General features: G+C 47.8%; 2 protein-coding genes across 5 annotated transcripts; both read right to left on the minus strand.

Moving 5' to 3' along the window:
* Nucleotides 1-47,857: 47,857 nt before the first annotated feature.
* On the minus strand, nt 47,858-86,692 carry MYORG (myogenesis regulating glycosidase). Of its 3 annotated transcripts, none has more exons than XM_089661898.1 (2): nt 86,619-86,692; nt 47,858-60,134 (listed from the first exon to the last, which is right to left on the minus strand). In XM_089661898.1, the coding sequence occupies exon 2, from the start codon at nt 60,055-60,057 to the stop codon at nt 58,033-58,035; it is 2,025 nt and encodes a 674-aa protein (XP_089518024.1). In that variant the 5' UTR covers nt 60,058-60,134; nt 86,619-86,692; the 3' UTR covers nt 47,858-58,032. The 3 variants fall into 3 exon arrangements, with proteins under 3 accessions (XP_089518024.1, XP_089518025.1, XP_089518026.1); XM_089661899.1 differs by lacking the exon at nt 86,619-86,692 and adding an exon at nt 83,673-83,843; XM_089661900.1 differs by lacking the exon at nt 86,619-86,692 and adding an exon at nt 72,876-73,021.
* A 12,378-nt stretch (nt 86,693-99,070) lies between these two features.
* Nucleotides 99,071-107,569, minus strand: LOC149436194 (UDP-GalNAc:beta-1,3-N-acetylgalactosaminyltransferase 2-like). Of its 2 annotated transcripts, none has more exons than XM_089661902.1 (2): nt 107,515-107,569; nt 99,071-103,755 (listed from the first exon to the last, which is right to left on the minus strand). In XM_089661902.1, exon 2 carries the CDS (start codon nt 103,039-103,041, stop codon nt 101,578-101,580), a length of 1,464 nt encoding a protein of 487 aa, XP_089518028.1. In that variant the 5' UTR covers nt 103,042-103,755; nt 107,515-107,569; the 3' UTR covers nt 99,071-101,577. The 2 variants fall into 2 exon arrangements, with proteins under 2 accessions (XP_089518028.1, XP_089518027.1); XM_089661901.1 differs by having other exon boundaries at nt 107,456-107,542.
* Between the last annotated feature and the right edge of the window lie 11,749 nt (nt 107,570-119,318).

Below are 119,318 nucleotides of genomic sequence, written 5' to 3' on the forward strand. Positions count from 1 at the left end.
GGGGTCCTTGTGCCTCTCCATTCTTCCTCCATACTCGGGGACCTTGGGCCTCTGCATTCTTCCTCCATACTCGGGGTCCTTGGGCCTCTGCATTCTTCCTCCATACTCGGGGACCTTGGGCCTCTGCATTCTTCCTCCATACTCGGGGTCCTTGGGCCTCTCCATTCTTCCTCCATACTCGGGGTCCTTGTGCCTCTCCATTCTTCCTCCATACTCGGGGTCCTTGGTTTCCAAATGAAATGCAAAAGTTGCTCTCATCAGAAAAGAGCACTTTGGACCACTGAGGACAGACCAGGTGTGTTTTTCTTTAGCCCAGGTAAGACGCTTCTGACGTTGTTTGTTGTTCAGGAGCGGCTTGACAAGAGGAATACGATATTTGAAGCCCATGTCCAGGATCCGTCTGTGTGCGGTGGCTCTTGATGCACTGACTCCAGCCTCAGTCCACTCCTTGTGAAAGTCCCCAACACTTTTGAATGGCCTTTTCCTGACAATCCTCTCCAGGCTGCGGTCATCCCTGCTGCTTGTGCACCTTTTTCTTCCACACTTTTCCCTCCCACATAACTTTCTATTGATGTGCTTTGATACAGCACTTTGGGAACATCCAACTTCTTCTGCAATTACCTTTTGAGGCTTTCCCTCCTTATGGAGGGTGTCAGTGATGGTGTCAGGTCAGCAGTCTTTCCCATGATTGGGATTCCTACTGAACCAGACTGAGAGACCATTTAAAGGAGGAACCCTTTGCAGGTGTTATGGCTGAATGAGCTGATTAGAGTGGGACACTTTGAGCCGAGATTATTCCACCTTTTCACAATATTCTCATTTTCTGAGATTGTGGATTTGGGGTTTTCATGAGCTGTAAGCCATAATCATCACAATGATGACAAATCACGGCTTGAACTATCTTGCTTTGCATGGAATGAGTCTCATATATTAGTTTCACCTTTTAAGTTGCTGCACTGAAATAAATCAACTTTTGCACCATATTCTCATTTTTCGAGTTTCACCTGTATATATATCTAGGGCTTTCCTCTCAGAGAATAGGTGCAGGAACTCCCTGTGATGGAACGCGGCGCCCCAATCCTGCCCTTCTCACCAACTCATGACCAAGGACCAGCCGATCTCACACCACGCTGTCACTTGCATAACAATGTCACTCTCAGCTGCACCCTGCAAAGATTTTCCATCTCGCGGGACCACAATCTATGTGCCAGAAGCCTGAGAGTGATTGTTACTGGGTCAGGTTAATTACGCAATTAACCCTTCACACTGCCACCACCTCCTTTTTCAGAGAAGGAGGAAACTCACAAATCCCAGCAGTAACACGATGATATCAGCATAAGTGTCTGCAACACACACTGTCACCACAGACAGGGATATTCAGAGGATTATATACAGGAACACTCTTCCAGGGACATCAGAAGATCATATACAGGAACACTCTTCCAGGGACAGGGATATTCATAGGATTATATATACAGGAACACTCTTCCAGGGACAGGGATATCAGAGGATTATATATACAGGAACACTCTTCCAGGGACAGGGATATCAGAGGATTGTATACAGGAACACTCTTCCAGGGACGGGGATATCAGAGGATTATATATACAGGAACACTCTTCCAGGGACGGGGATATCAGAGGATTATATATACACAGGAACACTCTTCCAGGGACGGGGATATCAGAGGATTATTTATACAGGAACACTCTTCCAGGGACGGGGATATCAGAGGATTATATACAGGAACACTCTTCCAGGGACGGGGATATCGGAGGATTATATACGGGAACACTCTTCCAGGGACGGGGATATCAGAGGATTATATACGGGAACACTCTTCCAGGGACGGGGATATCAGAGGATTATATACGGGAGCATTCTTCCAGGGACGGGGATATCAGAGGATTATATATACAGGAACACTCTTCCAGGGACGGGGATATCAGAGGATTATATATACAGGAACACTCTTCCAGGGACGGGGATATCAGAGAATTATATACAGGAACACTCTTCCAGGGACGGGGATATCAGAGGATTGTATACAGGAACACTCTTCCAGGGACGGGGATATCAGAGGATTGTATACAGGAACACTCTTCCAGGCACGGGGATATCAGAGGATTGTATACAGGAACACTCTTCCAGGGACGGGGATATCAGAGGATTATATACAGGAACACTCTTCCAGGGACGGGGATATCAGAGGATTATATACAGGAACACTCTTCCAGGGACAGGGATATCAGAGGATTATATATACAGGAACACTCTTCCAGGGACAGGGATATCAGAGGTTTATATATACAGGAACACTCTTCCAGGGACGGGGATATCAGAGGATTATATATACAGGAACACTCTTCCAGGGACAGGGATATCAGAGGATTATATATACAGGAACACTCTTCCAGGGACAAGGATATCAGAGGATTATATACAGGAACACTCTTCCAGGGACAGGGATATCAGAGGATTATATACAGGAACACTCTTCCAGGGACAGGGATATCAGAGGATTATATATACAGGAACACTCTTCCAGGGACAGGGATATCAGAGGATTATATATACAGGAACACTCTTCCAGGGACAGGGATATCAGAGGATTATATATACAGGAACACTCTTCCAGGGACAGGGATATCAGGGGATTATATATACAGGAACACTCTTCCAGGGACAGGGATATCAGAGGATTATATACAGGGACACTCTTCCAGGGACAGGGATATCAGAGGATTATATACAGGAACACTCTTCCAGGGACAGGGATATCAGAGGATTATATATACAGGAACACTCTTCCAGGGACAGGGATATCAGAGGATTATATACAGGAACACTCTTCCAGGGACAGGGATATCAGAGGATTATATATACAGGAACAGTCTTCCAGGGACGGGGATATCAGAGGATTATATACAGGAACACTCTTCCAGGGACGGGGATATCAGAGGATTATATATACAGGAACACTCTTCCAGGGACGGGGATATCAGAGGATTATATACAGGGACACTCTTCCAGGGACGGGGATATCAGAGGATTATATACAGGAACACTCTTCCAGGGACGGGGATAACAGAGGATTATATACAGGAGCATTCTTCCAGGGACAGGGATATCAAAGGATTATATACAGGAACACTCTTCCAGGGACAGGGATATCAAAGGATTATATACAGGAACACTCTTCCAGGGACGGGGATATCAAAGGATAATATACAGGAACACTCTTCCAGGGACGGGGATATCAGAGGATTATATATACAGGAACACTCTTCCAGGGACGGGGATATCAGAGGATTGTATACAGGAACACTCTTCCAGGGACAGGGATATCAGAGGATTATATACAGGAACACTCTTCCAGGGACGGGGATATCAGAGGATTGTATACAGGAACACTCTTCCAGGGACGGGGATATCAGAGGATTATATACAGGAACACTCTTCCAGGGACGGGGATATCAGAGGATTATATACAGGAGCACTCTTCCAGGGACAGGGATATCAGAGGATTATATATACAGGAACACTCTTCCAGGGACAGGGATATCAGAGGATTATATACAGGAACACTCTTCCAGGGACGGGGATATCAGAGGATTATATACAGGAACACTCTTCCAGGGACGGGGATATCAGAGGATTATATACGGGAACACTCTTCCAGGGACGGGGATATCAGAGGATTATATACAGGAACACTCTTCCAGGGACAGGGATATCAGAGGATTATATACAGGAACACTCTTCCAGGGACAGGGATATCAGAGGATTATATACAGGAACACTCTTCCAGGGACAGGGATATCAGAGGATTATATACAGGAGCACTCTTCCAGGGACAGGGATATCAGAGGATTATATACAGGAACACTCTTCCAGGGACGGGGATATCAGAGGATTATATATACAGGAACACTCTTCCAGGGACGGGGATATCAGAGGATTATATATACAGGAACACTCTTCCAGGGACGGGGATATCAGAGGATTATATATACAGGAACACTCTTCCAGGGACAGGGATATCAGAGGATTATATACAGGAATACTCTTCCAGGGACGGGGATATCAGAGGATTATATACAGGAATACTCTTCCAGGGACGGGGATATCAGAGGATTATATATACAGGAACACTCTTCCAGGGACATCAGAGGATTATATATACAGGAACACTCTTCCAGGGACAGGGATATCAGAGGATTATATACAGGAACACTCTTCCAGGGACGGGGATATCAGAGGATTATATACGGGAACACTCTTCCAGGGACAGGGATATCAGAGGATTATATATACAGGAACACTCTTCCAGGGACGGGGATATCAGAGGATTATATATACAGGAACACTCTTCCAGGGACAGGGATATCAGAGGGTTATATACAGGAACACTCTTCCAGGGACGGGGATATCAGAGGATTATATATACAGGAGCACTCTTCCAGGGACGGGGATATCAGAGGTTTATATACAGGAACACTCTTCCAGGGACAGGGATATCAGAGGGTTATATACAGGAACACTCTTCCAGGGACGGGGATATCAGAGGATTATATACAGGAACACTCTTCCAGGGACAGGGATATCAGAGGATTATATATACAGGGGCACACTTCCAGGGACAGGGATATCAGAGGATTATATACAGGAACACTCTTCCAGGGACGGGGATATCAGAGGGTTATATACAGGAACACTCTTCCAGGGACGGGGATATCAGAGGGTTATATACAGGAACACTCTTCCAGGGACGGGGATATCAGAGGATTATATACAGGAACACTCTTCCAGAGACGGGGATATCAGAGGGTTATATACAGGAACACTCTTCCAGGGACAGGGATATCAGAGGATTATATATACAGGAACACTCTTCCAGGGACGGGGATATCAGAGGATTATATACAGAAACACTCTTCCAGGGACGGGTATATCAGAGGATTATATACAGGAACACTCTTCCAGGGACGGGGATTCTTTAGTTTGCATTAAAAGCTTTAGAGACAGTTTCAACACTTGTCAGAATTGGGTTTATTACTAAAAAGGTCAAATGGTGCAATTCAAATATTTACAGAAAAAGATGTTACAAAGATATAAAGAGAACAATAAAACAACAGAGAAATAAAAGAAAGGAGTTCAGAAGGCAGAATACTTGCCATGTCCTTGGTTTTAGCCGAGTCCAATTGTCCGAACAAAAAGATTGCTCATTATATGTTTCCTGATTGATGTTAAACGAGCGCTCCCCTTCTCCAGGCTGTCAGTCCTTTTCTATGATATCAGAGGGGTGTCGCCTGAGAACAAATGACCAATCATCCAGCTAGGGGATGGGTCCTAGGAGGCCACCAAGTTAATGACCAAGTCCCAACTACAATTTCATACTAATATTAATAACTTCCAGTACGTTCAGGTGGCATTCTAGCAACTGGCAGATTAACATTCAGAATTATATTTCAAACCCAGGGATACCAAACACAGCGCACCCTTGTCACCCAGGAGGGAAGAGACTGCTTTCTTCTCTCTCCTATGTGCTAACATAGTCATGTAAGGCCTTGTTTGGCTCGGCATGAAATGATCTCTCCGCATATATACCTAATATTAATGTGACCAGTTCCTGATGAATTTTATGAATTGTTACATGTGGAATAGACGTCTTATGGCACGCTCTGCATTGCTAGAGCCCTAATGGCCTAACAGGTTATGTGTGACGGCTGAGTTATTGTTTTATGATCGGGCAGAGGGAAGTGTCTTTGCAATGTAGACATCCTGCCAACCCTAACTAGCGGTCTGGAGCTGCCTCTATTTGTGTTTTATTTAAGATAAGAGGATCTTTTGAAGTCCGTTACAACTTACAGCTACAAATTCCATTTAAAGAGGAAGGAAGAAAGATGAGGGTTCATGAAAAACAAAATGGCTGAGACCTTAACAAGATCGTGTTCAGCTTCCATGTCTCTATTGCTCATAATCGTTACACTTCCCCCTTCTGAATCACTTCTTGTCTCCGCCTCCCTACCCACCTCCCGGAACCGCCCCTTTTAGAGAATATAGAGCCAAGTATCATTTTGTGGTGAGAAGTAATTTGTATAGAATTTGTTCATGTTAATAAAAAGAAAAGCAGTAAATTAGAACCCCACAGCCAGCGGCAAAAGGCCCTCTCTAGCAACAATAGATCCATGGCAGCAACAACAGCCAGCATCAATAGACTCTCCAGCAGCCATCAACAATAGATCCCTCCTTCAACAGTAGATCCCTTCCAACAACAATTGACCCCCCAACAATATAAACCCTCAGCAACAATAGATCCCCCACCAGAAACATAAACCTCCCAAACAAAAATAGACTGTCTCACAGACATAGATGCCCTCCAACAACAATAGATCCCAGAGCAGCCATCAATAATAATAGACCCCTCTCTCAACAGTAGATCCCTTTCAGCAACATTAGACCAGCCCCACCAGCAACAATAAACTTCCCCAGAAACAATCGACTGCCATGCAGACATAGATGCCCTCCACCAATAGATCTCCCAGCAGCCAGCAACACTAGATCCCTCCTTCAACAGTAGATCACATTCAGCGACAATTAAGCCCCCAAGCAACCATAGACCACCATGCAAAAATAGATCCTCCAGCACCCAGAATCAATAGACCCTCCAGCAATCAGCAATAATAGACCCTTTTCTCAACAGTAGATCCCATCAACAATTGAGCACCAGCAACAACAGATCCCCCACCACCATCAACTGACCTCCCCAGAGCAATAGACCCCCCCCCTCGCAGCAATAGATCCCCAGCATCCAGCACTCCTTGCCATTACATACCCTCAGTGCTGGTGGTCCCGGAACTGTGTTATTGCTGAGAAAAGCCCTGGATATTTGTTTTTTGGTTTTTTTAAATCGCTATGTGAATGTGTGAGCGTTCGTTCAGCCATCCCAAATACTTCCCATCATTTATCTGCTATGATTATTTCCTACCATCATCAGCTCCATCTAGTGGCCGAGTTATGTTCCTGATTATGATCTTTCAGGATTTTTAGGAAAATACAAAATAATTGCCACTAGATGGAGCTGATGTTCGCACTGCACATCCCCCCCCCCCCAGTATGTTTTTTTTTTTTCAAATTTGGATGAAAATATCCTTTAGGGTCCGGCAGTTTCATAAAATGCGGATGAAGGATTCCCCTGGGAGGAAATGAGTTGTGTGCGCGGGGTCAGCGAACTGCCGGATCCGATCTGTTCTGTGTATTGGTTGCAGCATGGAGTACATTATCATCTCTGGAATTCTTCTTCCCAGATCCGGGACAATTCGGAGGAGTACTTACCGCAGATCTGCAGGGAGATCCAGCGACAGGAATGGAGGGAGACGATGGAACATTACACAATCCCGGGACGTATAGAGAAAGGAGAAAAAAAGATGAACTCCAGGCGATCCGCTAAAAACACGACTGAGCCACAAACACGGGAGCCAATGGAGCCGGCAGAGGATCACCATTCCTGTCCATCCAGTCCTGAGAACGACACAGCATAGACACGTGCAGAGCGCACAAATGTCCCTCCTTTCCTGACTGAACCCATTTTGTTTCCTAAAATTTGTTACATTTGTTTTGGGAATTTTGTTTTCAAATTAATTTCAAATTATATTATTTTTATTCTATTCTCATTTTTTCTAGTTTATTCCATTCCTTTCTATAGTTATATTCTACGACATTCTATTGTTTTTTTCTATTCTATTCAAATGCAAATACTATGGTCCCCTTAGGACTGAAATTTGAGTTAAATTGTTTTATTAGTGATTTTTAGGTTATTTGGCATGTCTCTCTCTCTTCCCTCTCCCCCTCCCCCTCTCCCCCCCTCTCTCTCTCTTCCCCCCTCTCTCTCTCCTCGCCCCCCTCTCCTCTCTCCCCCTCTCTCTCTCCCTCTCTCTTCCCTCCCTCTCTCTCTCTCATTCCCCTTATTCTCTCTTTTTTTATTCATTCGATTCTATGGTTTTATTGTATGTTTCGTTTTTTTCATTTAATGATATTTTATTGCCAGCTCCTTTTAGTTTTTAGTATATTCATATGTCTTTGGTGGTGTTTTTTAGGAATTACATTTTTTCCCCCTCTTATGGTTTTTCTGTGAGTTCTTAGTCCATGTTGTACCAGGTTTACCACCACCGCAATATTATTTAGAGTTTTATGCCTATTATCATTTATATTGCTTAATTAGCTGTTTTTAACTACATTTTTCTTATCATTTTTAACTTCAATTGTCCCCTTAATATATTAGCTATCAGGTCTGCTATGCCGCTACCAATTTCTTTGTCCCGTGGTGGTCCGTTTTCCGTCCGCTGCGACTGTTTGTTTGTGTGTCTTCCAAGCGTTTCTATTGCTTGCTAGAGGTAATGAGGTTATGTTTCTCTGGAGTCTTTCCCTCTGTACTCCAATAAAATGGCCGCTGCACTCCGCCACTGAGCGATTTCAGGTGTGGGCTCTCTATAAATGGAGTCTTCTTGTCACCACCCTCTGATGAAGTCACGTGACCTGAGATGTAATGCGTGGTGACGTCACATGGGGCCATTTCTGGAGCATGCTTGTGTTTGTCAGCACCATTGGAGACGACCTCTTGCTCTTTGATTGCTATCGAGGACCAATTTCTTGGAATCATCATTTGAGGTTCTCTGTGCCTTGTGACTCCTTGTGGGTCACATTGTGAAGGTGAGCGCGCACGCTCGCCGGTGGAGGATATTTTCATGTATATTTTTGCAGCACTGGATGTTTCACGATGTGCACTGAAGATTTACTGTGTTTTTTCCTGAGTTTTGGGACTATTATATAGATATATATATATATATATTTTTGGACCAAGTCACCTTTAGTACACCACACCCATCATCATTGATATATTCACTTTTGTCACAAAATGTCACATTATAGCTATTTGTGCCGCTGTTATTGTCATTTTTTTGCAGCCATTCACGTTTTTTGGATATGTTATGTTTACACTTGGATGAGGGACATATCTGTATTCAGCATATTTTCTATTTATGTTTGTATTGTTCATTCTCTAAGTAGCGCAGCACCTTTCACTCCTTGATTTGACCTGCTGACACTGCACTTGCTGGGGAAGAGGGGGGGGGGGGTAAGCGTAGGGGCTAAACGCAGGTGCTGGCAGGTGCCGGGGATGATCCCGCTAACGCTGCATATTGGGGACGCTATACTAATGTGAACGCTGGTATAGTGCTGATCTGATCAAAGATATTGATCCGTTCAGACACTATTCTAGCAATGGAGGTTTATGGTGTATGAGCGTGCTCTTGGCAATCAAGGGGTTAAATGTGATGACTGGTGCACTGATGGGCAATCTGATGCTCTCTGGGAGGGGCGAGAAAACCACGGGAGCGCAAATCATATATATATATGTGTGTGTGTGTGTGTGATTTTGCGCACCCGTGCCGCCCTGTAGCAGTATTTCTGATATAGGGTGGTCAAGAAGCAGTTGAAGCAGTTTGCATTATGGCACTGCATCGATTTAACTGACAATTGCGCGGTCATGCAACGTCACACCCAAATTACATTTACGTCCTTTTTTCCCCACAAATTGAGGTTTCTTTTGGTGGTATTTGATCGCTGGTGCGCTTTTTATTTTTTGCACTATTGAAAAACAAAACAGCAATTTTGAGACAAACACAATATTTTGGACTTTTTGCTATTAAACATGTCCAGTAAAAAAACGTAAAAATCTAATTTCATCATAAATTTTGCCCATAATCTATTCTGCTCCGTGTCTTCGCTAAAAAAAATCCCAATACATGTAATTTAATTGGTTTCCGTGAAAGTTATAACGTTTACAAATGGCGGTATAGATACTGGATTTTTTTTTTACTAGTTATGGCGGTGATCAGCGACTTACAGTGGAACTGCGGCGGGCATTCTGACTCTGGGAGGGAACTGACTTGGTGTCACTGACATCCCCAGTGACACCAATACAGTGATCAGTGGTAAAGCACTGACACTGTACTAATGGCACTGGGGAGGAAGGGGCTAACATCTGGGGCAATCAAAGGGTTAACTGTGTGCTGGGAGCGTTTTTCTAGGAGGCGGGGTCTGTGTGCTTCACTATAATCACACTGCTGTGGATGGCTGTGCTGTGCAGTGTGCCTGAGCTGAAAGAGAAGAGGACTGTTGGTAATAAAGCAGCTCTCCTCCCTGTCGGCAATCAGCTTTAATCACCAGGTGCCGGCAGGTAATCACTGGCTGGGACCCGGTGATTGACACCCACGGCCGCGAATGGCGGCGCAGGTAGGGTGTACTTTTGGCTTGTGCGCGCCCCCTACCCGGAAATTCAAAATGATGTTTATATACGTGATTTTGTGCACCCGTGCCGCCGAGTAGCAGTAAATCTGCTATACGGAGGAGGGTAAGTTTGTTTGAGCCGCCTCATCAGTAATTTAGCATCGTCCGTCTCGCAGCTTTTCTCATACTTCACACATATTTCTAAATGATAGAAAGAGGAACTTGCTGGAAATGTGAAGACATTATAACAATGTTACTGAAATGACAACTAATAAATATTTTTTGGGGGGCGTGGTCTGCTGAGATCCAAGATGGCCGCGTGACACAGGAGCTCCTGCCATCCAGAGACCTTGCATCGATATTAGCAGAGGAGCGGGTGAGACAGAGCCATTACATGATGGGGAAAGTGGACCGGAAGGTCTCCGGCTCTCGTTCCTGCTCTCCGCGGGCACATAACCCCCAGCAGTCCAGACATATTCAGGGGCTGTTCAGCTCTCAGCAGAGGGACAGGCCACATGCAGCCCCCCCTCCTCCCTCCACTACAGCAACATGTGCTCAGGGTGTACAGAGCACAGACACTGGGGCTGGCATGGAGTCTGTCCCACAGCGTGATCTCTCTTCAGGCTCACATACACTTTCTTTAAGAGATCTGCAGGCAGTTGCAGCTGACATTAAAGCCACATTTACCACAGCCCTCAGTGACCTAAGGGAAGACCTCCATTTGTTAAGTACAAGAATAGAGGAGGTGGAATTCACAAGCAGATCTAATGCTGATGCCATAGTGGAGATCCAGCAGTTGTCAGTATCGCACACATCTCATATCCGTGATATTTATAGACAGATTGAAGATCTGGATAATAGAGGTCGCAGACATAATATCGCATTGCGTGGCTTGCCTGAATCTGTGGAGCCGAGCGACATCCCCAAAACAGTAATTGCGATCTTCAATGATCTGCTGGGCCGTCCACCTGCTGCACCCATTGATCTGGAACGTGCACAGAGAGCGCTTCGCTCCAGAGGCAGAGATTCTGACCCCCCAAGAGATGTGGTGTGTTGCTTGGTCAGCTTTCCAATCAAAGAAGACATTCTCAGAAGGGCCAGAGAAAGAAGACGCCTTTTATTTCAGGGTAATGAGATACACCTGTTCTAGGACCTCTCCTCCATAACCTTGCAACAAAGGTGAGAACTTCGCCCCGTGCTGGACGCACTTCGCTCTCATAACATACCATACAGGTGGTGATTTCCATTCTGTCTCTCCGCTCAAGCTCAGGGGCGCACAGCCTACCTGCGAGTTCCAGAGGATCTCCCCAGCTTCTGTTCCACACTGGACATTCCTCTAATTGAGCTTCCAGATTGGTACAGATCTCTGCGTCTTCCAAATGCTACTGAATCTGGTCGAGTACCAAGTGACACGGATTGGCAAGGCCCCCATCTCCGCCGCCGATCGGTCCCTTCCACTCCTCCGAGACTTCCTGCCATAGGCTCCACCACCAACAACAGCCCAACGGCCTCTCCTGCACATCGCAGACCCCACCATGATGCCTAAAGGCCTTTCTTCGATCTCTTCCCTGACTTTCTCTCATCAGCAATACTTATCCAGACTATGATCTTACCGGATCCCTCCCATCCGACTCCAGGACCATGCTGGTAGCACCTCGGGTCCTATTTGGCCGCTTAACTGGACACCTTCACCCTTTCATTTTCTGCTCTCTACCCCATCTGCCCTGGTCCAGGTCTTTTAATGCCCCTGCAGATGTTGCCAAATTCGCCTCATCGATCATGAAGACCTTTTATCTTCCATCTCAGCTTCTCCAATGGACCACCAGTCCTGATGTACCTCCGCAGGCACCCTCCATGTCACCGGCCTTTTTATTGCTGCATTTTCACTACCTCTGATGGAAGCCTGGGGGATGGTCCTACAGTCTCTCTAGCCCTGTTTGTAATGTATATGCTGATTTGTCCGCTGCATAGAGTCTCTGGAGAGTATGGATCTCCAGACCCTCTATGCCTGGTCCCTTTTTGGTTGTATGGCCTCCCAGGGGTCTTTTGATGATCTTGCAGTCATCAGGGGTGAATTCCATGCCCTCCATTACATATTGTCTGTATTTCCCTGACCATGATCCCCACTGTTCTTCATCAGAGTTTACTGTGAGAGGCTTCATACTCCAGCTCGCCTTTATACCTTTTCCAGGGGTAGTGTGGGATGGCGGGGGGAGACTGGGTTGGGGGGAGGAGGGGATCCGGGACCCGGGCTGTCATTTCCATACTATTATTATGTTATATACCGTATTTTCCAGCGTATAAGACGACCCCCTACTTTTCCTGTTAAAATATAGGGTTTGAGCTATACTCGCCGTATAAGACTACCCCTCTTCCAATGCACAACAAATAAAAATGAAAAAACATCAGATTTGATTTCAATATGGTATGCTATTTCAGTATGGTATTCCAATGATGGGGTGCTATTCCTCCCACTGACACCAATGATGGGGCACTATTCCTCCCACTGACACCAATGATGGGGGACTATTCCTCCCACTGACACCAATGATGAGGCACTACTCCTCCCACTGACACCAGTGATGGGGCACTATTTCATCCACTGACACCAATGATGCGGCACTATTCCTCCCACTGATACCAATGATGGGGCCCCATTATTAGTGTCAGTGTGTGAGGAATAGTGTCCCATCATTAGTCAGTGGGAGGAATAGTGCCCCATCATTGGTGTCAGTGGGAGGAGTAGTGCCTCATCATTGGTGTCAGTGAGAGGAATAGTGCCCCATCATTGGTGTCAGTGGGAGGAGTAGTGCCCCATCATTGGTGTCAGTGGGAGGAATAGTGCCCCATCATTGGTATCAGTGGCAGGAATTGCGCCCCATCATTGGTGTCAGTGGGGAGAATAGTGCCCCATCATTGGTGTCAGTGGGGAGGAGGAATAGTGCCCCATCATTGGTATCAGTGGGGAGAACAGTGCTTCATCGTTGGTGTCAGTGGGGGAGGAACAGTGCCTCATCGTTGGTGTCAGTGTGGAGGAGGAATAGTGCCCCATCGTTGGTATCAGTGGGGAGAACAGTGCCTCATCGTTGGTGTCAGTGGGGGAGGAACAGTGGCTCATCGTTGGTGTCAGTGTGGAGGAGGAATAGTGCCCCATCGTTAGTGTCAGTGGGGGAGAGGCGCGGCTGCTCCTTCTTCCAGTGCGGCCGCTCGATTTTCGCGGGGCCACTCGGCTCCGCCTCCTCGCCAGTGATTGGTCATCTGTGTGCCTTTCCAGTGCTGGCGCCCAATCACCAGTGAGGAGGCGGAGCCGAGCGGCCACGTGGCCATCGAGCGGCCGAACTGAAAGAAGGAGCAGCCGCGCTTCCTGGACCGGATCGTCGTGGGACCGGAGCCAGGTAAGGTACAGCAGCCCCTCTGCCCACCCCTGTACTTGGTGTCCGTTGGAGGCGGAGGGGGGGCGGCGCCGCGCCGCCCCTCGAAAAAGTGCCGCCCTGACACCTGCTCGCACCGGCGTATAAGACGACCCCCGACTTTTCAGAAGATTTTCAGGGGTTGAAAAGTCGTCTTATACGCCGGAAAATACGGTATCTGTCTGAAATCAAGTATCACCTCGTTACACTCTCCAGGTGTTGTTGCCTGCGGGGTCCGGCTCCCTCCCCCACCTCATGTCATAACACCCATCTTAACCACATTTACTGCTTACAGGTTTTGAAACCATCATTCGGAGTTTCTGCTGAGCTCCCCCCAGCCCCGTCCTCTTTCCTCTCCCCTTGCCTAGCTACCGCTATTTTTTCTTTGCAGACAAGAGGTGCTACTTAATTTTTAGAATGTCGTGGAGTCCTGCGGGAGTGGGGTGGGAGATGGATGGTTTGAGTTTTTGGGAGGAAGTCGGGAAGAGAACAGTTAGGAGAGATGAGAGATACCTTAGGGTTCCAAAAAGAAATGGTGCACTATGTCTCGTTTTTCCCAATTGTTTCCTTTGATGGTTGCTTTTTTTTTTTTTGAATGGTTGCCCTGCTGTTTCTGTGATGTTGCAATGTTTTTGCCCTAAACAGATTATGATACAATTTGCTTTTCATCTTAATGATATGCAGGTTTACCATCTGGCTTTCACTGATGTTTTATTTTCAGCATGGACTCGCACTGGCCCTACCACACTAGCCCTACCTACGATGCCACAACTCTGCCCATAACTTTAGGATCATGCCACGACTGCATTCCACTTAGATGAGCATTTTCTCATTTCCCTACATACGATGCTTCCACCACGATACGCCCTAATGATATATATTCGGTCTCCTTGCCCTCATGACATTTATTACATTTTCCTTCTGATATCCCTAAGCTTGTTGCTGCGTCTTACCTCAACCATCATGTCGGATGATGGCGGTTGTGCCCCCATCTATATCTTCATTCAAACGAATTGTGCTCACACTCCCTCCCCGATTCTTCCACTTCCATCACGATGCCATACCCAAGCTTACTAACTCCCATTTTCCGACAGTTTATCATGCTCCTAACCCTCATGCTAAATCTAAAGGCGTTTCCATTTTGATTGCAAAGCACCTCCCTCTGGTTATCTCGGAGTCACTTCCAGATACGGATAGTAGATTCCTGTTTCTAAAAGGTAATTTTGCCAATAGGCCCATCAATTTAGCAAATCTTTACGCACCCAACACTAGACAGGTGTCCTTTTTCCGCTCCATTACCCCTTCACTCTTCTCCTTCCAGATGGGTATCCTAATCTTGGGAGGTGATCTTAACGTTCCCCTATGCCCTTTATTGGACCCTCAGGAAGCTCTTTCTTGCCATATAAATTCATTAGACAGATTCACACTCAACTTCAAGATCTGCAACTTCACGACTCTTGGCGAGTCCTCCACCCAAATGTTAAAAACTATACATTTTTCTCCCCTCCACACAACAAATATTCCAGTATCTATTACCTCTTTATCACGTAAGCTGACCTCTCTTTCCTCCACGATTCTTCCATCGAACCGATGATCCTCTCTGATCATCACCCTATCACTATGACATTACGATTTCCGGAGAAACATTCCCGTTCTAAGATATGGCGTTTGGATGCCTCTCTTCTTTCTGACTCGGCCAATGAAGCAGATGTTTGCTCCCAATTAATGGACTACTTTTCCAACAATCAAACTCCAGATACCTCTTCGTTAACTCAATGGGAGGCACATAAATGCGTCATTCGAGGAGTCCTAATAGCTATGGCCACAAAACATAAAAAAGAAAGACAGACTTGCTTACAACAACTCTTAGATCGCATCAAATTCCTGGAAAAGGCGCACAAACATAATCAGGCTGCCTCGACTTTATCTGATCTTACGGACACCCGCACACAGTTCTTAAACAAACTAGGAAAGGCAGCTAAGCGCAGATTCATTCTGTCACAAAAATTATTTTATGAGTTTGCTAACAAAAGTGGGAGATTCTTAGCCAGATCCCTCTAGACCAGTGGTTCTCAACCTTTCTAATGCCGCGACCCCTTAATACAGTTCCTCATGTTGTGGTGACCCCCAACCATAAAATTATTTTCGTTGCTACTTCATAACTGTAATTTTGCAGTGGGAGGAGTAGTGCCACATCATTGGTGTCAGTGGAAGGAATAGTGCCCCATCACTGATGTCAGTGGGATGAATAGTGCCCCATCGTTGGTATCAGTGGGAGGAATAGTGCCCCATCACTGGTGTCAGTGGGATGAATAGTGCCCCACCATTGGTGTCAGTGGAAGGAATAGTGCCCCATCACTGATGTCAGTGGGATGAATAGTGCCCCATCATTGGTATCAGTGGGAGGAATAGTGCCCCATCATTGGTGTCAGTGGGAGGAATAGTGCCCCATCATTGGTATCAGTGGGAGGAATAGTGCCCCATCACTGGTGTCAGTGGGAGGAATAGTGCCCCATCGTTGGTATCAGTGGGAGGAATAGTGCCCCATCGTTGGTGTCAGTGGGAGGAATAGTGCCCCATCATTGGTGTCAGTGGGAGGAATAGTGCCCCATCGTTGGTATCAGTGGGAGGAATAGTGCCCCATCGTTGGTGTCAGTGGGAGGAATAGTGCCCCATCATTGGTGTCAGTGGGAGGAATAGTGCCCCATCATTGGTGTCAGTGGGAGGAATAGTGCCCCATCATTGGTGTCAGTGGGAGGAATAGTGCCCCATCATTGGTGTCAGTGGGAGGAATAGTGCCCCATCATTGCTGTCAGTGGGAGGAATAGTGCCCCATCATTGGTGTCAGTGGGGGGAGTAGTGCCCCATCATTGGTGTCAGTGGGGGAGTAGTGCCCCATCACTGGTGTCAGTGGGGGGAGTAGTGCCCCATCACTGGTGTCAGTGGGAGGAGTAGTGCCCCATCATTGGTGTCGGTGGGAGGAGTAGTGCCCCATCATTGGTGTCGGTGGGAGGAGTAGTGCCCCATCATTGGTGTCAGTGGGGGGAGTAGTGCCCCATCATTGGTGTCAGTGGGGGGAGTAGTGCCCCATCATTGGTGTCAGTGGGAGGAATAGTGCTCCATCACTGGTGTCAGTGGGGGGAGTAGTGCCCCATCACTGGTGTCAGTGGGGGGAGTAGTGCCCCATCACTGTTGTCAGTGGGAGTAGTGCCCCATCACTGGTGTCAGTGGGAGGAATAGTGCCACATCATTGGTGTCAGTGGGAGGAATAGTGCCCCATCATTGGTGTGAGTGGGAGGAATAGTGCCCCATCATTGGTGTCAGTGGGAGGAATAGTGCCCCATCATTGATGTCAGTGTGGTGGAGGGGAGAATAGTGCCCCATCATTGGGGTCGGGGGGGGGGGAAATAGTGTCCCATCGTTGGTGTCAGTGGGGGGAGGAATAGTGCCCTATCATTGGTGTCAGTGGGAGGAATAGTGCCCCATCATTGATGTCAGTGTGGTGGAGGGGAGAATAGTGCCCCATCATTGGGGTCAGGGGGGGGGGGGGAAATAGTGTCCCATCGTTGGTGTCAGTGGGGGGAGGAATAGTGCCCCATCATTGGTGTCAGTGGGAGGAATAGTGCCCCATCATTGATGTCAGTGTGGTGGAGGGGAGAATAGTGCCCCATCATTGGGGTCAGGGGGGGGGGAAATAGTGACCCATCGTTGGTGTCAGTGGGGGGGGAAATAGTGTCCCATCGTTGGTGTCAGTGGGGGGAGGAATACTGCCCCATCGTTGGTGTCAGTGGGGGGAGGAATAGTGCCCCATCGTTGGTATTAGTGACAGCCTGGGCTCGCTCTCTCACTTACCTGTCAGCTGTCTTCCTTCTCTGGCCGCTCTCCTCTTCACTCGCTCCGGCAGCTCCCTCGATCTTCTTTGATGTACGCCCGCTGCCGCTCGGCTCCTCCTCTCCAAGCTCCACCTCCTCGCCGGTGATTGGCCGCCTGTGTGCCTCTCCTGAGCTACAGTTCCGGTGGCCAATCAGCGGCGAGGAGGCGGAGCTGCTGAGCGATCCCGGAGGTGTGGCCAGGTGACAGGAGCAGCGTATCATCCCGCCCACACATCGCCTGAGACAGAGGAGCGGTGTCTCGGTTCCTAAGACCATCGGAAATATGTGTTTTCCGATGGTCTTAGGCGACCCCTGGGAAATGGTCGTTCGACCCCCAAAGGGGTCGCGACCCCCAGGTTGAGAACCGCTGCTCTAGACAAAAAAGTTGAGTTTAACAGTTCACAAGATTAGGGGCTCGGATGGCTCTTTGGCCACCTCAAATGCAGATATAGCATCTCACTTCGAGCAATACTACAAAACATTATACAATCTCCCTCCAGAACGTCGCTCTTCTGAGAGCAATAAGCCTAGAGACACCCTAATCTCTGACTTTCTTCGCCTCTATAGTCCTTCCACTGTACCTGATGATACCGTTCAGGATTTGGAACATCATATCATGGTGGAGGAACTCTCCCGAGTCGTCCAGCAAATGAAACCTGGTAAAAGCCCAGGCCCTGATGGTCTTTCTGTGGCATATTACAAGGAGTTTCTAGATATTTGGAGTGGACCCTTCCTCTCTCTTCACCCTCCACGCAACATCATCGCCTCCTGGAAGCTCATATCACTGTCATCCCCAAAGAAGGTAAAGATGTCACTTTGGTTACCAATTATAGACCCATCTCTCTTTTGAATGTAGACATCAAAATCTACGCAGAGATCCTAGCCAACCGTCTCCTTCCCTTGTTACCCTCCCTGATTGACCTTGACCAAGTGGGCTTCATCCCGGGAAGGGAAGCAAGGGATAACACCATCAAGGCTCTTAACCTTCTCCACCGACTTCACGATTCTCGCAGTCCAGGATATATTCTTTCCCTAGATGCCAGGAAGGCTTTTAATAGGGTGTCCTGGGATTACTTAAAGGCATCCCTACAGGCGATTGGTTTAGGGGACACCATGCTCAATTTTATTATGGCACTGTATTCTGGTCCAACGGCTCCGTGTGAATGGGCATCTATCTCATCCATTCCCTCTTGGGAATGGTACGCGCCAAGGTCGCCCCCTATCCCCGCTTTTTTTTGTGATATCACTAGAACCATTGCTATGCAAACTCTGCTTAAACCCAGATATCAGGGGTATTTCCATGGCGAACAAGGAATACAAACTTGCTGCCTACGCAGATGACATTCTTTTGTTTTTGACGGAGTCCCGGATCACCTTGCCCAACCTACTTAAGGATTTTTCCTTTTTTCAATATATCTCAAACCTCAAAATTAATCTTTCCAAATCCTATGCCTTAAACATTACTCTTCCTCCAGACCTGGTTTCCTTTTGTCAGTCACAGTTCCTGTTTCAATGGGAAAGGGACTCCCTTACCTATCTGGGAATACAGCTTATGAGTAACCTCTCTGATCTTTATGTCAAAAACTTTCTTCCAACCCTTGGTGCCATCCGAGCAGACCTAGGTGGCATCGCCCATGCTTCTCCTGGTTTGGTAGGGCTGCTATACTAAAAATGAATATCCTCCCGCGCCTCCTCTATCTTTTTCAAACCTTACCTATCCATTTACAACCCGCCCTTTTCGTTTCATGCAGAAGAATGTGCTCTCTTTTTCTCTGGAATCCTAAACGGCCATGTATTTCCTTCTCCCAACTTGTGCTCCCCAAATCCAAAGGGGGGATTGGACTACCTTACCTTCAACTTTACCATCCGGCCTGCCATCTTACTAGGATAATAGATTGGAATATTCACTTTACCACCAAAGCGTGGGTCCAGCTGGAACATTCTTGTTCCACTTCCCCCTTGGCATCGATCCCATGGCTTCCGACCAAACACATTCCTCAAGACTTCCTCCTACATCCAATAATCGGTCCTTCCCTTAAAACCTTTCACTTAGCCTGTAAATCGGCCTCCATTTTGGATGCCCCCAACCCACTAACTTCTCTTCGCCTCAATCCGGACTTCCCTCCCGGTATGCATAAGTCCTTTCCATCAGCACATTGGCCACACAGTCAAGTTTTAGAGAACCATTTTTTTCACAAAGGTCAGCTGAAGTCTTGTTCTTCCCTGGCGAGTACTGTGGGTGATCTCACCTTTCCCTTTTGGGCCTATCTTCAAATCAGACATTTTCTTCTCTCTCCTGCATATCGCCATAAATGGGTCTGCCCTCTCACCTCCTTTGAGTCACTCTGTTCAAAGGCTGAACCACGGAGGCATTTAGTATCATTTACCTATCTGCTTCTTCTTGGTGACAGAACCTCTGATTCACTTCCTGCCTGCAAAGCTTGGAAAAAGACTTAAACATTGACTTTTCTTCCTCTGATTGGGACCAAATCTTTACCTTTTCTCAAAAGTGCTCATGAATGTTTTGGCACAAGAAAATGGATACAAGTTGGCGACACGTAGGTACAATACACCTTCTAGAATCCATCATTTTAATCCATCCAGACCCAGTATTTGTTGGAGATGTGGGGCTCCTGTTGGATCTCTTCTGCATATCTGGTGGGTCTGCCCTATGGTTCAGCTCTTTTGGCAGGAGGTACATCGGATTACTTCTTCGGTGTCTACTCTTGATATTGAGTTCTCTCTGGCCCAATTTGTAAACACTATAACTTTCACATAATTACAATTAATTTACACGTATTGGGATTTTTTTTAGCAAAGACACGGAGCAGAATTCATTTTGGCCTAAATTTATGATGATATTTGATTTTTTTTATTTTTTTACTGGTCATCTTTAATAGCAAAAAGTCAAAAACACTGTTTTTTACTTTAAATTGTTGGTCCTTTTTTATAGCTCAAAAAATAAAAAAACTCAGAGGTGATCAAGTACCACCAAAAGAAAGCTCTTTTTGTGGGGAAAAAAGGATGTAAATTTCTTTTGGGTGCAGCGTTGCATGACCGCGCAATTGTCAGTTAAAGTAACGCAGCGCCGTATCTTGAAAAATGGCCTGGTCAGAAAGAGGGGTAAATCCTCTGGAGGGGGAGGGGTTAACTAAGAAGCCGAGTTCATGGCGGACTTCACCAACCAGCAATTGTAGGAAATGTTTGATGTAGACTTTAAACTTGTGTTGTGTTCAGGCCGTCCATTCATTCCCAACGAGATCCCAACACAGCTCAGCACATGATGGACCCGCACTATCTCTGACCATGCAGTGTACTACAATGTACACATGCATGTAGCACCCTCCAGTGAACACTGAAGTGTATTGTCGGTAAAATCATTGTGGGTGACTCATGGTAGTTGTGTGAGTCATGTGATTGAGGTCGGGTTACTGCAGGTCAGGTGGATGACTTAACAGGTTGTGGTGCTATTGCCTCCTCCTGACTCTGGAGGACCATAGAACCTTCCAGAAGTCGGTAAGCAGGAAGGAGTGGAGACCTAATCTGCATGTTTATGGGAGTCCTGCCAATCCCAAGTTTGGATGTTCTGGTAGAGTGGTGGACCGGCCCATAAAGATGGGAGAGTCAGGCTGACAGGGGAGTCGGGTGGAAGATGGAGTGCTGAGGAGACTGTCGGTGGCCTAGGAGGAGTTCCCTAGGTCTGGGGGGAGCCAGCCTCCAGGCTGGAATCAGGCAGTGCAGCATGAATAGGATCAAGGCCTGGAGCAGCAGGGGGCAAAGAGGACAGTGTGAGAACAGAAGCATCTCTGGAATCTACAAGGGGAGAGACTGCCACACATAGCAAGTTTTCTAAGGACAACGCTGGGCTCAATCCTTTATCCTTGTCCCAGGGGATCTTCTGAGAATCCAGGAGGGCTGGGTGGTGTCTGCAGGACATGGAGCTGGGAGTAGCTCTACAGGGGTAGAGAAGACAGTATGAGTACAGCAGCGCTCTCTGGGATCTACAAGGGGACTGCCACAGGTAGCAAGCTTCCTAAGGACACCACTGGGCTCAATACTTTATCCTTGTCCTGGGGGGATCTTCTGAGAAGCCAGGAGGTCTGGTGGGGTCTGCAGGATGTGGAGCTGGGAGTAGCTCTACAGGGGTAGAGAGAACAGAGTGAGTACAGCAGCGCTCTCTGGGATCTACAAGGGGACCTTTACCCGTAGCAAGCTTTCTAAGGACAGTGCTGGGCTCAATCCCTTATCCTTGTCCCTGGAAATCTTCAGAGCAGCCAGGAGGTCTGGTGGTGTCTGCAGGATGTGGAGCGGAGAGCAGCTCTACAGGGGGAGAAGAGACATCTCTGTATGTAGTCAAGAGAATTTGAGCTGATTTTTGAGGGGCTGCTAGTTCCTCGCCCATAAGGGGCTGTTGCTACTAATCTGCCACAATTGACTACTTTTAGGAAAAAGTCCAGGATCTGTCTTTGTACATAGGATGAAGTGTCAAGCCAACTGGGCATCCCATAATTCCTATTTCTCCTAATAAAACATCAAAACCAAGCCACGGGCTGGTCACTGTCTCTTGGATGAAAGTCTGTGTGAGAAATTCCTGTCACCTGGCTGTGTAGAGAGAAGCTGAGGGGTACCCACTACACAGCAGCCCTCACGAGGGTAGCACTACACTTGTGTTGTGTTCAGGCCGTCCATTCATCCCCAATGAGATCCCAACGCAGCTCAGTGCACAATGGATCTGTTCTGTCTCTGACCATGCAGTGTGCTACAATGTACAGAGTACTCGTGTCAGGGGGCACTATAGCACAGGTACTGTATATGTGCTCTGGAGTGCCATTTAGAATTAGTATATATAGTGCTGTGAAAAAGCAATTGCCTCTTTCCTGTTTTTTTTTTTTTTTTAATGTTTGCCACACTTAAATGATTCGGATCATTAAACAAATTTTAATATGACACAGAGATAACCCGTGTACATACAAAATGCAGTTTATAAAATGAGGATTTCATTTATTAAGGGAAAAAAGCTGTCCAAACCTGCCTGGCCCTGTGTGAAAAAGTAATCCCCCCCGCTAAATCATGAATGAACTGCAATTAACCGCATTTTTGGGAATTTCACATGCCACACCCAGGCCTGATTACTGCCAGACCTGTTGAATCAAGAATTCGATTAAATAGAAGCTGTCTGACAGAGTGAAGCATGCTGAATGTTCTCAAAAATCAAAAGAAATTGAAGAATAGATGAGAAACAAAGTAATTGACAGGTATCAGTCTGGAAAGGGTTACAAACCCGTTTCTAGGGTTTTGGGACTCCAGCGAACCACAGTGAGAGCCATTATCCATAAATGGAGAAAACTTGGAACAGTAGTGAACCTTCCCAGGAGTGGCTGGCCTACCAAAATGACTCCAACAGCATGACGACGACTCATCCAGGAGGTCATAAAAGATCCCAAAACAACATCTGAAGAGCTGCAGGCCTCACTTGCTTCAGGTATGGTCGGTGTTCATGATTCAACAATAAGAAAGAGACTGGGCAAAAATGGCCTCCATGGGAGAGTTCCAAGGCCAAAGCCTCTGCTGACCAAAAAGAACACAAAGGCTCATCTCACATTGGTCAAAAAACATCTTGATTATCCTCTAGACTTTTGGGCAAATATTCTGTTGACTGATGAGGCAAAAGTTGAACTGTTTGGAAGGTCTGCGCCCCGTTACAGCTGGAGTGAAACTAACACAGCATTTCATAAAAAGAACATCATCCCAACAGTGAGACATGGTGGTGGTAGCGTGATGGTCTGGGTTCAAGACCTGGACGCCTTGCCATAATTGATGGAACCATGAATTCTGCACTCTACCAGAAAATCCTGAAGGAAAATGCCCAGCCATCAGTTCCTGGCCTCAAGCTCAAGCACACTTGCATTATGCAGTAGGACAACGATCCAAATCACATCAGCAAGTCCACCTCTGAATAGCTAACCACAAAATAACACAAAAAAAAACCACAAAATAAAGGTTTTGAAATGACCTAGTCACAGTCTGGACTAAAATCCGGTTTAGATGCTGCGGCATGACCTTAAACAGGCCATTCATGCTGGAAAACCCTCCAATGTGGCTGAATTGAGGGCAATTCTGCTAAGAAGAGTCGGCCAGAATTCCTCCACAACGATGTGGAAGACTCATTGCCAGTTATCGCAAACGCTTGATTGCAGGTGTGGCTGCCAAGGGTGGCACAACCAGTTATTGGCTTTAGGGGGCAATTACTTCCTCACACAGGGCCAGGCAGGTTTGGACAGCTTTGTTTCCCTTAATAAATGAAATCATCATTTAAAACTGAATTTTGTATTTCATCTGGTTATTTTTGTGTCATATTAACATTTATTTGATGATCTGAATCATTTAAGTGTGACAAATATGCAAAATAATAAAAAATCAGGAAGGGGGCATGTCACAGAGTTGGTCTCCCCCCCATCCTCCAGTCTGCTGCCTGCCACTAACCACCCCCCAGCAACCCCTCACTTCTCTGTTGTTGGCAATCTGGCCCCCTGCCGAGGGAACATCCTACTCCCCTGGCCAACCGCCAGAAATGTGGCCCCTCTGCTGTGGGAATCCACATGCAGGCTCACTCCTGTCACCCTTCTCCCTGTCCCCATGTGCACGGCACGATCCTGTCCTCCCATGCTCCATGCCCGACAGGGACAAAGGCCGCATTCCCTGGGTGGGTCTGGAGATGTGGGGGGCGGGGCCCATTGCCATGGTAACCTGACGCTAAGTCTCAGGTTACCACAGCAACAGGAACATGCCCAGCTCTGTACTTAAGGCAGAGTGGGGCCTCGGTCCTGAGTAGATCTCCTGACTGCTGTACCTGCCGTGTGAGTGAGGTCTGAGCTGCGGGCCAGCCTCCTCATTGATCCAATCCTATCCTCTCCTCTTACTGGCTCCACTGCCTGCCAGTCTGCTTTTGGATCGCTCCCCTGTGTGGGGTTAACTCTCTGCTGCCTGGAGCTTCTCTATGCTGATTAACCTTCTGCTGCCTGGATCTCTCGCCTGACGGACTTAACCCTTTGCTGCCCGTGAGCCTGGTGGGCTTAACCCTTTGCTACCTATGAGCCTGGTGGACTTAACCCTTTGCTGCCTGGATCTCTCCCCTGTGCAGACATAACCCTTTGCTGCCTGGAGCTGCCTGTGTGGATTGACCTTTGTGTTGCCTATGTGGACTGTAACCCTCTGTGTCCAGCTCCCTGCATCCCGTAAGTGGACTAACCCTTGCTGCTCAAAAGACTGAGCCCAATTCTCCCCATGAACCCCAATTCCCACGGAACCTCCATCCCTTTGTCCTGGACTATCAGCTCCCTGTTGTCCTGTATTGCCTTCCAGAGACCTTTACTGTGTTGTTGTGTCCGGTGTTGATCTGTGGACTAATGGATCTATTGTCTGTACCCCAAAAACCCCCCAATAAATGCCCGATTATCTAATCTCTGTATGGGGAAGGGGAGGCAGGACAAAGCCAAAAAGTGTATTATAAAAAAGGTTTAAAACTCAAGGATTTGTTCAGACCGGGGTATTGAGTAGCACTAAGCCTATAGATCCAACGTGTCTCGACTTTCTTTAAACAAGAATGGCTATATCCTCTTTTCCGTAACTGGGTATAGAGGAGATTAGCTTCTTAAATAAAATCCTCATCTTTTCCGGTTACGGAAAAGAGGATATAGCCATTCTTGTTTAAAGAAAGCCTTTAATAAAGTCCATAAACAGGAGAGACGCTCCCTACTTTTTGGAAAATCGAAAACGAAAGACGATTCTAGGGTAAGGCTTATTACTACTAATACCAAACAACATTCACAGATAAATAAAACTCTCCAGAAATATTGGCCTCTTTTGTTGGCCGACCCAACGGCAAGTAAATATATATCTCTGAACCCCATGGTTACATATAAACGATCGCGTTCTGTAAAAGATAAGTTAGTTCGGAGTCATTATAGTCCAAGTCTACCTAATCCTACCAGTAATACCGGTTCCTTTTTCTGCCATAAATGTAACTTCTGTAGCCTTATGCCAAACTGTGGGGAAATTCATCTCCCAGATGGTTCAGTCCACCGAATTAAATACAGAATTACCTGTCAAACACCAGCTATAGTTTATCTGATGAAATGCCTCTGCAGTTGATTCTATGTGGGCAAAACTAAACGTCACTTTTTTGAATGAATAAGAGATCACGTTTCACTCATTAAAAATCGTAAGATGGAAACTCCTATAAGTAGACATGTAGGTCTATACCATAATTTTGATCTAGGAATTATTAAATTCATGGCCCTTGAACATATTCCCCCACATGTACGAGGTGAGAATTATGATCAATCACTCCTCCAACTCGAGACACGTTGGATCTATAGGCTTAATGCTACTCAATACCCCGGTCTGAACGATTCATTGAGTTTCAAACCTTTTTTATAATACACTTGTTGGCCTTGTCCTGCCTCCCCTTCCCCATACAGAGATCAGATAGTCATTCAAATGTGTTTTTTTTCAATTACCCTCCATAACAGTTTATTTATGTATGTAATTTGTATGTATAACTTGGTACTACAATCAGTGTTGGTATTTGTTTATATTCTTATTAGGATGATTTCTTGTTTAAAATTTGAATATGGTCATTTTTCTTGATCCTTAAGATGTGGACCCCTGTGACTCTACTGGATGTGAATTGTAAATTACTAATGTATCCTATTAGAGCTCAACGTCCTTTTGGAAGTTGTACGGATGCCCCGGGCGTAGTCACCCTTCCACAACTTGGTTGACTCGCCTTTATATACTGCCGCAATTTCTGTAAGGCTCCAAATAGTTTGAGATATACTGTAATATATTTTACTTGGAAGAACCTTTATCCAATCTGCCATTTATTATTACGTCTTTAAATGCAGGAGGTATAGAATGCACCTTCTTGTTCATTTTTTTGTTATAGAATTGGTGCCATTTGATTTTTATTTTTGAGCATTTTTGATTCCAGTATTTAGGGGGCAATAGAGCAAAAGACTGATTTGTCTGGACCAATCTCCAATTTGCTTAAGTTTGTTTTTCATTTTTTATTTAGTTATTCATGTTTTTTTTGTTGACTAATTCTTTATAAAACTTCTTCTGGCCATAATTTTTCTTTTCAGCCACAAGATGGCAGTAGAATTGAGGTCTGGTCTAATCAAGCCAGCTTTGGGGAAGTTCCACCTGTATTGTTCCCTTCCTTAATGAGTGATGTCCTGTCAGTCTTTCATTGTAGTAATAGATTACTGGTTCACACATGTGCAGTAGAGCCTTCGCACATGCACAGTTGTATCCCGGACGTCCGCACCTGGCCGATGACGTCATACAAAAGAAGATATAAAAGAGGGCGGGAAATTTAAAAATGGTCTTTCTGCTAATCACCAGTGTACACTGAATATCCTGGAGGCTGTTTTGGATCTGAACAAAGGTACTTAGATTGATCTATTCAATAGGTGGGCTTCAAGAAATGGTGACTTCTCTGCCCCCTGAGGGCGAGATCTATATCACATCCTTACAGTAGTGATTGTGTTTTCAGCTAATATCATCTGGACTGTTGTCCTTTGCTGACACCTAGTGGTGGAATTGAAAATTGACCTTCAATTAAAATCCTTTTTCCCCACATTTTCCTTCCTACTTGAATTGCAATATTTAAGAAGTAAAATTGGTTTATTTAACTTCAACCCTTCATTAACGTATAACCCTTTCCTTATATTCCATTGTGGAATTAAATTCATCTTTTGATTCCCCTATGTTTATTCCGTTATACCTAGATGGATATATGATGCCCATTATATTTTCCAACCTTTTTTGAACATTATAGGCCAATTAGACCTTTAGACAGAATATACTTTTATATTTCTCTGCAATTTTCAACAGGGAAAATCACTTAAGTTAATTTTCATTAATTAACATCTCTTGCTTTCTTTTTTTAAATTAAATTAGTTTCTGATCTCTTTGTCTAGATGGATGTTTGATGTCCATTGTTTCCTCTCCTATGGTTGTGGATGTATAGGTCAAATAGATCTTGGTTAGGTTACTAAACTGCACTCCCTTGGCATCAGGGATGCTGCTCTCTCCTGGTTCTCCTCCTACCTATCCCAACGCTCCTTCAGCATCACCTATAACACTGCCACCTCCCCCATCCTCCCCCTCTCTGTCTGAGTCCCCCAAGGCTCTGTCCTCGGACCCCTCCTCTTCTCCATCTACATCTCCTCCCTTGGCAAACTGATACACTCCCACGGCTTCAATTACCACCTCTATGCCGACGACACACAAATTCACCTCTCCACCCCCCACCTCACCCCCTCACTCTGCGCCCCCATCGCCCACCTCCTGAACGACATATCAGACTGGATGTCGCTCCATTTCCTCAAACTTAACCTCTCCAAAACCGAGCTTCTGGTCTTCCCCCCACCCCGCGCCCCCCCATCCTATCCATCACTACTAACAATGCCACCATCACTCCCACCCCACATGCCAAAGTCCTGGGTGTCACCCTGGACTCACACCTCTCCTTCCTATCCCACGTCCAATTGCTATCAAGATCATGCAGGCTCCACCTCCGCAACATCTCCAGGATATGTACATTCCTCACCCCAGACACTACTAAACAACTCGTTTAACAAACGAATGCTATCCCCACTCCAGTCTATCCTGAACTCAGAGGCTAGACTCATCCACCTCACCGACCATTCCATATACGCCTCCCCCCTCTGCCAATCCCCCCACTGGCTCCCGATTGCCCAGCGCATCAAATTCAAACTGCTAACCCTGGCCTACAGAGCCATTCACAATGCTGCCTCAAACTACATAACCGACCTGATACCCAAATACCACCCTACCCATGCCCTCTGCTCCTCACAGGACCTCCTACTCTCTAGCTCCCTGGTCTCCTCCTCCCATGCTCGATTGCAGGATTTCTCCAGGACTTCCCCCATCCTCTGGAATTCCCTACCCCAAACCATCAGACTGTCACCTACCCTTATCACCTTCAGGTGCACCCTGAAGACCCACCTCTTCAGGGAAGCCTACCCCACCCTCACCTAACAGCTGACCTCCTCCAGTCCTCCCACCACTCCACCCCCCACACCCATTTCTTCCTGTACCACTTTCCCCTCCCTCCTAGATTGTAAGCTCGAAAGAGCAGGGCCCTCGATCCCCTCGTGTATTGTATTGTTTCTGTCTTGTCTCATGTTCTGTCCCCCTTGCTATTGTACAGCGCTGAGCAAACCCTTTGGCGCTATATAAATACTATATAATAATAATAATAATATGTTATACCTATATATCCTTCTAAAGCATTTAACAGGTAAAATTGCCCAAAGTTTACCTCAACCTATTGAATTATGATCTTCTGTTAAATTTAATGAATCTTCTTTTTGTCTATCCCATTATGCCTAGATGATATTTGATGCCCATTATATCCTCTACAACTGTTTTGGACGTGTAGGCCAATTAAGATCTTTATTAGGTCATTTTCTCCTAGCTCCGTGAGCTTTCACATCCAGGGACAGCCATTGAGTACCATATATATATATATATAATTAAATACCTTGTATTGGATATATTAAAGTTGTTTAGTAATTGAACAATTTTCCTTTGATATACCTTTAGACTGCCTTGGTGGTAGAAATTTCCTCAAAAAATTTCCCCTGAAGAAGTCCATGAGGGCGAAACATGTAGGGAGTAACTACATTTACAGAACCAAGTTTGAATCTCAGTTGGTATTCTTAGAACTGAAATTGTTTTTATGTTTCTGTATATTTCCCTTTCTTGTGTTTTTTACAAAAATACAAAATAAAAATGATATAACATTTAATGTTTGGTATTCATGTTCATGCACCCTGAGAGTCCCATCTTCTCTACTGAATATTTGCAGTTTTAAGAGATGTGGTGCAATAATCATATCTGTTCGCTCGCTCGCCACTTCACTGTTTCTATTGCTGAATGTATGTTTGCAGCTGTATTGTGTATATGACATTGGTGAATATATGTTTGCGGCTCTACTGTGTATATGACATTGGTGAATGTATGTTTGCAGCTGTATTGTGTATATGACATTGGTGAATATATGTTTGCGGCTCTACTGTGTATATGACATTGGTGAATGTATGTTTGTATCTCTACTGTGTATATGACATTGGTGAATATATGTTTACATCTCTATTGTGTATATGACATTGGTGAATGTATGTTTGCAGCTCTACTGTGTATATGACATTGGTGAATGTATGTTTGCATCTCTATTGTGTATATGCCATTGGTGAATATACTGTATGTTTACATCTCTATTGTGTATATGACACTGGTGAATGTATGTTTGTATCTCTATTGTGTATATGACATTGGTGAATGTATGTTTGCATCTCTATTGTGTATATGACATTGGTGAATGTATGTTTGCATCTCTATTGTGTATATGACATTGGTGAATGTATTTTTGCATCTCTATTGTGTATGACATTGGTGAATGTATGTTTGCATCTCTACTGTGTATATGACATTGGTGAATGTATGTTTGCATCTCTATTGTGTATATGACATTGGTGAATGTATGTTTGCATCTCTATTGTGTATATGACATTGGTGAATGTATGTTTGCATCTCTATTGTGTATATGACATTGGTGAATGTATGTTTGCATCTCTATTGTGTATATGACATTGGTGAATGTATGTTTGCATCTCTACTGTGTATATGGCATTGGTGAATGTATGTTTGCAGCTCTACTGTGTATATGACATTGGTGAATGTATGTTTGCAGCTCTACTGTGTATATGACATTGGTGAATGTATGTTTGCATCTCTACTGTGTATATGACATTGGTGAATGTATGTTTGCATCTCTATTGTGTATATGACATTGGTGAATGTATGTTTGCATCTCTATTGTGTATATGACATTGGTGAATGTATGTTTGTATCTCTACTGTGCATATGACATTGGTGAATATATGTTTGCAGCTGTCTTGTGTATATGACAGTGGTAAATGTATGTTTGCTGGTAAAGGCCCAAAGTCAACATAAATTGGGGGCCTAATTTATTACTGTTAAGAGGATTGTAGAAAAAGAATAGCTAGATGCACATTGAACACGACCTATTCATTGGTACATAACATGGTCTTTTGGTGCAATAGGGGGCTTTTGGTTGGTTAGTTTGGACATACTTGCATACGTGCGCTCTAACAAGGAAGATTTGGGCATATTATATAGCTAGCAAAATATAAGTGTTAGGGGTGCGAGTATATTGAACATGAAATAATCCCCCCCAAAAAATACATAGTCCAAGCATTTATTCATCAAATATATATTCCACATTTATTTGGACAGCAGCAACAATTAGGTACAATCAACTTCTTGGTGGGAAAAAAAAGAAAAGCAAGAATGATGTTGCTAAAATAGAACAGTCCTGCTCATAAGAGCTTACAATCTAAAAGATTATACTTCTAAGGAACTGTGCTGTCACAGGTTACAGCAGGAAACAAACGGTTAATATGAATCAAACATTTTCAGGGCCATTGAATTAACACACACCATCACTTAGTAGGATGATCTATCCACAAAACAGGCTGAAGATCAAAATATCAATATAAAAATACATACATGCCAAAATAAAACACCTCCCACCTCCCCAAATCCCCCACACATACATTTCTCATCAGGTTTGTCCAAAACTGCATTTCAGTCTAAATAAAGCAAACTTGTAAGAGCAGAGCAATGGACATGTGTTAGGATTACAATGATAATAAACACACAATCATTGTACAATAACACTGTCAGGGATCGCGGCTCCGTGGTCCACGATCGCGGCTCTATCCCCCGCGCATGCGCATTGGCGGCAGATCGCGCCGGGACTCAGGCACTAGGTCCCGGCGAGCCGCGGCTGACAGGACGCCGCGCATGCGCAGTAGGAGCCGCGGGCGCGCCTCAGGCGTCCAATGACAGCCGGGGGCGCGTCCTAGCCGGCCAATGACAGTGCAGGGCGCACTATTTAAAGATGCCCTGCACTGTCACAGATTGCCGCAAGGTCTTTCTGTGATTCTGAGTTCCTGCACACGTCTAGTGACCCTGATTGACCCTGACTACGCTGCCTGCCCCTGTGATTGACCCGGATTGCCCTGACTATTCTGCCTGCTCCTGTGATTGACCTGGATTGTCCTGACTATTCTGCCTGCTCCTGTGATTGACCCGGATTGCCCTGACCATTCTACGGACTGACTTACCCTGCTGATCCTGCGTGTGACCCGACTACTCTTTGCCAACCGATTCTGTACCCTGCTTACCCTCACGGGCCCACGATCCGTTACTACCCTGCTGGGGCCGCCATCCTCTTCACATCTGGCTCTCCCGGTACCTGTCCCCAGAGGTCTCCTCAGCCACCGGTGGGCCTGCTCGGAGGTCGTGACCTGGCCCGGGACTGTTTCAAGTCCATCCCCACCATCAGGGGCCCTGGTGAAAGCACAGCCCGGGCTTAGACCCCACGCTCTGAGTAGGTCTGTCAGTTGGCAGCCTGAGGCACCACCTGGCGGATCATAACAGTACCTTGCGGCCATGACAGAGCCAGGAAGTGGGCCGGCGTCCCTAGAGGATATTTGCCAGCACCTGCCAACTTTGACTCAGGCTTTCCAGAATTTCTACAGTCGCTGCGCCCGACTGGAGGACCGCATGGAGTCATTAGCTCCCCTGACTTCCCCTGCTCAGAGTCCTCCATCTGCAGAACCTCCCGCTAACCTGGTATCCGGAGCGGTTGCCACACCCCTAGCTCCTGAACCCCGCGTTCCCCTGCCGGAACGATTCCGTGGTGACCGGAGCCGCTTCCGGGCCTTCCGAAACGCTTGCACCCTGTACTTCGACTTACAGCCCCGTACGTTCACCACCGAGACCGTCAAGGTGGGGTTTATAGTCTCCCTCCTTCAGGATGAGCCCCAGGATTGGGCTCACCGTCTGATGGAGAAGCACGACCCCCATCTTGACTCCGTGACCGAGTTTTTTCAGGCCATGGCCGTTTTGTATGACGACCCTCAGCGGGCAGCTTCCGCAGAGGCTACCCTATACTCTCTGCGGCAGGGCCGCCGGGCAGCCGAAGAATACGCGTCCGATTTTAGGCATTGCATGGGAGACACCAGATGGAACGATGCGGCCTTATGTCACCAGTTCCGCATCGGGCTGTCTGAGTCTCTCAAAGACGAACTAGCACGAGTAGGCCTACCTGACTCCCTGGAAAAACTGATTGAGTTGGCCATTCAAATTGACCGTAGACTAAGGGAACGTCGGCTGGAAAGGAGCAGCCAGGGTCAAAGGGTGGCATGGATTCCATCGAGAGACACAGCTCCAGCCCCAGGGAACCATCCGCGAAGCACGGAAACAAGGGACAACTTGGAACCCATGCAACTGGGACTGGCCCATTCCCACTTATCGGTCGAGGAACGTCAGAGGAGACGATCACAGAACCTATGTCTGTACTGCGGGGAAGCTGGTCACCAGGTGCGCTCCTGTCCTGCAAAAACGAGTAAGTCCACTCCCGTTTCTTTTACTTTACCTGCAGGAAGGGATGATCAGTCAAGTTACCTGGCCATTCCTGTGTCTTTACAGCTCCCCGGAGGAAGATTGTCGGTGACCGCAATCGTTGACTCAGGAGCCTGTAGTTGTTTTATCGATCTGACTTTTGCCCACCGGCAAAAAATCCCTCTCCAGACCAAAGAAAGGGGGTTCAACATCTTCTTGGCAGATGGGTCCAGTATAAAATCAGGGGTGGTGGACCAGGAGACACCACCCATTTTCACCACAATAGCAGACCATCACCAGGAGTTCCTCCGTTTGGATGCCATCGCATCCCCCCTTTTTCCAGTCATTCTGGGGCTCCCTTGGCTGAGGGCCCATAACCCCCAGATTGACTGGGAAAAGGGAACAATTCAATTTCGGTCACCTTATTGTTTGAGTCACTGCCACGTCACAGGATCCGTGGTTCCTCGGTTCCTCCTGTGCTTGGATGGAGACACCAATCTATCCCAGGTTATTCCTCCGGCCTACCATGACTTCTTAGACGTTTTTAGTAAGCGGGGAGCTGACATTCTGCCTCCGCACCGTTCCTACGATTGCCCCATAGACCTCCTACCCGGATCTGAAATCTCATTCGGCCGTATCTTTCCCTTGTCCGAAAACGGAATCGGGAGTGCTGAGGGACTATATTGACGAAAACCTTCGGAAGGGATTTATTCGTCCTTCCACATCCCCAGCCGTAGAGAAGAAGGACAAATCGTTACGGCCCTGCATAGACTACCGTGATCTGAACAAAATAACGGTAAAGAATCGTTATCCCTTACCCCTAGTCCCCGAGCTCCTCCAGAGACTGAGATCGGCAACGATATTTACTAAATTAGACCTGCGGGGGGCCTATAACCTTGTTCGTATCAGGGAGGGGGATGAGTGGAAGACGGCGTTCCGTACGAGATTCGGTCACTATGAATATTTAGTGATGCCGTTCGGGCTCTGTAATGCTCCGGCGACCTTTCAGCACTTTATCAACGATGTTTTTCGTGACTTTCTCGATATTTTTGTGGTGGTTTATTTGGATGACATCCTAATTTTTTCCACCTCACTGGAGGTTCATCGAGGTCACGTGTTACGGGTATTAGAACGGTTGCGTCAACACGGGCTATACGCTAAGGCAGAAAAGTGCTGTTTCGAACAGCGCAAAATCACGTTCTTGGGACTGGTTCTCTCTTCCGCGGGGGTCGCGATGGATCCCCAGAAAGTCACGGCGATCTTAGATTGGCCAATACCCGCCGACAAAAAGGGGGTACAGCGTTTCATCGGCTTTTCTAACTTTTACAGAAAGTTTGTTAGGAACTTCTCCGGTCTGTTCTCCCCGATCACGCAACTGACGAAACAAGGGGTCCGCTTTAAGTGGACTCCCGAAGCTCAGACGGCATTCGAAAAGCTCAAGAAATTGTTCACCTCTGCTCCCATTCTCTGCCATCCGGATTCTTCTCTCCCATATGTTTTGGAAGTGGACGCCTCCGAAAACGCGGTAGGAGCGGTTCTGTCCCAAAGGAATGGTACCAAGGAACTACTGCACCCTGTGGCGTTCTTCTCCAGGAAGTTGACACCGGCGGAACGTAACTATGACATTGGAGATCGGGAGCTCCTGGCCATTAAAGCTGCTCTAGAAGAATGGAGGTATTTACTGGAAGGAGCCACGCACCCAATCCTAATATTCACAGATCACAAAAACCTTGAATATTTAAGAACGGCTAAACGACTGAGACCGCGCCAAGCGAGATGGGCTCTTTTCTTTTCTCGATTCACATTCCATATAACGTACCGACCCGGTACTAAGAATACAAAACCAGACGCTCTGTCCCGCATGTTTGAGGACCCCGACGACGCCGTGGTACCTGACACCATCTTACCTTCTGGAAGCTTCCTCGCTCTACAAACGGAACTTCGCTCCCGGCTTCTCGATGCTTCTGTAGGACTACCAGTTCCGTCTGGGTCACCCCTCCAGAGCCACGGTGGGCTGTTTTGGAAGGAAGGCCGGATTATGGTCCCAGAAGAAGTGCGAACCTTGGTCCTAGGGCACTGCCACGACCATCCAATGGCGGGTCACTTCGGGGTTACGAAAACTCTGGAACTACTATGGCGCTCGTTCTGGTGGCCGGACATGATCAAGGATTGTGAGCGTTACATCCGGACTTGTCCCACCTGTCAAAGGAACAAGCCCTCCAGGAGCAGGGCATGGGGATTGTTACGTCCATTACCCATACCCAAGCGGGCCTGGCAAATGATAGCCATGGATTTCGTGGTCGAACTCCCACCATCCCAAGGCTACACAGCAATAATGGTGATCGTCGACCGCTTCTCAAAGATGGCACATTTCGTGCCCCTGAAGAAGACCCCATCGGCACCGGAAACGGCACGGATCTTCATTAAGGAAGTGGTGAGGCTTCATGGGGTTCCCGAAGATATAGTGTCAGATCGGGGGGTCCAATTCACCTCCAGGTTCTGGAACACCTTATGTAAAGCGCTGGGAATCAAGCTGTCGCTTTCATCCGCCTACCATCCACAGACCAACGGCCAAACCGAGAGGACCAACCAAACGCTGGAACAGTACTTACGATGCTACACATCCTACCTTCAGGACGACTGGCTGACGTTGTTGCCTTCCGCAGAATTCTCATACAACAACTCGAGTCACTCAGCTACGGGTCAATCCCCGTTCTTTTCCAATTACGGGTATCATCCCACATTCCTCCCCGATCTAATGCCTGAAAATCCGGTACCGGCATCTCAAGACATCTTGAACTTCTTTTCTGTCAATAACAAAATGATTCAGGAAGCCATCGCTAAAGCCCAAGAGGACAGTAAAAGGGCGTTCGACAGAAAGAGAAGAGGAGAATTACTGCTTCAACCAGGGGATCAGGTTTGGCTGGCAACGACCAACTTGAAGATGCTGTGCCCTTCAAGGAAGCTGGGACCCAAGTACATTGGCCCATTTCCGGTAAAACGAGTAGTCAACGAGGTGGCCTACGAACTCGAGCTTCCGCGGACCTTCAAGATACATCCTGTGTTCCATGTGTCTCTCCTGAAGCCATCCAGACCGGATCCCTTCCCGGACCGTGAATCCAGACCTACCGAGGCAGTCACCATAGGTGACCAGGAGGAATATGAAGTGGAGACTATCCTCAGTTGCCGAAAGAGGGGGGGCCAGACACAGTTCCTGATAAAATGGAAGGGTTATGGCCCTGAGGAGAACTCATGGGAACCCGCCCAGAACATTCACGCACCCAGGCTCATCCGGGAATTTTGTCAAAGTCACCCGCGGTGGAGAGATCAGTGGGGCTCCCGGAGGGTGCCCATTGGGGGGGGCAATGTCAGGGATCGCGGCTCCATAGTCCAGGATCACGGCACCGTCCCCCGCGCATGCGCATTGGCCGCAGATTGCGCCGGGACACAGGCACTAGGTCCCGGCGAGCCGCGGCTGACAGGACGCCGCGCATGCGCAGTAGGAGCCGCGGGCGCGCCTCAGGCGTCCAATGACAGCCGGGGGCGCGTCCTAGCTGGCCAATGACAGTGCAGGGCGCACTATTTAAAGATGCCCTGCACTGTCACAGATTGCCGCAAGGTCTTTCTGTGATTCTGAGTTCCTGCACCCATCTAGTGACCCTGATTGACCCTGACTACGCTGCCTGCCCCTGTGATTGACCCGGATTGCCCTGACTACGCAGCCTGCTCCTGTGATTGACCCGGATTGTGCTGACTATTCTGCCTGCTCCTGTGTTTGACCCGGATTGCCCTGACCATTCTATGGACTGACTTACCCTGCTGACCCTGCGTGTGACCCGACTACTCTTTGCCCACCGATTCTGTACCCCGCTTACCCTCACGGGCCCACGATCCGTTACTACCCTGCTGGGGCCGCCATCCTCTTCACATCTGGCTCTCCCGGTACCTGTCCCCAGAGGTCTCCTCAGCCACTGGTGGGCCTGCTCGGAGGTCGTGACCTGGCCCGGGACTGTTTCAAGTCCATCCCCACCATCAGGGGCCCTGGTGAAAGCACAGCCCGGGCTTAGACCCCACGCTCTGAGTAGGTCTGTCAGTTGGCAGCCTGAGGCACCACCTGGCGGATCATAACAAAAACACAAAACGCCTAGAAGATTAGGAAGTGTAAATAGTCTGCCTAGATGTCCATGGAAGCTAGAAGATCCCCTTGTGGAAGGGAAGCAAAATCCAACCTGGCCGTTTCATTGTAAAAGTTCTGAACCAGAAGGAAGACGTTTTAAGATTTCAGATTCGGAATGAGGCAGATGCCACCTTTGACCTTCGGAATTGTAAACAGGCTGAAATGCTGAAACCTCCTTGCCAAGGGGATGGGCACAATAAATAGTTAAGCAGTTCCTGCTGCACAACCTGCAGATCTCTGCATCCTTCCAGGGAAAAGGAGAGATTGGAAGGAAGTGGGGGGGGGGACAGGAAAACAAAACTCCAGCCAGTACCCTCTGTAAACAGCATTCTGGACCCACATGTCTGGGATATCCTGAACCCAGAGGCCTATGGAGGCAGACAGATGTTCCCTCTTCACCTTGCAGTTAGGGCACCCTGTCACTGTGAGGGGAGCATGAGCCACACTTAGCCTGCTTGGGAGTCTCAGATTAGTTGCAAGAGCACTGGACATGGACTTGGAGGGACAATAGAAACTCTTCCAAGACCTGGAGCTGGAAAATTCCCCTGCAGTGAGCTATGCATTCTTTGGCCAAGTAAAGAAAACTCCTACCACCTGTGACCTGGGAGTACAAGTTCTCTCCAAAGAGATGTTCCCCAGTAACGGTCCATTCCAAGCTGTGGTCACATGCTTGCCCTCTACAGACCATTTCTTAAACTGCAGAATCCTGTGCATCTTGATGCAAAGGTGCAAAAGAGGCCTTGAAAAGGGAGGAAACACCCAGAAGGGATTCCCACAACATATTGCAGAAATGGGTAAGCTAATGGCCATGTGACTAAGGCTCCATAGGTGGCTGAATGGCATGTAGGCGAGATACTATCAAAAATGGTCTACTCATTGATCAACCAGAGGGCAGGAGGTGGCTGGGTTGTCCATGCCAAGGTCTCCATAGCACATTGTGTAACAGTATACCAGAGAGACCTTACCAATAAAGGGTCCTCGTGGATCCTTTTAAGAGTGGGTGGTATCCATGGCCATCCATACCAATGTTACTCACAAACCCAGTACAATGCTGGTGGGGTTAAAGGACATAAGCCACCTTTGGTCCCCGCATAGACCAAATATAACAGTATATACAGTACACAGACTCACTGAAGAGCAGGAGGAGCTAACAGCCGTCCATGACTACGTCACCATAGGCCACTGTACAAACAGTATACAAGTGAGACATTGCCAACAAGGGGTCCTCCTGGAACTTTTTCAGAGTGGGAAGTATCCATGGCCATTCGTAAAAAGGCCAACAGCGAGACATTACCAACGAAGGTTACTCACAAACCCACTACAATGCTGGTGGAGTTAACGGCCATCCTGTAAGTCACCTTAGGCCCCTCCATAGACTGAGTATAATAGCATATACACAGACCCACTGCAGAGAAAGAGGAGTTAACAGCCGTCCATGACTACGTCACCATAAACCACTGTACAAACAGTATACAAGTGAGACATTGCCAACAAAGGGTCTTCCTGGAACTTTTTCAGAATAGGAGGTATCTATGAACATCCGTGAAAGGCCAACAGCGAGACATTACCAACAAAGGTTACTCACAAACCCACTACAATGTTGGTGGAGTTAACGGCCATCCTGTAAGTCACCTTAGGCCCCTCTATAGACCGAGTATAACAGTATATAAACAGACCCACTGCAGAGCAGGAGGAGTTAACAGCCGTCCATGACTACGTCACCATAGACCACTGTACAAACAGTATACAAGTGAGACATTGCCAACAAAGGATACCCACTGCGAAACATGAGAAGGTTATGTCTGTGACCAGGTTACCATAGGCCCAGAGGCATACAACAGCATAAAGTGAGACATTACCCTTAAAAGCTACAGATCCACAGCAGAGTAAGATGGGTCAATGGTCCAGTGTTGTTTAGTCCCTACAAGGCCCCTGTACAGAGGTAGAGGTAGGGTCTAGCACTAGAAAGGAAAAGAGTTCCTGGAAGAGAGCCAACCGCACCTCCCTGCATGCTGAAAATAAGCTGGTAAGCCCTTCTGCCCCCATGCCCTTACATCTGGAATCTGCCACAAGCCATGCATAACAACCCCAGGTTGATACTTACGACAGTCACTTAGAAGGCAAAGGAAAAATGACGGTCATGCCTTGGAGCCATGACCGCAGGGCCCCTGTAGCCTCCAGAGTTCACCATGCTGAAGTAGATCAGGAGGGCAGAATAAAGCAGGCAATTTCACACCATATAACATCTAGACCAATATCATGCCACAGCGGCACATCTTCCATCCAGCAGGATCCTGGTATGGTGCTAATGGTGTGCCTAGGGTACCAAACCAGAAGCTGTGCCATTAGTCTGCTTGGTTGGAATCCAGTAATCTGCTGCAGGAGACGTTCATGAGTGGGAGGAGTTATATGGGAGTCTTTACAGCTTTGATATGCCAGTGTCCAATCACTCGGAGGTAGCTGCATCTAACCCAGTCTGTGACTTTGCCTGTGTCCTGTACTGAAATAAAGGCTTCAAAGCAGCACAGTGGTTAGCTCTTCTGCGTGGCAGTACTATGGTTGTTGGTTCAAATCACAGCCATGGCACCATCTGCCTGGAGTTTGCATGTTCTCCCTGTACCTGCATGAGTTTCCTCCCACACTCCAAATACATGCTGGTAGATTGGCTCCTGTCTAAATTGTCCCTAGTATGTGTGAATGTAAGTTAGGGACCTTAGATTGTAAGCTCCTCAGGGGCGGGGACTGATGTGAATGTAAATTCGGGAGCTTAGATTGTATGCTCCTCAGGGGCGGGACTGATGTGAAAGTACAATATATATGTAAAGCATTGTGTAAATTGATGGTGCTATACAAGTACCTGAAATAAATATTAATTAAGCAGCTGTGTGAATGTAAGTTAGGGAGCTTAGATTGTATGCTCCTTGGGGGCGGGGACTGATGTGAATGTAAGTTAGGGAGCTTAGATTGTATGCTCCTTGGGGGCGGGGACTGATGTGAATGTAAGTTAGGGAGCTTAGATTGTATGCTCCTTGGGGGCGGGGACTGATGTGAATGTAAATTAGGGAGCTTAGATTGTAGGCTCCTGGGGGGCGGGGACTGATGTGATTGTACAATATATATATGTAAAGTGCTGTGTAAATTGATGGTGCTATACAAGTACCTGAAATAAATAATAAAGCAGCTGTGTGAATATCCTGTAGCATAAACATCTGCAGCTTTTATCTGTTTACTCTACAGGGTCTCTGCTTTCAGAAAACATGTAATGTAGGTTTTTGGGGTTTAAGTCATTTTCATGCCTTATATGTGCATTTTAACATGGAAATTTCTGATTGCAGGCTGACAACATACAGCATTTGTATGAACTGAGAGGTGTCAGCCCTGCCCAATGTCCTTTGCTAAGCGACTCAATTTCTCCCCTTTCCTCTTCTCCACAACAGACTGATCATCCTGACGTCTCATGGTAAGAACTTCTTCACAGAACACAGGAAGTGGGCACAGAACAGCTTTGGTTTTCTGGCAGGATCAACAGGTTTTTTTTTTTTTTTCAATTATCGATTTAACAAAATGCTTTTAATGGGATATTTAACAGAACAAAAATGAGCAAAAAAGAGAAGATTATGCTTCGGGTTTACATACACTTTAATGGTTACCAACAAAGCTGTTCATGGAACTTTGAATAGACGTGCTCTGTGTGGTTGCGTATGGACTGTGCACTCAGATGAATATACTGTCTGTATATGTATTGTAACCCCGAGACATCTTGTAGTCCTAACATAAGAACTGGGAGAAGTAAAGACCTTAGTCATGGTCAGGGGTCCACTGGGGGAAAGAGTCCAGGTGATTGCAGGAGCATGCCAGAGGGTACAGCAAAGAGAATGCATACAAGAACATTGTGGCCTAGACAACTCTAGAGTGTAGCGGAAGCTTTGTGGGTACACAGGAGGCACAGAGGTGCAATGGGGCATGCTGAAGACACCGGGGAACACCAGGGCACAGTTGGAGACACAGAGTCGCACAGGTGTGTGTCACGTAGCAGGGTCACGTAGGAGGTGTGGAGAACACAGGTACACCTGAGGAACACATGCGCTGTAGACACAAGGATTCTGGTAAACTCTAGAACTCAGGACACTGGAGATGTGGGAATTCTGGTGAAGGCAAGAACTCAGGACACTTGAGACAAAGGGATTCTGGTGAACTCTAGAACCCAGGACACTGGTGATGCGGGGATTCTGGTGAAGACAAGAACTCAGGACACTGGAGACACAGGGATTCTGGTGAACTCTAGAACCAAGGACACCGGCGACACAGGGATTCTGGTGAACTCTAGAACCCAGGACACTGGAGATGCGGGGATTCTGGTGAAGACAAGAACTCGGGACACTGGAGACACAGTGATTCTGGTAAACTCTAGAACCCAGGACACTGGAGATGCGGGGATTCTGGTGAAGACAAGAACTCAGGCCACTTGAGACAAAAGGGATTCTGGTGAACTCTAGAACCCAGGACACTGGACACACAGGGATTCTGGTGAACTCTAGAACCAAGGACACTGGAGATGGGGGGATTCTGGTGAACTCTAGAACCCAGGACACTGGAGACACAGGGATTCTGATGAACTCTAGAACCCAGGACACTGGAGACACTGGGATTCTGATGAACTCTAGAACCCAGGACACTGGAGATGCGGGGATTCTGGTGAAGACAAGAACTCAGGACACTTGAGGCAAAAGGGATTCTGGTGAACTCTAGAACCCAGGACACTGGAGACACAGGGATTCTGGTGAACTCTAGAACCCAGGACACTGGAGATGCGGGGATTCTGGTGAACTCTAGAACCCAGGACACTGGAGACACAGGGATTCTGGTGAACTCTAGAACCAAGGACACCGGAGACACAGGGATTCTGGTGAACTCTAGAACCCTGGACACTGGAGACACTGGGATTCTGATGAACTCTAGAACCCAGGACACTGGAGATGCGGGGATTCTGGTGAAGACAAGAACTCAGGACACTTGAGGCAAAAGGGATTCTGGTGAACTCTAGAACCCAGGACACTGGAGACACAGGGATTCTGGTGAACTCTAGAACCCAGGACACTGGAGATGCGGGGATTCTGGTGAACTCTAGAACCCAGGACACTGGAGACACAGGGATTCTGGTGAACTCTAGAACCAAGGACACCGGAGACACAGGGATTCTGGTGAACTCTAGAACCCTGGACACTGGAGATGCGGGGATTCTGGTGAAGACAAGAACTCGGGACACTGGAGACACAGTGATTCTGGTAAACTCTAGAACCCAGGACACTGGAGATGCGGGGATTCTGGTGAAGACAAGAACTCAGGCCACTTGAGACAAAAGGGATTCTGGTGAACTCTAGAACCCAGGACACTGGACACACAGGGATTCTGGTGAACTCTAGAACCAAGGACACTGGAAATGGGGGGATTCTGGTGAACTCTAGAACCCAGGACACTGGAGACACAGGGATTCTGATGAACTCTAGAACCCAGGACACTGGAGACACTGGGATTCTGATGAACTCTAGAACCCAGGACACTGGAGATGCGGGGATTCTGGTGAAGACAAGAACTCAGGACACTTGAGGCAAAAGGGATTCTGGTGAACTCTAGAACCCAGGACACTGGAGACACAGGGATTCTGGTGAACTCTAGAACCCAGGACACTGGAGATGCGGGGATTCTGGTGAACTCTAGAACCCAGGACACTGGAGACACAGGGATTCTGATGAACTCTAGAACCCAGGACACTGGAGATGCGGGGATTCTGGTGAAGACAAGAACTCAGGACACTTGAGACAAAAGGGATTCTGGTGAACTCTAGAACCCAGGACACAGGAGATGCGAGGATTCTGGTGAAGACAAGAACTGCTTCATGACATGAGGCTAGAGCTGCAATGCCTTACTGGGAAAAGGGGGAGGGGCTATCTATACAGCAAGAGCTAAACCAGAGGAAAGGGAGGAGCAGAAACAAAATATAGAGAACACTCAAAGGCATATGACAGTCATGTGAAACATGACAATTACCTTGCCATAAATACCAGCTGCGACCAGGGCTCCGATTGGCCATGGTGACATAAAAATGCTGTTGTAATTGCATTCTGGTGCGACTGGGCCCTATAGGATGTGGAAATAAGCAGACATACAGTATATTTACACCAAAGATTGTGATCCAGGGAATATCCAAATATCCAATTGCCTTTGGGGTATGAAGAATTATTCTGTTTCCCCAGTACACCAAAGTGGGCCATGCTTCGTAGAGCTTTTTTGACCTTCTTCTGGATCAACTGTGGGTAGAAGATTGTGTATACTGAGGTTTTCTATGGTTTGAACAAGACAGGCTTGGTATGCAGTGAAATTGTAAAGGTTTTATTTCAAAATTAAAAACTTAACTTGTTGATGAGGTTGGAGGGGGATCAGGAATGGCATTAAACTTCAGCTAAATACAATTGGTTATAGTGAATTTCTTAGTTCAATCTGTGCAAAAACCACACACAAGAAAAGGTTCAATAGAACCTAAGAACAAGTGATAAAAAATTATTATATTCCCTTCATGGGGATTATACCATAGTAGCAATAGTGGTGTGACCCTCCTGCGCTCCAAATGTGTGTTTAAAACAAACTAAATTAATATATGAACCCCAAACAGCTGCTAGCATTAAATCATATACCAGTGATCAAGTAAATATACACCATATAAATGCTGCGCTACATTCAAACTTATTTAAGTGAATGTGGAATCCAATAACTCAAATCAAAATAGTGACAATAATAATGAAAATAAATAATATGTGCTTAATGATAACAAAATTAACAAATAAACCACCCAAACTGATGAAAAAGCACAAACTTAAATCTATACGTATGTGCATGAGAAATACACATACATATATTACATCACACGTGCACAATGTGAAGTGAAATGATGACTAAATAATAAACGCAAACTCAAAGTCCAATAATGAAATGTTGAAGGTGAACAAAACTGTAAACGGTGTTTCCAATAATACTGTAAGGTGACCACAAGTGAAACAAATCGTGCAGATATCTGGGTGTAGATAGAGCTTATGAATCCAACCACCTTCTGGATTAGCCTCTCACCTCATCACTTCGACCCTTGCGGGTCAAAGAGCAGTAATGGATCCCTCTCACAGATCCTCCAGGCACCACAGCCCTCCAAAACCACTTTTCAGGATTTAGTATTCCCACTCTGCCAAAGCGTAGCGCGGTGACGTATTTCTGGCGTGGCGGCCATCTTGGTACACCTGTGTATTCAGCTGTACACCCAACAAACATAGATATATCCTCATCTGAGAGCATGAGGGTCTAATGTGGACTGGCTGCTACGTAAGTGCAATTTTACCAAAGATTTTATGTTCCTATGGTATAATAAACATACTACACTATGGGAGGATTCCTCTTTTTGTTCTGAGAAATTGATATTTCACCTATACTTGGAGAAGAGCCAGAGTGGGAATACTAAATCCTGAAAAGTGGTTTTGGAGGGCTGTGGTGCCTGGAGGATCTGTGAGAGGGATCCATTACTGCTCTTTGACCCGCAAGGGTCGAAGTGATGAGGTGAGAGGCTAATCCAGAAGGTGGTTGGATTCACAAGCTCTATCTACACCCAGATATCTGCAAGATTTGTTTCACTTGTGGTCACCTTACAGTATTATTGGAAACACCGTTTACAGTTTTGTTCACCTTCAACATTTCATTATTGGACTTTGAGTTTGCGTTTATTATTTAGTCATCATTTCACTTCACATTGTGCACGTGTGATGTAATATATGTATGTGTATTTCTCATGCACATACGTATAGATTTAAGTTTGTGCTTTTTCATCAGTTTGGGTGGTTTATTTGTTAATTTTGTTATCATTAAGCACATATTATTTATTTTCATTATTATTGTCACTATTTTGATTTGAGTTATTGGATTCCACATTCACTTAAATAAGTTTGAATGTAGCGCAGCATTTATATGGTTTATATTATACCATAGTGCTTCCCTAAACAGGGACAATTATATAAGTGACATGTGTAATTAAAAATAACAGTTCTTTCTGGTGTCCATCAATAACTCAATGGCCGCGGCAGAAGCTTCATTAAGTCCAACCAATTATCTGCGGCAGTTCCTTATATATACGCAGGAAAAGCATCATGACGCCATCCTGATGAAGCCATGTGGGCGTGGCGTAACGCGTAGAGGTGGCGTAGTGACGTACTTCCGGTTGGCGCCATCTTTGAACTCCAGGGTGTATACAGTACACGTTTTGGTGGTGAGAAGCCTGTATGTTTCTACATTGATGTAAGTGAGCATTTGGCGTTTTTTTATATATATCTATTAACCGTTTCCATACCGGGCAATTTTACCCCTTCCTGCCCAGGCCATTTTTCACGTTTCAGCGCTCTCACACTTTGAATGACAATTGCGCGGTCATACAACATTGTACCCAAACTAAAATTTTATCATTTTCTTCACACAACTAGAGCTTTCTTTTGGTGGTTTTTAATCACCGCCGGGGTTTTTATTTTTTGCTAAATTAACAAAAAAAGACCAAAAAGTTTGAAAAAAAAAAAACACATTTTTCTTTGTTTCTGTTATAAAAGTTTACAAATAAATAATTGTTCTTCATAAATTTAGGCCGAGATGTATTCTGCTCCATGTCTTTGGTGGAAATAACCCAAATTAGGATGTATTATTTAGTTTGTAGGAAAGTTATAGAGTTCACAAACTATGGTATAGATCTGAATATTGATCAATCCTGAAGTACTGACAGCCAATCTAATTTCTTGAGGTCCAAGAATGTCAGAATAGTACAGATATCCCCCAAATGACCCCTTTTTGCAGAGTAGACAGTCCGACGTACTTCATAAGAGGAATGGCGAGTTTTTTGAAGTTGTATTTTTTTTGTCATAATTTTTCGGAAAATGAAAAAATTAAAAAAATTATTTTCCCTTTTTTTTTTTTTACATACTGTCACCATTGCAGTACAGCGTCATCATATAACTGGCATGGCGGTGAACAGGGACACTGACTGGTGACAGTATGAAAAAAAATATATATATATATTTTTTTTATTATTTTTAATTTTTTATTAATTTTTATTTTTTTTTAAGATTTTTTTTTCTTATTTTACTATGACCAAAGTAGTACAATGTTACCATAGTAACATTGTACTACTTTGGGGAAGTGATCAGTATTTTTTTTTTTTTTTACACAATTTGCTTATAGCAAAGAATTACTTTGCTATAAGCAAGCATTTACCTGAATGAAATCGATTCATTCAGCTTTTTTTTTTTTCTTTTTTTGTGCTTAGCTGTGATTTGGTCACAGCTAATCACATGACATGTGCATGTGATTAGCTGTGACCATTCACAGCTAGGCACTAGTATACAATGAATGGCATGAATGAAGCCATCCATTGTATACAACTGTCATGTGACCTGCTGTGATTGGTCACAGCAGGTCACATGGTACCAGCAACGGGGGCCGATACTCAGATCTGTCATCGGCCATGTCCAGGTACACGGCCGGTGACAGATCGCGCTGCTGCGCCGCTCTGCATTAGCGCAAACTGCGCATGTGCGGGAGGATGCCAAATGGCGTGCACTTGGAATGCTGGAGCGTTTTTGCGGCCGCCAAACGGCCATTGGCCGGGCGACTAATGGTTAAACTTGTGGTTTTACGCTATGGAGGCATTCCAATCTACTGTGGATGGAGGTCATAAGAGGGAGAGAAGGAGTTACTTACAAGGAGTGTGATACCTGACCTACCATTGATTACTAGCGGGATCCAGGGGATCCATAAGGCGTTGTGGCCCCCTTGGGGGTCGCAGAGTGGAGGTGAGCGTGCATGCTTGCCATTGATGGATATCACTTCACCTTCTCACCAAACGCAGGATCACGTTTGAAAATGCATGATTGATACTACTATACAACAATTGAGTTATTGATGGAAACCAGAAAGAACTGTTAGTTTTAATTACACATGCGACTTATATAATGGTCCCGATTTAGGGAAGCACTATGGCAGGGGTGGCCAACCTGCGGCTCTCCAGCTGCTGCAGGACTACAAGTTCCATCATGCTTTGCAATGTCTCATGAGACCTGTAGAGTCATGCTTGTAACTTCCCATCTTTGCAATGCCTCATGGGAAATGTAGTTCCACAACAGCTGGAGAGCCACAGGTTAGCCCCCCCTGCGACTATGGTATAATCCCCATGAAGGAAACATAATAATTTTTTATCACTTGTTCTTAGGTTCTATTGAACCTTTTCTTGTGTGTGGTTTTTGCACAGATTGCACTAAGAAATTTACTATAACCAATTGTATTTGTTATTTCTTGATTGCATTATGTAATATTAATTATATGTGCTAGCGTTGCATCATAAATATTTAATATAGCCGGAGTTCATCTTGAGGGGATGTTTTGGATGTTAGCTGCTTAGACGTTTAGATTCACATAAACAGCGCGGGTGGTCCTTTTCTTTTAATTAAACTTCAGCTGTAACTATAGACACACGGATCCGTACACAAGAATTTCATCCCAACACCACATTTAGAAATGCGCGTCTTTTATTTTGTATCCCAACATTCTCGATGACATGGATATATAGTTAAAGGCACATCACACAGTCACATTGTAATGATAAATTCCCTTTTAAAAACAAAAAAAATCGGACACATTAATACTTTGTTCGCTTTGATGGCGGGAGGTTTCCCGTGTGAGACAGCTTCTACATCTTCATTTTATTTTCCTCTATGGATAACCATTTGTAAACACGCCTTTTAGTACACGCATCACTCAGGACAGAATTAGATGTGGTCATTTTTATCCCTCTTTCCAAAAATAATCTAAGCTATACCCATAATATCTGTATTAAAAAATATATATCAGTAGAAAACATGTTTTTAGCTTATAACGTTCAACAAAATTAGATTTTTCCTTTGGTTATTCACATTCACATTAGTCACTGCGTCTTTTTTAACATGGAGTGGGAGCAGCAACATCTGGATACGGCTCAGCTACAAGGACCGTCGTCATCAGTTTGTGTCACCCATAAAAGAGCCCTTTACCATGGTTGTCTGCTGGTGTCACCCATACAATCATATTCTTATCAGGTAATCATGGGACCATAACCTGGGCTGGAGCTGCCAACATTCTATTATTGTCAGGGTCAGTATATCTAACATGGACCTTTCAGTCATAGGTGTCTAGTCTACAGCGCTGGTACACCTGTCCATTTCCATGGCTTGGGGGCTTCAGCAATGGGGGGGGGGGTCTCTTTATAGGTTCAGCTCATCCTAAAAGACTAACACCACTCTAAGGTGATCCTCCTTGTTCTACTGGATTTTCCATGAATACATCATGACCACCGCTGACCTGGCAACTCAACATAGAGACCTCACCAATGGAGTTCCTAAGAGCTAGAATTTATCAAGTAGATTATTCATCCAGCATCTGCCAATCAATCCATTTCAGTTGGACCCTTTAAAAGGAGATCTCCAGGAAATATCTATGGAAAGGACAACAGGAGGTAAGTATAAGGTGTTGATTAACACCATGTTGTCCTTTCCCAGATACAGCTTTCCATAAACTCTAGAGCAGTTATTCTCAACCAAGGCTCCGTAAAACCCTAAGGTTCCTCCAAAGTTTCTAGGGGTTCCTCGAGCTGTGGCTGAATGACCTATTATTTGATGGTGTCTTCAATGTTCTGGAGCCAATGCCAGATGCATGACACCAATGATCTTGTTAACTACCTGTAAGGGTGGTGTTCTAACCACCACTTTAAAGGGGAGTATTCTTCCCACTCTCCACCAATTGAAGGGGAATTTTCCTAATGACCCCCAATGGACAAAACTCAGCTGGGGTTCCCCGAGATCTGAAAATTTCAAGAGTTCCTCTGGGTAAAAAGGTTGAGAAAGTCAGCTGTAGAGAGTGCAGTGGGGTATAGGATACAGTGATATCATTAGCTCATTGCTCCTTGTCTACATTCTCTTTACTTCCCATTAATGCTAATTTGTGAATAGAAATGACCATTGCAGAGACCAAAGCTTGCAAATTGGCAGATAAAAAGGCAAGGATAAAAAAAAGCAAGTTTTTGCCCCCATAGACTTCAGTAGGGTTCGGAACTATGGTCCAGGTTAAACTTCTCATCGGGTTTGCTGAATACAGTTATTCTCAACCAAGGCTCCGTAAAACCCTAAGGTTCCTCCAAAGTTTCTAGGGGTTCCTCGAGCTGTGGCTGAATGACCTATTATTTGATGGTGTCTTCATGTTCTGGAGCCAATGCCAGATGCATGACACCAATGATCTTGTTAACTACCTGTAAGGGTGGTGTTCTAACCACCACTTTAAAGGGGAGTATTCTTCCCACTCTCCACCAATTGAAGGGGAATTTTCCTAATGACCCCCGATGGACAAAACTCAGCTGGGGTTCCCCGAGACTTGAAAATTTCAAGAGTTCCTCTGGGTAAAAAGGTTGATAAAGTCAGCTGTAGAGAGTGCAGTAGGGTATAGGATACAGTGCTATCATTAGCTCATTGCTCCTTGTCTACATTCTCTTTACTTCCCATTAATGCTAATTTGTGAATAGAAATGGCCATTGCAGAGACCAAAGCTTGCAAATTGGCAGATAAAAAGGCAAGGATAAAAAACAGCAGGTTTTTGCCCCCATAGACTTCAATAGGGTTCAGACCTATGGTCCGGGTTAAACTTCTCATCGGGTTTGCTGAATGCGAACTGAACTTTGCCCTGTTTGCTCATCCCTATTTTAACTTTAACCATGAAGTGGCTGACATGGCAAGCCAGGGCTGTAGAGGTGGTGAGGGCTAGGATCTTCTCTAGCTCCTTCCTCTGTTGGGTGTATATGGACATCAGAAACTACCGCTTGCTGCTGGAAGGGAGGCCTGGAGCAAAGGTAAGAAAGGTCGGACGGAGGCAGACTGGACAAGTGCCCATTTATTACCCACACATTGCATCAATTACCCATCTAATGCCAAGGTCAGTTTTGGGGGGGGGACTAAAGAGTACTCATTCAGGAAACATTGAGCCAACCATACCGCTAAGCCCGGTCACTCTTCAGAGAGACATATCTAGGAAAGGAAAGCACGGTCCTCTCTACTCATAGTTCCCAAGGCCTCATTCACAGGGGCATAGAGGGCCATACATTGCACATTATACCGAAGAGAAGCTTGAGCAGAAAGCAGATTGATAAACCATCGGTTATTCTTATGTTCTGTACAATCAAAGCTAATCCCACCCTAGTGCAAAAGCATAAACATAGAATTCTAGTAAACACAACTACTGGTTCAAAACATAACAAGGGATGGGTGGAGATTGTATATACCAGCCAGAGTCAACCTCCAATACATGTTCCAAGCCTCAGGCCTCCACCTGTTATAGAAACATATTGCAGAATGCTTAACAATAAAACAACAAATGAGAGTTCTGTTTGTATGACCTTGGTTCCTCTTTTGTCTGATCCTGTTCTGTTACAGGTGGTCGTTCACAGCCGGATGAATGTAGGTGATACAACAGATACGAGAAGGTAACGTTTAGGGTGTGATGAGTCTGAGAACATGATAGTCTGTTATTGGATGTAGCTGTAACATGTTGGAAGCGTTCAGTGATCACTAATTGCCTTCTATATAAAAGAGAACACTCCGTCATGCCTTCTCCAAAAGAAGATGGCAAATCTGTGTCCATCTATTGGCGAACATAGTAGAAGAGGCCACCCTTCGTCTCAATGGTGGAGGACAGACAGTGGGGACAATAAATGCTGCAACCACATGGGCCCTGGCATTAGTCAGCCTGCACTGGAAAATGACAACTGATATCTGATTACTATTTTCCCTTTAGAAATTATTATGACATTAACATTTTCTACAATGGGAAAAATAAAATGTTTCCAGGTTTTATGCCACCTCTGAGCATTTCCTTCAGCTTCCATTTGACAGACCACAGACCCTCCTCTGTTTTTAGGGCATAAAATTGCAAAAATAAATCAGACACAGAAACAAATATTGTGTCTAATGGTGATCGATGATTTTATAGGGCAGCACAGTGGCTAAATGGTTAGCACTTCTGCCTGGCAGTACTAGGGTTGTTGGTTTGAATCCCAAACATGGTAGCACCTGCCTGGAGTTTGCATGTTCCCCCTGTGCCTGTGTGGGTTTCCTCCCACGCTCCAAAGACATGCTGGTAGGTTAATTGGATCTGGTTTAAATTGGCCCTAGTATATGAATGTAAATTAAGGACCTTAGATTGTACAACCCTTGAGGGTTAGGGACTGACTTGAATGTACAATATATGTAAAGCGCTGCGTAAATTGATGGCTCTATACAAGTAACTGAAATAATAATAATTCATAGCCAGCATGCTCAGATATCAGAAGCCTTAAGAACGACATTAAATACAGCCAGTGGCATGTGGGGCACCACAGCCATCATGGAAAGAGGACTAAGGGGTTAATACTGGTTCAACAAGGCAAGATAAAATTCCTGTATTAGGAGGAGCTGATTACCTCCTACAGGGAGAATACATCAATATATAAACTATTTGGCACAAACATTAATCACCTAATACAATCCTCTGTGGTGTAACCCAGATGGTTCCCAGTGTGTTACTTTGGGAATTACTATGGGGTGAGTGCAATGTCTAGAGAGCCAAATCTCTTGTTTTACGCTCTGTTCACTGAGGAGCATCCTTAGGGAAAATGTAAAAATTGCTCTCTAAGGGATGGATAATGAAGATCTAGGGGATAGTCATCAGCAAGATTCTGACACTGAAAATCTTTTCAAAGTTTTACTGGTCACCATAATATCAGCACCAAGACAACCAGGCTGATAGGGTTTGGACTGAAATGGAGCCTTGGTTGTAGCTGGTTCTCCTTACATATGTACAAAGATAAAAAGTCACCATACACATCACACTACACATCAAGTAACAAAAGAAACCCATTGTGCATGTGTGGAGTCCAGGTGTATATGTTGTTCATTGTGGAGGACAAGCTATGGTGAAGAACCTGGAGTGGACCAAAGACTTCAAACTGGTCCTCTTTGTGCTGAGCCTGTGTGGGGGTTTTTGTTGTGGAGACCAGCTATGACTAAGGACTGGTTCTGGTACTAAGCAGAGCAAACTGGCTCTTTTTGAGGAGATCCTATGGAAAAGCTGTTGTGGGATAACAATTACGACTAAGGACCTGTTCTGGTTAAAAACACTTTTTGTGCTAATCCCATGTAGAGGTTGTTTGTTGCGAGGACCATCTATGACTAGGAGAACATTCTGGCAAAGAACCTTCTCAGTGATCATCATATATGAAGTTGTTTGCTACGGCTAAGGACGTGCTCTGATACAAATCACTAAAGACTGGTTCTTTTTGTGCTGATCCCAGAAGTTAGTTTTTTTGTGGAGAAGACCAGCTACAACTAGGGATCTGCTCTGGTACAAAACCCTTCAAACTGGTCCTTTTAGTGCTGTTCCTATGAATAGGTTATTTGTTGGGGGATCAGTTATGACTAAGGACTTTATCTAGTGAAAAACTATTCAGACTGGTCTTCCCTGTGATGATCCTATGTATAGGTTGTTTACTGGGGACCAGCTACATGTAAGGACTTTATCTGGTAGAAAATCCTTCAGACTTTTCTTCGTAATGATCCTATGTGAAGGTTGTATGTTGTGGAGACCAGCTACTAAGGGCTTTATCTGATACAAAACCCTTCAGACTGATCTGATAATCCTATGACAAGGTTGTAAAAAAGACTCAAGTTAGCTGATGATGGTTCCTTCAACTTTTGACAGGCTCACTGAAGGCGAGTGTGTACTTGAATGGTGAATCAAGTCATTTAATTTTTAAACCGCGCCTAGTTTTCCCCATTTTATAAAAGTTTGGCATCAGAAAATGCCACAATGAAGTAAAATAAAGAATGGTAATCAGTGGTGATAAGCACATCGCCAGATTTGCCAGGACAGTCCTGTGTCTTGGCCCAGTGTTCCACCAATGCTGTGTTCTAGGCTATGTCCTGGGATCCCAGCATCAACGTTAAATGAGATACTGCAGGGAACAGGGGTGCAGGTAAGCATTCCTCACATATTTAGAGGTAGGGTCTGGGTGTGCCCAACCCATAAAGTCAGTGTGAGTTGGGCCCACCCTCTCAGCAAGTGGGCGGATGTAATTTGGACCGTGGGCGAGGTTAATGTCCAAGGAACCGAAAGGGAGAGAGAGGGCTGCAATGAATCTAAAAGGTCACAATCATGTTAAGCATTCCTTCTACAGCTTATCAATTAAAAGAACGAATCCAGCCGGTACAATGTGAGGGGTCTTCTTTAGTGTGGGGAGACCTTTAGTATGACCCCTGACATTACCAACAATTTTTTTATTGCTTGTAATGCTGTAAAACAGCCAGAGACTGTAAAACATTCTACTATAGATAATCATAGACAGGGGCCACATTGCAGGAGATGGTCAGAGACTATGGACATAGTACAGGCATGTTTGGAGACTAGGGACATGTTGCAGGAGATTCTCAGAAATTGGGCATATGTAACAACAGACCAGTGGTCTCCTAAATTCAGCCCTTTGCTTGCTTTTATCTGGCCCTTGGGGGATTATTCCCCACCACGGTCACCAACAGATGGGCATAGTTCCTGCCACTCTATTCCTCCTACTGATAATTATGGGGCACTAGTCCTCTCATGGACACCAATGATGTGCCACTATTCCTTCCAATGACACCAATGATTACTCCCACTGACACCAGGACATTTTCTACTACTCCTGGATACAGTAAACTGGCATTTAATTTAGAAAATTTGGAGACCCCAGCAACAGACTGTTAAAGATGCCTCGACCTCACAGGCCCTTTACAAGACACACACCCTATATAGCTTTCTTAAAATAATATTCTTCTCTTCAAGAGTCATTATAAAAAGAATAAATCTCCCTCACTGGCCCTGCATAAGCACCCTAGGAATACACTGCTGGGGCCTAAGGGCCACACAGTCAGTACCATTTGGGCACCAGGGTCCTAGAATACAAGAGGCAGAGATATGACCTCCATTAAATCCTCACCATCCTAGCTCCACTACTGGAAGGATTCAAGATCTGCTGTGGTGGCAATGAAACAATTATCTTTCTTTGCCCCGTTTACTACATTTGCCATGAAAGGATCTGTCAGGTTTACTTTTGGGTCAAGAACAGAAGAGGCAGAGATTTGACACCCATCAAATCCTCACCATCCTCACTCCATTACTGGAAGGACTCAAGGTCTGCCTTGGTGGCAATTAAACAATTATCTTTCTTTGCCCCGTTTACTACATTTGCCATGAAAGGATCTGTCAGGTTTACTTTGGGGTCAAGAACAGAAGAGGCAGAGATTTGACACCCATCAAATCCTCACCATCCTCACTCCATTACTGGAAGGACCCAAGGTCTGCCTTGGTGGCAATGAAACAAATATCTTTCTTTGCCCCATTTATTACATTTGCATGAAAGGATGTGTCAGGTTTACTTTGGGGTCAACTTCTAAAACAATTTTGCAAACTGAACAAAGTTTCACTGTATGTTTTTTAAAAGACTAACGTCTGGATCACCAGCTCCATGCTCCACAAGTGGCAATTTGATATCAACATTTTCTGTTGAATCGTAGCGTAATCCAAAGACTTTAAATTGTGGTTTGGGCCACAAGGAGATGGACTAAGACATACAGTATGTTAGAAAGTTGAAAATGAGCCCTTGTTTACGCAGCACAATAACTTTCAGTCACCCCGTGAACCAATCAAGCCTCCAAATTAGATCTACAGTGTTAGGGCAGTCCCATGTTCTGTATTTCTGGTGCCTGTCATGAACAGTGCCCCCCTATGGAGTAAAACAGGACATATGTAACCCACAGTTTTTGAAAAGTGAGAATGGGTCCCATACCCTTCATCCCTTCTCAAGACAATTCCACAAGTGGGAATAACAGTAGTACACACCTACGTCGAGGATGTGCATCCCCATATCAAGAGATAGAAAGATGTGCATTCCCATGATCTATCAAAAGATAGAAAGATGTACATTCCCATGATCTATCAAAAGATAGAAAGATGTGCATTCCCATGATCTATCAAAAGAAAACCTCCATGTGAGGTCATAGCTCTTTTCACACCTGACTGACCCCTTGGCTACCATGCAAAAAAATATATATATGTGCGTATACCTGTAAAACCCAACTAAACTTTCAATTTAAAATCAACTGAAGTCATTCCAGGGGCATAAAAGGCATGCAAAGTCTTATTACTTGTTTTGAGAAAGCAGAGCAGAAAAGCCTGTCCCCTGCCAGCATTGTGCAGAGGACCCCTGTGTGAAAGTGGCCTCTTTGAATAGATCCAAAACCAACCCCATCGGTGTCAGAGGTAGAGCTAAGACTAAGACTCTTGCTCCCACTGATATATATATATCTGATACAATGGGGGGGGGGTTTGAACCTATGCAGGGACCCTCTTGGGTTCTTGGCCCCTTGCCCTCTGCTTCAACACAGAGAACAAGGGTCCTTCTATGTAGCATGCTGGCAGGGGAGGGACAGGCTTCTCTACTCGGAGTGTGGCTGCTTTCAAAAGAAAGTAAACTGAAAAACCTTGGAGCATTTCACTTAAGATTCACACAACTTACACCTATGATTCAACAGAAAATTGTGAGAAGCTTGTGTGAAAATTATGTATTCTAGATCAAAACAATTGTAAAATACAGCCTTTTGTGCCGATACACCTGAAGGGTAATTAGCGGATTTAAATTCAATGACAAGTATGAACAACCACGCAAATGGTGAAAATGTGAAAAATAATTCACAAAAAAAAAAAAATGTGCTGCTCTAAAACACGTTCATATCTTGGCACACCGTATTGACCGAATACGGACCAGAATGGAGCAGAACGTTTCCAATACCTTTGCTAATATTTAAGGTGTCCATGTGCTTAATACATTCCTCTTGTGTGACCAAAAATGCTCTGAAAATCTTAGCATGAACCAACAACAAAAAGAACATATGTACTATCAGGAAGAGCGATCACGTCCTGGATGTGATGAAACGCGTAGAGGCGGGACTTCCAGATGTGACATGGAGGTTTATATCCTAAGCAGCTATTGACCTTCTTGGATCAAACAAGGAGTCAACAAATATTGATGAGCGAGACCCCTGGTGGGGGGGGGGCAGAGTGGTGGAAACACAGGCGGCCATTTTGGAGGAGGCACTGAGCATAAGTCACTTTAACGATCACTTGCAATGGCTTTGTGTTGACGCCAGTCACTGTATGGACTATTTGCACTGTGTGTTGAACCAATCACTTTATGGGCTATTTATATATTTATGTTGGCACAAATTTGAGCCAATTTGCTACTTTTTGTTGCTGGTTTATACTACTTTTTGCTGTTGGTTCATACTACTTTTTGCTGTTGGTTCACACTACATTTTTCAGACTCTTTTTGCTCACAAGACTTGAATAGTAACCAAGGTACTGGAAAAGCACTGCTGCATTCTGGTTTGGCATTAGTGGATTTAAATTGAAAGTTCTGTTGGGTTTCAAACCACTTTAAAAAAAAAAAAAATATTTGTAAAAAATAATATAAGGCACCCACCTCCTGACACCTTTGTATAGCCATGTCTAAAATGATAAAAACAAGGGGGATGGGACATTTCCTAGTTCCCTCCCCAGGATCTACAAAGTTACTGATTATATCCGTGTTCTGCAAGATGTCCTGGTATTTGCTATGAAGTTGCTGGTCACTCAAGGCCACTTTTTAGAGATAAAATAAAGCCAAATAGCAAAACCTGCCATATGTACCATTATCAAAAATACACATCAGGACAATTTCTACTCTGTTTCAGAAAACCTGCAATTCTGTTCTTTATGAGCCATCACCTACACTAATGAAAAGTCTAAAGCTCCCAACAATCTTCCAAAAGTGGAGCTACAACCAGCCTTTAGTCTACCACTAATTAGGGACGGATACTCAAAAACGTGATCTCTCCCGTAGAGCTCTGATACGTCTCTGAACGTGTGGGGAGCAAAACCAAAAAATTACAACAGAAAACACAAATTTTTACAATTCTCAAGTTTGAGGAGATGAATCGTAGCAAAAAAGGTGACACACGCATCCTGTATAATTATAGGTTCTCTTGGCTGCCCAGGCCAACTGGCCAGCAGGGCAGCTGGATCACCATGAAGCAATATGGCACCTCCTCAGTAGGGGCACCAGGTGAGCACCAGCATTAAATGTTGAAAGGAAAAAAAAAAACACATATAAAAAAAATTAGATTCCCTTTTTCACATCAAGCATTTTCTGAACTTAGCAGGACAGATAAAGTGCGTCATAATTAGTGTCCTCGTATTCAATCTAAGGCAAGCACGATAACACTGGACTTTAACCCTTTACCGATGTGTCTAGCAGATCAGACTGGTAAAACAAAATGGAGCATAATGCTTGGATTCCATCTAGTTTCGTTTTTGATGTCTGAAGGAGATTATAACCTTTTTGTTCCTAGATCAGAGTCTTCCTTCCTTGACCATAAACGTAATTTGTGAAGACACAGAGATATGGTGACATCATGGCCCAATGACGTTAGTTGACGGAAATTCCTTCAATATTACATTAGTACCCATTTACTTGTACAATGATATGCTGGTGCTATGGCTAAGTGAGATGCTGAATTTTCCTTTTTTTTTTTTTTTTTTTTTTAATTACCTCTGATTATATTTAAGACACCCAAGTGAAATAGGCCACTTCGTCTAAGTCTACAGGATAATCCGTCAGAAGTATGGGTGTCCTTTGATAGAGTTCTCCCTTGTAACTACGCCACTTGCCGAAGGGAAGGTAGACGTCACGTTCCTGCTTTCCCGGCTCCAGAACAGGAGCCACCATTAAGGTGTCTCCGATCAGAAACTGGGAATCAATTTTGTGGGCAGCTTCATCATTTGGAGCAATCCACCAGATGGGTCGTATGATGGGGTCGCCAGTGTCAGTAACCTCCCCAGCAAGTTCCAGCAAAAGAGGGGCCACTAGAGATTCGTGGATTCTGGTGAACTTTTGGGCAATTTCAATCACTTCTTTATCAAAGAGCCATGGAGGCACGGAGAACTGCATTGAGGGCATAAATGCTGACAACTCCAACCACCGGATATAAAGCTCCTTCATATCCTTTGTAAAATTGCTGTAGGCATTCCCACCAATCATATCCGGAAGGATGAAAGGATATCCAAGCATGCTGATGGTAAGGACAGTAGGTATGAGAGACTTTAACCCAAGCTCGTACCCCCAATCTGAATCTCGGTCAATGATCCTGAAGAAACACGATATGTTTTGAGACTGATAACCAACTCTAAGCTCAGCAAGGTCATAAAACTGGTCAGCCATCTCCGTGTACCGCCTACTGTACATGTTGGGATCTGCCAAAGGTTGAAAGGTGCTGAACTGTTTCGGAAGATAGCTGGTTTCCCCAGCATCAAACTTGAACGATGATATTCCATACTTTGTTCTCAGCTGTCTGAGGTTATTCTGAAACCATTCCTTTGTGCTGGGGTTTGTGAAATCAAGAATAGCACCAATCCCATTCCACCACTGAACCATGGCGGGCAACTGACCTGTAGGCTCCTTCACAAACAGCCCCTTCTCTATAGCAACTCCAAAATTGGGAGAGTTATAGTTGATGAAAGGGTGAATCCAAAGGGTCACTTTGAACCCATCTTCCTTTAACTTTTTGAACATTGCCGTTGCATTCGGAAACTTCACCGGATCAAAGTCGAAATCACCATAATACTTGGTGTACATATCGTCTATCTCTATGTGGCTATAATTAAAGTTGTATTTCTTTATGCTCTCGGTGAAGTTAAGCAGCTTCTCCTGATTGATGTGGGTTTTATACAATGCCCATGTTGACCATATCGGAAACTTGAAGGCACTTTCTGAAGGTATCCGGCTGGGCTTATTGAAGTACCTTCTCACCATGTACTTGTGGATGGAAGTCACGTCTGACCCCACGCACACTCGGTAGCTGAGTTCAGGGAATGGTGGTTTACCTGGAAGAGGTTTGTAAGGGGAATCGGTATACCTTGCTTCAAAAAAGAAAACCTTCTCTGTGCTATTCCAACCAAGGTGGAAAGGGACAGAGGCATTAATTTTAATGGCCGTTGCATTGGACGACAGCCAGTAACTTTCCAGGATTCCACCAAAGCTATCTTTAAAAGAATAAACATCACCAGTAATAAACGGTCTGGGTTCTTGGTATCCAGATAATTTGATCGGCCAGTTTTGCGTGCGCATCTCAGCACCTCCATACCAGTAAGCATCATCCCAATACATGGTATGCTGGACCGCTGTATCTGCAACAAACTCCTCCCAGCGCACCCGGTAACACATAACAGTGTCTTTATCCTTGATGACCGTCTGAACAAAGAATTTTAGGGGTCCCTTTTCTGACCTGGAACAGGACAATATTGCCCCCTCTTTTGTGCAGGAATCTAAATCCAGGACTCCAGACTGGAAAGCCATTCTGAAAACCACCCTCCCCTGGTGGTTTTGTATGATGAACCCATCCTTCTTTAGATACAGCAGCTCTGTCTTCAGGCGGTCGGCTTTCCGGAGAGAGATGGAGTAATAGCACCAAGACACTATTGCACAGATGACCAGGACGATGCCCAGTAGTACAGCGCCGATTAGAGGCTTCTGCTCTTTAGGAACCTTCTGCTTGACTGGCGTAATGTTTTCCGGCATGAAAGTGTACATGATGGCGGATGAAGGTCACAGATGGCTATTCCTTGAAAATGGTCAGATCTCTCACTCCAGTTGGGGCTCCTTCATGTCTAGAAAAAGAACAAAAAAAAATTATTTGAAAAAAGGCCAACACAGTTATTTTCACCTTCGTTGTATGTGTGTTTGCATACGGGTCCACACCTGTGGACATATGTAGTGGTACCGCCTGGAACGGCAATGTCTACCTTACAATAGTTCTACTGACTATCTACATTCCATCTGAAGCCTTTGTCCTCACATCAGGTACATCATGGTCTCAGATCCTGGCAGGAAATTTTTAGAACTCAACTATTAACAACCATTGTATGAGGAGCACATGGGTGAGATGGTCTCAGGCTCTTCCAGTTGGTCCTGTACATGTATACAGGCCCGGACTGGAACAAAGAAAAAAAAAAAATAGGCCAGAGCATTTTAGACTGAGCAGCCAATTTTTCCAGGGGCTGGGGCGGTTGGCGATGGGAAATTCACAGAGTTGGTGCTCCGCACTGTAATGTACAGGGGCACTGTGATATAAATTAAAAAATATCAGTGCCCCTTTACAATGCAGTGCCCCTAGCAATCACAGCCCCCCATCACAGTTCCCCTTGCAGTCATGCCCCCCCCCCTTTTCACTCTAAACACAGCACCCCTTTTACTCTTTGCTGCCCCTGCGCAGTCCTATCTTCAGCAGGGCAGAGGCAGGACTCAGTCTGTGTCTCCTCTCCCGGCTCTCCCGCCCCACCAACGATGTCATCCTATCAGCAGGGCAGGGGGCAAGAAGAGTTGCAGATCTGGACCATATTAACAAGTAGGCAATTACCCGCTTAATATGAAAAGAATCCCGCTCTCTGTGCAGATCTCCAGCTCCTCCTCCCCCCGGCTCTGCCAATTGGATGACATTGTTGGTGGGGCGGGAGAGCCGGGAGAGGAGACACAGGCATGGCTGAACAGCGGGAGATGAGCGGCGACAGTAGTCTGTTAGCCCTGCCCGGATCGCAGTCGTTGCTTACCTTCCACTGTGCGACCTGGTCAACTACAGGACACAGACAGGTACGGGTCCATGGCCTGGGGGGGTTGGGTACCCCTGCATTAATAGAGAAACTAATCACCATGCCACTACCTAATCTGATGATGATCATTACATAAAGTGGAAAATAGCACTGACACATTAAAAGAAAGAAAAAAAAAAACAGCCCAAAAGACCTCCCACTCACACCTCCACAAAAAATTTATAAAACGTTATAAGGAGGTCAAGCTGAAAAAAAAAAAAAAAAAAAAAAAAAATATTATTATTATAATAGATTAATTAAATTGTCCAACTGTAAATTATCTGGATTAAAACTCAGATAAACCACTTGGTTAGGAAAACAAACCAATCAGAGAAGTGATCCAATTGTATGCAATAAATAGTAGTTACTCTTCCACTTGTGCAGAGGGATCCCTGGGGAGATGGCTGGATAGATCTCCTGGATCTCCCCACCAGATCGACCTGGGGAGCCGCCAAGTTACACAGGACCAACCAAAAGCTGTTGGATCAGTGTGGAGAGCCAGGTCCCGCTCAACCGCAGGAAACTCAACTGGTGGATGGACCGAAAGGATTGTCAGAAGGGAATCTACTGACAGCAGTGACAGGGCACTGCTTGTGGGGAAGCTGGAAAAACCAGCCGGGACACCACGGGAGAGCCGCAATGTGCAGACACCAAAGGATTCAGAGGCCACCGGCTGTCTGAGGAAACAGGAGGGACCCATGATAGTTGAGGACTGCGCCACGACGAGTATCCAGTCTCCATGAATCCTGCCTTAGCCAACACTTGTTAGGACATGAGGTCCTGGCCCACTGGGAAAATGCCCGATGTGCTCTATTGCCAGACAAGGCCTGCACCTATACATTCACCGGCCACTGTTCAGTTGCTTGGTAACATAAATTGCTAATCAGCCAATCACATCTCAGCGACTCAGTGCATTTAGGCATCTAGACATGGTGAAGATGACTTGTTGAAGTTCGAACAAACCATCAGAATGGGGGAAAAAAAAGGGGATTGAAGTGACATTGAACATGGAGTGGTTGTCGGTGCCAGGCGTACTGGTCTTAGTATTTCAAAAACTGCTGATCTCCTGGGATTTTCATGCAGAACCACCTCTAGGGTTTACAGAGAATGGTCTGAAAAAGAAAAAAATATCCAGTGAGAAGCAGTTGTGTGGAGGAAAATGCCTTGCTGACATCAGAGTGGAATGGGCAGATGATAGTTCCAGATGATGGAAGGGGAACATTAACTCATGTCAATATGGAGAAAAATCTCTGAGGAATGTTTCCAACACCTTGTTGAATCTATGGCACAAAGAATGAAGGCAGTTCTGAAGGCAAAGAGGGGTCCAACCCGGTACTAGCAAGCTGGACCTAATAAAGTGACCGATGAGGGTATAGTGGAAGAGTATGCAATAGGCTACATATACAGCCAAAATATATATTAACAGCCAATAAAATGAAACCTTGTCCAGCCAGTGTTGGAATCCACACAACCCCGTCAGACAGAGCGGTACAAAAGGTTGAAGGTATTGATGTATGAAGGTAAAAAAAAAAACCTTTAGTGTGCAGCTCCCTCAATATTCATCTGAGCCTGATCTCGATCCAGTGATGTGTACGAGAGCAGCCGACTCTCTCCCTCCTTATTGGCTTAGACACAGCAGTTGGAGCCGTTGGCCTTCACTGCTGTCCATCACAGCCAGTGAGGAGGGAGTAGGGGGTGGGGCTGAGGTGAGCTTTGGGTGCCTTATGAACACATAGAATGGGGCTCAGAAGCGAGCATGCACGAGTGCCCCCATAGCAAACCGCTTGCTATGGGAGCGCTCAAAACGCGGGAGGAGCCAGGAAGAGGAAGATTCAGGCTGCTCTGTGCAAAACCATTACACAGAGCAGGGAAAGTAGGGCATGTTTATTATTTTTTAAAAAAATTAAATGTTTGCCTTTACAATCACTTGAAGCCAAAGCAACACAGGTTGGTCAAGAACCGCCCCAGCCTATGACTGGACAGTGAATGAAGGAGCAGCACCACACCGACCTTATCCTACAGCTGAAGTTTCACAGGGTGAAAGAAGTTGTCGTATTTTGTTTTTATGTCTTCTGTTTCCCGGGGACTTTGTCCCATCTTCCTAGCTGCTGTCCAAAGCTAACTATGAAGGCAGACAGGGCACCCCTCCTCCCTCCATAACCGTCCAAAAACGCAGCTACCAAGGAGATGGCTGCTTCCACAGGAGGCTCTTTTCTCTGACTCCAAGCAGGTCCCTGAGGCAAGGAGGAACACAGAAGAGGAGGGCTGGTCAGCTGATGGTTCTAGGTGAGTGGGCAAGTGATTGGAGACATAGAAAAGTGCCATCAGCCAAGGCAGCCATCTCCTTGCTGTCAGCGTTGTCGGACGGATGTGGAGGAAAGAGGGGCGCCTTGTCTGACCTCACAGCTAGCCTTAGATGGCACCTAGGATGATGGAGCAAAGGACGGCATAGACATGTCCTACAGAGAACAGGACACACTGATAGGCATGACGATGAGACTTCCATCCAGGACATTTCTGTTGCTACAAAAGATATATCTTATGTAGAGCAGAACATAAAGTCTTAATGCCTGTCTGGACAAAAAAAAAAAACCAACAACAACACACACACACATATATACAGTGAGGAACAGAAGTATTTGAACCCCCTGCGATTTTGCAAGTTCTCCCACTTCTCCATCATGGAGGGTCTGACATTCACATTGCAGGGGATTCCCACTCTGAGGACAGAATTCATGAAATCCCATTGTATGATTTGTAAAGAATGTATTTGTCTCGCACGGCTGAACAGAAGTATTTGAACCCCTGAGAAGATCCGTGTTAATATTTGGTACAGAAGCCTTTGTTTGCAATTACAGAGGTCAGACGTTTCCTGTAGTCCTTGGCCAGGTTTGCACTGCAACAGGGATTTTGGCCGACTCCTCCACACCGATCTCCTCTAGATCTGTCAGGTTTCGGGGCTGTCGCTGAGCAACACGGAGTTTCAGCTCCCTCCAAAGATGTTCTATTGGATTTAGGTGTGGAGACTGGCTAGGCCACTCCAGAACCTTGATATGCTTCTTACGGAGCCACTCCTTGGTTCTCCTGGCTGTGTGCTTCGGGTCGTTGTCATGTTGGAAGACCCAGCCATGACCCATCTTCAATGCTCTGACTGAGGGAAGGAGGTTGTTGCTGAAAATCTCACAATAAATGGCCCCATTCATCCTCTCCTTAATACAGTGCAGTTGTCCTGTCCCCTTCGCAGAAAAGAACCCCCAAAGCATGATGTTACCACCCCCATGCTTCACAGTAGGGATGGTGTTCTTGGGATGCAACTCATCCTTTTTCCTCCAAACACGGCGAGTGAAGTTTAGACCAAAAAGTTCTCCTTTGGTCTCCTCTGACCACATGACTTTCTCCCATGCCTCCTCTGCATCATCCAGATGGTCATTGGCAAACATCAGACGGGCCTGGACATGTGATGACTGGAGCAGGGGAACCTTCCGTGCAATGCATGATTTGACACCATGACGGCGTAGTGTTCTACCGACAGTGACCTGTGAAACTGTGGTCCCAGCTCTCTTCATGTCATTGACCAGCTCCTCCCTTGTAGTTCTGGGCTGATTCCTCACCTTTCTTATCATCGGTGATACCCCACGAGGTGACATCTTGCATGGAGCCCCAGTCCGAGGGAGACTGACAGTAGTCTTTAGCCTCTTCCATTTTCTAACAATTGCTTCAACAGTTGATCTATTTTCACCAAGCTGCTTGGCAATTGCCCGTAGCCCTTTCCAGCCTTGTGGAGGTCCACAATTTTGTCTCTGGTGTCTTTTGACAGCTCTCTGGTCTTGCCCATGGTAGTAGTTGGCATCTGACTGACTGTGGGGTGGACAGGTGTCTCTAAAGAGCTCAGACAGGAGCTACTAAGTTAGATGAATGAGTGGAGTAGAGGGGGACTTTGTAAAGGCGCAGTAACAGGTCTGTGAGCCAGAATTCTTGCTGTTTCTCAGGTATTCAAATACTTCTGTTCAGCCGTGCGAGACAAATACATTCTTTACAAATCATACAATGTGATTTCCGGAATTTTTTTTTTTAATTCTGTCCTCAGAGTGGGAATGTCCTACAATGTGAATTTCAGACCCCTCCATGATTTTTAAGTGGGAGAACTTGCAAAATCGCAGGGGGTTCAAATACTTCTGTTCCTCACTGTATACTGCAACTTGGCAATACAGACATATTTTAAATTTTTATCCCTTTAAAAATACAAAGTACAAAAAAAAAAAAAAAAAAAACCACAACACACACCTTTTGATCTGCCAGAAATCCAGTAAGGGCCTAGTTTTCTGTTTAAGCCGACCACCCTGACTCTGCTGCACTGAAATCCCAAAAATTGTTGTCAGCCCTCTCCCAATTCTCCCCTATAGGAATACAGAGCACCCCTCTCCTTCACAACCCAAAGGAGAAGGTGTTCTGTAGTCCAGCAGTGAAGGGCTGACAGCACTGTTTGGGATGTCAGTGCAGAAGAGGCGATGGTGCCGTCTCAGGCAGGAAGTTATGGCCCTTTTACATTGGGGTGCTTCAAAAACACGATATGTGGTTTCAAAAATGCATATTGAATTTTTAAATGCGTTGCGTTAAAACGTAATGCGATGCATATGTAGCTTACATGCGTTTTTTTGCAGCTGGTCACTGGTTGCTAAGGATGCCAGCAGATGCCGGCTCCTTAACAACCAGTGAATCGCTACATAATATCCCCCCCTCTACCTCCATGGTGGACACCCCCAATTCCTCTATGTTCAGCCTCTTCGGCAGGAGCCATTCCGGCCGGTGGCGCATAAAGCGGCCAGGCAGATCAGACGCAGAGCGCAGCCATTGCTACCACCAGAGAGGGGAGGAGCTGGGAAGACTGGGCGGGACAGCCGGGAACAGCTCGGGTGGCTCTGTGAATGTGAGAGGTGGACAGGGGGGCAGCTGACCAGCTGGTCCACATGAAGAGAGATGAGCTGGGAATGATCACCATGAAGATATGACGGTGGAGGCATTGCATCTGTAGATATCCACTGGTTGTTAAGGACCTGACGGATGCCAGCTCCTTAACAACCAGTGGATAGCTACATAATACGTTACCCCCCCACCTCTATGGGGGTCACCCCCAATTCCTCTTTGCTCAGCCTCTTGGGCAGGAGCCATTCCGGCTGGTGGTGCATAAAGCAGCCAGGCAGATCAGATGCAGACATCGGACAGAGAGGGGAGGAGCTGGGAAGACTGGGCGGGACATCCGGGAACAGCTCAGGCGGCTCTGTGAATGTGAGAGGTGGAGAGGGGGGCAGCTGACCAGCTGGTCCACATGACGAGAAAGGAGCTGGGGATGATCACCATGGAGATATGGCGGAGGAGGCATTGCATCTGTAGCTATCCACTGGTTGTTAAGGACCCAGCGGGTGCCGGCTCCTTAACAACCAGTGGATAGCTACATACCACGTTATCCCCCTCCCCCCCCCCCACCCTACCTCTATGGTGGTCACCCCCATTTCCTCTTTGCTCAGCCTCTTGGGCAGGAGCCATCCTGGCTGATGGTGCATAAAGCGGCCAAGCAGATCAGACACAGAGCGCAGCCATTGCTACCACCGGACAGAGAGGGGAGGAGCTGGGAACATTGGGCGGGACAGCCGGGAACAGCTAAGGCGGCTCTGTGAATGTCAGAGGTGTAGAGGGGGGCAGCTGACCAGCTGGTCCACATGACGAGAGAGGATCTGGGAATGATCACCATGGAGATAAGGCGGAGGAGGCATTGCATCTGTAGCTATCCACTGGTTGTTAAGGACCCAGCGGGTGCCAGTTCCTTAACAACCAGCATTCTTTTTTTTTTATAAAAAAGTAACATGACCCCAAAAACGCAGCAAAAAAAAACAGTATCCTTGGTGCATTTCCATTGACTTACCATGGAAGATGCATTTTGGTTCGCTTTTGAAAAGTGCAGCAGGCAGAAATTTTCAAAATGCAGCACAGCAATGAGAACAGTCACACAGGATTTAAAGGGAAGTCATACTGACGCGCTTGAAAGATGCAAAAGTGCTCCAGTGTGGAAGAGCCCTTAGCAGCCCACTGGAATTTTCTGGCAGGTCAACCGGTACCGTCACGGCTCCATTACTATCCACCAATCATAGGACATGGGCGGGCCTTGACCAACCTCGACTGCTTTAGCTGGAGTATTGAAAAAGGAGGTCAGGTGCTGGCTGCGCTGCCTGGATACTAGCTGGAGAACGTTTCAATTCCCCTTAGCCATAAAGACCGTTCACCCCGACATATTTCACCTCTAATGCGCCCATTAGCCTCCACTTCTACTTTAGAGGCAACACGGAGCCAACTAGAAGATCCTGGAGACCATCTCAGCCATGCGCTCCTCATACAGAGTCCAATAGGAGAGCATTGTATGACTTTCCTGCCAGGATCTGTGACCGGGACCAGAGGACAAAGGCTGCGGATGAAATGTAGATTGTCAGTAGGACGACCACAGCGGAGGAGGAGGAGGCCGCCATATGGCGCACCGCATACAGGAAGGCCCTCAGCCTCCTAATAATCACTTCACGAGGAGTTCAAACAGCAGCTGATTAGAAGAGCAAACATTTATACAAAGAAAAGGATATTAGATCTGACCTCCGGCCTTCTCTCCAGTCTTGCACAGGTGTACCGGCTCTTCTCCTGGACTTATACTGATATCAATGCACACTATGAGCTTCTCACAATGTGCATTAGAAGCTGCAGCAAGGCAGATAGATCCCGCCTCATTTCCTTGCTGGAGGACGTCTGGCATCATCTAGCCCTTTCCTCTCCGACCTGTCTGTCCCTGTCATCACAGCTGGGAAAAAGGGAAGGGGGAGCGGGACAGAAGGGATGCGTGTCCCAGACTCAGTACCATGGACTGACTGTCCCTGGCCCCGCCCCTTTCATTCATTGGATTTCAGTTCTTTCAATCACGAAGGCTTGACATCACATGTGGGTGTTCCCTATGCAAATACAGCCGGCCTAGCCACATCCATTCCTCCGGACTGACCCACCCATCAAGGCATTTTGATATTTGCATAACTCCAGCCACTGCTTGCATCAGGACTGAGGCCTCTAGAGAGGAGGAGTACTGAGGCAGGGGGCTGTGAAAGCTCCCTGCCGGCCCCTCCCCCTAGCCATAATCTGCCTTCACTGCATAGAGTGGCACAGGGACCCAGAAAAATAAGGTATGCAAAAAAAAAAAAAAATAACCAGAAAAGGTATTTAAATATTCATATTCACCAACACTATGGTTCCTGTCCCTGAGACACTGTTAGGGATGCAACGAAATTTCACCACCAAAACATATCGGCCAAAAATAGCCCTATTGGCATTTTTGCAGATAGGAAAAATTTAGCCGATACAGGTGACTGTGTGTACTGCAGATGTTAGGAGGGGTTGGGGGAACCGCAGGAGAGGAGGAGTGTATACAGCGATTGGCTGTCAGTATATATCAGTGCCGGTTTTTAAATGTAATTACCGGCTTTTTTTTTTCTTCACTATAGCTCACAGAATTAGCTGTCACTTTCCTTCTCAGCTAAAAGAAACAAAGTTTCCTTTTAGTTTCTTTCCCGAGATAAAAGAAAGAAAGTTTTGTCACGATCGCCGCCACCAACATGCGACAATCGCACGACCGCGACTAACAGTAATACGTCACGCCCGCAGCGTCAGACCCCAGACCTTCTCACCAAACTCGTGACCGAAGGACCGGCCGATCTAAAACCGCGGTGTGACGCGCGTAACAAGGCCACACCCAACTGCACCCTGCACAGCGATTGCCCAGCTAATGGTCTACAATCGGTGCCTGCAGCCTAAATGCGCTTGTTACTGGGTCGGGTTAATTACACAACTAACCCTTCACACTGCCACCACCGTCCTTTGTGCAGAGAAGAAGGAAACTCTATCAAAATACACTATAATGATTGAAATATTGATCTATATAGCACAGTCCGCAGGCCCGTTATACAGAGATATAACAAACAGTAGCGACTCTTCAAAGGCAGGAATTCGTGAATTGCAAGTAAGCGCTTAAAAACAGTTTAACACTTTCAGAAAGAAAGATTTGTTACTAAAAGAGTCAAACAGGTGCAATAAAATATTTACAAAGAGGTGTCACAAAAATATATATATATGTATATAAAGATACAGCAAAGAGATAATAGGAAGGAAGTTACAGGGTTAAGTTACTTGCCAATAGGCCTTGGTTTGCAAGCAGATCCACAAAGGATCTCTCCCCAGGTGGTAGGTTGATGTTACCTTGGGAGATGTGTTAAGCTTAGCCTCCAGGCTTGCAGCCTGTCCTTTTTAAAATCCCCCTGCAAGGGGGGGGGGGGGGTGGCTCTGAGTCTGCCCAATACAATATTTTGGGCAGGATGTCAGTGGACTCTCAATTAAAACTAACTGCTTCATACTCCATGATATGAAACATACAGTTGACCTGAGGAATGTTCAATTAACTGCTGGTCAGTTTTATGAGGTTCCAACTTCTTTCAAGTCGAGGAGAAGCTGCCTTATCCGTTTTATGATGGGTGAGAAAGGTTACACTTTCGCAGACTGCTCAGCACCAAACTAGGGCTTCCTTCACCTGTGTTGACCCCCCACCATCTGTCACTCAGGAAGGGAGGGGGTAGGGAGTGAATGATCGAGGAATACCTCAAATAAACAGAAAAGAAAAAGGAGAAGGGGAACTCCACGTCCAACTCTGATGAGCAAGTTTGCTACAAGTTTCCTTTTAGTTTCTTTCCCGAGATAGAAGAAAGAAAGTTTCCTTTTAGATTCTTTCCCGAGATAGAAGAAAGTTTCCTTTTAGTTTCTTTCCCTGAGTTAAAAGAAACAAAGTTTCCTTTAGCTCCGGGGAAAGTGACAGCTAATTCTGTAAGCTATAGTCAGCCAGTGAGGGAGTCTGTCTATATACACTGCTCTCCTCCTGCCCCCTCCTTGTACACACTGCCCCCCACCCCCTCCCCCCTACAAAGAGGACCTGTCACACTCATATGCTATCACATAGGCGACTATTGGTCCCCTATGTGATATAAATAAAATCATAAGTTAAAAAAATATATATGTTACACACACACACACACACACACACACACACACACACAGAAAAAAAATAAACATATTGGCGCCTCCCCACCCCCAAATACGCAGACATTTCAGTTTCGGTTTTCAGCCACATGCATTCTGAATTTTCTGTATTGGTTTCGGCACCAAAAGTTTCATTTCGGTGCACCACTACTGTTAACCCCACCCATTGTCCACATTTCATCTGACCACTTTGCGCCCAATTCACAAGCACTGTATGGGTCGGTCCCGCTCAGGTCCCACCTCTAAATATGCAAAGACCCGGTCGCCATGGTTACTGCCCTTGAAAGTGCTGCATGAAGGTGGAAAAAAAAGAAAAAAACGTGTAGATCCAACCCCCAGTGAGGAACGAGTTGGGATGGGGGGGGGGGGGGGCAAGCTGTGTTATGTGTCTTATAGACATACAGATCTGGCTCGGGAGTGAGCATGCAAGAGTGCCCCATGGCAAGTGGCTTGGGGTCACTCAGTTGGGGGGGGTAAGGACCAGGAGAGCCGGTGGGGGAGCCAAGAAGAGAAGGACTGGGGCTGCTGTGTGCAAAACGGCTACAGAGCAGGTAAGTATAACAGGTTTTTTCTTTTTTTTTTTTTAATTGCCTTTACAAACACTTTAATGCACATGCACAGGGACTCAGGTAAGAGTGATGCTGTGATGCCGGGACATGGCCCAGGACACACCATTGATGGGACTAAGGGTCAAGATTCAGGACTTTCCTAGCCAATCCATGGAGGAGCAGCACTGCCAATCTGGCCTAGAACTACAAAACACCTCCCCACACACATACCATAGATAGGGAAGATGCTCTGTAGTTCACAGAAGAGGAATGGGAAAACAGATAATATCAATACACAAAAAGTTACATTGTCAGCATTTCTGTACTTGCAAAAAATTATACTTGGGGGAAAAAAAAGAAGAAAAGAATGTAACCACCACATTTAAAGCTGAACTCTGAGCACAAAAATGTCCATTTAAATGTATTCCTCCGTAGCCACAGAGGATATCAATTCCATTTTGAGCACTAAATGTCTTTACAATCCCAGATATTTCCTTGTAAAAGTAGTAGTGACATCATCACTGTGCTGTACTTGGCCTGTGCAGAGAGCAGAGCATTGGGAGGGGCCCATCAGACTCCACCCTTCACAGAAAACTACAGGAGAGGCGGAGACAAGACCAGTTACCCAGCAGAAGGAGAGAGAAACAGAGCTTTAGGAGGGGCCCAGCAGGCTCCACCCACTAAACTACTAGGAGGGGTGGAGAGCAGACTAGCCCAGCCCCCCTGCACAAGAAAAGAGCGCAGAGCTGTGGGAGGGGCCCCGCAGGCTCCACCCAATGCAGAAAAATACAGGTGGGGCAGAGACAAAACCAGTCATCTTTCACAAAGAGAGAACAGAGATGTGGGAGGGACCCAGCAGACTCCACCCACTACAGAAAACTACAGGAGGGGGGTGGAGACCAGACCAGTCCCCCTGCACAAAGAGAGCAAAGCTGTGGGAAGGGCCCAGCAGGCTCCACCCACAACAGAAAACCATAAGAGGGGGTGGAGACCAGACCAGTCCCCCTGCACAAAGAGAGCAAAGCTGTGGGAAGGGCCCAGCAGGCTCCACCCACTACAGAAAACCATAAGAGGGGGTGGAGACCAGACCAGTCCCCCTTGCACAATGTGAGAGAAAGCAGAGATGTGGGAGAAGCCCAGAAGGCTCCGCCCACTACAGGAGGGGGTGGAGACCAGACCAGTCCCCCTGCACAATGAGAGAAAGCAGAGATGTGGGAGAAGCCCAGAAAGCTCCGCCCACTACAGGAGGGGGTGGAGACCAGACCAGTCCCCCTGCACAATGAGAGAGAAAGCAGAGCTGTGGGATAAGCCCAGAAGGTTCTGCCCACTACAGAAGGGGGTGGAAACAAGACCTGTCCCCTGCACAAAGAGAGCAGAGCTGTGGGAAGGGCCCAGCAGGCTCCACCCACTACAGAAAACCATAAGAGGGGGTGGAGACAAGACCAGTCCATCTGCACAAGGAGAGAGAGCAGAGCTGTGGGAGGGGCTCAGCAGGCTCCACCCACTACAGAAACCTATAAGAGGGGGTGGAGAACAGACCAGTCCCCCTGCACAATGTGAGAGAAAGCAGAGCTGTGGGAGAAGCCCAGAAGGCTCCGCCCACTACAGGAGGGGGTGGAAACCAGACCAGTGCCCCTGCACAAAGAGAGAGGACAGAGCTGTGGGAGGGGCCCAGCAGGTTCCACCCACTACAGAACAGCATGAAAGGGGGTGGAGACAAGACCAGTCCATCTGCACAAGGAGAGAGAGCAGAGCTGTGGGGTGGGCCCAGCAGTCTCCACCCACTACAGAAAACCATAAGAGGGGGCGGAGAGAAGACCAGTCTCCCTGCACAAGGAGAGAGAGCGGCAGTGAGTGGTCTTTATTCCTGGAAGTCTCACCCTGGATGACGGCCCAGATCTGGGAGAAGAAATCCACAAAGATCACCGAGGATTCCAGAAGAAGACACGTGACCGGTGGACTCAGATGATATGTTCTCACCCCGGAAATCAGGGACCACCAAGCTGCCACATATTATCCTTGGGTGTAGCTGCCCTTTAAATACGACATCAGAAGACCAGAACAAGCAGAGTGCCTACAAAGAAGCTTTGATACATATGACTACCAGAAACAACGATGACATCGAGGACGGTACCATCAGCTCACAAGTCGTCTGTCCCGGCGTAGAGGTAACGGCTGTAGAAGAGGGAGGATGGCGGTCACGCGGTCGGTTCCGGGCCCCGTCCCAGGAAAACATCGGACATTTCTGCCAGGAAAGTCATTTGATTCTCAGCTCTCTGCAACTTGTGAGATCTCCTGCAATGTGCCAAGGATGGGCTATTAATACGGACGGGGGAGGGGAGGGGGTGTGCTCACCCTCCGAAGCCTCAGATACAGAGAGCTAGGGGTCACCCTGCGGGGGCTGGGCACACTCAGAGCTCTATCAGAGACACAGGAGGGATTCCCAAATAGAACACACCAGGACTTATTGTCAGAAAAATGGCAGTTATTGTCAGCAGGGACCAATCAGATTTAATGACCATAAGAAGGATACGTGTTCATGTGTTAGATCTCTGATATGTCCCGTCCCCCCCCCCCGATGCAAAACCACCAACATATCTTGGACTTCTCTCCCTACTGTGAGATACACACTGCTGAAAAAAAACTGAAAGGAAGACTCTGAAAACCCATCAGATCCCAATGGGGAGGAATCTCCTGCTGGATCTCTATACTGACATGGACGGGGGATGGGTGATGGGGGGCGCCCCATCGTTTGATGGAAACGATCGACTTACAGAGGACTGAATTCACAGACACCCCGAAAATCAAAGTGAAGAAATGATGCAGCAGGCGAGTCCATGTTGGTGAAATGTCATTGCAGCAACTCAGAATGGCCCTCAGTGGTCTGTGTGGCCCCCACGTGCTTGTATGGATGCCTGACAATGTCGGGGGAGGGTCCACGGATGGTGTCCTGGGGGATTTCCTCCCAGATCTGGACATCACTGAGCTCCTGGACAGTCTGAGGGGCAACCTGGTGGCGTCAGATGGACCGAAACATGACATCCCAGAGGTGTTCTATTGGATTTAGGTCAGGTGAGCGTGGGGGCCATTCAATGGTATCAATTCCTTCATCCTCCAGGAACTGCCTGCATACTCTCCCCACATGAGGCCGGGCATTGTCGTGCACCAGGAGGGGCCCAGGGCCCACCGCACCAGGAGGAACCCAGGACCCACCGCACCAGGAGGAACCCAGGACCCACCGCACCAGGAGGAACCCAGGACCCACCGCACCAGGAGGAACCCAGGACCCACCGCACCAGGAGGAACCCAGGACCCAACGCACCAGGAGGAACCCAGGACCCAACGCACCAGGAGGAACCCAGGACCCAACGCACCAGGAGGAACCCAGGACCCAACGCACCAGGAGGAACCCAGGACCCAACGCACCAGGAGGAACCCAGGACCCAACGCACCAGGAGGAACCCAGGACCCAACGCACCAGGAGGAACCCAGGGCCCAACGCACCAGGAGGAACCCAGGGCCCACCGCACCAGGAGGAACCCAGGGCCCACCGCACCAGGAGGAACCCAGGGCCCACCGCACCAGGAGGAACCCAGGGCCCACCGCACCAGGAGGAACCCAGGGCCCACCGCACCAGGAGGAACCCAGGGCCCACCGCACCAGGAGGAACCCAGGGCCCACCGCACCAGGAGGAACCCAGGGCCCACCGCACCAGGAGGAACCCAGGGCCCACCGCACCAGGAGGAACCCAGGGCCCACCGCACCAGGAGGAACCCAGGGCCCACCGCACCAGGAGGAACCCAGGGCCCACCGCACCAGGAGGAACCCAGGGCCCACCGCACCAGGAGGAACCCAGGGCCCACCGCACCAGGAGGAACCCAGGGCCCACCGCACCAGGAGGAACCCAGGACCCACCGCACCAGGAGGAACCCAGGACCCCCTGCACCAGCGTAGGGGGCGACAATGGGTCCAAGGATTCAACCCCAAATATAATAGCAGTCAGGGTGCCATTGTCTAGCCTGTAGAGGTCTGTGTGTCCCTCCATGGAGATGCCTCCCCAGACCATCAATTTTATTTATTTTTTATCTGGACAAGTAGATTGGGGCACTGATTTAGTCCCTGGACAAGTAGTTTTTTTCTTTTTTAAATTTACACACCCGTGTGTATAATATATATATATATATATATATATATATATATATATAATTTTTTTTTCATTATTATTTAATTTTTTTTTTATTATAAATAAAATACACACATACAATGTTCCAAGAAATTTTCTTTAAAAAAAAAAAAAAAAAAAAGATTTCCACATGTCGTAGAGAAGTGTCAGAATGGGCCCTGTAGTTTTGCACTACTTTTACATACATTGTCCTCACGGGATTTGTAAATTCTTCCATTTGCATGATGTTTCTATGTTGTATATTTCTGAAGTGTAGTAATTACAAAAACAAAATTACAAAAAAAAAAAAAAAAAAAAAAAAAAGGGGGGGGTTTTATAGGTTACCCATTTAGAGCTACACAGGAGGTCTGGTGCTAGAATGATTGCTCTCACTGTGACGTTCACGGCGATGCCTCACGTGTGATGCAATTTCCATTTACATGCGTGTATGGGACCTGCATATGTGTTCGCATTTGCGCATGAGCACAGGACGGGGCGCTTTAACAGAAAAAAAAATAATAATTTTATTATTTTTATTTTGACATTTTTTTAATCAACTATTGCTATCACAAGGGATACACAACATCTTTTGTGATAGTATGGATCTCTTTGATGAGAGATTTTGGGGTGTATTAGACCCCAGATCTCTCCTCTGCCCTCCAAAGCATCAGATCCGTTTGATTGGCTGTTTCACTAGCCAATAACAACCGGAAAACAAAAGACTGAAGCCGGAAGTGATGAAATCCTCGTTGCTTCTGCTTTCCCACACCATAGACCAGGGGTGGGCAACTGTGGCCCTTCAGCTGTTGGTGAACTACAAGTCCCGTCATGCCTTTGCCTTTGGGAGTCATGCTTGTAACTGTCAGTTTTGCAATGCCTCATGGGACTTGTAGTTCTACAACAGCTGGAGGGCCACAGTTGCCCACCCCTACCATAGACTCAAATTGGGGAATACAAGTTCCTCCTTCAGCTCTATGGTCAACCGGCGCCAATGCTGGCAGACGGTAGAGTCCGGAAACAGCAGCGCACAGCAGTGAGAGGGGAGGTCCTTCTGCTGCTTGTAAAAATGATCAAGTGGATTTATAGCTGCACCGATCACTTTTCCATAAAAGTCCAACTAAAGATTGCAGCCGCAGCCATCATCCAGATAGCAGCACCACTTCCCAACGATGCGTAGATCGGTCAGGAAAGGGCGATTTGTTTTTTCTACAATAGATCCTGCAAAGCATTGCAAAAGCAAATCGCTGGATCACGGGTGTAATTCTCTGGTCCTGCAGACTATTCCTCCAGCCGCAGGTCTGTGCCAAGATACAGACCTTCAGTTATAGGGCTGGAGGAAGGATCTGTGGACTACAAGTGGGGCGATGTCTATTGAGATCTACAAGTTCCTCTGCCAGTGTTTTTTTTCCCCATTTACAGATTTCTGTGTATACTGTGCGGGTACCATGATTCTAAGCACCACAGCACCACCACAACCTAGGACTACATGTACCATGGTTCTAAGCACCACCACAACCTAGGGCTACATGTACCATGGTTCTAAGCACCACCACAACCTAGGGCTACATGTACCATGATTCTAAGCACCACCACAACCTAGGACTACATGTACCATGATTCTAAGCACCACCACAACCTAGGACTACATGTACCATGGTTCTAAGCACCACCACAACCTAGGACTACATGTACCATGGTTCTAAGCACCACCACAACCTAGGGCTACATGTACCATGGTTCTAAGCACCACCACAACCTAGGGCTACATGTACCATGGTTCTAAGCACCACCACAACCTAGGGCTACATGTACCATGGTTCTAAGCACCACCACAACCTAGGGCTACATGTACCATGGTTCTAAGCACCACCACAACCTAGGACTACATGTACCATGGTTCTAAGCACCACCACAACCTAGGACTACATGTACCATGGTTCTAAGCACCACCACAACCTAGAACTACATGTACCATGGTTCTAAGCACCACCACAACCTAGAACTACATGTACCATGGTTCTAAGCACCACCACAACCTAGAACTACATGTACCATGGTTCTAAGCACCACCACAACCTAGGACTACATGTACCATGGTTCTAAGCACCACCACAACCTAGGACTACATGTACCATGGTTCCAAGCACCACCACAACCTAGGGCTACATGTACCATGGTTCCAAGCACCACCACAACCTAGGACTACATGTACCATGATTCTAAGCACCACCACAACCTAGGGCTACATGTACCATGGTTCTAAGCACCACCACAACCTAGGGCTACATGTACCATGGTTCCAAGCACCACCACAACCTAGGGCTACATGTACCATGGTTCTAAGCACCACCACAACCTAGGGCAGTGATGGCGAACCTTTTTGAGCCCGAGTGCCCAAACTGCAACCCAAAAACCAACTTATTTCTTTCAAAGTGCCAACACTGCAATGAAACCTGAATATCGAGCTTTTGGTTTAGAAAAAACAACTCGTACAGTAGTGCAAACTAATTAACAGTACAGGGATGACCAGAGACTGCGGACACAGTACAGGGATGACCAGAGACTGCGGACACAGTACAGGAGATGACCAGAGACTGCGGACACAGTACAGGAGATGACCAGAGACTGCGGACACAGTACAGGAGATGACCAGAGACTGCGGACACAGTACAGGGGATGACCAGAGACTGCGGACACAGTACAGGGATGACCAGAGACTGCGGACACAGTACAGGAGATGACCAGAGACTGCGGACACAGTACAGGAGATGACCAGAGACTGCGGACACAGTACAGGAGATGACCAGAGACTGCGGACACAGTACATGAGATGACCAGAGACTGCGGACACAGTACAGGAGATGACCAGAGACTGCGGACACAGTACAGGAGATGACCAGAGACTGCGGACAGTACAGGAGATGACCAGAGACTGCGGACAGTACAGGAGATGACCAGAGACTGCGGACACAGTACAGGAGATGACCAGAGACTGCGGACACAGTACAGGAGATGACCAGAGACTGCGGACAGCACAGGAGATGACTGCTGACCTTTGGGGAGGGGGGGGGGTACCTGAATTTGACAGGTACCCGCTCTTACTTCCGCAGATTTTTTTTTTTATCTTACCTGTTCCTTTATCCAGCGGCGCGCTGTCTTCCCGGCTTCTGTAGTGTGGGCGCTCGTCGGACAGCCGGATGCCCAGTGCGCATGCGCGAGAAGCGCTGCGCTTTGTGATTGGTCCGGCGGCTTCTGGGATCTGTCATGTGTCCCAGGTACCGCCTTACCATTCACAAAGAGCACTGCTTCTTGTGCATGCGCACTTGGGACCCGGCTGTCACGCACACTACAGCCGGGAAGACAGCGCGCCGCTGGATTCTCCTGGCGTGCCCACAGATAAGGCTCGGCGTGCCGGCTGTGGCACGCGTGCCACAAGTTCGCCATCACTGACCTAGGGCTACATGTAGCATGGTTCTAAGCACCACCACAACCTAGGGCTACATGTACCATGGTTCCAAGCACCACCACAGCCTAGGGCTACATGTAACACGGTTCCAAGCACCATCACAGCCTAGGACTACATGTAACATGGTTCCAAGCACCACCACAACCTAGGAATACATGTTCTAGGGTTCCAAGCAGCACCACAACCTAGGGCTACATGTACCATAATTCCAAGCAGCACCACAACCTAGGACTACATGTAACATGGTTCCAAGCACCACCACAACCTAGGGCAACATGTACCATGGTACAAAGCAGCACCACAACCTAGTACTACGGTTCCAAGCAGCACCACAACCTAGGACTACATGTACCATGGTTCCAGGCACCACCACAACCTAGGGCTACATGTACCTTGGTTCCAAGCAGCACCACAACCTAATACTACGGTTTCAAGCACCACCACAACCTAGGACTACATGTACCATGGTTCCAAGCAGCACCACAACCTAGGACTACATGTTCTAGGGTTCCAAGCAGCACCACAACCTAGGACTACATATACCATGGTTCCAAGCACCGCCACAACCTAGGACTACATGTAGCTTGGTTCTAAGCACCACCACAACCTTGAACTACATGTACCATGATTCTAAGCAGCACCAAAACCTAGGACTACATGTCCTAGGGTTCCAAGCAGCACCACAACGTAGGACTACATGTACCATAGTTCTAAGCACCACCAAAACATAGAACTACATGTACCATGGTTCCAAGCAGCACCACAATATAGGACTACATGTACCATGGTTCTAAGCACCACAACCAAGGACTACATGTATCATGTTTCTAAGCACCACCACAAGCTAGGACTACATGTAGCATGGTTCTAAGGAGCACCACAAGCTAGGACTACGTGTACCATGGTTCTGAGCAGCACCACAACCTAGGACTACGTGTACCATGGTTCTGAGCAGCACCACAACCTAGGACTACGTGTACCATGGTTCTGAGCAGCACCACAACCTAGGACTACGTGTACCATGGTTCTGAGCAGCACCACAACCTAGGACTACGTGTACCATGGTTCTGAGCAGCACCACAACCTAGGACTACGTGTACCATGGTTCTGAGCAGCACCACAACCTAGGACTACGTGTACCATAGTTCTGAGCACCACCAAAACCTAGGACAACGTGTACCATAGTTCTGAGCACCACCAAAACCTAGGACAACGTGTACCATAGTTCTGAGCACCACCAAAACCTAGGACAACGTGTACCATAGTTCTAAGCAGTACCACAACCTAGAACAACGTGTACCATAGTTCTAAGCAGCACCACAACCTACGACTACATGTACCATAGTTCCAAGCACCACCACAACCAGGGACTACATACCCTAGGGCAGTGGTCGGCAAGCCGCGGCTCGTGAGCCACATGCGGCTCTTTACACACTTTAATGTGGCTCTTCTGTGTGCCGGGCGCCCGCTCCCCTCCCTCCTCTCGGGCGGCCGCCCCAAAAGTCAGGACTCTGCAGTTAGCCCAGCAATGGGCAAACTACGGCCCGCGGGCCGTATACGGCCCGGCGGACCTTTTAATCCGGCCCGCGGAGCGTGGCAAACATTGGCTGTCAGGATGTAGGCGGGGCAGCGTGACGAACTCCTCTCCTCTCACAGTCCGCCCTGAAGACCAGAATGGCGCGGGAACACGACCAGAGGAACGCGCGGAGCAAAGGTAAGTGAATTGACACAATATGGGGAATGAATTACTATAGGGGGGGATGAATTACTATGGGGGGGGGATGAATTACTATATGGGGGATGAATTACTATATGGGGGATGAATTACTATATGGAGGATGAATTACTATATGGAGGATGAATTACTATATGGAGGATGAATTACTATATGGGGGATGAATTACTATATGGGGGATGAATTACTATATGGGGGATGAATTACTATAGGGGGGATGAATTACTATAGGGGGGATGAATTACTATAGGGGGGATGAATTACTATATGGGGGATGAATTACTATGGGGGATGAATTACTATATGGGGGATGAATTACTATATGGGGGATGTATTACTATATGGGGGATGTATTACTATATGGGGGATGTATTACTATATGGGGGATGAATTACTATATGGGGGATGAATTACTATATGGGGGATGAATTACTATATGGGGGATTAATTACTATATGGGGGATGAATTACTATATGGGGGATGAATTACTATAGGGGGGATGAATTACTATGGGGGATGAATTACTATATGGGGGATGAATTACTATATGGGGGATGTATTTTCAGTTTTAAAAATGTGGCTCTCAAAATAAATTTCAATTGTGGTTTTGGCGAAATTTGGCTCAGTTGAAAAAAAAGGTTGCCCACCACTGCCCTAGGGTATCAAGCGCCACCACAACCTAGGACTAAATGTGTCATGGTTTCAAGCACCTGTCTGGGAAGGCGTGCCCATAGTGCAGGTGAAGTTCCGCGGCGCACAAATAGGCGAATGCGCAGAGTCCTTACCAGTCAAACAGATGTGCAGGTACTTGGACATCGGCGCGCTCACACATGCGGGCGCACGCCTGTCAGTAATGCTGGTGCCAAAAGGGCTATTTAAACTGTCTGCAGTAGTTGTCCCATTGCCGTATGGTCTTTCCCTGCTCGTGTTCCCTGATTCCTGTGACTGACTCCTGATACCAAACCAGCCTGTTCCTGATCTCCGCTTGATTGCTTCCTGCCCTGACCTCTGGCTTGTCTTGGATTATTCTCCTGTCTCCTCTCCTGTCTGATTGATCTTCCGTTGCTGACCTGGCCTTTGACCCGACTACTCTTCCTCCTGCCGCTGTAAGCCTGATCTGCCTGACCGATACCGAACCCGGCTCGTCTGACCCTGAATCCTCAGCACACTGCGCTCGAGTATCCATCCATCCCACGAGGCCACATTAGAACCCTGCTCCTTCCCTGCAACTCATCAGCTCACCTGCTATTTCCGGACTGATCTCAGGCACTCATACCCCACCGTGCCCCTGTGACCGCTGTCTCACCACCAGCAGTCCTCGAGCTGGAGTTGTACAGGAATCCTGCCTCTTCATGTCGGGCTCACTCTCCAGGTACGTGACAGCACCAACACAACCTAGGACTATGTGACCTAGGGTTCCAAGTACCAAAACAGCACAGGACTAGGTGTCCAAGGTTCAAAGCACCACCACTACATAGATCTACATATCCTAGGGTTCCAAGAACCACTACAACCTAGTACTACATGTACCATGGTGCTAAGCACCACCACAACCTAGATCTACATGCCCTAGGCTTCCAAGAACCACTACAACCTAGATCTACATATCCTAGGGTTCCAAGAACCACTACAACCTAGATCTACATATCCTAGGGTTCCAATAACCACTACAACCTAGTACTACATGTACCATGGTACTAAGCACCACCACAACCTAGATCTACATGCCCTAGGCTTCCAAGAACCACTACAACCTAGTACTACATGTACCATGGTGCTAAGCACCACCACAACCTAGATCTACATGCCCTAGATCTACATATCTAAGGGTTCCAAGAACCACTACACCTAGGACTACATGTACCATGGTGCTAAGCACCACCACAACCTAGATCTACATGCCCTAGGGTTCCAAGCACAAAAACAACACAGGACTATGTGTCCAAGGTTCCAAGAACCACCACTACATAGATCTACATGTCCTAGGGTTCCAAGAACCACTACAACCTAGATCTACATATCCTAGGGTTCCAAGAACCACTACAACCTAGGACTACATGTACCATGGTGCTAAGCACCACCACAACCTAGATCTACATGCCCTAGGGTTCCAAGAACCACTACAACCTAGATCTACATATCCTAGGGTTCCAAGGACCACTACAACCTAGTACTACATGTACCATGGTGCTAAGCACCACCACAACCTAGATCTACATGCCCTAGATCTACACATCATAGGGTTCCAAGAACCACCACAACCTAGGACTACATGTACCATGGTGCTAAGCATCACCACAACCTAGATCTACATGCCCTAGGGTTCCAAGCACAAAAACAACACAGGACTATGTGTCCAAGGTTCCAAGCACCACCACTACATAGATCTACATGTCCTAGGGTTCCAAGCACCACCACAACCTAGTACTACATGTACCATGGTGCTAAGCACCACCACAACCTAGATCTACATATCCTAGGGTTCCAAGAACCACTACAACCTAGGACTACATGTACCATAGTGCTAAGCAACACCACAACCTAGATCTACATGCCCTAAAGGTTTAAGCACCACTGCAGCCATGACCCACGTTTGCCCCATATAGTCCTACCTGCTGCTTGTACAGGTTGGTGTAGGCAGCATCATAGTGTTGGAAGCGCACACGAATGGGTGGCTCCATTGGAACCTGAGGCAGTGACCTTTGGAGCTAGGTTCAGAGGTCAGCCACCATGATTGTTCGGGCTCAATAACAATTTAATTATACTGTTCCTCAGAGCACCCATCAGTTGCATATGTGCATCCGCTCCTTAAGAAGACCGATGAGGGCACTGTTGCCCATGTCTCCCTGCCACGCACACTAAGGGCAGAAGCTCTTCTACATGGAGATGGACACTTTTAGCATGTACTCTGGGTTTTTTAGCCCCAGACCCCCCCAATCATGGACAGCATTGTCCCTCCTGTTTACTGCACTGTGCAGCCCTCACATTCACTCCAGGATCACATATACCATCAATGACTGATCTACTAAATCCAAGAGATCTCCCAAAGACAAGGCTGGAAGATCATTCAACATCCAAACAACCTCAGAGGAATTATCTGAAGCTCACCCTGGTTTTTTAGCCCCAGACCCCCCCAATCCTGGACAGCATTGTCCCTCCTGTTTACTGCGCTTTGCAGCCCTCACGTTCACTCCAGGATCACATATACCATCAATGACTGATCTACTAAATCCAAGAGATCTCCCAAAGACAAGGCTGGAAGATCATTCAACATCCAAACAACCTCAGAGGAATTATAAGAAACTCACCCAAGATCTCTCTATGGAAGTATAAAAAAAATGGACAATATTCTGCATGGAGGAAGTCAGTTACATCTGGAGATGGGGTGCGTCCTGACAGCTGAGCACTTCCACTTTTTCAAAAGGCAAAACAAAGCTTTTTGCTGAGGTTGCAGGACCCAAACCAGAGATCACACCACACACAGCATGGACAGATAGACACCAGAATAGGGGACAGCAGGAGGGACACATTACTTACAGGGACCTCCGTTACAGGAATAATCGTCAATTTCAGGACTGCAAGCCGGGAGAGTGAGTGTAGAGGAGCCATCAATGTACGGAGTACACAAACATCTCTGTATGTGAACAGCAGATACAGATCACATGACCGCCTGTCCTAGAGCAAAGTCCTCATCACCATCCTGAGAGGAGGGGGACAGACAGGACACAACTGCAGACTGCAGATATACACAACACAGGAGGCAAGGACATAGAGGACATAGATTGCATAACCAGCCAGAGACCTATCCAAGTATTCATCTCACCATACATGTGGCTTCCTTCAGTGTTCCTTCACCAACCATGTACTCTTCCAGACCACCACATGGTATGATGATGGGCACTGGTGCAGGGCCAGGCCACCCACATGGTGCAATGATGAGCAGCTGCACAGAGCCAGATTAGACACATGGTACAATGGTGGGCACTGGCACAGGCCTTCCATATGGTAGGATGGTGGACAATGGCACAGGTAATCCACATGGTACAATGGTGGGCACTAGCATAGAAGCAGATCATCCATATGATACAATGGTGGGCACTAGCGTAGAACCAGATCATCCATACGATACAATGGTGGGCACTAGCGTAGAACCAGATCATCCATACGATACAATGGTGGGCACTAGCGTAGAACCAGATCATCCATACGATACAATGGTGGGCACTAGCACAGAGCCAGATCATCCATTTGAAACAATGGTGGCCACTGGCGTAGAACCAGATCATCCATATGATACAATGGTGGGCACTAGCACAGAGCCAGATCATCCATATGATACAATGGTGGGCACTAGCACAGAGCCAGATCACTACATCGTATGATGGTGGGCACTAGCACAGATCTGGATTATCCACATGGTATGATGGGGAGCATCGGTGAAAAGCCAGATTATCCACATAATATGATAGTGGGCACTGGTGCAGGATCATATCACGCCTATGGTATGATGGTGGGCAAAGGAGCAGAGTCAGATAACCACATGGTGCGACGGTGGGCACTGGCATTGAACCAGATCGGCCACATGGTGCGACGGTGGGCACTGGCGTAGAACCAGATCGGCCACATGGTGCGACGGTGGGCACTGGCGTAGAACCAGATCGGCCACATGGTGCGACGGTGGGCACTGGCGTAGAACCAGATCGGCCACATGGTGCGACGGTGGGCACTGGCGTAGAACCAGATCGGCCACATGGTGCGACGGTGGGCACTGGCGTAGAACCAGATCGGCCACATGGTGCGACGGTGGGCACTGGCGTAGAACCAGATCGGCCACATGGTGCGACGGTGGGCACTGGCGTAGAACCAGATCGGCCACATGGTGCGACGGTGGGCACTGGCGTAGAACCAGATCGGCCACATGGTGCGACGGTGGGCACTGGCGTAGAACCAGATCGGCCACATGGTGCGACGGTGGGCACTGGCGTAGAACCAGATCGGCCACATGGTGCGACGGTGGGCACTGGCGTAGAACCAGATCGGCCACATGGTGCGACGGTGGGCACTGGCGTAGAACCAGATCGGCCACATGGTGCGACGGTGGGCACTGGCGTAGAACCAGATCGGCCACATGGTGCGACGGTGGGCACTGGCGTAGAACCAGATCGGCCACATGGTGCGACGGTGGGCACTGGCGTAGAACCAGATCGGCCACATGGTGCGACGGTGGGCACTGGCGTAGAACCAGATCTGCCACATGGTGCTTCGGTGGGCACTGGCGTAGAACCAGATCTGCCACATGGTGCTTCGGTGGGCACTGGCATAGAACCAGATCTGCCACGTGACCGTCCGGTCTATACATTGTATCGGTGTGATCACACATCATGTCTGTCCATTCTATACATTGTATCGGTGTGATCACACATCATGTCTGTCCATTCTATACATTGTATCGGTGTGATCAATGTATACAGATTAATCCTGAGGAATCTCTGGGTGGAATAGAGACAACCCCACACACCATCCAATCATTGAAAGTGACCCCAACACTTCCCTGTAGAGATGATTGTGAATCATCATGCCCATCCCCCGACTGCTCACCCCTAATACGAAGGACTTCTGGTAGTGTCGGCTTTCATGTCCCTCCTCCTCAGTCCTTATGCCACGCCCAGTGACATCGGGGCCAGAGGGGGAGATAGCCAGGAATTCCATCCTTCTGGAAAAGTTGGATTCTGGAGATTAATCCCGGGATGATGTCTCTGATTGTACCATCTCCTTTGAGGGCACCCATTATACAATCAGATTGTACAGTCCAAACTACGGGGAGCATACATTGTACAATCTCCCCCATGGTGGTCATACACAATACAATTTTATTATCCAATTGTTTTGATCAAAATGGAGAAAAAAAACAAAACAAAAAAAAAGCATAACGTATTTTCAGATCAATTTAGACTTGATGCAGATTGGATTCAATCAAAGTTGATGATCCAGGGCAGAAAACGGTCAATCAAGTTGTGAACGCCCGAGTGCCCCCCCCCCCACCTCCAACAGTTCCCTGCCCCAGTATAATGACAGGAAGCTCAACTATTCGCAGACTGTCCCTAGGAATATCAGTCTGTATACAATGCCTCTGATTGGATGATTGGCGTCTGCATACAATGTATATCTGTGTGTGTGTGTAGCGTATACAATGTATATCTGTGTGTGTGTGGATTGTATACAATGTATATCTGTGTGTGTGTGGAATGTATACAATGTATATCTGTGTGTGTGTGGAGTGTATACAATGTATATCTGTGTGTGTGTGTTGTATACAATGTATATCTGTGTGTGTGGAATGTATACAATGTATATCTGTGTGTGTGTGGAGTGTATACAATGTATATCTGTGTGTGTGTGTTGTATACAATGTATATCTGTGTGTGTGGAGTGTATACAATGTATATCTGTTGCTCACACACAGCCTCCCCCCATATCACTGACCTGTTTCTGGGGCTCCCAGGGGCCACACTCTGCAGCCTCTGCTCCTCTCTGCAGTCTGGTATCCAGGAAGTTCCTCTCAGCTGCTGATTGGTTGGATGTGGAGCCCAGAGCACTGTGGGAGGTGTAGTTCTCTGCAGTCACATGACCAGACATCACAGCCTCTCCTCTATATACAGAGCTCTGCCCAGAAATCCTGCTGGGGACTACAACTCCCAGCATTCCCCCTGATAACTACAAGCTGCTGAGCATGCTGGGAGCTGTAGTTCTGCTGTGACATCCCACAAATGAGTTCATGGCATGTATATAAACCCGAGACATCACTCCATCCTGCCGGTCATAGCCATCGAATGATACTATTTATATACAAAGTTATGCTATTTATAGCCATCGATTGATACTATTCATAGAGCAACCCATAGTAACATTGTTCTATTATTAGTGATCTCTGATTACAATGTATCGGATTGCTCAATAAAAGTTCCCTGTATGGAGAGGACTCCCTGTCAGCGCTGGGATGACAATTATTGATCTCCTTCTCGATATAAACAATGGTCGATCTTTCTTAGTGATAAGCGGGATTGGGAATACCTTGGACCTCGTTGTCTACCATCTCTGCACCCCCCACAACCTCACAAACACCCCTTTTCCTCTCTCTGACCACAACCTCATTACGTTCTCCATCTCCCCATCCTATAACTCCCCCCCCCCCCCCAAACGTCAAACCTTCACCAGCCGTAACTTCCGCAACCTGAACCCGGCCCCCCTCCACCCGGCAGCTGACCGTCTGTACGACAGTATCCTCCCCCTGTCATGCCCTGACCTGGCCACTACTGCGTACAACGACTCTCTGTCAGCTGCCCTAGACTCCTTAGCACCCCTAACCACACGTAGCATTAGACCCCGACCGCTCCAACCCTGGCAGACTGACCACACTAAACATCTTATATGACGCAGTCACACGCTGGAACGATTATGGCGCAAAACCAGATCCCCTCAAGTGTTCTCCCTCTACAGATCCGCCTTCCTCACCTGGCCTCCTCCCTCCACCCCGCCAAACAAGCCTACTTCCTGACCCTCATCAACACCCTCTCCACCTGTCCTCGCCGGCTCTTCTCCACTTTCAGCTCCCTACTCTCCCCCCCACCCCCACCCAGCACCTCACTCACCGCCTCCCCCACCCCCACCCAGCACCTCACTCACCGCTCCCCCACCCAGTACCTCACTCACCACTCCCCCACCCCCACCCAGCACCTCACTCACTGCTCCCTTACCCAGCACCTCACTCACCACTCCCCCACCCCCACTCAGCACCTCACTCACAGCCCAAGAGATTGCCAATCACTTCCAAAATAAGATCGACACAATCCGTAAGGACATCGCCAATGCTCAACCTACCTCCCCACCCAGCCTCCCTCCCACCATTACCCCATCAACTCTCCCCTCCTCTGACCTCGCAAACACCCTGCCCTCCACCACACCTAACGTCCCGCACACTATAACCTCCCCAACACTCCGCTCCTTCAGCACTGCTACCACTGAGGAGGTCACCAAGGTCTTCTCAGAAGCCCACCTCACCACTTGCCCCCTTGACCCTGTCCCCACAGAACTCCGGTCACCCCCCTCCTCCATCCTACGCTCCCTCACCCACATCTTCAATCTCTCCCTCTCTACTGGTGCATTCCCCTCCCCCCTAAAGCATGCGCACATCACCCCCATACTCAAAAAACCCTCCCTGGACCCCACCGACCTGAACAACCTTAGTCGCTCCATGTCCTCAAATTGAACCTCTCCAAAACTGAGCTCCTAATTTTCCCCCCAGCCCGTGCCCCCCCACCCTCTCCATCACGACCGATAATGCCACCATCAGTCCCACCCCGCAAGCCAAAGTCCTAGGTGTCACTCTAGACTCAAACCTGTCCTTCCAGCCCCAAGTCCAATCGCTGGCAAACTCATACAGACTCCACCTCCGCAACATCTCCAAAATACGCCCGTTCCTCACCCCAGACACTACTAAACTACTCGTTCACTCCCTTATTATCTCACATCTGGACTACTGCAACTCCCTTCTCACCGGCCTACCCCAACACAGGCTATCCCCGCTTCAGTCTATCCTGAACTCAGCGGCCAGACTCATCCACCTTACCAACCGCTCCACTTCCGCCACCCCCCACTGTCATTCCCTCCACTGGCCTCCACCCCCCTCTGTCATTCCCTCCACTGGCTCCACCCCCCTCTGTCATTCCCTCCACTGGCCTCCACTCAGTGTCCTCCACCCCCCTCTGCCAATCCCTCCACTGGCCTCCACTCAGTGTCCTCCACCCCCCTCTGCCAATCCCTCCACTGACCTCCACTCAGTGTCCTCCACCCCCCTCTGCCAATCCCTCCACTGGCCTCCACTCAGTGTCCTCCACCCCCCTCTGCCAATCCCTCCACTGGCCTCCACTCAGTGTCCTCCACCCCCCTCTGTCATTCCCTCCACTGGCTCCCGATTGCCCAACGGATCAAATTCAAACTACTAACCCTGACATACAAAGCCATTCATAACACTGCCCCTGACTACATCACCGACCTGATACCCAAATACCCCCCAACCCGTAATCTTCACTCCTCGCAAGACCTCCTACTTTCTAGCTCCCTGGTCTCCTCCCACGCCCGACTGCAGGACTTCTCCAGGACTTCCCCCATCCTCTGGAACTCACTACCCCAATCCATCAGACTGTCACCTACCCTCCTCACCTTCAGGCGCACCCTGAAAACCCATCTCTTCAGGAAAGCTTACCCCACCCTCACTTAACAGCCGATCTCCTCCACTCCTCCTACCACTCCATCCCCCACAGTCACTTCCTCCTTTACCACTATCCCCTCCCTCCTAGACTGTAAGTTTCAAGGAGCAGGGCCCTCGCACCCTTCGTATATTGTTTTGTTATTGTATTGTCTCATGTATTGTCTCCCATTGTAATGTACAGCACTGAGCGAACTGTTGGCGCTATATAAATACTGTATAATAATAATAAGCGGGGGAGGGGAAGATCTATAAATCGGGGTGCAATTGTGTTTTTGTTTTGCTCACCACAAAGGGGTGAAGAATTCCTCTTCTCTGCAATATGACATCATCACGGGGGGGTGATGCTGGAATTGGAATTCAAGAAGGGGCCCTGCTTTGGGTACACAGTGACACAGCTGCTCGGGGTGACAACACTTTGGGGAATTCACAGCAGGCTAAATAGCATTGTCACCCTGCGGGAGGAAGAGCGTGGACTGGCGGGATCACTGGGGATTTCTATTTTACAGCGATGACCCTGTTCTGAAGGTTCACCTTGATGGATTTTACAACCAAATTGCTGTTCAGGATTTGAAGTGACTATAAGGAGCCTCTCCTCTATAGAATAGAAGCCAGCACTGGATGCAATACTTACCTCCTCTCTGACGCTGTCCCTGCACACCTACCCACCCAGAGCAACCCATTTCCTGTGTCAAAGCTCCATTCCATCAGAGTTCCACCTCACATCAGTGTATCACTGTCCTCTTCAGAGTCCCCGCTTACACCAGGGTCCCCAACAGAGCCCCCCATACATCAGAGCCCCCCCTACATCTGGGAACCCAACAGAGCCCCTCTTATGTCAGGGTCCCCAACAGAGCCCCCCCTACATCAGAGTTCCCCCCTACATCTGGGTACCCAACAGAGCCTCTTATATCAGGGTCCTCAACAGAGCCCCCATACATCAGAGTTCCCCCTACATCTGGGGACCCAACAGAGCCCCTCCTTATATCAGGATCCCCAACAGAGCCCCCCATACAGAGTTCCCCCTACATCTGGGTACCCAATAGAGCACCCCCTATATAAAAGTCCCCAACAGAGCCCCCTGTACATCAGAGTTATCACTTCATCTGGTTACCCAACATAGCCCCCCCCATACATCAAAGTTCCCCCCCTACACTTGAGTACCCAACAGAGTACCCCATCAGAGTTCCCCCTACATCTGGGTACCCAACAGTGCCCCCCCTTATATCAGAGTTCCCCCCTACATCTGGGTACCCAACAGAGCCCCTCCTTATATCAGGGTCCCCAACAGAGCTCCCCATACATCAGAGTTACCCCTACATCTGGGTACCCAGCAGAGCCCCCCCACCCCCTTATATCAGGGTCCCCAACAGAGCCCCCCATACATCAGAGTTCCCCCCTACATCTGGGTACAGCGCAGAGCCCCCCTTATATCAGGGTCCCCAACAGAGCTCCCCATACATCAGAGTTACCCCTACATCTGGGTACCCAGCAGAGCCCCCCACCCCCTTATATCAGGGTCCCCAACAGAGCCCCCCATACATCAGAGTTCCCCCCTACATCTGGGTACCCAAGATATGAATGCAGATTAGCTGTGGGTCAGACAGAATCTTGCACCGGGCCCACGGACTGTGGTTTGGAGACCCCTGCCAAAGGGGACAATGTCTTCAGTGGAGATCTTCAGCCGCCATGTATCAGCATCTTGGCGATGGAGTCCTCTCTTTGGTTTATTGTACTGAAGTGCAGGCTGCCCTAGCTGACCTTCACTGGCTTCATGCTTGTCCCCAGGTCAGTGATTGGTCCTTCTCAGGTTATACAGCAGCAGTAGACAAAGCCAAGGGCCTTGTCACAGTAAAGCGACCCGCTGTAGTGCATTAAAGCGCATGCGTTGTGCTTAGCCATCCCTCCCCCGCACACGGCAGGAGGTGTCACTCGATCACAGCTCCAACCATCAGGAGAAGGTGACACCATCACTTGGCTTTGTAATGACTGGAGGAGGTGGGAGGAACTGGGAAGAGATCACCGAGAGATTGAAGAACACTGCGACTATGCCGGAGACGTGTACATATTCTATACCTGCGGGATCGCTGCGGTCCATTGAAATGACTGTAGTAGTCACAGCTACTACACTGCTTGCTGCGGTCTTCTGGGTCGATCGGCTTCCCTGCTGCATAGTGAACACAGGGGGTCACATGCTTGCAGAACACCTTGTATTTTTCTCAATGAATGTATGGTGTTCTCTGATTGGATGAGGTGCAGGCAGGGGCGGACTGACCATTTGGAAACTCGAGCACTGCCCGAGGGCCCGGGGTCAATAGGGGGCCCCATGAGATGCCCCTGGTACCTTTTTCATAGGCTTTTTTGAGTTTGGGCAAGGACACAGGGGCCCCATGACCCCCTATTGCCCAGGGGCCCCATGAGTTGTCAGTTCACTTCTGGGTGCAGGGGTGATGTCACAGTCTCCACCCCTTTAAATCACAGAATTCTTTGATGAAAAAAATACCAATGGGAAAAATACAAGATGTTCTGTGAATGGCGGCCATGCCAAGTGAGTGACACCCTGTGCACACAATGCAGCAGGGGAGCCACTTGGCACAGGACCTGGAAGACAGGGGCAACCACTGTAGTAACTCTGCCTAGCAGTGACTGTCCACTTCCACAGGGATCCCACATGCAGGGAATATACAGTCATGGCCAAAATTATTCCCCCCCCCCCCCCGACATTTCTGTCCGATAACGCACCACTACACCCAGAAATCTACTGACATTAGCAATGTTTCGGCATTCTCGTGTTTATTTCTTTGGTGTGTATTGGTGACACAAACAAGTGGAGAAACAAAAAGCCAAATCTGACCCATTCCACACCAAACCCCAAAAATGGACCGGACAAAATTATTGGCACCCTCCACGAAATATTTGGTAGCACACCCCTTGGAAAAAAATATCTGAAATCAATGGCTTCCTGTGACCATCAGCGAGTTTCCTCCACCTCTCTACTGAAATTTTGGATCGCTCTTCTTCCTCCAACTGCTCCGGGTCTCCCAGATTGGAAGGGTTCCTTTCCCCAACTGCTCCGGGTCTCTCAGATTGGAAAGGTTCCTTTCCCCAACTGCTCCGGGTCTCTCAGATTGGAAGGGTTCCTTTCCCCAACTGCTCCGGGTCTCTCAGATTGGAAAGGTTCCTTTCCCCAACTGCTCCGGGTCTCTCAGATTGGAAGGGATCCTTTCCTAAACTGCTCCGGGTCTCTCAGATTGGAAGGGTTCCTTCTCCCAACTGCTCTGGGTCTCTCAGATTGGAAGGGTTCCTTTCCCCAACTGCTCCGGGTCTCCCAGATTGGAAGGGTTCCTTTCCCCAACTGCTCCGGGTCTCTCAGATTGGAAAGGTTCCTTTCCCCAACTGCTCCGGGTCTCTCAGATTGGAAGGGATCCTTTCCCCAACTGCTCCGGGTCTCTCAGATTGGAAGGGTTCCTTTCCCCAACTGCTCCGGGTCTCTCAGATTGGAAAGGTTCCTTTCCCCAACTGCTCCGGGTCTCTCAGATTGGAAGGGATCCTTTCCTAAACTGCTTCGGGTCTCTCAGATTGGAAGGGTTCCTTTTCCCAACTGCTCCGGGTCTCTCAGATTGGAAGGGTTCCTTTCCCCAACTGCTCCGGGTCTCTCAGATTGGAAAGGTTCCTTTCCCCAACTGCTCCGGGTCTCTCAGATTGGAAGGGATCCTTTCCCCAACTGCTCCGGGTCTCTCAGATTGGAAGGGATCCTTTCCCCAACTGCTCCGGGTCTCTCAGATTGGAAGGGTTCCTTTTCCCAACTGCTCCGGGTCTCTCAGATTGGAAGGGTTCCTTTCCCCAACTGCTCCGGGTCTCTCAGATTGGAAAGGTTCCTTTCCCCAACTGCTCCGGGTCTCTCAGATTGGAAGGGTTCCTTTTCCCAACTGCTCAGAGTCTCTCAGATTGGAAGGGTTCCTTTCCCCAACTGCTCCAGGTCTCTCAGATTGGAGGGTTCCTTTCCCCAACTGCTCCGGGTCTCTCAGATTGGAAGGGTTCCTTTCCCCAACTGCTCCGGGTCTCTCAGATTGGAAGGGTTCCTTTCCCCAACTGCTCCGGGTCTCTCAGATTGGAAGGGTTCCTTTCCCCAACTGCTCTGGGTCTCTCAGATTGGAAGGGTTCCTTTCCCCAACTGCTGTTCTGAGGTCTCTTCACAGGAGCTCTATGGGACGGAGATCTGGACTCATTGCTGGCCAGTTCAGTCCTCTCCAGTGCTTTGTCTGCCACCATTTCTGGGGGCTTTGTGACGTGAGCTTGGGGTCATTGTCCTGCTGGAAGACCCATGACCTCTGATGAAGACCCAATGATCTGACTCCGGGCCCTACATTGCACCCCAGAATTCTTTGGTAGTCTTCACATTTCATGATGCCATGCACACGGCCAAGACATCCAGTGCCTGAAGCAGCAAAGTCACCCCAAACCATCAGTGACCCCCCCACCATGTGTGACTGGAGGGACTGTGACCCCCCCACCATGTGTGACTGGAGGGACTGGATTCTCTTCTTTAGGCCTCATTGCTTTTTCTGGAATCAGAATAATGGGCTTTACCAAAAATCTGCCATTTTGTCTTGTCTGTCCCCAGCACATTCTCCCAAAAGGATTTTGGCTTCCTCAGGTAAGTTTTGGCAAACTCCAGTCCTCCTGGGTCTCCCACCATATTTCTGTGTCAGCAGTGGGGTCCTCCTGGGTCTCCCACCATATTTCTGTGTCAGCAGTGGGGTCCTCCTGGGTCTCCCACCATATTTCTGTGTCAGCAGTGGGGTCCTCCCGGGTCTCCTACCATGCCTCTGTGTCAGCAATGGGGTCCTCCCGAGTCTCCTCCCATATTTCTGTATCAGCGGTGGGGTCCTCCCGGGTCTCCCACCATATTTCTGTGTCAGCAGTGGGGTCCTCCTGGGTCTCCTACCATATTTCTGAGTGAGCAGTGGGGTCCTCCTGGGTCTCCCACCATATTTCTGCGTCAGTGGTAGAGTCCTCCTGGGTCTCCCACCATATTTCTGTGTCAGCAGTGGGGTCCTCCTGGATCTCCTACCATATTTCTATGTCAGCGGTGGGGTCCTCCTAGGTCTCCTCCCATATTTCTGTGTCAGCGGTGGGGTCCTCCTGGGTCTCCTACCATATTTCTGTGTCAGCGGTGGGGTCCTCCTGGGTCTCCCACTATATTGATGTGTCAGCGGTGGGGTCCTCCTGGGTCTCCCACCATATTTCTGTGTCAGCGGTGGGGTCCTCCCGGGTCTCCTACCATATTTCTGTGTCAGCGGTGGGGTCCTCCTGGGTCTCCTCCCATATTTCTGTGTCAGCAGTGGGTCCTCCTGGGTCTCCTACCATACTTCTGTGTCAGCAGTGGGGTCCTCCTGGGTCTCCTCCCATATTTCTGTGTCAGCGGTGGGGTCCTCCTGGGTCTCCTCCCATATTTCTGTGTCAGCGGAGGGGTCCTCCTGGGTCTCCTACCATATTTCTGTGTCAGCAGTGGAGTCCTCCTGGGTCTCCTACCATATTTCTGTGTCAGCAGTGGGGTCCTCCTGGGTCTCCTCCCATAGCACACCTTTTCAATCAGATGGTGATGTATAGTGGGAGTGGACACAGTTGTACCCGGTGCCTGAAGGTGAGCTTGAATTGGTCTGGAAGTTGATGGAGGTTCTTTAGCCACCATTCCAGCAATCCTTCATTGCACTCTTTGATCAATTTTTCTCTTTCATCCACATCCAGGGAGATCAGCTACAGTGCCATGGGCTGGAAACTTCCTGACAATGTTGCGCACAGTGGACACAGGAACATTAGCATCTCCGATGATGGACTTGTCACCTTGAGATGGTCCATGCTTCTCCACCATTTTCGTTCTCCAATCCTCAGACAACTCTTTGCTGCCCTTCCTCTCTTCCATACTCCATGTGGCACACAGAGACACCCAACACAAAGGTGGAGGCCATTTGTCGCCATTGTCCCCCGGTTGTCAGTGTGATTTCTGTTGTCAGCGCCTGGTCATGGATACGGGGAGTCTAATGACAAATTACAGGAGTGTCACACACTTGGAATGCAAACATTTCTTACAATGAAGGTGCCAAAATATTTGTCCGGTCCGTTTTTGGGGTTTTGCGTGGAATGCGTCAGATTTGGCTTTTTGTTTCTCCGCTTTTTTGTGTCACCGATATGAACCAAAGAAGGAAATATGAGAATGCATTTGTGGTTGCAGCATTTTTCTGGGTGATGTGGTGCGTTATGTGGGGGAGGGGGGACAATATTTTTGGCCATGACTGTATCTACAGCCAGCACCACCATTTTGTGCTAGGAGCACACATCCCCGGCACTGCCACCGACAACTCCAGGTCACACGGTGACAATCAGGATTTGGTTGGATGGGTTCCCAATGACCACTGCAACAGCCAATCACAGGGATTGGGAAGCCCATAGAACGTGGTCTTAAAGGGCCCGGAGGGAAGCTGGTGGAAAGAGGTTAGTAAATAGACTGAGATCTGCTTTGTATAGGTTACTCTGTATGCACAGATCACCAGATCAGCCCACGGCTGACAGACCCACACACCCGTAGGCCTCTGTGATGGGCCGTCTTCACCCACGTGGGATGCCCAAGTCTTCCATGAAGTCCTATGCAGGCAGCCTGGTCAAGGTGACCGTCTGCATGAAGCTCCATAAACATCCCAGGGCGTGCATCCATATGGGTCGCACACATTCTACCATCGATGCGCACTCCGGCTTCCCGATCCGTGGATGCGCACTCCGGCTTCCCGATCCGTGGATGCGCACTCCGGCTTCCCGATCCGTGGATGCGCACTCCGGCTTCCCGATCCGTGGATGCGCACTCCGGCTTCCCGATCCGATGATGCGCACTCCGGCTTCCCGATCCGATCCGTGGGTGCGCACTCCGGCTTTCCGATCCGTGGATGCGCACTCCGGCTTCCCGATCCGTGGATGCGCACTCTGCCTTCCCGATCCGTGGATGCACACTCCGGGTTCCCGATCCGATCCGTGGATGCGCACTCCGGCTTCCCGATCCGTGGATGCCCATTCCGGCTTCCCGGTCCGTGAATGCCCATTCCGGCTTCCCGATCCGTGGATGCGCACTCCGGCTTCCCGATCCGTGGATGCGCACTCCGGCTTCCCGATCCGTGGATGCGCACTCCGGCTTCCCGATCCGTGGATGCGCACTCCGGCTTCCCGATCCGTGGATGCGCACTCCGGCTTCCCGATCAGTGGATGCATACTGCAGGTTCCCGATCCGTGGATGCACATTCCAGCTTCCCACTCCGTGAATGCACATTCCAGCTTCCCGATCCATGAATGCACATTCCGGCTCCCCGATCCGTGGATGCACACTCTGGGTTCCCGATCCGTGGATGCACACTCTGGGTTCCCGATCCGTGGATGCACACTCTGGGTTCCCGATCCGTGGATGCACACTCTGGGTTCCCGATCCGTGGATGCACACTCTGGGTTCCCGATCCGTGGATGCTCACTCCGGGTTCCCGATCCGTGGATGCTCACTCCGGGTTCCCGATCCGTGGATGCTCACTCCAGGTAGGATGTAGCGTTCCATGTGGCTGGCTGCTTATCAATGACTTGCACAGAGCTGCACAGGCTAAAACCGCCATTTGCATTGGTGTACATCCACGTGAAGGAGGACTCCACCCATCGCCCGAGTCTGGAAGCTACTTAAAGGGCACCTACCCCTCCATCTCCTGTCACTCTTCTAGCAAGGCTCAGACAAAAAAGTGAAAACCTTTTTCATTTCCAGCGGTCATGTGACTACTATTCAGCTCATACACTCTGCAGGCCATGGCAGCGGGAGGGGCTTAATTGCAGTGGGTCACATGTGCCACTAGGCTGCTCTACATCAGGGGTCCCCAAACCTTCTAAGGAAAGGGCCAGTTTACTGTCCTTCAGACTTGAGTGCAGGCTGGACTGTGCCCAGAGGGAGGAATAGTGCCCCATCATTGGTGTCAGTGGTAGCAATAGTGCCCCATCATTGGTATCAGTGGGAGGAATAGTGCCCCATCATTGGTGTCAGTGGGAGGAATAGTGCCCCATCATTGGTATCAGTGGGAGGAATAGTGCCCCATCATTGGTGTCAGTGGGGGGAATAGTGCCCCATCATTGGTGTCAGTGGGAGGAATAGTGCCCCATCATTGGTGTCAGTGGGAGGAATAGTGCCCCATCATTGGTGTCAGTGGGAGGAATAGTGCCCCATCATTGGTGTCAGTGGGAGGAATAGTGCCCCATCATTGGTGTCAGTGGGAGGAATAGTGCCCCATCATTGGTGTCAGTGGGAGGAATAGTGCCCCATCATTGGGGTCAGTGGGAGGAATAGTGCCCCATCATTGGTATCAGTGGGAGGAATAGTGCCCCGTCATTGGTATCAGTGGGAGGAATAGTGCCCCGTCATTGGTGTCAGTGGGAGGAATAGTGCCCCGTCATTGGTATCAGTGGGAGGAATAGTGCCCCGTCATTGGTGTCAGTGGGAGGAATAGTGCCCCGTCATTGGTGTCAGTGGGAGGAATAGCGCCCCATCATTGGTGTCAGTAGGATGAATAGCACCCCATCATTAGTGTCAGTGGGAGGAATAGTGCCCCACTGTTGGTGTCAGTGGGAGGAATAGCGCCCCATCATTGGTGTCAGTGGGAGGAATAGTGCCCCATCATTGGTGTCAGTGGGAGGAATAGTGCCCCATCATTGGTGTCAGTGGGAGGAATAGTGCCCCATCATTGGTGTCAGTGGGAGGAATAGTGCCCCATCATTGGTGTCAGTGGAAGGAATAGTGCCCCATCATTGGTGTCAGTGGGAATAGTGTCCCATCATTGGTGTCAGTGGGAGGAATAGTGCCCCATCATTGGTGTCAGTGGAAGGAATAGTGCCCCATCATTGGTGTCAGTGGGAATAGTGTCCCATCATTGGTGTCAGTGGGAATAGTGTCCCATCATTGGTGTCAGTGGGAGAAATTATGCCCCATTGTTGGTGTCTGGAATAGTGCCCCATGGTTGGTGTCAGTGGCATGAATAATGTTTCGGATGAATAAAGGCAAACAAAGGGCCACAGTTTGCAGACCAGTGCTCTACATGAGAGAGGGGCTTCCTGGATGAGCTGGTGTCACTCACTCTGGCCTGCTCTATGAGGTCATTCAGTAAGCCTCACATATAGAGAGTTCAGTTTGTTTCTATTGATCAGGAATGGGCAATGCAGAGGCAACGCTGCAGATAGAAGAGCCCGCAGATCACCACAGAACAGGAACAGCAACTCACTGGCAGGATCAACAAAATGCTAATTATTTACAAAGCACAGAGGTCTGAATATGTAATGGGGGGAGGGGCAATGATTTTTTTTTTACCTTCAATCCAGAGATCCCCCCGCAGTACCTCTTTCTGCCACTAGTTGTCCTCCATCTTTCAACCCACTTCCTCTAAGCTCAGGCTCTCACAGACCCTCCCCCAAACTGTGACTATACAGTGAAAGGAAAAGCAGCACAGTGATAAGCTCCTCCCCTCATCACTCTGCTCTCTTCTCCTATCAGCATGCTTCCAGAATGGTGGCTCCTTGTACTGCTTTTCCCTTTCCTAGTCTGAGCCCTGCTGTACTGCAGGGAGGCTGATACCAGGTCACAGTCAGGTACTGACACGGCTTGTATTAATAAAATATATTTATTGATGTATTGATGATTACACAGCTGCATTCATTTATATTCACTGACCCCGGGGCCCCGAACCCCCTCCATGTTTTATGTACCCGGATTTTCCACTTTAGGAGGGCTTGCGCAAGTCTGAACATGGTTTATGAGGTGGGATTGACCTTTGCCCCCCCCAGGAGTTGGGTACCCCTCCCCCAGGGTACAGATACAGTCCAGCCTCAAGGTAAGATTGACCCCGGGGCCCCTAATCCTCTTCATATTTTATATACCATTTTTCATTTTAAGAGGGCTTGCTCAGGTCTGAACATGGTTTAGGAGGTGGGATTGACCTTTGCCCCCCTTGAAGTTGAGTACCCCTCCCCCAGGGTCCAGGCACCAGATACAGTCCAGCTTCAAAGTAAGACTGACCCCGGGGCCCCTAATCCTCTTCATATTTTATGTACCCGGATTTTCCACTTTAAGAGGGCTTGCTCAAGTCTGAACATGGTTTAAGAGGTGGAATTGACCCTTGCCCCCCCCCCCCCTCGCGGATATTGGGTACCCCTCCTTCAGGGTCCAGGCACTAGATACAGTCCAGCCTCAAAGTAAGACTGACCCCGGGGCCCCTAATCCTCTTCATATTTTATATACCCTGTTTTTTCCACTTTAGGAGGGCTTGCTCAAGTCTGAACATGGTTTATGAGGTGGGATTGACCCTTGCCCCCCCCTCCCCCAGAAGATGGGTACCCCTCCCCCAGGGTACAGATATAGTCCAGCTTCAAGGTAAGACTGACCCCGGGGCCCTAATCCTGTTCATATTCTATATACCATTTTTCCTCTTTAAAAGGGCTTGCTCAAGTCTAAACATGGTTTAGGAGGTGGGATTGACCTTTGCCCCCCCCCCGGAAGTTCGGTACCCCTCCCTCAGGGTCCAGGTACTAGATGCAGTCCAGCTTCAAGGTAAGCCTGACCCCGGGGTCCCTATTCTTCATATTTTAGGTACCCTGATTTTTCTACTTTAAGAGGGCTTAAGACTGAACATGGTTTAGGAGGTGGGATTGACCTTTGCCCCGCCTCCTGGAAGTTGGGTACCCCTCCCCCAGGGTCCAGGCACCAGATACAGTCCAGCTTCAAGGTAAGATTGACCCCGGGGCCCCTAATCCTCTTCATATTTTATATACCATTTTTCCCCTTTAAGAGGGCTTGCTCAAGTCTAAACAGGTTCTAGATACAGTCCAGCTTCAAAGTAAGACTGACCCCGGGGGCCCCTAATCCCCTCCATATTTTATGTACCATTTTTCACTTTAGGAGGGCTTGCTCTAGTCTGAACATGGTTTAGGAGGTGGGATTAACCTTTACCCCGCCTCCCAGAAGTTGGGTACCCCTCCCCCAGGGTCCAGGCACCAGATACAGTCCAGCTTCAAAGTAAGACTGACGCGGGGCCCCTATTCCTCTCTATATTCTATGTACCCTGTTTTTTCCACTTTAAGAGGGCTTGATTAAGTCTGAACATGGTTTAGGAGGTGAGATTGACCTTTGCCCCCCCTGGAAGTTATGTACCCCTCCCCCAGGAGCCAGCTACTAAATACAGTCCAGCCTTAAGGTAAGATTGACCCCGGGCCCTGAACCCCCCCCCTCCCCCCATATATTTATGTACCCTGTTTTTCCCTTTAAGTGGACTTTCCAAGTCTGACCATGGTTTAGGAGGTGGGTTAGACCTTTGCCCCGCCTCCAGGAAGTTGGGTTCCCCTCCCTCAGGATCCAGCTACTAAATACAGTCCAGCCTTAAGGTAAGATTGACCCCGGGCCCTGAACCCCCCTCCCCCCATATATTTATGTACCCTGTTTTTCCATTTAAGTGGACTTTCCAAGTCTGACCATGGTTTAGGAGGTGGGATTGACCTTTGCCCCCCTGCAAGTTGGGTACTCCTCCCTCAGGGTCCAGCTACTACAGTCCAGCTTTAAGGTAAGATTGACCCCGGACCCTGAACCCCCCCCTCCCCCCATATATTTATGTACCCTGTTTTTCCCTTTAAGTGGACTTTCCAAGTCTGACCATGGTTTAGGAGGTGGGTTAGACCTTTGCCCCGCCTCCAGGAAGTTGGGTACCCCTCCCTCATGATCCAGCTACTAAATACAGTCCAGCCTTAAGGTAAGATTGACCCCGGACCCTGAACCCCCCTCCCCCCATATATTTATGTACCCTGTTTTTCCCTTTAAGTGGACTTTCCAAGTCTGACCATGGTTTAGGAGGTGAGATTGACCTTTGCCCCGCCTCCAGGAAGTTGGGTTCCCCTCCCTCAGGGTCCAGGTACTAGATACAGTCCAGCCTTAAGGTGAGATTGACCCCGGGCCCTGACCCCCCCCCCCATATATATTTTTGTACCCTGTTTTTCCCTTTAAGTGGACTTTCCAGGTCTAACCATGGTTTAGGGGGTGGGGTTAACCTTTGCCCCCTATAACGTGAAGTACCCCTGGGGTTCGGGTACCAGATCCAGAGTTACCCTGATACAAAGCACACCTCATCTTTGGTTATTAGGACACCCGCAGGCCTTCCCGCACCGCTCCTTCTTCTGCCACAACTCGGACAACTCTTGTGGTGAATACTGCGGTGAGGACAGCATCCCACCCTCACATGTCTTCTCACACAGCCAGTTCTCGTCTTGGTAGCGCCTAGGGCCGATGGCGGACATCCAGATGCCCATACTCACATCCTCACCCTGGTAGGTCTTTAGCCGGTCGGCATTGTCAGCGAGCCAGCGGACGATATCCTGCGATATGACGTACCCTGAACCGCAGGTGAAGGGAGGGTAGGCGGGGCTCAGGTACTCCAGCTCCTGCCATTTTCCAGTGCGGTCCACACCCCAGTTCAGGCGGAAGTTGCCCCACCAAGCATTGGGCCCCTTCAGTTTCCTGGCCTCCAGGGCTCGGAGTACATTATCCAGGTCAACGAAGCAATCATCGTCCGTCTTCAGCAGGAAGTCGAAGTCTACGGAACCCACCAGCCAACGGTAGAACAGCAGCAACTTGCGTGGGACATTTCGGTAAGTGTCCACCAAGTTTACAAAGATGATGTCCCCATGGGCGTCGCTCTCCTCCCGCAGGTCTGACTCCTCTGCCGTAAGCGTGGCCTGATACTCTTCCAGGCGCTGTGGGCGAGTTTGCAGGTGCCGTAGAAGGGCTTCGCCATCATGGACGGAGTAGACGAAACCTCCCGCGATGCCCTCCACGCCCTGCGAGAAGTCATAGGGTAGCAGCCCCTCCTCTGCTGTGATAAGACGCAGGACCCCACCTCCATTGTTCAGGGTGACCTGATGAACACCCCACATGGGTAACCCTTCTGGGTCATGGCTGTCCCACCGGATGGTGCCATGGAAACCTTCTGGAAGGATAAACTGCTCCACTGGCTTGTAACAGATTTCAGTGGTTGACTCTTGGTTGGTCGAGGTGACCCAGGAGGTTGTCCTGGGGCTGTTTGGGGACACTTGTGACGGTGTTCCTGGACTCAGTGGGGTGAACCGGGCTCCACATAGAGCTTCCTCATGTTCAGCCTGGAAAAGGCGGACGCTAAAATTGCGGTTGGACCCTGGGCACCAAGCTCCCAAGCGGGTGATGATTATAGGGTGGAGCACTCGGAAGGTGACACTGAGTTGGCTGTGGGTGGAGCTAGAGGGCAGCGGTCCAATGAAGGCTGGGATCTCATGGTGAAGCTTGGGGGAAGTAATATTTAGCAGATGGCAGGAATAGGGGTCTTCACGGTCCTCAGGAGGCACTGGGCAGGGTTCAGAGCCAACAATAAAGCGCAGGAGAGGTTGGTGGGGCCTCTGTGAGCCCCAGGTGCTCCGTATTGTGTCCCGCAGTGGGCGGTGCTGGCGAGCTGACAGGATGCCAATCACCAGCCGGTGGTGTGGAGTGGAGAAGAGCCACAGCTGCAAGAAGAGCCCCAACACACCGGGACAAACCAGCAGCAACAGCAACCGACGCATCTACACTCACATTGGACACCAGAAGCCACCAGCCAATAGAAGGGAAGTTCTGACATCCACCTAAACCAGGAAAGTGATCTGATTGGCTGAAAAAGTCTGCTATGTAGTTATCAGCTGTGAAGGGTCTGGCTTTGTGGTGATTGGCTGAGAAGAGTCTGGCCCTGCGGTGATTGGCTGAGAAGAGTCTGGCCCTGCGGTGATTGGCTGAGAAGAGTCTGGCCCTGCGGTGATTGGCTGAGAAGAGTCTGGCCCTGCGGTGATTGGCTGAGAAGAGTCTGGCCCTGCGGTGATTGGCTGAGAAGAGTCTGGCCCTGCGGTGATTGGCTGAGAAGAGTCTGGCCCTGCGGTGATTGGCTGAGAAGAGTCTGGCCCTGCGGTGATTGGCTGAGAAGAGTCTGGCCCTGCGGTGATTGGCTGAGAAGAGTCTGGCTCTGCGGTGATTGGCTGAGAAGAGTCTGGCCCTGCGGTGATTGGCTGAGAAGAGTCTGGCTCTGTGGTGATTGGCTGAGAAGAGTCTGGCTCTGCGGTGATTGGCTGAGCTTGTCAGGAGCATTTACTGACTATGCCAGTCATCATATTGGTGTGAACCTTCGATCTTATTGGCTGTGGTGGATACAGAGTGTTCCCATTCAGGGGACAGATGGGAGGGGCTGGAGAGCTCTGATTTGCTGGTGACATCACATGCTGTCTGATAGGTTACTTCTGAATTCAGATCTGTAGAGTAGGAAAAAAATAATTATTATTATGCTGTTACACTACATACTGCTCACTGACCGCCCTGCCACTACATACTGCTCACTGACCGCCCAGCCACTGCATACTGCTCACTGACCGCCCAGCCACTGCATACTGCTCACTGACCGCCCAGCCATTGCATACTGCTCACTGACCGCCCTGCCACTGCATACTGCTCACTGACCGCCCAGCCACTGCATACTGCTCACTGACCGCCCAGCCACTGCATACTGCTCACTGACCGTCCTGCCACTACATACTACTCACTGACCACCCTGCCACTACACACTGCTCACTGACCACCCTGCCACTACATACTGCTCACTGACCACCCTGCCACTAAATACTGCTCACTGACCACCCTGCCACTACATACTGCTCACTGGCCACTGTGTCATTACATACTGCTGACCACCCTGCCACTACATACTGCTCACTGACCACCCTGCCACTACATACTGCTCACTGACCACCCTGCCACTACATACTGCTCACTGACCACCCTGCCACTACATACTGCTCACTGACCACCCTGCCACTACATACTGCTCACTGACCACCCTGCCACTACATACTGCTCACTGGCCACCCTGCCACTACATACTGCTCACTGGCCACTACATACTGCTCACTGACCACCCTGCCACTACATACTGCTCACTGACCACCCTGCCACTACATACTGCTCACTGACCGCCCTATCACTACATACTGCTCACTGACCGCCTGCTACTACATACTGCTCACTGACCGCCTGCTACTACATACTGCTCACTGATCTCCTCTGTGATGAATGAACCCAGAAGTGACAAGGATCGTATCACTTCCAGTTTGGTTCAGTGTTCACTTGGCTATTACTGACCAGGGAAGCAGATGATCTAGGTGAGATCTAGGATCTAATAGACCCCTGATGTCTCCATAAAGAGGACATGTCACTGACCAGCTATCACAAGGTGCATTGTTTATCCCTTGTGATAGCAATAAAGTAAAAAAAAAAAATGTAAATAAAATAAATTAAAAAATAAACAAAATAAAGAAAAAAAAAAGGAAAAAACCCCAAATAATTAAAAAACAAAAACTAAAAAGAGAAAATAAACATAAAAAAATAAATGAAAAAAGTAATTAAAATAATTTTAAAAAATTAAGGGGGAAAAAATGTAAATGAAATACATTAACAATTGAAGAGAAAAAAATAAGTAAAATCAATTTAAAAAAAAATTAAAATCAATTTAAACAAAATAAGTGAAAAAAAATAAATGTAATTCCTGCTTGCTTGTACACAATTGCAAACGCACGTTTAGCCCCGGCACATAAATGGCGATCACACCACACAAGGTGGAGTGACAGCAATAATTCTAGCGCCAGACCTCCTGTGTAACTCTAAACTAATAATCGTAAAGGCTTTTAAAGCGTTGTCTATTGGGGTATTCAGAAACCGTAATTTGTCTCCATTTCACGGGTGTGCGCAATTTTAAAACTTGACATGTTTGGTATCTATTTACTTGGCGTGCCATCACATATATATATAGCTCAAAAAAAAAAATGAAAGGAAGACTTTGTAATCTGAGTCGCATCGAGTCAATGACACTCCTGGGATATGGATCTGGTCAGGTAAGTCGCAGAGGGGGTTGTTAATCCGTTTCAGCTGCTTTGGTGTTAATGGAATTACCAACAGGTGCCCTAGATGGGCAACAATAAGACGACCCCCAAAACAGGAATGGTTTTACAGGTGGAGGTCACTGACATTTTTTCCCTACTCATCTTTTCTGACTGTTTTTCACTCGATTTGCATTTGGCTCGGGTCAGTGTCACTACTGGTAGCATGAGGCCATACCTGGACCCTACAGAGGTTGCACTGGCAGTCCAACTCCTCCAGGATGGCACATCAATACATTCCATTGACAGAAGGTTTGCTGTGTCTCCCAGCACAGTCTCAAGAGCATGGAGGAGATTCCAGGAGACAAGAGCATGGAGGAGATTCCAGGAGACAAGAGCATGGAGGAGATTCCAGGAGACAAGAGCATGGAGGAGATTCCAGGAGACAAGAGCATGGAGGAGATTCCAGGAGACAAGAGCATGGAGGAGATTCCAGGAGACAAGAGCATGGAGGAGATTCCAGGAGACAGGCGGTTCCTCTAGGAGAGCTGGACAGGGCCGTAGAAGGTCCTTAACCCATCAGCAGGACCGGTATCTGCTCCTTTGTACTAGGAGGAACAGGATGAGCCCTGCCAGAGCCCTACAAAATGACCTCCAGCAGGCCACTGGTGGGAATGTCTCTGACCAAACAATCAGAAACAGACTTCATGAGGGTGGCCTGAGGGCCTGACGTCCTCTAGTGGGCCCTGTGCTCACTGCCCGGCACCATAGAGCTGGATTGGCATTGGCCTTTGAACCCCAGAATTGTCAGGTCCCCCACTGGTCCCCTGTGCTTTTCACAGATGAGAGCAGGTTCACCCTGAGCACATGTGACAGACGTGAAAGGGTCTGGAGAAACCGTGGAGAACGTTCTGCTGACTGTAACATGGTTCAACAGGACCGTTTTGGTGGTGGGTCAGTGATTGTCGGGGGGGGGGGCATATCCATGGAGGGACACACAGACCTCTACAGGATAGACAATGGCACCCTGACTGCCATTAGGTATGGGGATGAAATCCATGGACCCATTGTCAGAGCCTACACTGGTGCAGTGGGTCCCTCCTGGTGTACTGGGTCCCTCCTGGTGCGCTGGGTCATGGCTTCCTCCTGGTGCAGACAATGCCCAGCCTCATGTGGGGGGAGTATGCAGGCAGTTCCTGGAGGATGAAGGAATTGATACCATTGAATGGCCCCCACGCTCCCCTGACCTAAATCCAATAGAACCCATCTGGAATGTCATGTTTCAGTCCATCCGACGCCCCCAGGTTGCACCTCAGACTGTCCAGGAGCTCAGTGATGCCCTGGTCCAGATCTGGGAGGAAATCCCCCAGGACACCATCCGTGGTCTCATTAGGCCCCTCCCCCGACATTGTCAGGCATCCATACAAGCACATAGGGGCCACACAGACTACTGAGGGCCATTCTGAGTTGCTGCAATGACATTTCACCAACATGGACTCGCCTGCGGCATCATTTCTTCACTTTGATTTTCGGGGTGTCTGTGAATTCAGTCCTCTGTAGGTCGATCATTTCCATCAAACGATGGGGCGTCCTTACGTTCCTCACCCATCCCCCGTCCATGTAAGTATAGAGATCCAGCAGGAGATTCCTCCCCATTGGGATCTGATGGGTTTTCAGAGTCTTCCTTTCATGTTTTTGGAGCCGTATATATATATATAGAGTGTAGTGTATATGACATAACAATTGTGTATTATATTGTATGACGTGCACTTACATGTATTGTTTTTCTGAAAATGTGTGTCTGACAGATGGCTGTGCGCATACCCTGCGACACACAGACCCTGCGACACCCACCGCTTTGCTCTCCAGGGCCTCTGCTTTCAGAATATAGCTCATATTTGGGGGTTTTAAGTCATTTTCTAGCCCAAACAAAAATCTATTCCCATGTAGGAGTGAAGTGTGGGGATTGGTTGATGATACAATGAAGGGTGTATATACAAAGTAGATGGAGTATATACAGTACATGTGATCACACCTCCCAGCACACACAGACATCACACACATCTCCCTACACATGGCTGACCTCTATCTGGGGGCCCCCGGGGGCCACACTCTGCACCCTCTGTGTAACCCTCTCCAAACCTGAACTCCCGGAAGTGCAGGAAACTGCTGCAAAGCTCTGATTGGCCGGGTGAGCTGTCAGTCACGGTGAAAGAGGCGGGCTGTTAAAAGAGGACTCTGGGAGGTGTATTCTTCTACTTCAGGTCCACTGTAAGATGGCCGCCGGAGTCCGGCGAGACAAGGATTGGCCTCTAGTGTCTGGACGCGCTGTTATAGGGACGTGTTAATTTTTATCCACCGCAAAATGGCCGCCATCTTCCGGAGACCAGAGAGATAAGGGGCTGACCTCTAGTGTCTGGAGTGGGTTATAGGGCATGGAGGGAAGGGATCACTTTACCAGAAATACAAAAATAGAAAAGGGAAGGTCAGCTGAGTGTCTGAGAGACCATAGTGTGTGCAGAGTGCAGGCCCCGCCCTTATTAACCCCTTCACTGCCACAGACATCGGGGACACGCCCCACCTTCAACCCCATCGCTGCCACAGACATCGGGGACACGACCCAGCTTCAACCCCATCGCTGCCACAGACATCGGGGACACGCCCCAGCTTCAACCCCATCGCTGCCACAGACATCGGGGACACGTCCCACCTTCAACCCCTTCACTGCCACAGACATCGGGGACACGCCCCAGCTTCAACCCCATAACTGCCACAAACATCGGGGACACGCCCTACCTTCAACCCCATCGCTGCCACAGACATCGGGGACACGCCCCACCTTCAACCCCATCGCTGCCACAGACATCGGGGACACGCCCCACCTTCAACCCCTTCGCTGCCACAGACATCGGGGGCACGCCCCACCTTCAACCCCATCGCTGCCACAGACATCGGGGACACGCCCCACCTTCAACCCCATCGCTGCCACAGACATCGGGGGCACGCCCCACCTTCAACCCCATCGCTGCCACAGACATCGGGGACACGCCCCAGCTTCAACCCCATCGCTGCCACAGACATCGGGGACACGCCCCAGCTTCAACCCCATCGCTGCCACAGACATCGGGGGCACGCCCCACCTTCAACCCCATCGCTGCCACAGACATCGGGGACACGCCCCAGCTTCAACCCCATCGCTGCCACAGACATCGGGGACACGCCCCACCTTCAACCCCTTCACTGCCACAGACATCGGGGACACGCCCCACCTTCAACCCCATCGCTGCCACAGACATCGGGGACACGCCCCAGCTTCAACCCCTTCACTGCCACAGACATCGGGGACACGCCCCAGCTTCAACCCCTTCACTGCCACAGACATCGGGGACACGCCCCAGCTTCAACCCCATCACTGCCACAGACATTGGGGACACGCCCTACCTTCAACCCCATCACTGCCACAGACATCGGGGACACGCCCCAGCTTCAACCCCTTCACTGCCACAGACATTGGGGACACGCCCCAGCTTCAACCCCTTCACTGCCACAGACATCGGGGACACGCCCCAGCTTCAACCCCTTCACTGCCACAGACATCGGGGACACGCCCCAGCTTCAACCCCTTCACTGCTGGCTGTTTTTTTCCTTTTTTGTTCTCACTATGTATTATATTATTAAATGTGATTATTAGTTTTATTTTATACTATTTAATATGATATTTGTAACTACTTACTATAATATATATATATTTTATTATTTTGTATTTTTTTTTAACTATTAATAACAAAATTAGTAATGAGATTAAAAACAAAAAAATACACTATATTGCCTGAAGTATTGGCCCCGCCCTCCAAATCCGTAGACTCAGGTGTTCCAGTCCCCATAAATATACATGATATTGCCAAAAGTATTGGCCCCGCCCTCCCAATCATGTGATTCAGGTGCTCCAATCCCCTCCATATCATGTGATTTAGGTGTTCCAATCCCCTCCATATCATGTGATTAAGGTATTCCAATCCCCTCCATATCATGTGATTCAGGTGTTCCATTCCCCTCCATATCATGTGAATAAGGTGTTCCAATCCCCTCCATATCATGTGATTCAGGTGTTCCAATCCCTTCCCAATCATGTGATTCAGGTGTTCCAATCCCCTCCCTATCATGTGATTCAGGTGTTCCAATCCCCTCCATATTATGTGATTCAGGTGTTCCAATCCCCTCCATATCATGTGATTTAGGTGTTCCAATCCCCTCCATATCATGTGATTTCGGTGTTCCAATCCCCTCCATATCATGTGATTTCGGTGTTCCAATCCCCTAATAATGTGATTCAGGTGTTCCAATCCCCTTCATATCATGTGATTAAGGTGTTCTAATCCCCTCCATATCATGTGATTCAGGTGTTCCAATCCCCTCCCGATCGTGTCATTCAGGTGTTCCAATCCCCACCCGATCGTGTGATTCAGGTATTCCAATTCCCACCCGATCATGTGATTCAGGTGTTCCAATCCCCACCCAATCATGTGATTCAGGTGTTCCAAACCCCTTCAGATCATGTGATTCAGGTGCTCCAATCCGCTCCATATCATGTGATTCAGGTGTTCCAATCCCCTCCATATCATGTGATTCATGTGTTCCAATCCCCTCCCAATCATGTGATTCAGGTGTTCCAATCCCCTCCATATCATGTGATTCAGGTGTTCCAATCCCCACCCGATCATGTGATTCATGTGTTCCAAACCCCTCCAGATCATGTGATACAGGTGTTCCAATCCCCTCCATATCATGTGATTCGGTTGTTCCAATCCCCTCCATATCATGTGATTCAGGTGCTCCAATCCCCTCCATATCATGTGATTCAAGTGTTCCAAACCCCTCCAGATCATGTGATTCAGGTGTTCCAATCCCCTCCATATCATGTGATTCGGTTGTTCCAATCCCCTCCATATCATGTGATTCAGGTGCTCCAATCCCCTCCATATCATGTGATTCAGGTGCTCCAATCCCCTCCATATCATGTGATTCAGGTGCTCCAATCCCCTCCATATCATGTGATTCAAGTGTTCCAATCCCCTCCATATCATGTGATTCAGGTGTACCAATCCCCTCCATATCATGTGATTCAGGTGTTCCAATCCCCTCCATGGACACAGGTGTATACAATCCATCCCCTAGGCATGCAGTCTGCTTCTACAAACATTGGTGAAAGAATGGGTCGCTCTCAGGAGCTCAGTGACTCCAAGCGTGGTCCCGTGATAGGTGGCCACCTGGGCAATAAGTCCATCCGTGACATTTCCTGGCTACTAAATATTCCACGCTCAACTGTTAGTGGGATTATAACAAAGTGGAAGCCACTGGGAACAACAGCCACTCAGCCACCAAGTGGTAGGCCACGTCACATGACAGGGCGGGGTCAGCGCATGCTGAAGCACACAGTGCGCAGAAGTCACCAACTGGCTGCAGAGTCAATAGCTAAAGACCTCCAAACTTGGTGCGGCCTTCAGATGAGCCCAACAACAGTGCGTAGAGAGCTTCATGGAATGGGTTTCCATGGCCGAGCAGCTGCATCAAAGCCTTACATCACCAAGTGCAATGCAAAGTGTCAGATGCCGTGGTGTAAAGCACGCCGCCACTGGACTCTAGAGCAGTGGAGGTGTGTTCTCTGGAGGGACAAATCACACTTCTCTGTCTGGCAATCTAATGGACGTGTCTGGGTTTGGCAGTTGCCAGGAGAACGGTACTTGCCTGATGGCATTGTGCCAAGTGTAAAGTCTGGTGGAGGGGGGGTTATAGTGTGGGGTTGTTTTATAGGGGTTGGGCTTGGCCCCCTAGTTCCAGTGAAGGGAACTCTTAAGGTGACATTTTGGACAATTTCATGCTCCCAACTTTGTGGGAAGAGTTTGGGGATGGCCACTTCCTGTTCCACCATGACTGCCCACCAGTACACAAAGCAAGGTCCATAAAGACATGGAGGAGCCAGTTTGGGGTGGAGGAACTTGACTGTCCTGCACAGAGTCCTGACCTCAACCCCATAGAACACCTTTGGGATGAATTAGAGCGGAGACTGCGAGCCAGGCCTCCTCCCCCGACATCAGTGCCTGACCTGACAAATGTGCTTCTGGAAGAATGGTCCAACCTTCCCATAGACACCCTCCTAAACCTTGTGGACGGCCTTCCCAGAAGAGCTGAAGCTGTTATAGCTGGAAAGGGCGGGGCCAACTCAATATTGAACCCTACGGACTAAGACTGGGGGGCCATTAAAGGTCATGTGTGGGGTAAAGGGCGGGGCCAACTCAATATTGGACCCTACAGACTAAGACTGGGGGGCCATTAAAGGTCATGTGTGGGGTAAAGGGCGGGGCCAACTCAATATTGGACCCTACAGACTAAGACTGGGGGGTCATTAAAGGTCATGTGTGGGGTAAAGGGCGGGGCCAACTCAATATTGGACCCTACAGACTAAGACTGGGGGGTCATTAAAGGTCATGTGTGGGGTAAAGGGCGGGGCCAACTCAATATTGGACCCTACAGACTAAGACTGGGGGGTCATTAAAGGTCATGTGTGGGGTAAAGGGCGGGGCCAACTCAATATTGGACCCTACAGACTAAGACTGGGGGGTCATTAAAGGTCATGTGTGGGGTAAAGGGCGGGGCCAACTCAATATTGGACCCTACAGACTAAGACTGGGGGGTCATTAAAGGTCATGTGTGGGGTAAAGGGCGGGGCCAACTCAATATTGGACCCTACAGACTAAGACTGGGAGGCCATTAAAGGTCATGTGCAGGGAAAGGCCGACGGCCCAATACTTTTAGCAAGTGTGTGTGTGTATAATTAGTAGTAGTTTTAATTTTACTTTTTATTGTTATTACTACCATTAGTATATCGTTATTAGTTTTATTTTGTTTTTACTATATTACATTTAACTATCTATATTTACTGTATATTTCCATTTTATTACTATATATTAATAATTATTATTATTTTATTACTAGCACTAACATTTGTTTTATTTCATTTTTACTATTGATTATATTAGTATTGATATTAATATTGTTAATATTATGATTGGTTTTATTTTTACTATTCGTAATAATAATTAGTAAACCTAAAATAGAGCTAATAATAATATTAGAAAAATAAATAAATAAATAGCTTTATTTTTGCCATTATGTTAGTAGTAGTAGTAGTTTTATTTTTACTATTTATTAACATTATTGTTTTATTTATTTTAGGATATTATTTGTTAACTACTGTCCATGGCGCAAATTACGTTTCCAAACGCGTGCCCACTGTATGCTGAACATTTGGGGTGTGTATGGTGAAAGGGGGGGGGGGGGGTTAGCGGGCGTGCTTTTATCATTTTGTAATTGTTTCATTTGCTTTCTTTATTTTTTTTTTCTTTTAATTGTATTGCAAGGTTGATGACATGGGCAGGTGACAAGTCCTGTTTCCGGAGATATCGAGGTCTAGAAGACCTCCAGTGTCTCCCCTGCCCTTCCAAGAAGTTCTTCAAGCATAGGTTGTTATTGGTTAGCTGCTTCTCTGGCTTCAGTAGAGGGCAGGGGTGGACTGACAACTCATGGGGCCCCCGGGCAATAGGGGATCATGGGGCCCCTGTGTCCTTGCCCACATCAAACCACACCCAAAAAAAGCCTATGAAAGGTACCAGGGGCATCTCATGGGGCCCCCTACAGACCCCGGTCCCTTGGGCAGTGCCCGAGTACCTGGATGGTCAGTCCGCCTCTGGTAGAGGGGTAATGACAGCTGTAATTCCGGTGATGTCGCTTCCGGGGTCATTGGTCGCAGGAGGGATCGGGAGTCCCTCCGGCTTTCACCAAGGAAGCAAGTTTCCCATTGTCCCGGATTCTCCTGTTCCTCCAGGGAGACCGGGACTTCGGGAAACTGCTTCCCTAGTGAAAGCCGGAGGGACTCCCGATCCCTCCTGTGACCAATGACCTCCACGGGCACTGCTGGTGGTGAGGGGTACCCTGGAGCCCCCTTTGAGACTTCCATAAAAGTCAAGACCAAAGCATGCCATTTTTTTTTTCAATTAACTTTATTACTGTCACAGATGGGACAAACGGGCCTTCTTTATGGTCTGCTGGGCCCCCTAATGTCCCTTTTGTCCTCTCTTCCTCAACACAGCTCAGCCCCTGGAGGTTCTCAGAGTGGAGCACTCCCGGCCTCTGGCTTGGAAAACCAAAAAATGTAAAAAAAAAAAAAAAAAAAGCTCAATTCACCAAGCGGTGTCTACAGCTTTAAGAACCGCTTAGGGTTTTTTTTCTTTTTCTTTTTTTTTTTAAATAAAAAATGTTTTTGCAATTCACAAATGTACTTTATTGTTAGCTGTTGTATGAAGTATTTTGTAGCGAAAGCTTCTGGCACTTTAACAAGCAGTAAACAGCATGGCCGTTAACAAAGGGGGCTGCTTTCTTAACAACTCCCACCCCCTTATGATGTCATCGACCCACCATGCCTCAGTCAATGGCATCATAAGAGGCGGGGGTCACTCGACATGGGTTGACCCACTCCTTGGCTCATTTAGGGGCGCACTGACCATTTGAGCACTCGGGCACTGCTCGAGGGCCTGGGGTCAGTAGGGGGCCCCATGAGATGCCCCTGGTACCTTTCATAGGATTTTTTGGGTGTGGTTTGAGTGTGGGTGAGGACACGGGGGCCGCATGATCCCCTATTGCCCAGGGGCCCCATGAGAGGCAAGGCAACAGAATGGTCACTTGGTGGGTGTGAAGCAGGGGCGGACTGACCATTTGGAAACTCGGGCACTGCCCGAGGGCCTGGGGTCAGTAGGGGGCCCCATGAGATGCCCCTGGTACCTTTTTCATAGGCTTTTTTGAGTTTGGGTAAGGACACAGGGGCCCCATGATCCCCTATTGCCTGGGGGTCCCATGAGTTGTCAGTCCGCCCCTGGTGCCAAGCATCGGTGCGGGTCAGGGTTTTTTTTTTTTGGCGGGGGGGTTCTTTTGTTTGGGTCACCAGCGTTCATTGCGATTGACTCATTCACATGCTGGGGTGGGATCTGGGGGACCCCATTTTAATAACCCCTCTACCTGGAGACCCCTACAACCACCGGGCCAGGGTTGCGGGGAAGTGGCCCTTGTCTCCATCAACATGGGGATAAGGTGTTTTTTTTTTTGGGGGGGGGGGGGGAGGGGGCCTCCCTTCCCCAAAGTACCTACCCACGTTGAGGGCATATGGCCTGGAATGGTTTGTGGGGGGGATTGGCATTCGCTCATTCCACCCCTACCACCTTTCCCGGCCTGCATGCTCAGATAAGGGTCTGGTATGGATTTTAGGGGGAAGGGGGGGGTCCACTCCATTTTTGTTTTTTTTTTAATTTGGGGTGGGGTTTCCCTTAAAATATATACTAGATCAAAAAGGCGGGGTTTTGATTGCGGGGACACGCTGTTTATTTTCGTCATTTTTAAATGCCGGCAATTCTTTTCTTTACCTTCCCTGCTGACAGCGGACAAGTCATGGCTGTCAGGGGAGCTGCGTCCTCCCGCTCCTGGACACGCATGCCATTTAGTACTTGGGAGGGGCCGGCTCCTTGCCAACGCATGCCTGGACCGCTGCTTAACCGCTTCCGCACCGCCCTATAGCAGAAATACTGCTGCAGGGCGGCACGGCTGCGCAAAATCACACTATATATATATACATACATATACACACACACATATATATATATACATCCATATACATATGATGTTGCAGCTCCAGGTAGGGGGGCCCTACCTGCACCGCCATTTGTAGCCTCGGCTGTCAATCACCGGGTCCCGGCTGGGGATTCCCTGCCGGCACCCAGCGATCTCTATAAACAACACAGATCTCTCCCTTGCCAGCTCCTGCACACTGCTCTGTATGGCTCTGCATAGCAGCATGCTCACAGTGAAACACACAGTTAACCCTTCGATGGCCAGAGATGTTAACCCCTTCCTGCCTAATGCCATTAGTACAGTGTCAGTTTTGAGGTGAGCGCACACACTAGAAGGAGACCGATAAAATTGGCACCATTAATATCAGCACGCAACAAAAAGTGGGAATATAAAAGTTGAAGATTTGAAAAATCTGGATTTTTATATTCTATATTTTTTGTGCTATATTTTTTTCACTTGTTGGGACTAATTTCTTCACTTTTTGGGACTTTTTTTAATTTATTTATATTAATTGATATAGGTCACAGTTTTGTGACCCTCGTGTATTGTATTGTTACTGTACTGTCTCCCATTATAATGTACAGCGCTGAGCAAACCATTGGCGCTATATAAATCCTGTATAATAATAATGATACAAGGTTTATTAATATTCTTTCACTTTAATATAATTTATATATAAATTATATAATTATATATATACACCGTTCACCTGATTTGGATGTAAATACCTTCAAATTAAAGCTGACAGTCTGCAGTTAAAGCACATCTTGTTCGTTTCATTTCAAATCCATTGTGGTGGTGTATAGAGCCAAAAATGTTAGAATTGTGTCCATGTCCCAATATTTATGGACCTGACTGTAATTGAGTTTTATTAGCACTGATCACTGTATTGGTGTCACTGGGGATGTCAGTGACACCAAGTCAGTCAGTCCCCCCCAGTGTCAGAATGCCTGCCGCAGTCCCGCTATAAGTCATTCAGCGCCTCCATTACTAGTAGGAAAAAAAAAATTCCAGTATCTATACCGCCATCTATAACTATAATTTTCAGGTAAACCAATTAGTTTACAGGTATCGGGATTTTTTTTTTTTTTTAGTCAAAGACACGGAGCAGAATACATTTTGGCCAAAATTTATGACGAAATTTGATTTTTTAAAATGTTTTTACTGGACATTTTTTTGTGTATAGCTCAAAAAATGAAAACCACACAGGCGATCAAATACCACCAAAAGAAAGTTCTATTTGTGGGGAAAGAAGTACGTAAATTTCATTTGGGTGCAGCATTGCATGACCGTGCAATTGTCAGTTAAATTAACACAGCGCCGTATCGCAAAATATGGCCTGGTCAGGAGGGGGGGGGGGGGGGGGGACTCTAAGTGGTTAGGTACTGCATGCGTTTATTTTTTTTTTAGTGAACTTGTTTTTGTATTTTCTGAGCATTTTTGGCTTTGGCGGTAAATATCCCATAAAGCGATAGTAAACTGCCATTTTCAGCACTGCGGTATTTGGGGAAACATACGCCAGATCTCCTAAATGCCACATGCGATCTGCTTTTGCGAATGGGGCTCACTAAGGTTTATGGTCTTCCCTCCATTCTCCAATGGAAGCATGGTGGTCCTGGACAGCCACAGACCACCATGAACTCCAGACACATGGGAATGGGAGGACATGTTTACCTCAATGTAGAAGTGTTTGGGTGGCTGTTCAGCCTCGTTCAGTCAGTACTGCCCCCTCTGAAATGCAATCCGCAGCAGATCATTTTCAGAAGGCAGTTGACAAGTGGCTGAGAGGCAGTATGTTGCCTCCTCACCACCTGGTTTGACCCTGAAAAGACAGAATGACCCGCACTGCAACTGCAGGCATTACACACAGTTGTGGGGTAGCCTCATTCACTTGAATGGTTGGCATTCGGTGGTCAAACGTGGCAAAGAGTTCAGTTTTTGCCACAGCTGCCAAGAAAATCATCGCAGCATGAGTACTGCCCTGAGCGTCTGCATATTCTTCTTAGGCATGTGGTTGAGGGAGGTGAAACCCCATCTCTACTGACCATTTTTATTTACACAAGAGATGGTCTAGAACGTGGTTGGCTTGCTACAGGACGTGCTTCACAAATTTAGGGCACGACCCAAGAGATGGTCAAGGACTGTGGGCTTGCTACAGTACGTGCTTCACAAATTTAGGGCACAACCCAAGAGATGGTCAAGGACTGTGGGCTTGCTACAGTACGTGCTTCACAAATTTAGGGCACAACCCAAGAGATGGTCAAGGACTTTGGGCTTGCTACAGGACGTGCTTCACAAATTTAGGGCACAACCCAAGAGATGGTCAAGGACTTTGGGCTTGCTACAGGACGTTGTTCACAAATTTAGGGCACGACCCAAGAGATGGTCAAGGACTTTGGGCTTGCTACAGGACGTGGTTCACAAATTTAGGGCACGACCCAAGAGATGGTCAAGGACTGCACGCATACTAGAGGACGTGGTTCACAACTTTAGGGCATGACCCAAAAGATGGTCAAGGACTGCACACATACTATAGGACGTGGTTCACAACTTTAGGGCATGACCCAAAAGATGGTCAAGGACTGCACGCATACTAGAGGACGTGGTTCACAAATTTAGGGCACGACCCAAGAGATGGTAAAGGACTGCACGCATACTAGAGGACGTGGTTCACAAATTTAGGGCACGACCCAAGAGATGGTCAAGGACTGCACGCATACTAGAGGACGTGGTTCACAACTTTAGGGCATGACCCAAAAGATGGTCAAGGACTGCACACATACTATAGGACACGGTCGCAAACTTTGAGCATGACCCAAGAGATTGTTAAAGACTATATAGGTACTATAGATGTTGGGAGACTAGGGACATACATTAGGAGTCATATACTGGAGTCACAGGACAGTGGTTGATTTGACCCTGAGGGCTGCATGTTGGGCACCAGGGCCTTAGAAGATCTGAAGTCTGTCCTTCAAAATTTTAACCAACCCCCAGCAGCCCTCGAGTTTGTTTACATCCCGATACTGCCGCACTGTAATATGTATGACAGCAGCTGTAAAAGGACATGAAGTTTGGTCATGGAGGGCTGGACACAATCCAGGTGACTTGGCGACAGGAAAAGGTCCCAGTCTTCTCGGAGCTCCTGCCCATCACAAGTATGGCTGGGTTCTGGGCCAAGAACCATGTTGTGCTCTGTGGTAGAATGTTTAGCCACTTGAGTCATTTTAAAACAGCGGCGAGCCATCCCAGCAGCAGCAGCCAGTCTCAGCAGTTTCTGTGGCCCCCCCATCAGCTTTAGCACTGGAACCGCCAGTGGTCATGGATAGCTTGGGTCCAATGCTAAGCACAGGAGCTGAATTTTTCAGTTCTTAGCTTTCCACTCACTTTATAGGAGCATCTGAAGTACATCACTTCCTCTGGGTATGGAGGCTGGAACAGAGCTGCTCTTTTTATGTCCAGCACCTCCCTGCAGCTCTAGATCACAGCTAGAGTGGTCTATTGTTGGATCATTTTCTTTCTAAAATAGCCACTTCCTTGAGTAGAATAGCCCATCCCCTACCAGCCTACTGAAGAGAAGGACCCTTGTTCTGCATGTGGAAGCAGAGGTCTTTCTCCAGAGGTCTCCCCGGTCAGCAGGGAGCATGAGCTTTACTTACTGCAGAGTTATAGGTTAGCTTCAGTAAGGGGTGTATGGAATTTCTGCAGAGAGATCGCTGCTTCCACATGCTGAACAAGCAGGGTTCCTTCTTTGTAGCATGCAAGCAGGGGCCAGGCTTTTGCTACTCCGGCTGTGGCTGCTTTCTAAGGAGAACAAACTGTAATTGAATATTTTTGAAAACACATTTCAAATATGCTGTATGTCTTTAAAAATACAAATCTACATTTTTGAAATGTACTTACAAATATATGTTAAAATTACTTTTTTTTTATATGTTAACAAAATATATAATTTTAAATATATATTTTTTAAAAATATATTCTTCAGATTTATTTTTAACATATATATTAAAATGATTTTTTTATATTTGTAAATGCATTCCAAAAATGTAGGTTTGTATTTTTAAAGACATACAGTATATTTGAAATTTATTTTTCAAAATATATTTTTCATATATTTTGTAATAAAAATGCATTTCAACATGTGTGTTTGTGTTTTTTTTCTTTAATTATTTATTAAAATATATTTTGAAATATACTGAATATGGCCAAAATTATAGCATTTTAAATATGACAATATATTTAGGAAGAATATTTTTAAAATATATTTCAAA

The sequence above is a fragment of the Staurois parvus genome, unplaced genomic scaffold (assembly GCF_062004578.1).
Source record: "Staurois parvus isolate SC_StPar_1 unplaced genomic scaffold, SC_StPar_1.0 ptg001402l, whole genome shotgun sequence".
Classification (NCBI taxonomy): Eukaryota; Metazoa; Chordata; class Amphibia; order Anura; family Ranidae; genus Staurois; species Staurois parvus.

What these genes read in the sequence shown, in the direction of transcription:
- LOC149436194 (XM_089661902.1), bottom strand. Translation starts at nt 103,041, where the DNA reads ATGCGTCGGTTGCTGTTGCTGCTGGTTTGTCCCGGTGTGTTGGGGCTC.
- MYORG (XM_089661898.1), bottom strand. Translation starts at nt 60,057, where the DNA reads ATGTACACTTTCATGCCGGAAAACATTACGCCAGTCAAGCAGAAGGTT.